Raw genomic sequence first — 144179 nt, 5'->3', positions numbered from 1 at the left:
CCTGTGTTCACCCATCATCATCACCATCACCTGTTGTCGTGTCATTATCACCTCTGTATTTAAGTTCCCCTTCTCACTCATGTCTTGGTTGGTTATTGTTTGTGCTTGTGTTTGTGCATTAGCACACTGTTTCGAGTTTGTTTGGATTTTGCCTATGGAAATAAATATGGAGTATTTTGTATCTTCGCCTACCTTCGTCTTCTTCATCCACCCGTTGACGTTACAGAATAACCGACCACCCATGGATGAACGGGTCAAGTTCATCACCTTGGCTCAGGAGAACCACGATCTGCTAATCTTCTCCAATAAGGTTTTTCAGCTCGCCCTCACAAGCTCTTTGGAGGAGCTTGAAGGAGCTTGGAGCTTGAAGCTCCACCGAGCTTGAAGCTCCCTTCGCCGTTGGTTCCATCCAGCTCAAAGCCCTCTTCACAGCTGGTCCTGCCCAGCTCAAAGCCCTCTTCGCCACTGGTTCCGTCCAGCTCAAAGCCCTCTTCACAGCTGGTCCCGCCCAGCTCAAAGCCCTCTTCACCGCTGGTCCCGTCCAGCCCAGAGCCTTCACCGCTGGTCCCGTCCAGCCCAGAGCCTTCACTGCTGGTCCAGTCCAGCACAGAGCCCTCATCGCTGGTTCCGTCCAGCACAGAGCCCTCACTGCTGGTCCCGTCCAGCCCAGAGCCAGCTCATCATGTCAGCCCTGCAGAGCCTGCGCTCCACCTCAGCCCTGCCGAGCCTGCGCATCACGTCCCGTCTGCCCAGCCAGAGACCGTTCACGTCCCGTCTGCCCAGCCAGAGACCGTTCACGTCCCGTCTGCCCAGCCAGAGACCGTTCTCGTCCTGTCTGCCCAGTCAGAGACAGAGCCTGTCCCAGTTCCTGTCCCAGAGCCTGTTCCAGAACCTGTCCCAGAGGCTTGTCTTGACGCCGTCACTCTCCCCAATAATTTTTTTTGGGGGGGGCATAGGTCCTCGCTGTGGCCACCCAAGGGCCCACGGCCACCAGAAAAGTCCTCTCCGCCGTGGCCACCCAAGGGCCCACAGCCACCGGAAAAGTCCTCTCCGCCGTGGCCACCCAAGGGCCCACGGCCACCAGAAAATAGCATGAGGCTGAAGGGTCGAAGGGTCTGCTCCGCCCTGGCCACCTGCTCAGCCTGTACCGCCGTGGCCCCCTGCTCAGCCTGCACCGCCGTGGTCTTCTCCTCAGCCTGCTCCGTCACGGTCAGCGATACCATCCTGGAGTCTCCTGTCTGTCCTGTCCCTGTTCTCCCTCCGGTCACTGACTCCAGGATGCCCACCCCCCCTACCAGGTTCTGCCATCTACGGCGCGGGTCGCGCCTAGCAGGAGGGGGAAGTTATGTCACATTCACCGCCTTCTTCCTTGTCTGTGTCTGCACTACACTTCCCAGAATCCTCCATCATCACCTTCACCTGCACATCGTCATCATCCTCATCACCTGTGTTCACCCATCATCATCATCATCACCTGTTGTCGTGTCATTATCACCTCTGTATTTAAGTTCCTCTTCTCACTCATGTCTTGGTCGGTTATTGTTTGTGTTTGTGCACTAGCACACTGTTTCGAGTTTGTTTGGATTTTGCCTATGGAAATAAATATTGAGTATTTTGTATCTTCGCTTGACCTTCTTCAACCTGCTGATGTTACACACCTTGCCTTTAAACGTGGCAATATTTCACTGCCTCATGCTCGCAGCTTGACAAGGCGTTTGAAATCATGGGTGCAAAAGTGTTTTCAAAGACATTAAATAGGCTATGTGATGTTTTTATTCCTCGGGTGCAATTGATATATTCTGCCAATGGAACTTGATGAGAGACAAATATGAGACAATTAATAAATAAACAGAGCCGGATAGTAACGGAGTACATTTACTTGAGTACAGTACTTAAGTACAATTTTGAGGGATCTGTACTTTACTCGAGTATCATTTTTGGGGAGTACTCATGACTTTACTCAAGTACATTTGAGAGGCAAATATTGTACTCTTTACTCCACTACATTTCTATCCATAAACGTGAGTACCTGTTACTTCAAAAAAAAAAAGGAAAAAAGAAAAATCTCGGAAACCCTCAATTTGTTGTTTCCCTCTCAAACGTGATTGGATTGTGCAGGCGCCACTGATTGGGACAGCCTATCAGCAATCACCTTCAGCTTTCCGCCATAGTCAAACTCCATGGTCAGATTTAGATAAGAGACGAAACCATGGATGAAACAATGGATGAAGACACAGCAGGTCCATCCCGGGAAGCGATATTTTTTTTCCCCAGGATGGTAGGGGAAGACTCATGAATATTCATTAGGAAGTCATCCCTGATTGGACTTAACCCCAGTGACGGGTAGGTTTAGGCGCGGGGTTAGGGAGGTCATAAGACCCCCAGTGATGGGTAGGTTTAGGGGTGGGGTTAGGGGTAGTTCATCAGACCAATCAGGGATGACTTCCCTAATGAATATTCATGAGTCTTCCCCTACCATCCTGGGAAAAAAAATATCGCTCCCGGGAATGTGCCAACCCGTGGCCCCACCTCGCCAGACTATTTCAATTTTCTGAACAATTTAATGATAGTTTTTTGATACTCAAGTACTTTTAAAAACAAGTACTTCAGTACTTTTACTTAAGTAGACATCTGACTGTAGTACTTTTACTTGTACTTGAGTAAAATTTAGCAAGGGGTATCTGTACTTTTACTCAAGTAATGAAGCTGTGTACTCTGTCCGCCTCTGTAAATAAACAATCACTGCATTGCTGTAATCCGAATGTCCAATTTTGTTATAGCTGCGTTGGAAGGTGTTGCAATTCTCTTTGTCTTTTGCTAAAATTGTTAAAAATCAACTGATAAGTTGGCATATGTCGATTTATTGTTAAAGTGATTGAATAAGATTTACTGTTGCATGGTGACGAACGAGCAGCGCTGACGCACGAGAAAGAACGGGTGCATCACACAGTGCAAGATAAAAAAAAAAAAGCAAGATTGTAGATTAAATTGAATCTACTCTTTGTAGAATTTTTAAAACTTTTTTTTTTTTTTTACATTATAGTTACTATAGATCAATGCTGGCTTCCAAATTATTAAAAACAAAAAGTCTGTGAAAGGGTTCCCATGCATGGTGGAAAGCTTTGAATTTACAGGGAATCCGTATACCTGTGAAAATTTCACCAGTATTTTTTCTTAAAGGTGCCCTTGCATGGATTATTTTATTATTTTAGAATGTTTCCTGGGGTGCCCTTAAAATGTTAGTATGTTTTTTAGATCAAAATTTGTTATAATTTAGAAATAAAAGGCATTTTTCCTAGCCTGATTTTAGCCTTTGATTTGAACACTCTGTTTGAAGGGGCGTGTCTGCTGTGAGACTGCAGTGTAAACGCCCACTGCTGTGATTGGCTGCTGTGAGACTTCAGTGTAAGCCTGTTGATCATGTGAATGAAGATCTTATCATTGCAACGCAGTTTCTGCACTCTCACTAATGATTTCACCAATGCAAACATGATGTACGTACAGTAAGAGCTTCGTTGTGCAGTGTAACAGTGTCATTGGTTTCATAACGAGTTTTGGCAAGTGTCCAGATAAACTCGCGCTGTGTGAGTGACAGCTTGGGCGACTGGAAAGGGATCGTTCTTTGATCGCTATCTGTATATTAATCACAGTTTAAGTAAGATTATTTTCATCCTACTAAGAGAAACGACGTGAAGTTGTCACTGGCTTGATTTGATGCATAAACAGTATTGAACGACTTTGAGAGAAAGATTATCTGTCTGAACTTGAACAATAACACATCAGAAATTCACATAACCCACTGGTTCTTCAGAGGCTCGGATGAAGGAACTAAAAAAATACCTTTGTGTTCATTTGTACATCCAAACACTGAGCAACTGCCATGCTTCGCTCGTTTGCAAGCCATGATGTCTCTCGAGGAAAAATGATTCGGCTGCGCAGTTCCGCCTGGCCTTGAACATGGGCTGGCATATGCAAATTTTTGGAGGCGTACATATTAATGATCCCGACTGTTGCGTCACAGTCGGTGTTATGTGGAGATTCGCCTATTTTTCAGGGGTGTTTTTCAAAAACGAGATTTAAATAAGAAGGAGAAAACAATGGTGTTTGAGACTCACTGTATGTCATGTCCATGTACTGAACTCTTGTTATTTAACTATACCAAGATAAATTCAATTTCAAATTCTAGGGCACCTTTAATTAAGTAAATACATAAATACATGCATACACCTGATAAGGCATCAGACTTCTATAAGAATCTATTGTAGGTGTTGGACATAATGTAATATAACATGCATATGAAGCAGACAGAGTTTCCTCTGTATCATCTCTAATCCATGGGAAAAGAGACCAGACCAGATTTTTCAGATCAACAGATCTGTGAAAGCAACTCACAATGTCAGCAGGAAATCAGTTTAGAATAGTTGGGTGAACGCCTCAAATGAATGTAAAGAATTAATGATGGTGGTTTCTGCTTTTTTAAAGCATGTGTTTATTTGGTGATGTGAACGAGCAACATTTCTTTTTGTTCTCTAAGTAAACCCTCTCTGGTTTTATGTGATTATTTGTTTCTTTGTGTGATATGTGTGTGTGTTGTCTGTATTGTGTCTATCCAGTTCAACGAGATCTACACAAAAGATAAAAATGGAAACAAAATAATAAGAAAAAAAGGGCCAGTTTCTCTCTCTCTCTAACGAGATAACTCATTTCAGTCTTTTCAAGACTTGTTTCAGGAAATTGCATTTAAAGGGCTGCAGGTTTTGTTGCACATTACAGCTATCTCTAAACATATTCTCACTCGTTGTCTCTCTCTATTTCTCAGCTATTTACACAAGATATTTCTATAAAAATTCCCTCAATTTGTCTACAAACATTTCAAAAACGTCATGGACATATTCTGAAGCAGATATAAAGTAGCTAGGTAATTATTAATAGTAAAACACACACACACACACACACACACACACACACACACACGCAAGCACACTTTCAGTAAATGTTTGTGTAATATGGCCAATATGACTAATCCATATGTCTACGTTGTCTTCTCATGCACTTGTGGTGTATCTCATGTGTGTTTGTGTGTGATTGGTGGTGGTGTGTCTTCAGTTGTGGCTAGTGTGTCCATAGGGAACAGTGTGGTAATTCCCTTTCGCTATCTGAGCATGTTTGTCTCTCTGTCTTTGTTGCCATTGACAGATTGGACATGATGAATGCCATTTTTCTGCATGCCAGCATGCAAGACATCCCAAAATAACTGCCAAACACACATGTGCTCGGTGCACATACACACACACATGCACATGTGCAACCATTAAAATCTCACCTGTGTGTCTGTATATGCAGGCATGTTTGTCCAGACACACACACACACACACACACACACACACACACACACACACAGACAGACACACACACACACACACACTTCAGGCAGATGACACAGACTTATGAAGCTGCTGTGTGAGAGAGAGGCAGGGGGAGGGGAACAGGCTGGTGGCTTTCCCCAGCATCACCCCCTCCTCTCGCTCTCTGCTCGCTCGTTTGCTGTATTATGATGAATTATCTTTGTGTTCTCTCTTCACTCACTGAAGGTCTGTCCTTCCCTCCTTTGCTGAGCTACAAAGCTGGCAAATTCTCTTTTTAGTTGGAGGAGGAGCAAAGGAGACATTTAAATCCCTGAAATATCTCTCACACGTACACACTCTGGCATTGGTGCTGACAGCTACAAAACAATCCTACTAGTGAGAGCTGCCTTTGTTCTGTCAGGCTGGATTCTCTTGTCTCCTATTCAGAATGCTTGCTCTTTTCACAGCTGGCTTTCTCTCACAGGTTATTCCTTCTGACCTGTGTCCAGCGCTCTGATGCTTACATACACATAAGCATTGTGCTTATTGTCCTTTTCCACCTTTCTGTGTCTCTCTCTTTCTGTCTCATAAAGGTGTGTTCAATGCATGCAGACATTAGTACTGCACACCAGGGAGCTTACAAGTGGAAATTAGCCATTTCATTCTTGTGCTGAGTGACAGCTGTGTCTCCCAGAGCAGTTTTCTTCTCTTCCTATTTCTCTCTCTCTCCTGCTCACTCTCTCTCACGCAAATGCACACACACTCCCCTGGGAGTATAAATCTGCAATCAACCAGGCCTAAAAATAGTTGGTGATAGAACCACCAGCCTCTCTCGCTACCTTGTCATAGATTCTGTTTTATTTAACAACCCATCAACATTGTAGCAGTATTGTCACAATACCCTTAAACAATCTATGGCACATTTTTTTCTACTATAAATATTCTATTATGTAATATTCTATAAATATACCATTCATAATATTCATGTCATGACCATGTAGTGTATGAACACAGATTAGAAGTCAGATTTTCTATATCAAAGTTTAAAATCTTTATGTCCGTCAAATGGTATGTAGAAGGTTTCATCAAGCCTCCAATTTAAATATGGAAATATAATTTACTGAGAATAGTTCATGCAGTTGAAATGGTACAAATACATTAATATGATTCAATATGAAATATGTATGTTTCGATGATCAATAATTCAATAAATAATATCAATAAATGCCTTCCAAAGAGTCTACAATGTGTTTATTGGCCTGCTGGGATCCATGTGATGCCTAATGATGTGGGTGTGAAGGAGACTGAAATGGCATAGCACTTTTCCTGCTGTGTTAAGGAGACAATCAGCTTACAGAACACAGTTTTCTATAGCTTTAAGTTCAGCTCAGTGTCAATGTGATGATTCCTAAACCACACAGGCTGATATTTTGTCACAAATGAGCAACTGCATCATTGCCTTTTGAATCTTTTTTTTGTTGTTGTTGTTGACAGAACCAGAGTATGTTGTCACATTGTGATGTTAAAACCTGACTTCTTTCATTCGTTAAAATATATAAATAAATAAATTAATTAATTAATTCTTTTCTTTCATTCACTAATTTCACATATAATGTCAAGTGTATTTTCTTATTTTAAATGCCTTAAAAAAATTCTTCCATTTAAGTAAGTAGCCTAATACTAATTCTAGAGTGTGAAATATTTGTAACTGATGTATCTGTTTATCAGTTGCATGTTTTTTTTTAACTTCCTTTGATTGTCTAAAAAGGACTGAATAAATCAGAATAAATTGTGGTGAGAAAGGTCACAATGACAGTATTGATTATCTGTGTCATTAAACCTCAACACTGATTCACTCCTAATGAATCTATTTGCTGAGGTTTTGTGAAGAGACAATAGGTATCAACACGTCTTGCTAATGAGATCTTAACAGACAGTGAGGTGTGTGTATGTGTGTCTTTGACCCCTGCTGTGGTATCCACAATACGTGTGTAGACTTTTATGACCTTTTCATGTCTTTATGGTTGCTCCTGGCCGTTTTTTGTGTTGGGGTGTGCGAATTTTCTGTGGCTGGAGTCTTAAATGTGTCAAAAGAATAGCAATATTGTGATATTCCCCAGTTCAAGTTAAGTTTGATTCATCCCACCAATGGAAATAAATGGGGCCAATTTAAAACCAAAATGTAATGCTATAAAAGCACTTTAATTCCCCTGTTAACTTCTGTATAATTTGAGCTGTTTTTTTTCACTCAACATGCATTTTGTTTATATCTAATGTCAATCCGCTTGTTAAGTTGTGATGTAAGGGATACTATTTCCGGGTCCAAGCCTCTTAACTCGTTTCCATTGAGAATACTATCTCAACAGCCATTTATGAGCACTGTTTATTCATATCACACATTTAAGCTAAGCTTTTTAAAAGTTATGGTGTTTACTACAGTCTCTGGACAAAGTATTATTTTAACAATTTATAAAAGGTGAATTACTCTCTGGCCATCTGAGATTTTGTTATGAAGATAAAGGTTAGGATCATTATTTTTTTGGTAGTATTACAGCACACCATCAGTGTATAATAGCACCATATGTTGTTTGTTGAACGCAATCAAGCCTCACTTTAATACAGATTTTGCTTCTTTTTTTATTCTTTTTTGTTTTTTTAAGAAAATGATGGACAAGATAAAAACAAATTTGTGCCAGTAATGCCACGAGTTCTGTCGAATGAAAGGTCAAAATTAGTTAAACATTTCTCAGAAAATTCCTATAGGTAATGTAAAAACAAAAATACACAAGCAAAATGCTGAACTTTTATTTAATACATTAAAGAACTGAATAATTTTAGTTGTGAATGACATTATGAACAACCCAATCTCATAAGAAAACATAAGTATTTTATTTATTTTATCTGATTCGTATGAAATTGTATTATTTTAAGAGAAAAGTAAGCAGGTTCACCCTAGGTCCACCCCTAAGCCTAACTATCAGTGCGGTGTAAGCAGATTGTACAAAAATGTACAAATAAAACGAATTTGCCACCAAGTCACCAAAATGTAAAATAGTTACAGATTGTACAACTGTGTTGGCTCCTCCCATATTTCGCTTAGAACACCATTCTCTTCACAGATCTTATTTAAACAAACACACCCACTCTCACTCACTCTCTCTTTCTCTCTGTAGGTGTGTTAATAACACATTTAGTGGTATGGAGCCGAGGGAAATGTGGAATAATCAGCAGCCATGTTAGTGTGCAGAGAGCAGACTGAGGCTCTAATGGGGCTTAACTCTTGTAGTCACAAATGCTCTGGAACGCTGAATCGCTCACACACTCCCTTTCTCTCTCCACCTACCCACCCCCCAACACACCCACCCATCATACGCCTACAATTTACTCATCCATCACCATCAGCTCTCTCTCCCCTCTCCCTCCATCTTCTGCTTCTCTGTGTACCATCTCCTGTTCTCTCTTCCTTTCTGGCCCCTCTACATTTCTCTTTTGTCTTCTCAGACCCTCCTCCTCTCCACTCAATCAGTCTCTCTTTCTCTTCACCAACAAAATATCTGTTTTTATGATACAATATGGTTTCTATTAAATACATTAAACGCAAGCAAGGATGTGTGTGTGTTGCGTAAATGTGTGCTTAAGTGAGCTTCTTTACATGTGTGGTGACATTCACGCAATTGTAATCAAGCTATTCAAGTTACAATAACAAATAAATACATCCGTTAACCCCACAAGCTTATACGGGTATGATCATATCTTTGCAGTGAGCCATATCTTATCGTATCACATCTAGCTATCAAGCTGAAAGGACAAAACTGATGTACGGACAATTTACAACGGGTTAAACTTGATTTCTAGACTTTGTTTGTTTAACTGTGTTCTTAACAGGACCGAGGCAATGGTGCCACTGGTTCTTCCAGAGTTGCTCCACACAATCATATTTGTCAAAATATAATGGTGTGCTCGCCATGTTGGAAATATTGTATTTGAGTTTAACACACATAAACATCTCCACAAAATACAAGTGTGAAGTTGGATGGAATAGATGCAGCGTCTGTATTAGTGGTAAATTTGTTAAAACTCTCTTAAAAGAAAACAATCACAACCCTAGGTTTGATAGAGTGGCTAAATTAACAAAAAATAAAGCTTTAACTTCTGACATTTCCAAACAGCACAGTAATGACTTCATGAACTTCTTTAGTTTAGTTTAGTTTAGTTTATAAAGCACATTTAAAAACAATAGATGTTGAAACCAAAGTGCTGTGCAACAAATAAAGAACGAACTTAAAAACATCGGAACAACCAACTGGACAAATGAAAATTATCCACCCTTAAACAGAATTAAAACATAAAGAATAAAAATAAGTCTTCAAGGAGGATTTAAACATTGAAATAGAAGGGGAAGATCTTATGTGATAGGGAAGACAATTCCAGAGCTTAGTCACCTTTAGTTTTAAGATGTGAACGAGGGACTAAGAGGAGAAATTGATTTGATGACCAAACATATCTAGAGGTAGTATGTGGACTAAGGAAATTACAAATATACTGGGGAGCACATCCATGTAGAGCTTTAAAAACAAAAAGCAACATTTTAAAATCAAGACGGAACTTGACCGGTAGCCAATGTAGAGAGGCAAGTACAGGAGTAATATGTGCACGTTTTCTTGTACCAGTCAATAATCTGGCTGTTGCATTTTGCACCAATTGCAGACGTTCCAAATATGATTTAGACAAACCCAGAAAAAGTGAATTACAGTAATCTAACCTTGATGTGATAAAAGCAAGAATTACAGTTTCAAGGTCCTTCTTAGAAAGCATCTTCTTAGTTCTGGCAATTGATCTTAACTGGAAGAAACTACTTTTCACCACAGCACTGATCTGCTTATCAAACGACAATGTGGGATCAAAAATAACACCAAGGTTTTTAACACAGTAGCGCATGTTAGAAGAAAAGGGACCAAGCTGATTAGCAATGCCAAAGCTGATGGGCCAACAATTATTATTTTAGTTTCATCACTATTTAACTGTAAAAAAAAATTGTGTCCATCCAGCCTTTAATGTCTTGAAGACAGGCAAACATATTAAACAGATAACAGGTGTTATTTTTAATGAGAAAATAAGATAAGATTACTTGCAAGATTGAAAATATTAGATATAATATGATAATATTAGAGAGAAAATTATAGCCATGCAACCGTCTACTACAGTATCGCATCAGACAGTCCATTGTAGTGTCCCTGAAGAAAAATTCCATTCATTCATTGCTGAGAGGAAGAATGGTCTAAACTCGTTAAATCATCTAAATCAACAACATGTATGTTAGACCCTACCAACTAAGCTACTGAAAGAGATGCTTCCAGGGGTCATAGATCCTGTTCTTAATAATTAGCAATTAATTGTACCTAATACTTTTAAGCAGGCTATTATTAAACCTCTTATTAAAAAAATGCAACTTGATCCTAGAGAATTAGTCAATTACAGGCCGATCTTGAATCTAGCCTTTCTGTCAAAAATAGTAGAAAAGGCGGTATCCTCACAACTATGTTCCTTTTTTAGAAAGAAATGGTATCTGCGAGGATTTCCAGTCATGATTTAGACCGTACCATAGTACTGAGACTGCTCTCATTAGAGTTACAAATGATTTGCTCTTATCATCCGATCGTGGTTGTATCTCTCTATTAGTGTTACTGGATCTTAGGGCTGCATTTGATAATATCGACCACAAAACTCTTTTAAATAGACTCGAAAATTATGTTGGCATTAGTGGAATTGCATTAGCATGGTTTAAATCATACTTTTGAACTTTATGAAACATTATGAAATAAATGTTTTTAATTTAAGTAAAACACGTTGGCCACAATTATTGGCCACGAGTAAAATATATCTGAAGTATATTCTCATTAATATTTACCTTTTTTTAGCACACTAGGGTGACTAGGAACATGAAATTGTCTATGACTTTCTTGTTTCACAGGAGTTTAAATATGAGGAAACAAAGGCAAAATTCCCTTAATCATCCATCACAATGAGTAAATCCAAAGAATATAGTTCTGATGTGCATCAAAAGATTGTTGAGCATCACAAAATAGAAAGTGGCTGTAAGTGTAGTCATATAGATTCAAGTGGTTATATAAAGTCATTTTTTTATTTTTTATTATTATACTTAAATAGTCATATAAATTCAAATACTCTTATGTATTGTTATTCATATGTGTTATTGTTATTATGTATAGTTGGTTGCATTTATTAAGTAAAGATGTCTGTTAATATCACTTAAACCTGCGATACGGGCGGGTGACGTTAGGGAGCAGTGGTGAGCTTCAGGGAGTTTCACTATTGATAAAGAAGAAGTCACACTGCCAGCCATATCAACAGATTGTTCATTTTATTGTTGTCTTTGTTGATTTTGCAGGTAAGATGAGTGATGGGACATCGCAACTGTTTTATAATGTTTAAATGTGAAGTTGATTTGTTTGTTTGATGCATTTGTGTGGTTAATCGGTAAAAATAACCGCATCGACGCACCCGCGGCTGGAATTCCGTGCGAGTGATCGCCGCGGCTGGAATGCGGCCTACTCGGTCGCGCGGTAGATCGCGATCTCAGAATGATTATCAATTTAATGCACACAATGTTGTCTTTACAGATAGTTAAGCAACATTTGATCTGTAATTAGTTTGTGTCATGACATTCAGTCATTGTGGGTATTATGTGACTATTATGATGCTATTGAGAGAGTTTGTAGTCATTCAGAGTTATATGGCCTAATGCTATTTAAAGAACAGAGCTTACAATCACATATGGTTAAATATAGGTACTTTAAGTGCTTGTATACAGTTTAAATGTGAACTGAGCATTAGTATCTGATTACTGAACGTTAATATCAGATAGTGAAATGCAAATGTTCTTATTTCCTGACATACTGTATATCTGAGAAATGTATATCAGAGTAATGTGTATAATGTGAGTTTATTGAACAGAGTTTCACTATTGATAAAGAAGAAGTCACACTGCCAGCCATATCAACAGATTGTTCATTTTATTGTTGTCTTTGTTGATTTTGCAGATTTTGCAGATACAGTGTGACAGAAATAAACACTATATGTGCCACCAGAAAACACTGCCTCTTCTGTGTGTGCAACATAATCATGGCGAGCCAGCCAGGAGGAATGCTGATTGGATGTGAGAGAGGCAGCTCCTCCTTGAGACGAACCTAGAAATTCATCAATACAGAGAATAAGGTACATCATAGAGGCAAAAAAAAAATGGAACAACTTCAAGACTGTGTTAGCTCCAAGTTTCTGGCGTTGGAGAAGCCTGACCTGATAAAAGTCTGCCTCCATCTAAAGTGCAGCGAACCGTCGGGTGAAGGTTTTCCAGGCCAAACGAGGCGAGCACTGATCAGACTGGCGGAGGAAACATTGGATGAAATTGAGGAAAGTTTAGAAGGGGAAGAGTATGCAGAGTACCTCAATGAACTTCTGTCTCTCATCGAGTCCCTTAAGAAACCAGCTGAGCTTGAAGCGCCACCAGTAACCCTGGCTGAGATAGAGAAGCTAAGAAAAGAGTATGCAGAACTACAACAGACACATGCAATTGCTCGTCACGCATTAGAGGAACAGATCGAGCTACTAGAAGAAAAACGTCAGAGAGGAAAAGTTGAAACAAATGTGAAAGAGCAAGCCACACTACACAATTCGATTCCTGAAGTTACTATGAGGAGGGAGTTCCGAGTCTTTGGACAAATTGGGGAGGCTGGTCAAAAGGAAAAATTGTCGTACACTAGCCTCAACAACCAGATTGAGTCAGGAGTGAGAAAGGGGTACTCTGAGGCAGAAATCATTGAAGCTGTTATCAGAGCAGTGAGTCCTGGCCTTCCCCTCAGGGAACTCCTTGAAATAAAGCGAGACCTCACACTTTCCACATTGAAGACCATCCTCAGAGGACATTATAAAATAGATTCTTCATCAGATCTACTGCACAGGCTCATGAACATCTCACAGGAACCCAAGGAGTCTGCTCAAAGTTTTCTCTTCCGAGCCATCGAACTGAGGGAGAAACTACTGTGGACATCTGGAGATGAGCAGGATGGAGAACAGTTTAGCCCTGAGCTCATTCAACGCAAGTTCCTTCACTCTGTGGAGACAGGCCTCCTGAATGATGCAGTTAAGTTTCAAGTCAAACCATACCTCAGTGATCCTAAAGTGGCAGATGAAGTGCTGATTGAGAAAATTGGTGAAGCCGCTAATCTGGAATTGGAGAGACAAACCAAGTTAAAGAAAGCAGCGACTCCAAAGTCTCTCAGACTAAGTGAAGTTCAAGCAGTAGAACACGTCTGTGGCACTGAGCGACACATGAGCAGCGAGACTCACGACCAGAGGAAAGAGACATTGATGAAAGACATCACTGGTAAAGAAAAGAAGAAACAGGTACAAAGCAAAGAGACTGACAACGACACTACCAAAGCGATTGAAGATCTCAGAGCAAACGTCATGGAAATGACCAAAGTGTTCAGAGAGACAATGGAAGCTACCAGATCACAGTTTCAGCCACCAGTGACTCCACTACGAACTGAAAGGAGGCCCAAAGGCTGCCGTTCATGCCAGGAGGCCCAAAGAGGTGAAGAGTGCAGGCACTGTTATCGCTGCGGACAAGATGGACATCTGTCACGGGGCTGTCGACAACGGAGGCCGGCATCGGGAAACGGGAGGGGACTGCTGAACTGGACCCCACAGTAGTCCATTCTGTCCTCGGGTCCCAAGCGAGCTCAGAAGTGCTACAGACATCTAGACCTGTTCTCAGCAAACAAGGCAGTAAAGAAAATAACACCCAACCTATTATTTGTACAGATAAAATCACTCCTGTTGATGAGTCACTGTCACTTACCACACCTGGACTTTTGAACATTATTGGGAAAAGGTGCCTGATCCACTGCTTGCTGAATGATGTCGCAGTTGAAGCCTTATGGGACACAGGAGCCCAAGCCAGTATTATCAACGCGGACTGGAGAAAACGACACTTACCACATACCACTGTCAGACCGATTGAGGAGCTCCTAGGGCCAGGAACACTGACTGGATTGGCTGCCAATCAAACAGAGATCCCTTTTGATGGCTGGGTGGAAGTGAGCTTTTGATTGAGTGATGATACAGGCACAGAAGGTACCCTGCAAGTACCCATGCTCGTGGCAAGTGATTCTAGCGTGGCAGAAAACCCTATCATCGGTTACAATATCATTGAGGAGATAATTGGCAGGTGGGAGGAACTGGGACCACAATCCAGTACTGTTGGTCGGGTAAGCAAAGCTTTCTCGATATCAATAAATAAGGCAAGATCAGTGCTAAGACTGTTGAAGACTGTAAATTCAAATGTGACTGTTGGAACAGTGCGAGTGGGTAGACAAAAGATCAGACTTAACGCAGAGCAAATCACCACTGTCTATGCGCAAGCACACATTGGGGGGCGATTTCCAGAACAAAGCCTGTTATTTTCTCCAAGTGAACCATCACCACTACCTGAGGGTTTGGTAATGCAAGAAGGCGTAGTCAAAGTCGGTACAGAAAAGATAGCTAAAGTCCCAATTGCCATCGCTAATACAGCCAAACACCCAGTCATACTTACGCCACGACTCATACTAGGCCACCTGGAAGTGATAAAAACAACTTACCCAGTAACAACAGACTCTTTGATAGAACAGCCAACATCTACGGTGCAGACATGCGGGGTGAGTGTTACAGCGCATCAAACAAAGAAACCAAGTCATTGGGATCCCCCAATAAAACTTGAACACTTAACAGAGTCACAGCAACAGATTGTACGACAACTGTTAAAGGAAGAGTGCAATGCTTTTGCTTTTGATGACAATGATGTTGGTTACATCCCCTCACTTAACATGCATATCACACTCCACGACAAAACACCTGTGCAAAAGACTTATATCTCTGTGCCCAAGCCACTTCTACAGGAGGTGAAGGAGTACCTTCAAGATCTGCTGAACCGAGGATGGATAAGTAAGTCAAGATCCCCTTACTCCTCCCCAGTGGTATGTGTGAGGAAAAAGGACGGAAGCTTGAGACTTTGCTGCGATTATCGTGAGTTAAATCGTAAGTCTGTACCGGACAGGCACCCCATTCCCAGGATCCAGGATATGTTGGACTCCCTGAGCGGCAGTTCTTGGTTTTCGGTCTTGGACCAAGGGAAGGCCTATCACCAAGGATTCCTTGATGCAGAGAGCCGACCCCTTACAGCCTTTATAACACCCTGGGGACTATTTCAGTGGAACAGGATTCCATTTGGCCTTAGCTCAGCTCCAGCCGAGTTCCAGAGGAACATGGAAGCTTGTCTGGAGGATCTGCGAGATGTTATCTGTCAGCCTTACCTGGATGATAACCTGGTTCATAGTACCTCTTTCGATGATCATGTGAACCATGTTCGCACTGTCCTCCAGAGATACCAGAAACATGGAGTCAAACTCAGCCCACGCAAGTGTGAACTGTTTCAAACGAAAGTGCGTTTCTTGGGCCGCATGGTGTCTGAGGATGGATATTCCATGGACCCAGCTGAAATAGCCCCAGTACAGGCCTTGAAGCTCAGAAAACCAGCTACAGTAGGAGACCTGAGGAAAATTATGGGATTCCTTTCCTATTACAGAACATACATACCCAATTTCTCTCGCCTGGCAAGATCTCTCTATCAGCTGATAGTCATACCACCACAAAGTACATCACCTGCCGAGCCTAAGAGAAAGGAAAAAAGAGTCAGTACCAGGTCAAAAGGGCAGGCATCCGCCAGCACACCTATAACTTGGACACAGACACATCAAGATGCATTGAACACACTGATTGACCACTTAACAGAGCCACAAATTCTTGCTTATCCTGACCTGACTCTACCGTTTGTCCTCCATTGTGATGCGTCACAGGATGGTCTGGGGGCAGTCCTTTATCAAAAACAGAAAGGAAAGATGTCAGTGATTGCATATGGGTCAAGGACACTCACACCACCTGAGAAAAACTACCACATGCATTCAGGAAAACTAGAATTCCTTGCTCTCAAGTGGGCCATTTGTGAACGCTTTAGGGATTATTTGTTCCATGCTCCACATTTCGAAGTGTACACAGACAATAATCCCTTAACGTACATTTTGACAACAGCCAAACTCAATGCAACAGGGCATCGTTGGGTCGCAGAGCTGGCCGATTTTAATTTCACCATCAAATATCGTCCAGGAAGATGCAATGCAGATGCAGATGGCTTGTCGAGGATGCCTCTGGACATTGAGCAATACATGAAACTCTGCACAGAGGAGATCAATCAAGATGTCATAAGTGCTACAGTGCAGGGTGTGATTTTACTATTCAAGGATGCTCCTCTGTGGACAAGTGGAATTGATTTAAAAGCTGTACACCTTGTGGAAGACGAAATCTCACTGCCCACTAATCTGTGTCTTTCGCAGGAGCAGATCAAACAATCTCAAGAGAGGGACCCTGTTATCAGCCGTGTCCTGGAGTACAAAAAGAATAACAGTCGTCCATTTGGCAGAACTCTAAAAAAAGAACCTCATGATGCCAGACTCCTGCTGAAACAGTGGACAAGACTGCACTTGGGCGATGACGGTGTCCTGTACAGAAAAGCAGGAAAGAGAAACCAACTGATCCTACCAAAAGAACATCATCAAACGGTTTACAAAGAGTTGCATCAGGAGATGGGGCATCTTGGGACGGAGAGAACTCTAAGTTTAATACGTGAGAGATTCTATTGGCCCCATATGCAAAGAGAGGTGGAGCACTTTGTGACACGTGTCTGTGAGTGTCTGAAAAGAAAAAAACCTCACAGGGTTACTAAAGCCCCATTGATTACCATTCAAACTACATACCCTTTCCAGCTTGTGTCCATTGATTTTCTTCACCTTGAGAAGTGCAAAAATGGTTACGAGTACATACTTGTAGTGATGGACCATTTCACACGTTTTGCCCAGGCTTACGCCACAAGAAATAAGTCTGCAAAAACTGTGGTACAGCATATCTTCTGTGATTTTGCCCTTAAGTTTGGCTTTCCTGAGAAAATCCATCATGATATGGGAAGAGAATTTGAGAATCATCTGATGGATCAGTTGCAGAAGGTTTGTGGTGTGCGTGGGTCCCACACAACCCCATATCTCCCAATGGGCAACGGGCAGGTTGAAAGGTTCAACAGGACGCTCTTGTCCATGCTCAGGACACTGAGTGATGCTAAAAAGGCTGACTGGAAGAACTCGCTGTCCAAAGTGATCCATGCATACAACTGCACCCGCAGTGAAGCGACTGGGTTCTCTCCATATTACCTGCTGTTTGGGCGTTCACCCCGGCTCCCCATCGATCTCATGTTTAACCTGCAGGCGAATGAGAAGCAGCCGAGTTATGCAGATTATGTGGCAAACTGGCAAACACGAATGCAGGAGGCCTATCAAATTGCGTCAAAGACTGCCGAGAAAGAGGCCTTGCGGGGAAAAAAATACTATGACAAGAAAGTCCATGGTGTTGAACTTTGGCCTGGCAACAGAGTCTTACTCAGGAACTTAAGTGAAAGAGGAGGGCCAGGTAAACTGCGCTCACACTGGGAAGATTGTGTGTATACAGTAATGAGTAGGAAAAGTCCTGATGGTCCAGTGTACGAGATCAGACCAGAGAAAGGAGGACAGAGTCGAGTGGTACACCGGAACCTCCTGTTGCCCTGTGACAGTTTACCTGTGGAAAAGCCAGACTCAAGAGAATGCCAAACACAGAAACGAAAGCACACAGCAAAGAGCGGGAAGACACCAGAACAACAAACCAACCCAGACTCAGACAGTGATGATGACGAAGGGTATGAACTCTGCTGTAAATTTCGTCCCAGTTCTAAACAAAATGGAACACCCATCACGCTGAATCCTGAGGCAGAACCATTCGAACCAGCAATAATAAATGATGACTTACCCGCATACCTACCTGATTCTGGAGGAGAAGAGAATCCAGACGTCACCGGGGCTGAAGAGGAGAATGTTCCACAGGAGGATAGTGTTTCTGAGGAGGAGGATCAAGATTCTGTGAGTGAACCGGAAGTGCCACAACCATCAACTTACTCAAAAAGACAGAGACATCAGCCAAAGATTTTGACTTATAATGAACTGGGAGAACCGACAGTGGTACGGAGGAATCTAGTTCTGAAGGAGATCGACTTCCAGACTGCCTGTGGTCAGACTCAGAACCTGTGGAGGCCATGGACTTTAATAAACGACAGGATGGTAAACTAAAGGCAATCGAATATCACAGCAGGATAAAGGATAGAAGAGGAAAACAGAAAGATGTTACATACCTGATACCTGTAAAGTAAACAGAAAAAAGAAAGAGGTAACAAGACTAAGTGAATAAGTGGCCGATAATTATGGAGTCTGGTTACATGGTAAGATTCATCTAATTAAGATGTAACTGTTTACATATACTAACATTGCTGTTAGAAATAATCAGATTAATGGAAAAGTGCAATAGTCAGAACATGTAGCAGTAGTGAGTGACCCCTTGTTCTTTCTAGAAACAAGCCATGGCAAACAGGGGATGACTGATTTTATGCACAGAGTTAATATAAACTGAAAACCTACCTTGTTTTTTTGTTTTACAGCCATGAACAGGTCAGCCTGGGAATATCTTTCTAAAGTTGTGGTAAAATGTCAAGGAACATTTTATTTTATTTTTTTTAGTGGGGGAGGGTGTAGTCATATAGATTCAAGTGGTTATATAAAGTCATTTTTTTATTTTTTATTATTATACTTAAATAGTCATATAAATTCAAATACTCTTATGTATTGTTATTCATATGTGTTATTGTTATTATGTATAGTTGGTTACCATTTATTAAGTAAAGATGTCTGTTAATATCACTTAAATCTGCGATACGGGCGGGTGACGTTAGGGAGCAGTGGTGAGCTTCAGGGAGTTTCACTATTGATAAAGAAGTCGTCACACTGCCAGCCATATCAACAGATTGTTCATTTTATTGTTGTCTTTGTTGATTTTGCAGGTAAGATGAGTGATGGGACATCGCAACTGTTTTATAATGTTTAAATGTGAAGTTGATTTGTTTGTTTGATGCATTTGTGTGGTTAATCGGTAAAAATAACCGCATCGACGCACCCGCGGCTGGAATTCCGTGCGAGTGATCGCCGCGGCTGGAATGCGGCCTACTCGGTCGCGCGGTAGATCGCGATCTCAGAATGATTATCAATTTAATGCACACAATGTTGTCTTTACAGATAGTTAAGCAACATTTGATCTGTAATTAGTTTGTGTCATGACATTCAGTCATTGTGGGTATTATGTGACTATTATGATGCTATTGAGAGAGTTTGTAGTCATTCAGAGTTATATGGCCTAATGCTATTTAAAGAACAGAGCTTACAATCACATATGGTTAAATATAGGTACTTTAAGTGCTTGTATACAGTTTAAATGTGAACTGAGCATTAGTATCTGATTACTGAACGTTAATATCAGATAGTGAAATGCAAATGTTCTTATTTCCTGACATACTGTATATCTGAGAAATGTATATCAGAGTAATGTGTATAATGTGAGTTTATTGAACAGAGTTTCACTATTGATAAAGAAGAAGTCACACTGCCAGCCATATCAGCAGATTGTTCATTTTATTGTTGTCTTTGTTGATTTTGCAGATTTTGCAGATACAGTGTGACAGAAATAAACACTATATGTGCCACCAGAAAACACTGCCTCTTCTGTGTGTGCAACATAAGAAAATATCTAAAGAATTGAAAATCCCCATTTTGACCATCAGGGCAATAATTAAGAAGTTCCAATCAACTAAAGATGTTACGAATCTGCCAGGAAGAGGACGTGTATCTACATTGTCTTAATGCACGGTGAGGAGGAAAGTTTGAGTGGCCAAAGACTCTCCAAGGATCACAGATGGAGAATTGTAGAGATTACTTGAGTCTTGGGGGTCAGAAAGCCTAAAAAATATATCAAACAACCCCTACATCACCACATGTTGTTTGGGAGGGTTTCAAGAAAAAGGTCCTATCTTATTCAGATACATGGTATTATGGATTCTAGCAAATACCAACAGATAAAAAATCAAAACCTGACTGCCTCTGCTAGAAATCTTATAATGGGCCATGGTTGGATCTTCCACCAGGACAACGGTCTAAAACAAACATCAAAATCAACACAAAAATGGGTAACTGAGCACAAAATGAAGCTTCTGCCATGACCGTCCCAGTCCCCTAAACTGAACCCTATAGAAAATGAGTGGGGTGAACTGAAGAGAAGAAGCACCAACATGAACTTGTGAATCTGAAGGATCTGGAGAGATTCTGTGTGGAGGAATGGTTTCTGATCTCTTGTCAGTTGTTCTCCAGACTCATCAGGCATTATAGAAAAAATCTCAGAGCTGTTTTCTTGGCAAAGGGAGATTGAAAAAAGTATTTAATAAAAGGGTGCCAATATTTGTGGCCAACGTGTTTTGGAGAAAAACATTTATTTCATAATGTGATTTCCCCCGCACTTTCAGTTCTTTTACTTCAATAAAAGGTTCGATATTTGCAATTTTTTTTAATGAAAGATCAAAAGGATAAACAATGCTGATTTCTTTTTTACAGCCATTTTTGATCATATTTACCAGGGGTGCCATTAATTCTGAACACAACTGTATAACCATATGCAATCTGTCAACACTGCAATGGCTCCCTATTAAACATTGTATACATTTTAAAATCTTGCTAATTATTTACAAAGCACTAAATGGTTTAGCTCCCCAGTACTTGAACGAGCTCTTAAAGGCCCACTGAAGTGCCTTGGAACGTGCAGCTTGTATGATGAGTTGACGTAATATCCACTGAAACAGGAAGCTAAGGCGGGACATATTGAATGGCTACTCCCCCTCACAGACTGCAAAGTCGTACTTGACAGTCCCATGGAAGCAAATCCAAGCGCTGATGATATGTTAGATTCAAGAGAGCATTTGATTGGACAGAAGATGTGATGAGAAGCTGAAGTCTGTGGTGATGTCATAAAAATCTGTGATCCATTTTAGCGGAAGTGAGAGACTGTACGTTTTGAATGCTTATATCACCTAAATGCGAATTGTGTCATTGTTTTGGAACACACCCGCTTATTCATAGCCTGAAGGCTAACATATTCATACTAAAAGCTAAAAAAACGTACGTTTTGATTTCAGGGGGCCTTTAACGCATTATAGTCCTTCACGTTGATTGTAATCTCAAAATTCTGGACAATTGATAATACCTAGAATATCAAAATCAACTGCAGGCAGTAGATCTTTTTCCTATTTAGCATTTAAACTTTTGGAACAGTCTTCCTAGCATTGTTCGGGAAGCAGATAGAGACAGAGACACTGTCAACCAGAGATTCTGTCAACTAGACTCCCTTGGCAAAAAGGCCTCCCTGTAAAGGCCTCATCAACACGACAGCTAGTGGCACAGATCCTCAACAAACCCATCTCCATACCGGCATGATTAATCTGATCTTCAACTAAATAGAAGTGGATAAATATCTTGAATGTTCTGATCCCAATCTGACTTCTGACCTGTAATGCAGCCCAAATCATAATCATGCACTATTCGTTTGTTGGCCAGAGGAGAACCGGCCCCCTGACTGAGCCTGGCTTCTCCCAATGTTTTTTTCTCCATTCTGTCACCTGATAAAGTTTGGGTTCCTTGACACTGTCATCTCTGGCTTGCTTAGTTGGACACACTTAAAATTCAATAATATTATTGATCTGCCTGCATTAACACCATTGTATGAGAACTGAACTGAGCTGGATGATGACATCACTGTTTTCTCCAGAGATGCTGTATAGATTTAAATTAATAAATTAATAACTTTTTACAACAGAAATGAATCAACACTGAACTTACTTAAGCTGGACAATGACACTATATTCTTCTAGAGCTGCTGTACAGCCAAAACAAATGTTGTGTTATCACTGTAAAGCTGCTTTGAAACAATCTGTATAGTAAAAAGCATTATATAAATAAAGGTGACTTGACAACATAAAATTAATAAATAAAACAAATTAATTTACTTAACTATTAAGTATAACTATTAATTAAGTAAACTAAGTTGCATGTACAAAACTGTACAGTAGATGTAGAGATAAAAAAATCTGGTTGAAGTTTATGTAGAAAAGGTACATCACCATCTTGCTTCGACCAATGTGATTTGAATGCATCTAACATTGTAATTACAACATGAACCCTATGAGGACCTGAATGCACCATAAGCATTTGGAAATAATAGCAAAAAGTATCAAATATCACATTTCTGTTTCATATTTAGTTTCAGGAATTTCTAATAAAAATCGGAAAAGAGTGAAATTTTCCATTTGGAGATTTCTGTCCTTGCCAGAGTAGGCTACATTTGAAAAGAAATTACATGAAACTGCTTTAATCATGAATCTGTGGCAGTAGACTCCCATGAAAAACCAAAGAACATTCAATATAATTGTTACAAACTGTTCTGAGACATGAATGTTGAGGATTTATTGAACAGGGTAATCCAAAGACGTAATTCAAAGTACAGGCAAGGTCAAACACAGGCAGGCAGTCCATACAAACAAACACAACAAGGCAGGGAACACGGGCAAAAAAGTAATTCACGGAACAGGCGAGAAATCCCAAAAACCAAGAGACATGAAACCAGGGAGAATGCTCAGAATTGCAGTGTAACACTAAACAAGACTTCGCAGGGAATGACAGAAAGAACCAGGTTTAAATAGGGTGAGCAAACAAGAAGATGAGACACAGGTGAAAACAATGAGTGCTAACGAGTCCAGGCAGAGAATTATGGGAGATGTAGTTTGTGAGGGAATGACAATAATCTGTTGTGGAGTGCCCTCTGGTGGCTCTCAAGGGCACTCCAGCTGGTGACCGTTACAATTCGCTAGTTGCACGTAGCCGCCATTTTGGATTTCGGATCAGCGAGGGTATGCTAAGACACTTCCGGTTTCGCATTACGCCCGGTGCAGGGAGCCGGAGAAAGACGAAATTTATCTTTTATAGTTGTTTATAGAATCAATTATCACTTAAAATACTACTAAGATCCATATTACTATCACACGAGCCAATGGCAATTAAATGCACGGACGCATAGTCAGATTAATGAATGAAATACAACTGTTCACGAACAGAAGATTGTATTTGACTCATGCTGCATACATATACGCAATGACAATTATGCCTAGGCCTACTGTAAATATAGAGTTACAACTACGACTAGAGTTGTTTACATAAAATGCACCGTGAACATTCACATGTTTGCCCTGTTGACGTTCGAACTTGAGTGTGTGGGCCAGTACTTCCAGTGAAAACTATGGTGATCTGACAGCGAGAGCGAGAGACGCAGCGACCGAGTTCCATTACCACAGAGATATTTTTTTCACAAGGAGTGTTTTTAGGATTCAAGAGAGGTGACTTGCCTTTCAGAGGACAGCCTCAGCACTTAATCGTTGTGTGCCGGTGTCGTGCCGAAAAGTGATGGTCCGCCGAAAATTTATTGCGCCCATCTTTACGTCTACAGCTGGATCAAACAGACATAACGTGCAAATAACCATCAGTTTATGTCCGTGGTAATAGCAAAGGTATGTCTGTGTGATACTTTAACGTTTCTTTTAACATACTAATAACAATTGTGGCCAAATAAGTGTGTGCAGTTTATAGCTTAATCAGGTATGACATTTACATGATTATAGGAAATAATAGAAGCCTGTTGTTGCCGATGGAATACGTGTTTGTATTTGGAAAACGGACTGTATCCTATAACATGACTTACTGCGGAGCTATATATAAAATAAAGACATGATCTCTTTTGCAATTATCCTTATGACTCTGCATTATTTTACCTGTTGTGTACCAACCAATCCAGCCCTTTTTACCTGTTAAAATACCTTTAAATGTCGAAAACAACCCATAAAATGCAGTATTCTACTTACAACAAAATGATTGAAGCCTCTACTTATTGCAAAAAATAATGCAATCAATTTTCGGCAGACCATCACTTTTCGGCACGACACCGGTACCATTTCGTCACGTTACAACAGAGAAGTCAGCTTTCATGCAGTCCCCGTTGACACCGCGGGACGGGCCGAGTGGATACAGAAGATCCGGAGGGATGACTTCAACCCGATCAAATTTTTAAATGCATATCATTTTCAGTGTATTTCACCTGTGCGTTTATATGCTTTCTATTACTGCATTTATTTTGTGCAAGTGAGATGAGTAAAGATCTGTTCCATAAATAATAATAATAATCTGTCTGGTGTTTATAAGCAGCATGTATTGTGTAAAATATACACAAACTTACCTATATTAAATTGTTTGTGGTACCTACCGCAAAAAATGAAAATGTAAAATATGTGATGATAATATTGATCGAGCAATTGATGTAAGAAAGTAAAAATATATGCGCAGAATTGAGAAAATAGTATTTATGGAGATAAATTGTAGCCGATCACAGGGCAAACATGTGAATGTTCACGGTGCATTTTATGCAAACAACTCTAGTCGTAGTTGTAACTCTATATTTACAGTAGGCATAATTGTCATTGCGTATGTGTATGCAGCATGAGTCAAATACAATCTTCTGTTCGTGAACAGTTGTATGTCATTCATTAATCTGACTATGCGTCCGTGCATTTAATTGCCATTGGCTCGTGTGATAGTAATATGGATCTTAGTAGTATTTTAAGTGATAATTGATTCTATAAACAACTATAAAAGATAAATTTCGTCTTTCTCCGGCTCCCTGCACCGGGCGTAATGCGAAACCGGAAGTGTCTTAGCATACCCTCGCTGATCCGAAATCCAAAATGGCGGCTACGTGCAACTAGCAAATAATATACACACTCCTCTGTAGTAATATATGCTTAATTGGTGACTTCTTTATAACGAGCAAATGAAAATTGATGTCACTTCACAATCAACCAGAACAGCAAATGACATACATATTTATGTAATTTGTGTAAAAATAATAATAATAATAAAAAATTATTACAACTGTTCAAAAGCTGATTCATATGTTAGTGTAGGTGTGGGGTTTATAAATAGCATTATTGTCACATTTTGAGTTTGAGTTGTTTTTGTTCTGTTTTTCCTGTTCTGTTCATTCTGTGTTTCTAGGTTAGCTTTCCAGTTTGTTAATTAGTTCAGTTCTCCTCCGTTCCCTACCTGTTTGTCACTATGGTTTCTGATTGATTTGAGAATTCTGTCCAGGTGTGTCGTGGTAATCAACTCATCAGCTCCTTTGTTTGCCCTCATGTATTTAAGTCCTCAGTTTCAGTCGGTTCCCTGTCTTGCACTGTTGTTTGATGGCAGTGAGTTTTTGGTTGTGCTTCCTCCGAGTTATTCTTCTGTTTATTGTTTTGATTCCTGAATTAAAGATTTAGTTTGAGGATCTCCTTTGTCGTGCGCTCCATTACATCCACCGACCATGACCTAATACAAGACACATACTTCAGATGGATTTAACAGTACTGCCAATGCAAATGGTCACAGTGTCTCCAAATCCAAGGACTGCATCATTGCCTATACAAATGGTCACAATTTTTCCAGTGAGTGAAATTCCTGAGTCCGTTCCTGAGTGTGAATTTCCCAAGTCTGTTCCAGTGAGAGAAAATACAGAGTCTGTTCCAGTGAGAAAAATTCCCCTTCCAATCATTGTCAGTGCAAATGGTCACAATGCTTCCAGTGAGTGAAATTCCCAAGTTCGTTCCAGTTAGAGAAGTTCCTGAGTCTGTTCCAGTGTATGAAATTCCCGAGTCCGTTCCAGTGAGAAAAATTCCTGAGTCCGTTGAAGTGAGAGAAATTCCCCAGTCTGTTCCAGTGAGGGAAATTCCAGAGTGTGTCGTTTTGACACACACAAATCCAGTAGCGGCTCCTGGCCACAAATTTAGGTAGGGCAGATTCTAGAGCTAGTTTATGATAAACATTTTGTAAGCTGATCGCTGAACACTTCAGACACACTTTTGGCAGAATTCTAATGCCATTGCGTTAATCAGCCTGAGGGTGGCGCTCTAATGATGATTGACATAGCCTACTTTAAGGCAATTCTAGATGGCATTCTAAGCGTTTGTCGGGTGTACTAATGTATTAATTGCGTCCGAATGTTGTTTTAGAATGTTGCAAGTTAAGAATTCTAGTGAGGAAAACAAAGTCATGTCAAAGGGTTTATACTTTCATTAACTTGATACGCTACTCCACATAGGAAGAACAGCCATGCCATCTAGTTACTGACCTGATGAAGACACATAGCTGAGGTGGACTGATATGTCTTGAGCGAGGATTACTTAACGTCACGTGTGAATAAGGCAGCCAGAAATCTCCCCCAATGCCTCTCTATGAGAGCGCACTGCAGTTCCATTTTTCACCACAGATTTACATTGGAGATTTGTGGGGCGTTGTAGAGCCAGGGAGGGCTCCAAGACCAGCTGCCCCGCTTAGTAGCATAAATACATGTTTACCGAATCCATGCGCTACATTTTAATATATCCTGCTGACTTTACAACTTAAAATAGTCTGCAAAAAATATTTTATTGCAGAATGTAACATTTATAAGTTATTATTAATTCAGTGCATATAGAGGTCTATGTTTGGATGAATATTTTGGTGGGGTATTAGCTGCACAAATCCACACCAACCCCAGTTGTTATATACTATTGTAATTTTTCCCAAAAATTCTGTCATCACTTACTTGCCCTCATGCCATTCTAAACCCGTGTGCCTTTCTTTTATGAAACACAAAAGAATACATTTTGAAGTATGTACTGTTTGTTGTTTAACATGCCATTACAAAGTAAAACAAGTAAAACAAAGATAATTAGAGTGTTTTATAAGAAAATGCTATTTCACATTTATTTAAATGTTTTAATTGCCATTTATTTGTAATTATGTGTGAAATTTACTAGCAATAGCAGAGTCAAAATTGTTTCAAAGTAAATTTTCTACACTTTTCAGTGTACAGTGGATGAAGCACACTTCACTATCATTTGACCACATTATTTATAATTTTATGGTCCTTTTATATAAATTTTTTTTAACTTGAAAACCCTCTTCCTTATTTAATATAATTGCATGAAAAATGTATCAGCATGAACATGGAGGTGCTCTTTCTGGACCACTTAGAATCCGAAAACAAAGGCAAAAGTGATGAATAAAAATCCGATTCCTTGAATTCAGGGTCCAGTCACATGTAAGGATGCTCTTGAAATATTTTATTTCTACTATCAATTTATGATGACTTAATTTTCATGTGTGGGTGAACTTCATGTGTGGGTGAACTTTTAAACCTTCAGAACAGGTCAAGACAAAGGTCTCAAGCAGGTACCAGTTAACGTGGGATGGGTGGTTGTGTTTGCATATCTCTACACCTTTAGATGTAAAGGACAACAGACAGTGGAAATGATATAATGAACCTCATCTTCTCCCTCTCCTCCCATCATCTCACTCTTTACTCCTCCACCCTGCTACTCTCCATCCATCCCTTCTCCTGTCCCCTCATTCTGTCTCCCCCAACCTCCTGCTATATGTGTCTCTCCACACCTCTGTTTTTAACCCTGCTCTCTCTCTCTCTCTCTCTCTCTCTCTCTCTCTCTCTCAGCCAAATGTCCCCAGACACCCATTAGCTCTTGTTAACCCTGTCACATTGACAGCAGGAATTAAATGTTTCCAGATATGCGTCGTCACGTGTGCCTGGGTCCTGAATGCATGAGATCATCCGTTTTCTTCATCAGACCTTCAGTGCCACATTTGCCTTTGTTTTCTGATCTAAATGGTCCAGGGCACCTCTGTGTCAGTCTGTTCTCATGGGGGGGGGGGGGGTATCCTGTTGTTTGAACATATTTATTGTTGGGTTTAGCTGAATGCAAATACTGTAACACAATTATAACAGAGAGGCAGATTTCCACCGTTACACAGATATTATTTGACTTCAAATCAAACTCAAATCAAACTTTGCTGTTTACTAATAGCTAAATTTATTACACCGAAGACATTTTAACAAATGCCACAGTTTTGCTTGAATGCTTCATGTTCATAAATTACTGTATTTTGAATGTTAATCTTTAGATCATAGCAAATGCTTAATTATCATTCCAAACACAGGCTGTTAAGTGATCTAATTACAGCAACCATAACCACTCTGTGGATAATTCGCTTTAAAGTCTTTATTTGTAGTAAGGTTCTCTGTTCTGCCAATAAAAAATTGTGTGAAGAGTAAAGACCAAAACTATAGTCTTGTTACTTTTGATTATGTCTTTGTTACTGTTAAATACATGCAGTGCTGTGAAAAAAATCATGCTTGTTCATTGTTTGTTCTGAAACAAAGCATGTTTGATCACTCTCCGAAGCAAATTCCTTACCCCGCAGTCAACACAGGACCTTGAATGAACTGTTACGGTAATCTTGGAATCTCTTGATAAGAATGAAAGAGATTATTGTTTGTGCTTTACTGCGTTTTTTCTGTTTACTCGGCTGTTCAGTGAGTCTCACGTTTTTGCGTGTGGTTTTGCTGTGGAATGATAAAATGGAGGGTTTGTTTTGGTCAGAACCTAAGCCATCCTCTCCTGATCCATTAAAACTGAGCAATGACATTTCACTGGAACATGAATACACGGACTCTGATGCAATTGTGCAGAGAAAAATGAAATGGTTGTTTCTTCTTTGTAATTTTTCTCTTCTATTCTTTCTCCTTGTCTGTTTTTGTCTACTCTTAGCATTCCACATATTTTTTCTCTCACACAATTTTCTCATTTTTCTGTCCATTTCATCCTGCTCTGCTGTTGCCTTTTTTCAAATTTTTATGGTTAATTTGGACAGAGAGCATCTTTTAATATTGTGTGAATACACAACGTGCTCTGTGTGTTTGAAATGAAAGCATGTGTTTGGTGGAGATATTACATGTTATAATCAGCTATTTATGACCTTGTTACTTACAGCATTGTAAAGTTGTGCTGTGACACGTGTTTGGGTAATGACTGTAATATGGTCATAAATCGAAATAAGAGAGAGAGAGAGAGAGAGAGAGAGAGAGAGAGAGAGAGAGAGAGAGAGAGAGAGAGAGAGTGTGTGTGTGTTCAGGCATAGACGTGCTCCGTATGTCAGGTGACAATAATTCTTTGTCACCGCAATGAGTTTACCAGAAGCAACTGAATCAGTATCATTATCTATATATGGAGCCAGTATACATGTAGACACTCAGTTTCACGTGAGTGAGCATGTGTGTATGAGGAAAATGATAAAAATCGATATAGGATCATAAAGTGGTGTGAGAGTAAATGATTCATCCTTTGTTTTTTTATGTGCATGTGCATATTATGCACATGAATGTGATTGTTTAAAGAGGGTGCAAGTGTAAGTTAAATGATCCCATTGTCAGGAGTGTGAGACGGTGAGACCGCTGCCCTATCAACCTGTGTAAGTGTGTGTGTGCACGCGTGTCATTAGCTGTATACACGCGTTGCCACAGTCTTCAATTAGGACAGCGAGATAAAAATGCCATTAGCATGTGAAAGACAAGCTCTCTTCTCTACAGAGATGGAAAACACACTCCCTTCTCAAGCCGGAAAGAAAAAAAACTGCTGTAATTCAACCTTTGTCATCTCTATTTTGATATGAAATAAATCTCCACACTGAGGCCAACAGTTTACAATTTACACACTAAAATTAAAAATTAAATATAACACACAGTTAGTGACACCCGGGGCCTATACCATGAAGCCGGTTTAGGTGGCTAGCCAGCTATGTTTCAGTTTAGTTTCCGCCAACCCTGGGTTTTAGGTACTATGAAATGGCTTTAATCGGTGTTCGTTGCCATGGTATCTTATGCTGCACGGCTAACCTGCTCTGGGGCAGGTTCTGGATTCAAGATCTCAGACTGAAGTTTGACCAATCAGCTGCAGAGCAAAGAAACATATAGTAACTTATTCACCTTTTCTTCCAAATCCTGTGACATCTCAGCGCAAATTGTTAGACGAGTACTTCGTAAAGAAAGAGTTTTTAGCATGACAAAATCCCCTTGCCTTTCCTGATAGTTATTTGTATGAAAGATACAGATTTTCTGCGGAAGCAGTGTCTTATCTTTGCAAACTTCTTGAGCCGCACATAAAGAATTTAACACGTCGAATTCATGCACTTACTGTACCGCAAATATTGCGTTGCGTTTTTTTTTTTTTGCAAGTGGTACATTCTTGCACGGTGGGTGACGCACAGAAGCTGGGGGAAAACACGGTTTGTCAAACCATTCGCAAGGTCGCTCTGCAGGAGTACATGAATAGTTTCATTAATAGTGTTCCCCGGACATTTATCGACCATGTCCATAAAAGAGGGCTTTTATAAAATTGCCGGTAAGATATATTGATAGGGTGACATCACATGAAGACTTTTTATTTTATTTTATTTTTTTAAGCAAATTTCACAAATGTACTATACAATACATGTTAAGAATTATTTTAAATATTTTTTATTATTATTCTGTTAATCTTATGATAGGATTCCCTAGAGTCATTGCAACATGCAGTCTATTGCTCAAATCTCCACTGCTCTAGGGGAACATGAGGCAGATTATGTTAATAGGAAGTCCTATCACAGCCTTAATGTTCAGGTAGAGATGATGTGAATATGTGAGATGATTATTTTCTGTGAGATGAATCTTTAAATTAATAGTAACATTTACAGATATAACAATGATCTACTAAACATTTCATCTGCAGACGACTTGTGGTGGTCATGAACGTATGATCACAAGTTTGTATGCCAAATGGCCTGGCTCCAGTGCTTGACTCACGAATTTTCCGTGAGTCTTTGTTGTGTCAGCGCTTTGAGGAAAGCAAGTTAAATTTGGTACAGTACAAAACACTGTTAATTTGAACTGAGATAGAAAAACCTACACAATAACCCCCTATCATGACCCTCAGACAGGGCCACAGCACCGCTTCAATGGCCCTCAGTAAAACCAGAGTGAAGATAGAGATGACCTTTGGCATCCTAAAGGCACGTTTCAACTGTGTTCGGCGCTTCAGAGTCACCAGAGCGGACCACCCAGCTGGTGCAGATGTAGATGCAATCACCATACAATATTACACTTAATAAAAGCACATTGAAACTGCAGATAGGTCTCAAACTGTTTTATTGGTTTTGTGGGATGGGAGGGAGAAAGAGCAAGAGAAAGTTGCATTAATAAATATTCATACTAAAGTGTTACTTGGTCAAATAAGTTCACATACTGAGATCAGTTTTATCCAGCTGTTTGATCTCCAAATTTATTTATTTTTTTTATTTTTTTTGGAGCCTCCTCAGCTCACAGTCCAGCTCCTTTAGTGAACAGTCTAGTTCAAGTCTCCTTTAGTGAGCAGTCTAGTTCAAGACTCCTTTAGTGTGCAGTCTAGTTCAAGACTCCTTTAGTGTGCAGTCTAGTTCAAGACTCCTTTAGTGTGCAGTCTAGTTCAAGACTCCTTTAGTGTGCAGTCTAGTTCAAGACTCCTTTAGTGTGCAGTCTAGTTCAAGACTCCTTTAGTGTGCAGTCTAGTTCAAGACTCCTTTAGTGTGCAGTCTAGTTCAAGACTCCTTTAGTGTGCAGTCAAGTTCAAGTCTCCTTTAGTGTGCAGTCTAGTTCAAGACTCCTTTTGTACAGGGCCCTGACTGAGTCTGTTTCCACCTGAAACATAATTCCACCACAAACATGATCATTACAAGTTTTCTGGAGGCTCAGAAAAAGTTCCTTGACTTCCTACAAACACAGGACTGACTGTAATTTATGTCAAGGGTTTTAAATCCTTACCTTGTTCACATTTCTTCTGAAGCCCATTGAGGTAGAGGCCTCAGTTTCTGGGGCAGGTTGTGAAAAATCCTACAATAAAAGAGATGTGTAAGGGCCAGTCCCTTTTTTATGCCACACATTTAAATGTTTGCCATAATAAAAAGCCCAGTGCATTCGCATCAGCAACTGTCTGAGAACACACAGACAGAGTGCCTTCATTTCCTCCACCCTAATAAATAAAAATAGGCCAATGTAAAGCATAACTGTTGTAAAGCAGGTTATGTTTCTGGTGTTCTGTCTGCTGCATACTGACCTCTGTGTGGGAGACTGTGTGCATGTGTGCTGGCTTCAACAGGGACACTGTGTTTCCCTCTACTGCAGAACATACAGTCAGCCATATTTAAAACTTAAAAACGTATTAATGTATTGCAAACGTACCCAGTGTTACATGCTTTGTGATGTCAAGTCACGAGGCTCCACCTGAGAGCGGCATAGAGGAGCCAACACCAGGGTCTGATTGTACAGCACCTGTAATCACATCCATAATCGTCCGTCCCTTATTGCCTACTCAGAGCCAACTCCTCCGCCAGTGTATTCTGGTTTTCTGAATTTAACTCTTTATTTCTGTTTGCTGCAAACAAGTGTTTGTGATAAAATGTTCACAAAAGTAATAAAAGGTTGTGGTAAATACTCACCACTTTGAATTATATTTTTATATTTTGTCTTTATCTGCTGCCAAGAACATTTGGAGTTGGGGTTGCATCTAAAAATCAATGAATATTAATCTTTCTTAGTACATACATGCGCATTTTTATATATTATAAAAATAGGCTATAGGCTATATTACACGTATAGGCTACACATACATAATTTTACATAAATATAGAACGTATTTGTTTAACTTACACATTAACAATCAGCAATCTTTCTCCAACAGTCTTCTCTTGCTTTGGCAGCAGAGACCGTATTGTTTCGAGCTTGAAATACATATTTAAATTCATCGTAATTCTGAATGATTATCTCTTGTTCCTCCACTGAAAAATATATCGCTCTCACTCTACCCGCGATTGGTTGTTCAGTGCCGACGTCACTCTTTTATGTGCACGCGCGCGTGGAGTAATCATAGCTTGAGGATCAAAGCCTGAGTTGACAGAGAAAGTTGATGAGCTGCATCATGGTACCAATAAAGCCTGATTGCATCGGTTTGGTTTTGTCAACTCAAAACTAATCCTGTAACCCCGAGTTTGTTCAGCTACCTTCATGGTACAGGCCCCTGACACTCAAGAGGCAAAACCTCAGCCCAGATCTGCACAATTATAAGCACAGCCTTACACTTTTTGCAAAACACTACACAGTGTTTGGCAAAACACTAAACATACAGAAATCACTTTTTTGCCATTTCAAGGCACTGCTTTCCAAAATACCACATGAACCAATTGATCAAACACTGCCGTCAAGTGTGCAGACACTTAGGCTTAATTATACTTAATTATAAACTTAATCAGGTGTAAGCACTATAAAAAGGCAACAGGTGAGTTAACCTGTTTTCAACAAAAATGGAAGCCAACATTACAGTATGAGTAAGAGGAAGAGGAAGAGGAAGAGAAAGAGGAAGAGGGAGAAACATAATTGGCCACAGAGCTATTTTGAATGTCCCAGGCCATTGTAAAGGTAACATCACAATGTGCGCAGCAGTCATGCAGAATGGGGTCCGGCATGCCAACTTATCCTTACATCACGTCCCACATACTCACATTTTTAGACAGACACAACATTGTCACAGCAAAAGACCAAATGGATGCAGAGCAAAAGAGATACAGTATATATTGTCACCTGGGACAATGCATCTTTCCATCAATCTGCTCTGGTCCAAAACTGGTTTCATGAGCTTCCACAATTTTCACTCTAATACCTCCCACCTTCTTCCCCTTCCTTAACCCCACTGAGGATTTGTTTTTGGCATGGCGGTGGAAGGTTTATGATCTCTAGACCTATGTCAGGATATCCCTCATTCAAGCCATGGAGGAAGCCTGTGACTTAATTGACGCAGGGTCTGTCCAAGGATGGATTCACCATTCAAGAAGATTCTTCCCTCGCTGTCTTGCGAGAGGACATTGCCTGTGATGTGGATGAAGTGTTATGGCCAGATCCAACTAGGCGAAAAGAAAATCCTTAGGTGTTTTATTTATTTCGTTTTTAGTTTTTCTGATTTGCTAAAACACTAAACCCCATTTTCTGAATCAAATTCCCAAGAGCCTAAACCAATTTGTCAAATAAATCACTTTTTCTGTAAAACCTTAAACACGTTCAGGCAGTTAAGGCACTATTTGCAAATCTCATGCACTCTTTTTTGCAAAACTCTAAGCACATTCTCACTGACTAAAACACATATCGCACTGTGAACCACTTGTGTTGCAAAATGCTTTCAACATCCTCTTCCTCACAGGCAGACAAAAGTTAAACAACTAAAACACTGTTGTCATCGTTTACACACAAAGACTCAAAATTGTTCACACTTGTTTCTAATGATGTGATCAAACCAACTGTACAAAATAAGCCAGCTACGAGTGCACATGGTGACACAGGTTCACTGAATGTTGATACGAACAATAGATGGTAAGACAAGGAGTAAGGAGAGGAGTTAAGAGTTAAGATGGACACGGAGTAAGGTGAATAAATTGTACACTGCAAGTAAAGTATTATACTGAATATAACTAAATGTCTGTATATTCAGCACTTGCATAATGTACAATTACAGAAGTCCAACTGCAAATGCCAAAAAGGTTTAAAAAAAACCTAAACTAAATGAAAAGCATGTTACAGTACACTCAAAAGAGTTGTGCAACTACAAAATCAAAGTCAGCGAGAGATTAATTCTGCCTCGGCATCACGTCTTTGTGTTGGGTCCAGCCTGAGGACTTTGTCCACATCACAGGCAATGATGTCTCTTGCCAGGCAAAGGTAAAAACCCTCTAGTGACCCGGGTCCAGCCTTGACAACACTGCCAGCCTTGACAGCCTTGCTCTTTCTTGTCTTCAGCCTTTTCATACTGTAAGTTGCGATTACTATACTTTTTTTTTTTACGTTATTGAAAAATTAGTTTACTGAGTTATAAAATACTACTTTTGTTTGTGTGTGTGTGTACAGGTTTATATTACTTTGTGGAGACCAAAACCTGAAAACCTGAGATCGCCTATATTGTGGGGACCAGTCAGCGGTCCTCACGAGGGAAAGGCATTAATAAACATACTAAATTATGTTGTTTTTTTTTAAATGTAAAAATGCTGAAAGTTTTTAGGTTTTCAGAAAGTGGGCAATGGTTTCAAGAAATTCGTTTTAGCAATTCAGAAAAACTGTAATTTATGCTTTTGTTTTGTATCCACAAATGTTTTTGTTAATTTCTTATATTGTATTTAGAATATATTCAGATTTTCAGTGCAAAATGCAACCTTTGAAAATCCATGGATTTATTGAATGGTTTTACACTGTAGAGAGAAATAAATAATTTCATCAATGTGCAGTACTGGTCTTGTTTTGTTTGGTCAACATAGTCATTTAAGAATTTAGACCCTGGTATTTTTTTTTTTACGTGAGATGTAATTCATTCTCTTAATCACTATCCTTCAACTACAAGCATGTGACAAGCTTAAAAAAAGAATGTTTTTAAAGATAATAATCAAGCTGCATGTTGAGGAGCAGGTTTTTGGTGTATCCTGTTTCTTTTTTAGATACGTGTGTGTGTGTGTGTGTGTGTGTGTGTGTGTGTGTGTGTGTGTGTGTGTGTGTGTTTATATTACTTTGTGGGGACCAAATGTCCCCACAAGCGTAGTAAAACCTGAGATCACCTACATGGGGACCAGCCAGCAGTCCCAACAAGGGAAAGGCATTAATAAACAATTGTTTTTTGTTTGTTTTTTGTTTTGAAAATGTAAAAATGCAGATAGTTTTCTGTGGTAGGGAGGTTTAGGGGTAGAATTATACATAAAACACACACACACACACATATATATATATATATATATATATATATATATATATATATACATATGTATATGTATGGAAAAAAATCATTATGCCTATGGAAAGTCCCCACAAATGATGTTGTGGGGAAAAATGTGTATATGAAAAAAAAAAAAGTATTTGTAGGCCTAAATATGTCTGACACTGCAGTCATGTACATCTGTGTGTGAATCCTTCAGTGGACAATTCTGCTTTTACTGTAATAATTGGCTGATGGACAGAAAACAGACATAAAGTTTTTACAGAAAACCGCAACCATGAGGTGGAACACATGAATCCAGTAGCCACAATTTCTACACATACAGTCTATAATAACTTTAAGACACAATAACAGTGCACACTACAGAAACAGGCAGTAAAAGCAAAAAAAAAAAAAAAAAAAAAAAATTCCTATAGACACTGAATGAGAAAATATGCTTATCTTATAATATTATACTGTATCTCTTACAAGAAACGAAAACCCTGACCAGAGATGTTTGGGGGAAATGTCAATACACAGTCCTGTCTTGTAAGCACAGTAATAATATGACCACAATAGGACCACAGCTCCATTGTCTCTCTGTGTGTGTTGTCCTATGTTGTAGGGACAAAATGCACTGGACTAGAGGGGGAGGGAAGTGTGTGTGTGGGTGTGGGTGTGTGTGTGTGTGTGTGTGTGTGTGTGTGTGTGTGTGTGTGTGTGTGTGTGTGTGTGTGTGTGTGTGTGTGTGGTTTAAATTACTTTGTGGGGGCCAAATGTACTAGAAAGGGTAACAAAAACAAAAATATTTTTGGAGGAAACTGTTGTCTGGCTCTAGTTAATCCAGTGCTACACAGCTTCAATGACAGGACAGAACTGACTCACTCAAGCAAGTATATGCACAGTACAATACATAAATGTTTTAATTATATGCTGTTTTCAAAGAACAGGCACACAATTCTCATAGAGAGAAAGGTTACAAAAGATTGTTGATGGTTGATGATGTGTGACATAATTTTGGGATGCTAAGTGAAAAGTTAATTATGCTAAAGCCAAGACTGTGGAGAAATTGTCTCAATAGTATTTTCATACATTTGTTTTGGTTAGTATCGTGATACGATTGTAGGAGGCTGGTATGCTTTCTGATGAACTATAATAGGCCTGTGGGAGTGAAGCCAGGGCAACGGGTGACTCATCATCCCAGTCTGAGTCACTCACACCTGGAGACTGTTTTGTTTTGTTTTTTTGCTTCTTACAACCTGTCAAACAAAAAAACAAAAACATTTATTGAGATGTAGCAGAAACTGCATGCTTATCTTCTCATTTAGTATACACATAGGAGTGTGCATGTTTATTTGTTGAAATGTACCTGCTCCTTCAAACTTGAAAAAAGATAATATGCCTTTGACAAGTCATTCTGCCTGTGATAAAAGATCATAACAGAAAGAAAAATGGAACGTCATGTGTCAACATTCTGTTGGATCAAACTATGGAATGTTGCTACTCCTGTGATCGGCACGTAAACTGCAGATAAATGCTGCAGCTCAGAATGACCAATAGCTACATGTTTTATTCTATTTGCATAGTAATATTTGCACAGTGTGTGTACTACATCAAAGATGATCTTATAGAACAATCCATGGTTCAACAACATTGTTCTTGTTTAAGAGTGTTACAGCTCAACTACATAGTATATGTTGAAGCAGAATTTGCCCTTTTCTACACTGATCTCTTAGGCCTACCTGTGGTCTAATGTGTGTAACTGCTCAAAAAAACACACAAAAAAACAGAGTGTCTATTTAAATCCAGCATGCTCATGCTGTGAAGATAAAGATCAGTTTGCCTCAGTGTTCCTGTGAGCGTTGCACAGTTCTCTTCCCTGCTTCTTAAAAGATGTAAAGTTTTCACACCTACAGATATTTTCAGTATGAGTATGTATGATGTGTTCTCTCATAGCCTCTGTGTTTCTGTCAGGCATTTATGATGTGTTATGATGTGTGACCTCAAAATTCGAGGTAAACACACAACACCACCATCTGCATGCTCGGCCAGCAACAACGGCCGCCGAATGCAGCGGATCCCGCTCAATAACCCTCACGCTCCTTTTCAAGGCTCGAGATCATCCAGGCAGGAGACAGAAATCCCTACTCAATTTATTTTCCTTTTGTTTCTGTTCATCTTAATTCTCACAAAGGATCAGAGTCCAGCATGAGGCTGCCTCCACTTACTGGTCAGAAAGACACTTCAGCAAGAACACATATTTTTCTTTTCCTCCTATTTCCAACTCTTTTCCACCTGCAACCTATACTAGTCAAGAAGCATCAGCGAGGATGCCTCTAGCTCAGCCCTCCATGTCTATAGACCTTATGCGCCAGAGAAACGAGGGCGCCGCCATCTTTAGAATATTGTCTTTGAACTTCTGTTTTTGCATTCGCTCTGTATATTTCTATGGCATTGCTGTCTAGGAGTAATTTGCTTTTGAAGTGGATTTAATTAATGTAAAGTTAACGAAAGTTATCATGAGGATTGCAATGTTTAAAGCAGATGTCTTAACAAATGTCAGTAGACGGGGAAGATTTTAAAACGAGCCATTCATTCATAAATACTCAAGATCACTGTGAAAATACAGACCGGAAGTCAAAAGACAACAAGCGCAGCGCTGAAAAGGGGTGGGGCTACATAAGGTCTATAGCCCCAGCTCGCTGGCCATCTCATACCCTCACATCAGCGGAACTTCTTCCACCAACTCCTCACGCAGTAGCCCAGGAACCTCCACCAGTATCTTCACAGCCCTCTAATCCTAGCAGGTGCTGATGTCAATCTACCATCTCTCCTTACATCAGTTTCTACCAACGAATCCCATCGCTCTTTCAAATGCGGTCCCGGCCTTGACCATGCACCTTAAAGACTTCATCCCCACTACCAAATGAGTACTCACCTTTTCGGAATTCTGCATAGCTTTTAATAGATTAACAGAATTCATATGTGCCGTCTTTCCCACAAGACTCAAAGAGCTAAACGAATATCTCTCCATTATTGCCCAGCTCAGCCTCTCTTTTGGTGGTAGTCATTTCTACATGTGCCAACTTTTTTCTGCAAAATGTGCCGCTCACATCACCCATTGGAATCAGTGCCCATATCGGAGGGCTCTTGATCTCAAATTTTACAACAACGTTTTCTTGGGCTGTCGAAGTCTCTCCTGAGCCATGCGCAGATTGATCACTCACACAACTTCGTCTTGTCCCCAAATAATTCTGGATTCCACAACCCTCCCGGAACCACAAGCACCCCAGTCTACATCATACATCCCCCAAATACTTAGACTTTTTAAGTGCATTTTTAAGTATTTTTCTGAAAAGTACATAAAGTATATTGCTGAAAAATACATAAAAAGTAGACTGAAAGTATACTTTCTTCTTTTTAGTTTAAAAGAAGTATACCAAAAGACACCAGAGTAAAATTTTTACTTTTAAACCTTTTTGTCATCCTAACAACATACAGAACACTGTGTAATGGAGTGCAGCAGAGCAGTGCAATAATTTAAAATATTTTAAAATGGGGGGGGGGCTTGTCATTTCTAATTACAGACTTGTCCCTGGTTGTTACGGCTCTTTGAATGTGCTACTTGGCGTGAGTTGTGTGTGTTATGTTAATGGGAAGCACGAGACGTGACACAGGGAGTAGCATATCATGACCAACTTTACTTCCTGTCTGTTCTGTACTTCCTTTTTACAGAACACCTCCCCTGTTAAGTTAAGAAGCCTCCCTTTTAACTCTATGCAAAAAGCAATATACTCTAATAATTCAACACATTATCTTTCCGCTTATTTCAGAACTTTTCCTTTAACCTCTTTTTGTTTCCTTTTCTACAAGTCCATCCTCTTAGGTGGATGTGACACTCTTCCTGAACGAGTCACATAAGAACGTCCCTCAGTTTGTTCTGCAACAGTTTGTTCTACAACAGGCATGGGCTGCCCGTTACTCTCAGTCTCAGTATCTGATGCTTGCACTTGTTCTGACTGATGGATCGGGCGGAGATGAGCCCGATTTCTCCTAATCATTCCATCCTCTGTCAATCACATAAGACTCGGGGCTGACGACTGAGACACCACAGATCCCTGCATTTTCTCCAATGGCAACCACACATTTTGTCCAGGCTGCAAAACTTGGAGGGGCCGGGCCCTGTGACGTGGGGAACTCTCTCATTCCCAGCCAGCACACCATGGAGTCAACTCCGTGACCTTGGATATAACTCCCATGGCTTCCATGCGTTGCAGTTCAACTTTTACTTTGTCTCGCAGAGGGGGTGGAACTCTATGTGGAGATGAGAGTGCATAAGGTATGGCTCCTTGCTCTAGTACAATCTTGTATGGCTCTTCCTGGACCCATGCAAGACTTGGTGCAGGGTGGCTGGAGTTTGCCATGAATGGCTGCTGAAAAACTGCTTTCTGGGATTGCAGTAACCGCTGTGCCAGTTTCCAGCTTGAACTCTGTATTTTGACCATTCAATCTACTCACTTGTCTCTATTAAACTCACCTCTCCTAGGAAAGCAAAGACTGTCATGCTCTGCTCTTCTTGCTCCTCTGTGCTCTTCTCTGCTCTTCTCGCTCCAACCGTTCAATTGACCAACACTGATTTGCGAAATGTCCATTTTTGGCATTCTGGTTCACACGCAATGGTTTCCAATTGAATCTCTTTATTATTCCACATTTTCCTAAACCAGTTGATTTACAGTCTTTATCCACTTTGCTGGGTCCCCTTTGTTTTCGCCATTTCACTTTTTTTTGTGTGACTGTTTTTGGTTTTGAACTTAAAGCATGAACGTCCTCTGCTATTTGCTCCTCACGTGAACTTCCACACAGGATGGGCTGTTGTCACTTCACGGCCTCACATTGCCTCACTTTAATCATGGCTTTTTCCAGTGTGAGCTCAGGATCAAGTTGCAAACTTTCAGACAGTTTTGCATCCTGAATGCCAATGACAATACTGTCCCTTATCAGTTCATCTCTTAAGGATCCAAGCTCACAATTTTCTGTCAGTGCATGTACAGTAGTAATGAAAGCTCCTATACTCTCTCCTGCCTCTTGATTACGTCTGTTAAAATGTGCACATTCAAAAATCACATTACGTTTGCTTACACTGCCATGTGAATGCCATTTTCACTGTCTCATATGACTTTTTCTCCTCATTTTTCTCCTCCTCTTCAGCTACATCACAGATAGTATAAATAAACGTATTAACCTGATATTCTTGTGACTTCTTGTCTAGGCCTGACGCAATTCTATAACGCTCAAAGTGTCGCATCCATTTGGGCCATTCACTCATATCGCTGAAATCAAACTTGCCTGGGGGCATCAGCAACGCCATCAGATGTGGCACACTTGCTGCTTCATACATTGTCACTTTTTGTCTTTTTATTTGTTCTGCTGTTTCTCACCAGCTCATCTGTCATATCTTCTGTCACCACCTCAAGACAAGTTTTTGTCCTTAAAACACTCTTGTGTGTTTTAATTTTGTATGCATCTCATCCCTAGCCTCCATTGCTGTTTCCAAAATGTAATTTTAGAGCAAGTAATGGAGGCTTGAGCCATTGATATGCAGTTATTAGAGGGAGGGGGGTAACTGACTGATTAAGGCATCAGCATCTCTAATAAAAGCAAAGCTGTAAGTTTAACTGCATCAAGAACAGCAATGTTAAACCTTGCTACAGAGAAATGTCAAGAAGCTTTTCAAACAAATGTATTGATATAGTTTCTGTGCGCATTTACTTTTCATCACAGGAGTAATTTGAGGGTGGGACGGGTGGAATGGGTGGGACATGTCCCCACCACTTTTTGCCAGGGTCCATATTGTCCCCACCACTTTTTTGAAATCCTGGTTGCAAGGATATACCTAATGCAAATGAAACATATCCAGTTTGATGTTAATTTGTCTTAAATAAGAGATGCTGAAAGGTGTTGTTTTTTAAATCATGCTGAGTGGTCCAGTGAGATACAGTGTTCTCTTTTGGCTCTAGCACACAATAGTATCCACACAGACGAGCGTGTCAACCTATCGCTTGTCAACCTAACGACGGCAGAAAAGCCTTCGGATCATGGGCTACCCCTATAGACAGTTGGCACATCAACTGCCTAGAAATGATGGCAGTGAATTTGGCCTTCAAGAAGTTCCAGCCAGAACTCAGGGGTCATCATGTCCTGGTCCATTCGGACAACAGGATGGTGGTTGCCTTTATAAACCACCAAGGAAGTCTCAGGTCTCACCCTCTGCACAGACTGGTGAACCGTCTCCTCCTATGAGCACAGATGAACCTCCGCTCAGTGTGGGCGGTTCACGTGCCGGGCTCCTTGAAGGAAAGAGTAGACATGCTGTCACACAGCGGACTGCCCCCTGAGGCAGGTCATCAGCAGGTCATCAGTTGGGGTGCAAGATATATCGACTCAATATCATTATCGCAATATCACGTTGCCCAATATTATATCGAAAGTCTAGCAATAATTATGCAATATTTTGTTTATGATGCGTCCCGTCCGACATGCACCTCTTGAAAAATACATCTCGCTTGGTAGCGTTGCATTTCCCCCGACTCATTTCTGGTTCTGGTTTTCCTTCTCTACAAACAACATGAAATCAAGGAGAGGGTTAACTTTTCATGCTACAGATTTCCCACAGTGGTCCGAAAGAACAGGGGAGACACTTTGTTTCTCTCAATATGACTCTAGAGTCGCTACTCGCTCCAAAGCTAATCGCCATCACTCTCTCACTTCTCCCTCGCTCTACCACACAGTCCCCCCCCACACACACACACACTTGCCAGCTCGACGCACACACCAGTGCACAAGTATAAACATCAGGCCACCTGGCCACTTCATTGGATCGGATAGCTTTCTGATTTATCAAAACGATTCCATTTACACCTGGTAAAAAACACATAAATGTGTTTTTGCAAAACGGATATAAATCCGATCTTCAATTCCCACGCTATATGCAGATATGCAGAGTTCACGTCACCGAAAGCAACAGTTATGAGCTGCATTTTATTGATCATCAGCTAAAAATGTCAAAATCAAAGAAGAGAAGAGAGTTATCAATAAGAGAGAGCGCAACAGCCCTGGTAAGATCATTTCGTTTCTTTTCTTTAAATGAAGATAATTGTGTGTTAAGCGTCTGCGACTTAGGCCTACTTTCAGGATTTGTGATAGTTAACGTTGGCTTAATGAATAGATGCTCAGCTGCTCATCTGCAGTGATGTGTGCTGCAGTAGCGTCGTCATATCTGACTATAACATGACATTATAACCTATAACACGCTCTCACACGTTTATTTTTTAGCGTTTTTGGGAGGAGTAAAATGTACATATGTGGTTTCAACAACCAGATGCATTTACACTTGTCCAGTTTTGTCTGGAATGCGGCCCAGACCTCCTGAAGTCGTTTGAGCGATCGGATTCAAATCTGTCTCGAATGCGTTTCGGAGGGCATTTACTCCTGGTCTTTTCACGATCGGATAGCTATCCTATCACAGAAACCGCTTGAAAGTGGCCAGGTGTAAACAGCCCCTTACATATGGCGAAACCTCTACCTGTGAGTTGCCGGGGAAAGTGCAAATTGCCTTCTAAAGGTTACATGGTTGTTGATGGGCCCTGTTCTCATGACATTTTCTTTTTAATTTATTCATGTTGTACCAGTCCAATATGACTGTCAGTTGAAATAAACCTTGTGTTGTAAGAAAACTTGTTTTATTTGTTATGAATCCATTTTGATGCGTTTTCCCATAACTTTTGTAATTTTTTGTAATTTTACATATGCAATATTTATTATCGATATCGCAATATCACATTGTCAATATCGTGCAGGTACCACAACTCTGTGCAGGTACCACGCTGAAGCGCGGCAAAATGGGCATGGCTGCTGACTATATAAGCGGCCCATTTCACCATAGGAATCAGATTTAATCTCTTTCAGCGAACGACGCATCTCTTCGCTGACTTCTCCGGACAAGAAGCCTCTCTCGCCGTTGAACAGCCCAACAGCGGAACGCAGTCACCAGTCGAATCCAGGAATAAGCATTTGCAGTTCTTCTGGTGGCACCACGCTGGCAGAACCAGCCTTAGTTCCCAGAATTGGTCCAGCTACTGTCAGCAGCTCTGTGGCCCATACCGCTGAGGAGAGACCTTCTCTCACAGGCGTGGGGGATGATTTGGCACCCTTAACTGGAGTTGTGGTACCTTCATGTTTGGCCCCTCGACAGGAACCATCAGGCCTTCCCTAGGAAGTGAGAACGATCTCGAGGCCTTTAAGGCGCCTTTATGCTCAGAAAAGATTGGTTCCCTTTCGAGAATGGTTCACTCGTATTGCGTAGCTATACGCTATGGGAAAACTCCTTTTCTCGAGAATATTGAAGCCTTTATTTTAAAACGCAGTGCAGCTGCACAGCAAGCATGCTGATTGGCTGGGCTGCGGCAACTGCACGAGCCTATGGCGAAACAGCGAGGACGCGCAAATCTATCAGGGTGCCTCCCGTCTTGCGCACAGAAGCGCGCCAAAATGGGCGTGGCTGCTGACTATATAAGCGGCCCATTTCACCATAGGAATCAGATTTAATCTCCTTCAGCGAATGACGCATCTCTTCGCTGACTTCTCCGGACAAGAAGCCTCTCTCGCCATTGAACAGCCCAACAGCGGAACGCAACGATTTGCAGCAGCAACTCAGCGACCGGCGGCCTCCTGCTCAGCTTCCTGAACTCGACGCCTCAACGCTGTTCGCCGTTTCCCTGTGGTAGAGTATCTTTTCAAAATAAAAGCCTTTTCACAAAAAGAGCATTGTTTCAACGGTGTTGTTTCAAATGCTGCGCCCGGTCTGTATTTCATGCGGGGTCCCCCTTCATGTCACGGACGGGCACAGTGAATGTGCTTCCTGCCTCAGCGCTGAACACGCCGAAGCTGCACTCATTCAGGGCAGCTGTTCTCATTGCGAGAACATGCCGCTCTCCGCTTTGCGCTCGCGAGCCTTGGAGGAAGAAACGGCAGGGTCAGAGGATGAATGAGCGCTCGGAGGTGAGTGAGCTCACGCCGGGTCCGTCCCCACGTGCCTCACTCACTCCAGAGAGCGAGTCACCGGTTCTCTTCACGAAGACGGACCAGCGCCCCCGCGCAAAGCGGCCGGCCTCGTCTCGTTTGGCGGATCAGTGGAGGATATGGATGACAGCTTGTCAGTGGAGGCGTCTGAGGGCGAGGATTGGTCGGTCTCAACTGTTGACCCCGCCCCCCCGTCTCAGTCAGACAAAGGCAGCGTCAGGGCAAGCATCAACGCAGAGCTTCTCCGCGTCCTCACCCGGGCTGTCGAAAAGCTGGATCGCGACTGGTTTACGCCGGAAGAGCCTGCTAAAAGCCGCCTCGATGAATGGTTCCTGCCGGGGTGCCAACAGGTCCCTCGCCAGCGGCCAGCTCCATTTTTCCCTAAGGTCATCAAGGAGCTCACAAAGTCGTGGCGCGCACCCTACTTGGCCCGCCTGCGTACTTCTACATCAGCAACTCTCTCAACACTTAACGGTGTGGAGGAAAAGGGGCATGAGAAACTTCCCCCCCTGGAGGAAGCGGTGGCTGCACATATTTGCCCTCCACTGCTGTTGGATGGAGGTCTAAGGCGGCACATCCTTCTAAGCCGTGCAGGACGACTTCAGTTCTCGCCCGCCGAGCCTACGCTTCCGCTGGTCAAGCTGCTTCAGCCCTGCACACTATGGTGGTCCTCCAAGTTTTCCAGGCTAAACTCCTCCGTTCCTTGGATGAGTCACCAAGACCACCGCCCAGGATATTGTACGGAGTATGGCTAACCTGGTAGTGTTAGAGCGCCACCTGTGGCTTAACCTCATGGAGATTAAGGACGCAGACAGAACAGCTTTCCTTGACTCCCCGGTTTCCGCCTCTGGTCTCTTCGGTCCATCTGTAAAGGGTTTTGCTGAGCACTTCACTGAAGCACAGAAGTCTTCGCAGGCCATGCAACACTTCCTTCCCAAGTGCTCCAGCTCGGCTTCAGGTTGCCCCAAGAACGCGCCGACCCAACATCCAGTCAAACCAGCGCCGCCGGTCTCTCAGCCCCGCCCAGCAACTGAAACCAGCCAGCGCTTTAAGCCATCCAAGCATTTCCCCAATCCAAAGCACCAGGGTCCCCAGGCCCGAATTTATGCTGAACCCGGAGCCTCGGAAGCCGTCCTGATCCAGCAGAAGGGAAGAGAAAGGGGCCAGGTCTCGATGCGGCCGGACCACCCCTGAAAATAGCTTGCATGCTTCTTCCAGCCCCCTCTTCAGCTCAGGCAGATGGAGATGTTCTGATTGCAAACAACAGGCCCGTTTCAATTTACGCACCCCTGCAAACAACTGCTGTTTTAACAGCGACCCATATGAAGCACAAAATGAGCAGGTTTCCTCTTCCAAACACCTGGGCGGTCGGGTCCCCGATACATGGCGGGCCGCCCCCAGACTTCATTCAACCCCTAGTCACTCGGGTCAAGACCTGGGAAGCGATCCCCGATGTGTCAAAATGGGTATTGAGCACAATAAAACGAGGTTACTCGCTCCAATTCGCTCGCAGACCCCCGCATTTCCAGGCTGTGGTTGAAACATCGGTAATTAGCAATGTGTCTTACGTCCTCCGCAGCTAAAGGGGGTGTCAAGACAGTTCCCCGATCACTGAGGGAGTCAGGTTTTTACAGCCGTTGTTTCCTCATTCCGAAAAAGGACAGCGGCCTCAGACCTATTTTAGATCTCAGACACCTGAACAAGGCCCTCATGGAACAGCCGTTCAGGATGCTGACGACCAAACAAATCCTTGCGCAAATTCGCCCGAGGGATTGGTTTTTCTCAGTGGATCTGAAAGGTGCTTACTTTAAAATCCAAATAGCCCCCCTTCACAGGCCATTCTTGAGATTCGCCTTCGAGGGGCGGGCCTATCAATACACAGTCCTGCCATTCGGACTGTCACTGGCACCCCGTACCTTTACAAAATGCATGGATTTCTCTCCCCCCTGAGACAGCAGGGAATGCTCATTCTGAACTACCTCGATGACTGGCTTGTTCTGGCCCAGTCAGAGGCAGAGTCTCAGACTCACAAAACCTGGCTCCTCAGCCATCTAGAATGCCTTGGGCTCAGGATAAACTTCTGCAAGAGTGTACTGTCCCCCAGCCAGTCTGGTGTAAGCATGGGTCTGGTTTCAAGGAGGAAGGTGATTTCAACAGACGCCTCCAACTTAGGTTGGGGGGCTCTGTACAAGGCCAGGCCTGCCCCTGGCCTCTGGTCAAGCTCGGAGAAGCGCCTATATATCAACTGCTTTGAAATAAGAGTGGTCTTTCTAGCTCTAAAAACCTTCCTCCCACACCTGGCAGGACACCATGTCTTGGTCCGGACGGACAACATGGCAGTGGTGTCATACATAAATCACCAGGGTGGTCTCAGGGCATACAACCTGTACACCATGGCCAAACAGCTCCTCTTATGGGCTCATGCCAACCTGCGCTTGCTCAGAGCGGAGCATGTACCGGGCATACTGAACCAGGGTGCAGATATGCTATCTCGAGACAACATTCCCCCCGAGGAATGGTCTCTCCACCTTCAGACGGTTCTTTTGATCTGGAGTGTCTTCAGGAGGGCAGAGGTCGACCTCTTGGCCTTAGAAGACAACTCTCACTGTCCAATATTCTTTTCAAAGAGCAGGGATGCGCTGGCCCACGAATTGGCCAGCCACCCTCTGGTCTCGATGCTCCCTCAGGTCATCGAACGGATCAGGGAGAACAAGTGTGCAGTCCTCTTAATAGCCCCTCTCTGGCGGACCCAGACATGGCAGCTGCTAGAGACAGCTCCCTGGCCTATTCCGCTGAGGAAGGACCTCCTCACGCAGGTGAACAGGACAAACTGGCACCCCCATCCCGACTTGTGGGCCCTCCATGTATGGCCCCTCAACGGGTATCCAGGGACCTCCCGGAGAGAGTCCTAAACACCATTGCTGAGGCTAGAGCTCCGCCCACAAGACGTCTCTACGCCCTTAAGTGGTCAGTGTTCACCGGCTGGTGCTCAGCTTGAAACCAAGACCCTTATACGTGTGAAGTACCACTGGTACTTTCCTTTCTCCAAGTGCTGCTGGATGCAGGCCGGACCCCCTCCACACTCAAAGTGTATACGGCGGCCATAGCAGCCTTCCATGCTCTTGTGGCAGGCCAATCTTTAGGGAAAAGCGACCTGATTGTACGCTTCCTCAAATGGGCCAGGAGGCTTAACCCGCCTTGACCTCCCTCTATCCCTGCTTGGGACCTATCTACGGTCCTCAGGGCTCTTAAGGGACTCCCTTTTCGAGCCGCTTCAGTTGGCTGACTTAAAGCCACTTTCGCTCCAGACCGCACTCCTGCTAGCCCTAGCATCAGTCAAGCGAGTAGGCGATTTACAAGCACACTCAATGAACGCTTCCTGCCTTGAGTTTGGGCCTAACGACTCCAGAGTCATCCTCAAACCGAAACATGGTTATTTACCCAAGGTGCTCTCGACTCCATTCAGAGCAAAGGTTATTTCACTATCGGCTCTTCCCTCCTCGGAAGACGATAGAGACTTGAACCTACTCTACCCTGTCAAGGCTCTCAGAGTCTATTTAGAGCGTTCTGCCCCATTCAGGCAGTCAGAACAGCCCTTTGTATACTTTGGCGGCCGCACCAAAGGGTCCCCGGTCATGATGCAGAGATTATCACGATGGATAGTAGATGCTATCTCTTTAGCCTATGACTCTATGGGCCTTCAATGCCCCATAGGCGTCAGGGCTCATTCCACAAGGGGCATGACCTCTTCTTGGGCATGGTCCAGTGGTGTACCAATTGCTGACATTGTGTGCATTTTTAAGATATTACAACTTGGAAGTGCCGGCTCTGCAGGCACGAGTCCTTTCTGTATAGGAGGCCTTGGCCCCAATTGGGCCCAAGCCTCTACATATTCCTTCGAGGGCCCCGACTCATCCGGTCCCCGTTGGATTCTGACTTTAGTTCTATTATAAGTCTCTGGCTTTTCAGCTCCAGGCGGTAGTTAGAGCGAAGTCATCAGCTAATAACACAGCATTTTAAAATGTGTTCCCATAGCGTATAGCTACGCAATACGATTGAACCGTTCTCGAAAGGGAACATACTCGGTTACTAACGTAACCTCGGTTCCCTGAGAGATAAGGGAATGAGTATTATGTAGCCGGCCGTGTTATTACGCTGCACGTCTCGGTCTGTCGCTTCAGTCGATTTAACTTGATTCCTATGGCGAAATGGGGCGCTTATATAGTCAGCAGCCACGCTCATTTTGGCGTGCGAGGCGCGAGCGAGGCGGGAAGCCCCCTGATAGGTTCGCACGTCCTCGCTGTTTCGCCATAGGCTTGTGCAGTTGCCGCAGCCCAGCCAATCAGCGCGCTTAGACAGCCTGTAATGTGCTTGCTGTGTACTGCACTGCGGTTTAAAATAAAGGCTTCAATATTCTCAAGAAAAGGAGTTTTCCCATAGCGTATAGCTACGCAATACTCGTTCCCTTATCTCTCAGGGAACCGAGGTTACGTTAGTAACGAGTACGTTTTCTCAAGCTGTTGCTCAGTAGGCTGCCCTCAACTAAAGATTTTTCTAGTCGACTATTAGTCATTCATTTAAGCAATTAGTTGACTAATCACATGTGTATATTAATAAGCCATAAATCATAATAATGAGCTTATTGTCTATACATAGCCTAATCAGCGCTCAAACGCACACATAAAGCCTGCCACAGCCCACGAGCAAAAGTAATAATTATGAATGTGTCGTGATAAAACAGCAAGGAGACTGTTAGAACATTTGAAGAATGTTTTCTGTGTTTTCGGCTGCAGAAATTAAGTCGACGATGCTGACTCGTCATCTCCGCAGAACAGTGCACGCACCTACATGCATGTTTCATAACATAATCTTAGAATATTTGTTTTTCATTTGAATTGGTTAATTTAAAAAGAGACATTTCAAGCTTTCGATACACAAGTTTTTTTTTTCTTCGACTAACCAACTAATACATTTTTAGGTCGACTAAGCCTCTTCTAGTCGACTAACGCTTAGTCGACCATTAGGGGGCAACCCTAGTGCTTAGCTTGGAAAATAGACCCCACCAAATGCAAAACTGTGTCATTTTCTGCAGAAGATGCTGGACGCTGGGCATGCCCCCTCCACACTCAAAGTATATGTGGCGGCCATCGTGGCAAATCACACCCCGGTGGCCGGTCAATCAATTAGGAAACACGACCTGGTTGTTAAGTTTTTCATGGGAGCTAGGAGGTTGAATCCTCCCTGCCTGTGTTCGGTCCCGTCATGGGACCTCTCCACAGTCCTTAGGCCCTACCTTTGCGCCACTCGAGACAACCGACCTTTGGTCCCTCTCAATTAATACTGCCCTCTTGCTGCAGCGTCAATCAAGTGAGTTGGAGCTGTCTGTGGAACCTTCCTGCCTTGAGTTCGGTCCTAACGACTGTAAAGTGGTCCTCAGGTCTACGTGCCGAAAGTGCTTTCCACACGGTTCAGAATGCAGGGGATAGCACTGTCAGCTGTTCCGCTCGCGGAGAACGAGTAGGCACCTCATCCACTCTGTCCCGTCAGTGCCCTTAGAGTGTATATTGAGCACTCTAGCCGATTTCGGCAATCAGAGCAGCTCTTTGTCAGCTTTGGAGGCAGCACTAAAGGGCTGCCGGTCTCGAAGCAAAGGATTTCCAGATGGATTATGGATGGATGGATAGAGCTGGCTTACAAGTCCGTCGATTTGATGTGCCCCCTAAGAGTTAGGGCCCAATCCACTAGAGGTATGGCCTCCTCTTTGGCGTGGTCCAGTGGAATCTCTATTGCAGATATCTGTGTGGCGGCCGGCTAGTCCTTGCCGTCGACTTTCTTCAGATTTTACAACCTGGACATGACCTCTTCAAGCACGATGTTGTCAGTCTAAATGCTTGTGCAATTTAGCTAAATGCAAGCTGTTGGCTCTCAGAGTGGCTTCCGTTCTGCACTTGTAGCATGGCGCTATTAAATCAGCGTCAGCGAACTAACACAATGTGAGTGAACCAAATAGAAATGGAATGTTTATGGTTACTCACGTAACCCTGGTTCCCTGAGATAACAGGAACGAGCATTCACTGAACAACAAGTCATGCTAGCCGCTCCTCAGTCGAAAGATTCTGACAAATGGGAATTTCTGCATAGCTAATATAGGCAGCCAACCCCGGGCTGAAATGCCATTTGTCTGTGCAGTTGCACAGATATGAACCAATAAGAACCAATTTCCCCATTAGCGTTGTTTCCTATATCTCAGGGATATAAAGAAAAATTATTTAGTTTTTTCTTGACTTGTTTGTATTTATGCTGAGATTCAGTTTGAGTCCATTTCAGCCAATTTGTCAATGCCAATTTTTTGCCTGTGTTTTAATAAATGGCAAATGATATACCTGTAACAGGTGGTTAAATGTAAGTATCGCACAAAGTCAAAGGGATCAGGAAACAGTCTTTAATATAAACCTCACTCAGGAACACACGGGGAAATGGGTACACACTAGGAAAGATGTTAATGGACATCAGAGTAAAAAATAGAGTAAAGAGAAAATAGTAAAAAAAAGTGTAGAATTTGCTTTATTGTAAATAAAGGGATGTAAAAGAAAGTACTTTATTGTAAAATTGCAGTAAAGATGTAAAATGCAAAACAGTACTGAAACTGTAGAATTATAGTAAATGACGGAACCACTGCTGCCAGTATTTTACTGTAGATTTACAGGTAAAAAAATGTATGCTATGTTTTACAGTCTTATTACACTGCAAGCCTTCATTCCCATGCACACTGAGCTTGAGAGAGACAGACAAGGCTACATTTTATGACTATTTAATCATGAGTTTATTGCTAAATTTATGGCAAGTGTAAAATGACTATGTGATTGTGGTCGTTCCTCTATCTAGGTGAAAGCTTACAAACTGCAGGACACTGCAGGATTGTTGTCAGTATGTTTCTCTTCTCTCATCCTCTCTTAAAATTGTCTTAAGGAAAAGCTACATAAATGTATTGCTATTCCTTTCTCTGTGTGTCTTTTAATGCAGTTGTTAACTAGGGTCTTGGTCTATCATTTCCCGGTCCTACACATTCACCTTCTAGACCTACATCACAATTCTACTTCCTTTTGTGGGCTTGTGTAAACTTCACATACTGCCCTCTTTTTTCCACCCACCCTCCCTCTTTCTGGCACATCCAAAATCCACCAGCAGTGGGAAATTTTTCAAAATCCATAATTTACGCTCGAGTTCTCCCAACTTTTCCCAACACAAAGGAGTTCTCTGGAACAGCTTACTGCAGGAACCAGTCATGAGAGTTTTGAGTGCCTTCATGGGAAAAAAAAATACAAACATTTGGAAATACAACACACACTTACTGGACAGTGTCAAACACTTCCTCTTGTTCACACTTCACGTGTCTATGGAATTTCAGATGTACTGTGAAAATGACAACAAAGACACACCCTTAGACAGTAATGTCCTTCAAACACACACATACACACAGGTCTGACAGTTTCCGGGGCCTTTCATGTAAGCGCTCAGATTGATGTTACAGTTCTCTCTCTCGCTCTCTCTCTCGCTCTCTCTCTCTCTCTCTCTCTCTCTCTCTCTCTCTCTCTCTCTCTCTCTCTCTCTCTCTCTCTCTCTCTCTCTCTCTCTCTGTGTGTGTGTTTGTGTGTGAAAGAGAGATAACTTATGTGAGTTTCTGTGTTTACCGGTGCCAGATCAGGGTTGTGTTACACACTGTTAGTTCTGCAGAATCTGAGCTGAAGCCAGGGGAGGCCTTTCAGCCCCTCTCATGCCTCTGCAGGCACTCTCAGTTCCTGTTTAAAATAATAGTTTACTCCAAACAGACAAATTCTGTAATTATTTATTCTTAGTTGCAGACCATTTTCAAACCAATTATTTTTCCATGGAATACAAAAGAAGAATTATTTATGCAGCTCTATTCAACACAATGATTTTGTTTGATCATTTGTTCAAACTGGAACAGACCATATACAATGTTCACCATAGACATCAAATTTAAAGCCACCATGTCCTACACTATGTACTAGTCCTATGTAATCTGTATAGTAAATAATAATAACAATGCTAACAGCCATTACTTCTTTAACTTTATGTTGTTTTATGATTTTTTTTCTTGGCCAATGAGTCACACTCAAAATACAAGTGTGGGGAGGTGGGGAGAGAGTTTGTAACCATAACTGCACAAAAGCATATACAAAAGAACTTACTGTTGATCAGCACTTCCTACAGACTCTTTAATTTGATGTTTTATTAATGAAGGTTGTCATTTATACCTGTCTATTGTGACACCCTTACTTTAATGTGGTACATGAGTTGCATGGAGTACTTTTGTGGTGCTTGTATAGTGCTTGTTGAATCCTTTCTGAAGCTTGATCTACTGAAAAAAATGTGCATGATTTACTCAGAAATTGCTAGAAAAGTTCACCAATAATTGTGTAATAATAATAAATATGAAATTTAAAGTAGAAATACTGAAATAGTATTTTCATGTAAAATGTGCTCCAGTAATTTTTGTTTAATTGTTTAACTGTTAATCTCCCAAAAAAATAAACAATAATAACAGCAAATGGATTTGGAAAAACATGAGAATTTACATTTTTGAGTAAACTGCATCTGTTTGTTTCTTTTTCTCAGAGAAACACAGAGCATACAATTAATGTCACATAACTAAACACACGCATATTTATGATGTAGGTCTTTGGTTTGCACCTCTGGAATCTTTTTGTATACAGCCATATGATGGTCGGAAACCAACAATTATAACACTTTAGAGTCATTGACTGATTTAATGATGTATTAAGTCCTGTGATCTGGATGATAGCGATGGTTCATGTCTTTGCTTGAGATGGGGCTGGGTTATTTATAGAGTCTCAACCAAGTGTGTGGGAGTGTGTGTGAGAGAGGGCAGGGTCATATAGTCCAGGAACACATTAGGACCTCTCCTTCTCTCTCTTTCTGAATTACAGGTAACATCACAGGGGAAATTCTGATGTATTAATCCCCCCTGGAATAAATAAAGTGTACCTTTCCATTCTGCTGAACACATTTTTGGCAAAATCACTGAAGTTGGAACAGTTCCCTATCTAACTTTGGAATGAAGGTTCAGTGAAATTTAACCCCCAGGAGGTGAACATTTAGCCATTCAGCAAAATCTGGATGTGTACTGGATCTTTGTTGATTCAGCACTAGTTGTCCATATCAGATTAGTTTCATTCATAAATAATAATTTGCATTAAAACATTCACAGTGCCATTTAACATAAATGGAATTTATTATGAATGAAAAACTGATGGATTCATTGTAAAGAGTGAAAATATGCAGTCATTACCCAAAGTCATTACCTGACCTGACCCAAAGTTAGTTTTGTTGGTGTAACCTAATACAGTCAGGGTGATACATTGATATTTAATCTTTTTTTTAACTTCCAGTTACTGGAGAAAGAGGAACAGTTTGGTTCTGATCATTTGGTTTTGTTAATAATACCTTTCTCATTAATCATGACATTACTCTGTAACCATGTTTTGTTTTTCAAGTACCCAAAAGCAACCACTGTGCATTTCACGTTTAGTCATTTTCCTGAAATATGATAATCCAGCATGTAATTGATAGGAAAATTGCTTGTCTCCAGTCAAGACTTTGCTGATGGATCATTATTTGTGGCAGGCTGCTGATGAGTTTTGACTGAAAGTAAATCTGTTCCTCTTTCTCTCTATCCGGCTCAACTACATTAACATGCAAACAGGCAAATTAGCCTCCCCACAGGAAGTCTTTGAGGGCAGGCGAGAGAGAGCGGCCAGGCCCAAGTTAGGTACTCCAATCAATGGCCTTGTTCCACAGGCAAGAGAGGAAAACAAGGGTTTGCATGACAGAGGTGGTGGGCACTGGTGCACGAAGAGGATTACAGTGCGTTAAGATAGAATTGTTCCAAAGACATGAAGTCATATGGCAGGTTCTAAGGTTTACAGTAATATTTGCTTATTCGCTTATGCTGCAGTGACATGCTTGAAATTGTATTTGAAAACCTTTATGTTCTGTCCTTTAAATACACTTTAAACAGTGGTAACGTGCAAAGAACTATTTCTATACCTGATCTAACCCTTAAACTTATTTTTGTTAGTCTAACCTAATGTATTTAGCTTAATTCAGAAACGTTCAATTATTATCCTGAATTTCAGTTAATTTAGACCGTATTTTTACTTTAGCATTTTTTTTTCAGTGTATACGTGACTAAACTGATTCTCATTTAAAAAATTTAGCAAGGTTTGTACACAGACGAAACAGCATGAGTCATGCTTGAGGGGACTTCAAATCAATTAAATATAATTTCTTCAGGGATTTTCACAGTGTATATTTCATGTAGAATTCTATCACACTAAAAAAACGTTAATGGAATGTCAAATCCTGATGCTGATGTACACATGATGTGTTTGATGAAACAGAGACTGCAAGTGCATTTGAATGATACAAAAATAAAAATCACTTTGATGGTGATCCAGATTTGCTTTTTCATTGACTCTAAACAGATTTAAAGTATATTGCCCAGCCTGAAATATTTGTGGAAAACACCATACAATTGACTTAAATCGTGCCATTGTTCTTTTGTTTGAGGGTTACCTGCAGATTATGGGTATGTGCACGACCCCACACACTCTGATTCACACACTTCGCTTCAGAGCTCATTTTGCTCACTTTCTTTCCTCCTGCCTGCAAAGTGCTCAATACAGTATTGACTTGTTCTCCACGGCAACCTGCAAAATTCCACCGACTCCCCTCCACGAGCCTGGCGGTCTGTCTCTCCACCCCTCCCTCTATCGTTCGCTCTGTCTCCATCACTTCTCCCATCCCCCCATCTCCAGCTCCAGGGATGTGGTGACACTCAATGTGTGTGTGGCTGAAAGAGGGAGAGAGTGTGTGTGTGTGTGTGCATCATGCATGTGTGTGTCCACACACCATGTGAGTGTGTGTGTTGTGGGGGTGGCTCATTGCATGGGGCTGCAGGCAGTGTGGTTTAAAGAGCCAGTCACTCTAGCAGTCGTGATAACAATGACTTCGGCACAGCCATTTCAGTGCGCTGATCCAAAAAGAACACACAACCATCCGAATCTATCAATCTATTTTTCTCTCTATAAAATAGCTTCAGAAAATCTATAAGAATGCATGTTGTGTGTGGTGCACATAATTGCTTTCAAATATGCACATCATATAGAATTTGCTATCCTGTATTTGACTGCTGTGCAGATATCAACTGGATTTGATCTCAGTAGCATGAGTCTGCCAGAAGGACACAGAGAGGCTGCCTAAGGGATGTGGTAGTGTGAAATGAGTATGTCATTATAAAAGGCTTGTTATGGAGGCGGATGCTGATCACGCTGCTCCGTGTTAATGTGGAAATGTGAGGGTGAGAGTGTCTGAAGCTAATCACCCCCCATTGATGTCTGACTGCCACGCTCGAGGCCACTCCAAACCTTTCTCTCAGTTTCCACCGTAGTCTCAATTTTGAAATATACTTTTTTATTATTATTATTATTATTATAAAGCTGCTTTAATCAAATGTACATGAAGAGCAATCAAAAGCAATGTGAATTGAGCTTGTAAATGTTCTGGCTTCTAATTTATAAATTCTAATTATTTAAATATTAGGGGTGTAACAATATATCGTGTCACAATATATCGCAATACAAAAATGCAACAATATATATCGTGGGTAGTGACCATGTTGGTATTGTGTATAGTTCATCCAAAATAAAAAAGTACTGTGTGAGAGTTTTAGGGCCCTATTTTAACGATCTGAAACGCAAGTGTCAAAGCGCAAAGCGCAAGTAACTTTGTGGGCGGGTCTTGGCGCTGTTGCTATTTTCCCAGCGGGATAAATGACTCTTGCGCCAGGCGCAAATCTAAAATGGGTTGGTCTGAAGTAGCTTCATTATTCATAGGTGTGGTTTGGGCATAACGTGAAATAAACCAATCAGAGCGTCATCTCACATTCCCTTTAAGAGCAGACGCGCTTTGTTCTAAAGCGGATTCCTATTATAACGGCGGATTTGCCAGACGCGCGCCAGGAGCGGTTCACAGCCAAGGAGAGCAACGCTCTCGTCAGGGACGTTGGGGATGGAGAAACCCACCCAAATTAACTTCGGTTAAAAAGGCGTATGATAATTTGGGTAAATGTGTAAGCTAGATGTATGCTTTTATAATAAATTGTCTATCTATCTATCTATCTATCTATCTATCTATCTATCTATCTATCTATCATAATAATGTATGATTTGCAAAAATGAAAACTGCTGCTTCTGTGTAGATGAGAGAATCAAAGTGTATGCGCGTTGTGCACACGCTACATTGATTATGGCCAAGCATGCGCCCTTAAAATAGCATATGAATAACATGCGCAACGCGCCACTGACTTTAAACTATTTTTTCCTGGTTAGTGGCGCAATTGTTTTCTAAACCTGCAAAATAGCATGAAGGAACGTTTGCGCCGGAACACGCCTCCTTTTTTGCGCTGAACCGCCCAGGGAGCGCAAGTTCATTCCCTAGTTTAGCGACGTGCTTCTGTGGAGGGAAAAGCGCGCTTTGCGCGGGTGCAAAATAGGAATGATACATGCGTCAGTGTACAAAGTCAATTGCGCTGGGTGCAAGATAGGGCCCTTAGTGTCAGAACTATAATGTAGTAGACTATAGTAAACTACTATATATAATGTTGAATATAATGTTGCATAATGCAGTGGGGGAATATTCAACACTATCTCACGACCAATTCGTACGAATTCGTACGAATGATAAAAAGATGGCTAATTCGTACGAATTCGTACGACCTCACTCGTACGAATTTTTACGATTTGTCTAAACCCACGTGATGGGTAGGTTTAGGGGCGGGGTCAGGGGTAGGTCATTCGTATGAATTCATACGAATTGGGCAATTCGTAAAATATGTACGATTTTGCTAAAATCTAATTCGTACGAGTGAGGTCGTATGAATTCGTACGAATTAGCCACCTCGTAGAATTTGTACGTTTTCCTGTGAGATCGGGTTGGGATATTTGAGTCCTGATAATGCCAAATGTCTTATGTTACCAGTAAAAAGTGGCCTACATTATTTTAAATATATCAAGTCAGTGACAGAGTGCAAGCATATTCGTCTAAAATAATTCTGTATTTTCAGCTTCAGAATCATGAATATTTTTATTCTTGTGTCACTATTGTCCTGTGCAGCAGCAGCACCAAGTCCAAGCCTAGTCATTTACACCCACAATGTAATACCAAATGTAGCATTTTAATCAACAGTACATTTTTTGTTAACCTTTTACCATATGTCTTGGACTATCACAATAATACCGTATCGTGAGTTCAGTATCATGATATGTATCGAATCGTGACGTGGGTATCGTTACACCCCTATTAAATATAGTTAACTACAGTTATGACATGCACTTTCCATACCATTCAGAAATATTAAGGAATATTACTAATGGCAAGCTAATGGGTGTGATTCAGCTATACACAGACTAAATACACTCTCAGGAAAAAGGTATCACTGGGGATTTATCCTTTAAAATAATAATGTACCGTTTATGGAATTAACATGTGCCTTTAAGTTATGAATATGCACAAATTGGTGGCACAAAGCTGTAACTTTTGAAAGGATACCATCCCAGTGTTTTTGTACCTTTTTTTCTGAGAGTGTATTAGGCCCACATTAACCTTTACCACCATAGAGCAAGTGCGTCAGAGCCACAAGAGAAAAAGAGTATGAGAGAAAGAGTGGAAGAGACAGGAAGCGATTGTATGTGTGCACATAGAATAATTGAGTGTTCCACAGTGAGTCATTCTGGCTGGTCATCATTGTTCAATAATCATGAACATTACCTTACTATTTATATACTGCTCTCTCAGGACTCTGAGCCAATCAGTGCCTAACTCATAGGGCTTGTATGAGTCACTGTGACGACGGTCTGTTTTCCCACTCTCATCTGAAAAATGGCAATAAGGCACTTAAGTTATAACTGTAACAGCTGTTGACACTGTGTGTGTTTGCAGGTGTGTATACAATATAATAATGTATATTCATTTTTCACTTTAAGGTTGTGGCACAAACAATTTTCATTATAGTATTTTTTTATCGTTTCATTTTTTATTTTATTTTAGATGGGTTACAATCCCAAACCATCCCACATGTATGGGACAAATAGAACAGTAAGAATAAAATCATATTACCAATGTCAAATATATACAGTATATTGTACCATAATACAAGCATCTTATTATATTCCAATAAAAGCTGGAAAAAAAAAAGCTGTCTCTCGGGGTGATACCCTTACAGACGGTACTGATTTGTCATTTAGGTAATAATATGCACACTATACGTAATACTATGTACATTTAAGGTACTAGTATGCAATCTTTAAAGGGTTAGTTCACCCAAAAATGAAAATTCTGTCAGTAATTACTCACCCTCATGTTGTTCCAACCGCGTAAGACCTTCGTTCATCTTCGGAACACAAATTAAGATATTTTTTATTAAATCTGAGAGCTGATCACTCCTCCATAGGTTTCTATGTGATTGAAACTTGCTGACCCAGAAAAGTTATTAAAGAGATCGTTAATACAGTCCAAGTGACTACAGTGGCTCAATCTTAAGTATATCAAGCGACGAGAATACTTTTTGTGCGCAAAAACAAACAAAAATAACGACTTTATTCCACTATTCATTTCCTTCTCTCTGGGCCTCGTAGTGTTTTTGCGCTGTGCGTCTGTGTTACACGTCATCACGCATCACACACATGACCAGCGTCGGCCAATAGTGAGCCTACGTGGTGACGTGCAACACAGACGCGCAGCGAAAAACACTACGTGAACCAACTAGAGGCCCAGAGAGAAGGAAATGAATAGTAGAATAAAGTCGTTATTTTTGTTTGTTTTTGCGCACAAAAAGTATTCTCGTCGCTTGATATACTTAAGATTGAGCCACTGTAGTCACTTGGACTATAACGATCTCTTTAATAACTTTTCTGGGCCAGCAAGTTTCAATCACATAGAAACCTATGGAGGAGTGATCAGCTCTCAGATTTAATCAAAAATATCTTAATTTGTGTTACGAAGATGAACGAAGGTCTTACGCGGTTGGAACAACATGAGGGTGAGTAATTACTGACAGAATTTTCATTTTTGGGTGAACTAACCCTTTAAGGGTAAATAAGGTACAAAAGTGTACCTTTAAAAACGGCACATTTTCTGAGAATGACATTTTAGTCCTGGTATTCATTCCAGTACAAAGTTCTTTACATTATCTATATTTCTATTACTGCAGAGCCCTTAATGCAATCCAGTTGATCCTTACAGAAGATAAATCATGAAAAGGGATGTCTAACAAGCATTGCAAAAAATTATAACTCATGAACCTTACACATGCTTTTTGACAATGGTTAAAGTCATCATTCAGGAGGATGTAATGCAGGGTTAATATTAAAATCAAGTCCCTATATATAGGGAGTACAAGTCAAGGTATAAGTCCCTCATCAACTTATTACTCAAAAGGTGCATATAGTTACCCAGGGGTCAGCACTAAAGAGGAAAAAGGTGGGACTGAGTTACTGAGTCCTTGGCCCAGAGCCATGGGGAACCACAAAGATCCTCCCGAGGGCAGGGACACTGATATTAGCTGAGGGGGCCCCAAAGCAATACACACAGTACAAGGGGCCCAGAAACAAAGGCTCTTCCCAAAATTTGTTGACAATTTTGAATGAAACTTGCAACACAACATTATGTAAATGAACTGAAGGTTATAGGATTATGTTTCCCAGATCCCCTCTGTACTATATTCTTGCTCCAGTCTTCCTGGATATTAACTGAAATGTGTTGTTGACTCTATTTATTAAATATAAAAGGCACAAACACTTCTAAAACATATAGGTCCTGTACAACAAAGTTTTCATTTGTTTAATATTAGCTGAGAGATAGGTAATGATATATGACTCATGTTAACTTGGAGTTTTTTTAATAGATATGTGTGATTACATATGCATTATCAAATGTTTAAAGTTGTTAATACAAACTGTTTGGATTGGTTATGAGGGTACAGTATGAATAATTGTTAAACTTTAATTTTACTAATGAATGTTCAATGATTATTCATGACAGACTGATGGTGATATCAAATGAATTCTAAAAATTTTCTAAACTGTAATTTTCCCACAGCTTTGATTGTGTTCAACCTGCATGGCTGATTGTTAAACCAAAGTACTATGCATTTTTACCCAAAAAAGTACCTGTAAGCAAGCCAAATGAGTTCCGAACAAATGTTTTAGAGGTTCATCTATCAGTTACGCATCTGCTCACTACACTTCTGTTGTAATTCTTTCATCCACTACCCCATCTCTGTCTTTAGTTTTTTTCATCAACATTCCATTCAAGTCATCAACATTCCAATTGCATTGTTGTGACAGATATTAATAGTCATCCAAGCTGGATGAAACTGTTCAAGTTCAATGCACATACTCCGCTCAATGCTGAACTTTATAGTCACTGAGGTGTAATATAATTAGTGTTGACGGATGAGTTACAATCAAATAAATAATTTCAAACTAAGTCTGATGGAGGCTGTTTATTACATGCTCTACTTTTATTTCTTTTTTAAAGATATTTTTGTTGGTTGTACTGTTCTTCTTGTTGTTCAAATCATCTTCTTGTTTCCCCTTGCTTAATGAAGCATGCTAGTGAATATTACTGGGTGTTGAAAATAGGTATAGCTAAGCAGGTATAAGTCCCTCTGACAACTGTGGTCAAGTTCTGAGAAAAGAAATTTCCTGACACCCATAACATAGAATTGTAATGGTCAATGAATTCTGAATGACAGTAAGACTGGGTGAAATGGGGTGAAATGGATTGTGTAATTTAGATCAAACCACCTGATTAGATTAGGCATTATTGCCATGAGATATCAGTAAATAAAAAATAAAAAATAAAGAAAGAAACAGGAAAATGCAGGACAAACTGCTAAACATGTCCCCCAATGTGGGTCTTTTCGCGTTGTCTAGAATATTTGTTCAGCAGGGCAGTATGTAAAAAAATGTTTTGATGTTACATGAAGCTGCAAGAGCATCAACTCTTGGTTCCAACACCAGCATCAAGGAGACAACGATGGATGCACCCGAAGCTCAGCTTTACCCGCAAACGAAATTGCACCCCTGGGTGCCAGAGAACATTTTCGAGAACATAAGACGGAAATTTTAAATTGGCTTTCAAATACGATGATGACTTTATTAACATGTTTCAATTGGCCAAACACCGGCAATTTTTTTTAAAGAGTTTGCATGGTATTTTAATGACTACGGGTTGATGACGAAGACTGCGGTGTCCAGTTATGCATTTCATAAAACCACAGAACAACCAGCCAAACTCGAGTTCAAAACTGTCAGGTTTCGCATATTCAGCGTTATACATTAGAAGGCAGCAGAAACTTCGTATAGTCATGGATTTAAGATCTATGTGACAATGAATTCTTGAAAACATCCCTTTGATCAAACCCTTGAACCTAGAGAGCTTCTGCTTCTTTCTGCAAGGTCTTTAAGCAATGTTTAATGTTCTCATTTTAAGCGTGACAGACATCTAAACTGTGCGCTGACAGGGAACAGAATAGAACGAAATATTTCGTTGTATTAAAAGTTTCATGCGCACCAGCATTGAAGGATAATCAGAGAGGTAATTCTATTGTATAACGATCCTTTCTCCTTTCAGTAGTTACACAGATTCTTACGTAGTTTTTCCAGATTATTCACAGTATTTTTTTTGTATACAGTAGCTTAGTCAGAAGAGAGAGCACGTGTCAGTTGTTCTGAAATTTAATCTGAAGCCACAGTTGTGTTCTTCTTGGTTTGCGGTGATGTTACTTAGTTACAACACTTGTGTTTTATTTTGTTAAGTGCAGCCCATCCTAAACTATGTTAGTACTTGAGGCTCGTCAGTATGTGAAAGACTTGACCCAACTCTTTATTTAACATGATTTACATTAGCCTATTAACATGAACATCTCCCATATGAGCATCAGAGATCAGCAGGTTTAAAATGTTAAAATATTGTTCTTTAATGAAACAAGTAGGCTAACTCAAGATTGTCTATTGCTAAAATTAGCTATTGCATTGGTTAAACTTCATTTTACACAACAGAGTCTCCCGTAAAATGACACAAATGTGTTCGTGCGATTAAACTATGTTTGCAATGCTACAATTCGTCTCCTGCACAAGATTCTTTAGAAGAGAAACTTTTTATCTATCTGAGAAGTCAATTTTAACTGCATAATGTCATTGAATACATAGGCTACTAATGTTTCATTTAATAGCATATATTCAAGTATTTTCGCTGCTTGTTCAGCAGTCATTGCCTTATAAGGAAAGGCAGTCGTGCCTCTCTGCAATAGGCTGAGAATTGCCGCCTGCAGTTAACCCTTATCATGCTGAATTTTTCTGAAGATTTGTACCGTTTTGTGGCCGCAAAGTCACATTATTATGTTTGTATGATTGTGCATATTATTAAGTGTATGTGTGCAAGTGTATCAGTGCATATTTTGAGTATGGGTGCACATTATTAAGTGAGTATTCCTTAAGTGTGTGTTCTTGTGTGTGTGCGTCTGTGTGTGTGAGAGAGAGAGAGAGAGAGAGAGAGAGATTTCCCACTTAAGATAGTACACACAGCCTTTGTGGCACATGCAGTGAATGAATAGTCATTGCCCAGGGTTTTCACACATTCGTTTGCCACTGCAGTTTTTTTTTTCACAGGTCCTACAGCAGCCGTTGGCCGTCAGAAGGCAGATGTCAGATGAAAATGCCTAGCTAGTTGAGTGCTAGAGGCTTTGAAGGCCAACCACTGTGACCTACATATTGTAGCCTATATTTGCAGTAAACTCTAACGTGCGTTGAATGAGTCTAAACAACTACATTTTGTTGATCATAGTCTAATGTAGGCGACTTGTGTCCAAACAACAAAATAATTTGTAACCTCTCTTAATGCAATTTTCCCAAACGAAGACAGATCTCGGAACATAAAATAATCTGTTTAGGACGAGGCGTGCGCTTTGTCTACCTATCACGTTTTAAACATGCACCAAATCTAATATCCAAATTAAATATAGTCAAGTCTTCGTCCTGGTCAAACCAAGTCTTGGACACCAAAAAATGACTATGTTATAATCTAATTTATTATGGTCATGGAAGGTAGGCTATAGGTTTTAGTGTAACATCGGTGATTTTTAGGTGTTTGTTCAACATAACCAAACAAGAATTTGTTCATAGAGCTTAACTCTTCACTTTAGTAGGCTATAGGCTAGGCCTATCGATCATAGAGCAGCTATTCATTTATAATATTATCTTCTTCAAAGTTGTCCCTGCACTGATATAAACTTAAAATGGAGGGTAAATCGCACATTAAAAAAAACAAAAACATTTCAGATGCTGATAATGATTTAGCCTGTCAGTCACCCGAAACTGCTAAATGACAAATAATGAAGCAATCAAACTTGATTTAAAAAATGGTTTAAATGCCACGATTGTTTCCTACTTTACGTCATGAAGGAAGAATTCTCGCCCCGGACCTGAAGGGCTGCTAACGACACTTCATTCGTTCGCTAAACCCGCGGCACAGGGCTGACCAGCCTCTACACCGCCCCTCCTGTGTGACGTCAAGCCCATAGCTATTTGCATGAAGTACGTTGTACAGCTCATCTGAGTTAAAACTGAGTCTCACTTGAGAAGCGATCGCGCGCGCACTGAGAAGTATTACAGCGCGCGCTGAAAATGGAGCTGCCCGCCGCGGGTGAGCACGTCTTCGCGGTGGAAAGCATCGAAAAGAAACGCATTAGAAAGGTTTACGGTTTTCTCTTAACACACTCTTTACATTGTTCATGTTGTAAGCGTATTAAACGTGCAAGTAATGTTTGTATTTTAAAAGCGAGACCACAAGAGTATGGATTTGTTTCTGAAACTCGGAATAATAAGTAATGTTTTATTTATTTATTATATTTACAGCAATTTCCAATAGTAATTGGCTTTGTTTTTGTGATATTTGCAGGGAAGGTTTGAGTACCTAGTCAAGTGGAGAGGCTGGTCTCCCAAGTAAGTTTCCTTTCAAGATGTCACTTGCTTGCTGTGCTATTTCAATGTGTGTGTGTGCGTGCGTGTGTGTGTGAGAGAGAGAGAGGGGTGGGTGTAAATAATAAATAATGTATTTTATGGTAAATAATATTGTTTCATATTTAAGCTTAATGCTGTAGAAATGGGGTTCTGTAATGCAAAATAATCGTATATTTTAAAACGATATTATACTAACAGTAGGTTACCAAACAGTTATCAGTAGGCTATTTTTTACTTCATTTTTTTTTTTTTTTATCGGATCGTTCAACTGGACCTTGTTAGTGCCTCCTGTTAGTTAGTCGTTCAGATGACAGCCACCACGTTAGATAGTTCGGTTGAGAGAGCTGGTGATATTCATGCTTCTCTGCTCTCCCCCTCTTCCCTCGCTCTCCACCTCCTTTCTTCTTTCTATAGATATAACACGTGGGAGCCAGAGGAAAATATTCTGGACCCGAGACTTCTCGTCGCTTTCCAAAACCGGTGAGACATAGATGCAGCCTTGGCTTGACGCTCTGACCTTGTACAGCCGAAAGGGGAAAAGGAGGGAAGATGCTTTCACTACCGCTGCGCTCGTGCTCATTCTTTTTCACTTTCTCTCTCGGTGACAGAAGGGGGAGCACACAAGAGCGGGAGAGAACTTGTGCGCAGGCGCGCCATTATATAGGCTATGACTGAATTGTGTGACTGAATTGCACAGCCATTAAAGGATGTTTACATATAGACGTGGCCAGAAAAATGTGATCCTTTGAGACGCCTTGCAATCCTTGTGGAACCATTTATCATAAACAAACGTACCGCTGTTTCAATATTGTACTATTATTCATTTCGTCTGGGGCTGATAGTTTTCGCTTTTTGACATCTCCAAATGCCCTAAACCAAAAAGCTTACAGCCGAGGTGTATACACACTATAATTTTATGTATTTTGCATTACAAATGGGCAGTTTTTCGTGGCTACATGTGCATTCACGCCTCCTCGAAATTCCGCACACATTTTTGTCGGGTATTCATCCCCTTTGACTGGCATCTGCGTGCACCATTAGCGGCCTCCCTCGTGACAAGGAATTCTGTTTGGAGTAATTGCACGCGCCCCTTGAGTATAAAATCGTTCTAGGTCGTCTAATTAGGTTTTTGCAATATTGTTTTATAGAAGGTCGATGGGAAAATAGCTAATGGCCCATTTCTTTACAGCTCATGGACGTAGTTTGAGATAAAAATAAATAATATAATATAAGCCAGAAAAGCCTGTCAAATAAACCATCAAATAGCAGTATTATTAATATAATAATTTATTCATGAGTTTTGTCATCTTTCTGGTTTTCTTTTTTGTTTACCCTTTCTTTCTAACTGGGATTGTCCACCAAATTAGTAAACAAGGTGTGTGTGCTGTCTGACGCAACACAGAATGTTCTTTATTTTATGTAATCAAATTTTATGTAATGCCACTGGTGGGCAAATTAAGTGCATATTTAAATAATACACAAAACAGTTATTGACATGTCCCATAATGGGACAATGGTCTGAATAAATCAAAAGTTAAATATATTTATGTCATGTGTTTCTTTCTATCATGACTTTGTATAATCTAAAACTCTTTTCTATTCAGGGAAAGACAAGAGCAGCTAATGGGTTATCGCAAACGAGGGCCAAAACCAAAACATCTTCTCCTGCAGGTAATATTACTTACAATCATGTCACGAACACAATGTACCCAATTAACTTCTGTGAAAGTCACACCTGTTTATACTGTAAAGCTCATTGTTAATTTGTCTAATTTCCAAGGTACCATCATTTGCCCGAAGATCCAGTGTTCTTACAGACCTTCAGGGTGTGTCTCAGGATGAGGATAACCAACCCAAAGCAACTTCAGACCTGGTTCAAAGCCAGCAATACCAGCTTAACAGTAAGAAGCACCATCCCTACCAGCCCAACCCAAAAGACAAGCAGGGAAATGCACGAACAAATGGGAAAAAGAAACACTACTACCAGCTCAACAGCAAGAAACACCACCACTATCAACCAAACCCTAAAATGTATGACTCCCTGTATCAGAGGCTCAGAGAGACCAAAGTTCCGGAGTTGACTGACAAGGAATGGAATTTATCTCCAGCTCTACAGCAGAAATGGGTTCAAGATAAGGATTCTGGGTGCCTCAGTAAGGTGAGGAATATTACAATGGAGTTGAAAAACATTTCTAAACTAAACGGTAGAGATGACTTAAACGTGACTGCAAACAATGCAAAGGAGGACACAGCACCTGCCAATGGAATAAGCAGCAAACTGAAGATTGTGAAGAACAAGAATAAAAATGGGCGCATTGTCATTGTCATGAGCAAGTACATGGAAAATGGCACACAGACAGCTAAAATTAAGAAGGGAATGGCTGATGCTGAGAAAAAAAGGCAAGCACAGGACTGTAAGTCCTGTGGAACAGATGAGTGTACAGAGAAGATAAAGCACACAAAGAAGCAAAGTCTTGTAAAAGTGATAAAAAAGGACAGTAAAGCTGAGTCTGCCTGTTTGAGGTTTTCCAATGGACTATCATCTTGTAGAGAGGACAATCCTAAAAAAGCATGCTCCGTTGTGTTTGAACCAAACAACTCAAAGAAGCCTGGCAGCACCGGAGAGCATGCATCTGATGAACAACCCTTGAAACTGACAACCAAAACCAGTCTGACTCCATTGCCTTTTGAGATGAATGATCAAAGAGGCACCCAATCTACCCAATATGGTCCCCCAACCTTCCCTCAAAAGCGTTGCTGCTCTGAGGCAGACAGTGGTAGCGGGGAGGCTAAGAGGTTCTTAAGTTCTCAGAGTATAAGTGCTCCAAATACTGACTTATCTCACTCTTGCAATGGCACCAAAGACTTCAATGACCATAAGCACTCTGGCGTACATGACTTTGAAATCCTGGACTTCAACCAAGATGAACCCATAGACCTCAGCTGTGTAAGGTCGAGAGAAGAGAGAAACATTTCTACACATTCTCAGATTGGAAACTATATTGCAACTGCGAAAGAAGTGGTGTCCACACCAGGACAAGTAGAAATGAAAAAAACTGTTCCAAGCTTTACACCTTTTCTGGGGAATATAATAATCACTGATGTCACAGCGAACTGCCTCACAGTGACATTCAAGGAGTATGTTAAGTTTAGGAATATATGATGGATATAAAGACTACTGACTATTTACTGTGAATTTGTAAAAAAAAAAGTAAAGCATGTTTAAGCATCAAGTCCTCAAACTTTCCTGAATATTTTGAAACAATCTAGTGTAAAGTTTTGATAGTTTCAGACTGCATTCAAAAAAATGAATTAATTTTCAAATTCACACATTTAACTATTCCATGTTAGGGATAGAAAAAATAAACTAAACAGGTTTTTCTGTTAATAGCTTGTTTCATATTAGCTCAAAGCTATTTGAAGTGCCATTATTTCAGAAGGCTTAAATATAAGGAGGAGCACTTGCTACACATGTAATACTGAGAAATGTTTTCTACTGATCTGTATTTTATAGTCCTTGTTTTAAAAAATGTCAATTGAAATGTGTTATTAAGGTTTGTCTAAGCATATTAAAAGTTTTATTTTATGTGTTTGAGTAAGATATCAGTCTTTGCTTGTACTGCAAGCAGGTGTGTGATGAATAGAGAAGTTCCATTTGCACTGATGTGAGGGCTAACAGATAGGCCATGTGAGAGATAGCAAAGCATCATTACTATCATGTAAATGCACAAGATATCAATATCAGAATGAACTTTGCACAACTCCTGAACAGCACAGATGAGCAGGGAGGTGAATGACACTTAAGACTTCTGTCATGTTTTGGAGTAACTCATGTTTTAAGTGTAAATCATGTTTTTTATTATTATTATTATTATTAGCTGACGGGGTTCGCCTAGTGTCACATTTAATTGATTCAATAAAAAGAAACATGGCAATTCCGCATACAGTTAGTAGCCTACAGAGCATGACATATCATCCGCTGAAAATTAGGCACGTCTTTTGGAGTGCTGGCAGCAGTTTTGTCTCGCTTTTCGAAGCTAGGCTACGTTTTAGACAAGGCCTAACTTAAAACCTAAAAAAAGTACAGTATGACTTTATAGTGTATAATTATGCGTTAAGCTTATCTACTGTAGGCTATACCCTTAGCCTACATTTGGACATTATCGAGATCAGGTAAATCATCCGATTTAAAACATTAGGGCTGTCAAGAATTTTGTCGCTGGATTCATTTTTGTTTAAGAGATGTCATATGTTTCAACTTGCTACAAGAAACATATAACTAAACAGGAATAGGCTATCTAAGAAAACTGAAATCTGTTTTCATGATGGATATTGCCTCTAAACAACCATACAAAGAAATTCCTTGAGCTATCAGGCACTAAAAGCAGACCAGGGAAAGCAAGAGGGAAACTTTCATCGCGCCTTCGAATGCATTTTCCATTTTTGATCAGATAAGGTTTACGGTTGAGCCCAGTGAATGATTAACCTACACAGCATTTTACTCAAGCCATGTGGCGAGAACCTCAGGTTGTCAAAATAATGATAATAAAATAATAAAACACCTCTTACAATCGGATCGGACACTGTTGCTTAAAATCGAATTCCCTGAACTCGGTAAGGTGTAATAGCATATTTGCTCCTGTAAGTCTTTTCAGCACACATTTTGAGGTCAGTGGTAAGACAGACAACGCAAAAAGGATTATAATAAATGGGTTTACCGCGGCTCTCAGAAAAAGAAGTTAAAACAGCGCTGACATTTCAACAATTAACATTTAACAGGCATTTAGGCAGGCTAGTCTTTAGCCTATATGTAACCACCATAAAGCATTCCAGAATGTGAATGAATGTCGCTTTTACAGATAGAATAGGCTATAGACTTTATATTTTATGTCCTCCAAATAGAATAATATGCTAGCCTTTTTTCTTTATAAACTTTATTTATGCGCAAGACGCTCCATACAACCCCGACAAGAATAGCCTACTATGCATCGTCAAAGGTTTATCGGTAAAACACACTGTAGGCTAGAATATTAGAATATTAATTATGATAGGCTTCGTGGTAGCTTTCGCTTGCTATCATGGAGCTTGTAAAGCTTTGAACAGCCTGATGTATAAAACCAGACTCTTTTTTGTGTGTGTGTCAGCGCTAACATGGCGGACAGCAAACGTCTCTTTCTCACGGCAAGACTGATTGGATGGGCTCGTGGATGAGCTATTTGTCCATCCAAAAATGAGGCAGGGGCTGGTTAACCGTGAAATTTGTCAAAGATGGGCTTCGGAAAAGCAATGAAACGGAATCAACCATTTCCTCATGCTGCACCGTCTAAGATAAAGCTGCTTTCGCTGCGGTTATAAAATGGCTTCCTTTGGTCCATCCACTTTATTTGCGATCAGCTTATGAATTCAGCTTTACAACGCATTTTGTCGATTGTTAATTTCGCATGGTTATTTAAAATATGCTTTGAACATATTATTTTGAAATAATAAAGTAATACAAATTATTTGAGTTAAACATTAGGCTATTTAGGGCACATAAAATAAATTAAAATAAAGCGTTGGATAATGAGAGGGGACACAGAAATGTTCTGAAAGCTGTGGTTGAAATTGCCACAGAACGCTTTATTAAAATAAAGTGATTTGATCATGAGAAAAGAAGCGTTCTAAAGCTGTGGTTGAGATATGGACCCTTTAACTGCTTGTGGTGATTGAAAGATTGGCTTAGGTTTAAAATAGCCTTCCTATGTTAATCACTTTTTTTAAATAATATGATCTAATAATATGATCTAATCTAACCTATTAAGGTTACAAATCGTCTTTAGGACGCTTGTAAACATAAAATAATCTGCAGAATAAGCTATAACTGCAGTTGGACTACATACTTTCTTCTTCTTCTTCTTCTTTATTTACCTAAAATACATAAATAAATAAATAAATATTTTTAATACAAGGTTATCCCACATGTTTACTGGCGAGGTTTAGATTAATTTTATTTGGCACATATAGCCTATGCTGTAAACCGTAGCTAATGCACGACTTTTTCAATTTTAATATCAATTTTATAATTATAGCATATATATATATATATATATATATATATATATATATATATATATATATATATATATATATATATGCCATTGAGATGTGTCCCAATCAACCTGTATTATATACAGGTAAACTAATATGAAAGCTCTCGATTTAAAATTCCAAATTGGCCTATAACTATGGGCCCATTAAATATCTAAGAAGTCTTAGTGTATCCTAAATAATCAAACGGGAATAGGGAAACAATGTAATGATAAAAAAAAAAAAAAAAAAAAATTACATCGAATAGGCTAGCTGTTTTTTAATGTTTTTATTTATTTTTACTTTATCGAAAATGTTCTTAAAAAGTCTGCAGAAAAAATAGTAGTAGGTAATTGCTATTTCCTTTGTAAATTGTGCACAATTTCTCATGCTGGTTGCCCAGAAACGAGCGAACCAATAATATTCTTCCAGCTCGATCGAGATCGCGTATACGGATATAACCACTGCACTGCAGTAGTCAAACCACCAATCATCTTCCGCAAAAAAAAAAAAAAACAAAAAAAAACAACAACCATAAGCCCTGTTTATGCATAAAGACAAAAAAAAAAAAAAAAAAAACCTGAAAATGCCTTGATTTTAATTTGGAGAAAATTATTTTACAATCGTTAAAATAGGTCTATCTTGTTCAAACTGTTCATTGTTTTGCAGCGGATATAGCCTATAGGCCTACATCATTTTCACTCACCGAATGAACCACTGCATATCCAACGCTTAATTTTGCAGGGCACCAAGTTATCAATCAATATGATCTTTATTGATTAAGATAAGCCTATCTTTGCCCAAATTTTATTTCTAAATAATACATTTAAAAGCTTGCTTACAGTGTGAAAATGTATGTAATTCAGCCAGGAAATTAGCCTATTTATTAATAACGTAATTTAGCTATAGCATCAGATTGGTAAACATTTTCGGAAAATGTTCGATAACATAGTTCCCTTTTTTATGGTCACGAGTGGGTAATAAAAAAACTAATGACTGTTTTTCCTTCACATGTCTAGCTGACAATAATGTAGGCTGTGTATGATATTTCAATGATTATAGGTAATATCTATTATATATATTCATCTTTTTTTTTTTTTTTTCGTTAAACCAACATAATTATGTGAGATTGTTTAATTGAATTATAGGCTATATGGAACACCCAATTACAAAAAGTAGCCTACATATTTTTATATTGATTTTATGCATGCCTATAGGCTACATAATTTATATAATATATAGCCTAATATTATATTATCTACATATTTTTCTCTAAAATTAAAATCTGTTTTCAATTAAAAAACATAAATGAAATCTTATTTTTCTTAAAACATTATTGCTGTTGTTTCGAGATTGTTTGAGCTAAAAATAAAGTTAATGCAGTAACACCTGACCCATGTAATCGTTATAAGTGAAACTAGGCTATATACAGAGGTTACTTTTAGAAGTGCATAGTAACTCTTTATAGGCCTACTAATAAAGATATAATAATTATGAAATGTTTCGTTGTTTAGTTGTCTTTACCAGAAGTTACTGTTGACTTGTTGTCATCTTATGAGCTATTAATTATTATTATTAGCATACATTACACCATTATTGTTTTTTTTAATTGTTTTTTATAAATAAATCGGGGTATTTTATAGGCGAAATATAGCCTAAAATAGAAGTATATGAATTAGTTTAGTAGTATAACCTTTTTTCTTCTAAAGGTTATGTCATTTATTTATTAAAATTGTTTTTGAACATCTTTTTTTGTTGAAATATATATATTGTGTATAATAGCCTATTCACTTTTAAGTAACTGGGTTTGCACTCAAGCAGTTTAGTAGTAGCCTAGGCATGCTGTAATCTATTTCGATCTATTTGATTTTTGATTCTCATTTGGCAGCTAAATGTCTTACACAAAAGCATCATACAATTAATTTTGTAGTTATTCATTTTATGTATTATTATTATAATTAGCCTATTATTATTTTCGAAAGAGCCAGTTGGAGACCAAATCTAAATATTCGAATAATTTTGAGTAGACGTGTGGCTACGGGATAAACATGAATAGGCTATGCGGTACGTTTTTCTTCATCAAGAATAGGCTAACAAAATCTAGTAGGCTACCTCCTAGACCTAGAGCAAATAATGTGTAACGAATAGCCTCAGATCATTGTTTAGGCGATATCACAGATTCAGTTTAATTACCGACTAGGCTTTTAGGCTATAGCCTATAGCCTACATAAGAATCATTCGTTTGTACAAATCTAGGCTATTACTCTGCAGTAGGACACATCAATAACCCAACAATGACATGACGTTTGTCATGGATGAAGACTTTTTAGCGGAATTATTATTAAGATTTTAGCGGAATTAGTCAAATAGTTTTGTGAATAGCAGAATATTGGTAAAAAATAAGATGCCATACATTTTCCTATCATAACAAGTGTAGCCTATATTATATTAGCCTATTATTTACAGCTATTTACAGAAAAATCTTATGAATTATGTTTGTTTCAGAAAATACAAATTAGAGTTCATACAGCCTAGTCTACATATCCTGTATCAGTTGTATCACTACATATCCTCAGCTCAGCCGAGGAGGTCTTATCATATTTTTTGTCAAGAATGCATGTATGTCACTAAGAAGCAAGTCCCGGCCACTTAGCAACAGCGGAGCCAATGAACGGCCTCAAAATGTTTCCACCTACAAAGCGGTGCTAAGGCAACATGCTAAAGAACGTGATGACGTCTGGCTGTGCACGAGAGTATTATGGGCTGTATGGAATTCTGAAGCTAGAGCAGGCGGACTGGACTCGCGCTCGCAGTCAGCTAGCTTCGCTGCAAGCTAACGGTAGACGAAGGTAAACATGGAGCTATCGGCTGTCGGGGAGAGGGTGTTCGCGGCCGAGTCGATCATCAAGAGACGAATACGACGGGTAACGTTATGTGTTGAGTGAGAGTGATATCGACATTTTTCTGCATATATGTGCTCATGTCTTCGGCTCACGCTAACGATTTTTTTTATGTGTATGTGTCTGATGGCACGCACAGGGTCGAATGGAATATCTCGTTAAATGGAAGGGCTGGTCACCCAAGTGAGTAATGCATGCATGCCCATCCTGTCTATCGTTTTAGTGACAGCAATGGCTGTCAAAATATCGCGAAGGCCATACATCAGCTGGCAGGTTAACATGCTGGTTATTACTGCAGACTGGTTTTGGCAGATGGCATGCTGCAACATTAGCTGGCCCTGCTGCTAGTGGCCGATAAAGCAGTGGTTTAAATGCAGCTAGAGATTGACAGTCATCACGTGAAATTTTTTTGTTCTCACAGGTACAGTACTTGGGAACCAGAGGAAAATATCCTAGACTCGCGCCTTTTCGTTGCCTTTGAAGAGCGGTAAAATAAATAAATAAAGATTAATAATAATAATAATAATAGGCGGTCAAAAATACAGACATTTTCACACATGCTTTTGTATTTTCATTCAGGGAACGTGAGAGAGAAATATTTGGACCCAAGAAAAGAGGACCTAAGCTGAAGACTTTTCTTCTAAAGGTTAATGTCATTTATTTATTAAAATTGTTTTTGAACATCTTTTTTGTTGAAATATATATATATATATATATATATATTGTGTATAATATTCACTTTTATGTAACTGGGATTGCACTCAAGCCCTTGATAGTAGCCTATACATGAATAAATAACACCTTTTATTTTAAAAAAAGGGCATACTTTTGTTTTTTTTGCATTTATTTTTTAAAATCATATATTTTTGCAGGCCCAAGCTAAAGAAAAGGCAAAGTGTTATGAATTTAGGAATGAATCATCCAGGGGCATTCATGTTGCATATCCCAGTCCAGAGCCTGTGATAACCCCTAGATCGAGAGAGGGACTGCGTGCTGTGGTTCCCACCATTTTCCCTCCCAGCACAGTCAACCGAGGGGAGAGTGTAAGGCATTCACCTCCAGAACCAAGGGAGCATCGTTCTCCATCCTCACCAAGACCCAGCACTGATGCATTTACCCTTGCCCCAAAAAAGAGAGGACGGAAGCCCAAATTACGGTTCACAGATGGCTACACAAGCTCCTTGCATCCAGGGCATGCAAAAAGAGCTGCAGATGAAACCATGGCAAGCATTCCTTCCAAAATGGCAAAGTTGGGTTTGGGTGAAGACGAAGAGAGATGCTCTGAAATGATTGGGAGAATTAAAATATCTCACAAGCACATGGATGCTACCTATTCACACAAACAAAACAGAGTTGTTCCAAGCAGGAGTACCCAGCACATTTCTCCAGAGTGGAATTTGCATTCCAGCAGGACTAATCCACAAACAAGCCTCTTTCACCACAAACACCTGAAGCATCATTCAAAACGAAGGACATTTGAACATGGTGATTCCACCAGCAGACAGCCTTCACTTATCGCCAAAATCCCAGTGTCACGCATTTTTGGAGAGCCTGAGGAGGGAGATCCTTGGAGACCCTCCTTCAGCAATGTGGAGAAAGTTTTAGTTACCGATGTGACGACAAACTTACTGACTGTAACGATCAAAGAGAGTAGCACAGATAAAGGCTTCTTCAAAGACAAAAGATGATTTTGCCCTTCTTCAGAGGTCTTTTTATTATCAAAAATATTCTGTATTGTGTATTGTATAAAAAAAAATCTTATTCCGTTTTCTGTCCCACTGAAATCTGTATTTATTGTGAAATTGCTGCTTTAAGAGATTTGCATGCTAGACATGTTAAACAATGCTAGAACTGCGTCCGAATGCATACAAGAGTTCTTAGATCATTTGTGTAAATACATTTTAATTACAAATTGTTAACAATAAATATATATAAGTCTATTAGTTCTCCCACACGAACTCAAACATTTATGTACAGCCTTAAACTTGACATATTGCACATTTAGCGTCATATTATTGCGTCTTGTCATTACGTTTTGAAATCTTGTAATTTACGTTGACCTTTTTTTTGTTTTTTGTAAGTTTATATTGTCAGTTACCTTGTAAACTTGTGTCACGGTACAACAACCATATCAATTTACTGATATAAAAGTGTAAAATAAAAATCTGTTTTTCATCTCAAACTCAAAAGTAAAATGTAAAATAATAATGAACATGTTTCTTTTGTTTCTTTTTTGCTTCAGCTCAAATTAGTATTCATAAATATTTAGTAATGAATTAAAATTAACTTTTATTTATTCTACATATTTTGTTGGGCGATTTTGTAAGTATTAAAGATCTGTAAAAAGTGCGAATAAAAAGTTATTTAATGGCATCTTAAATGGAAAAGCGCACGTCCAATATCCATACTCAACGAGTCATACTGAATCATATTTACAAATATATAGAGGATAATATAAAAATATATATAAAATATATTTTTATCCCTACATTATTATTTTTTTAACCTGATGCCTAAATGTTTATTTGCAGAGTAGCCTACCATTAAATGCAATAATTGAAAAATTCCCAAACCTTTAATTTAGTCATATAATTACTTACTGGTTTTATTTTATAGCCTTTTATATATTTATTTATTTATTTATTTATTTATTTGGCCTTTATGGTTTTATGAGTGACACTTGACAAAAGTTTAAACTTTTAGGTTTATATAACATTTAATGTGCTTTCAAACAGTCACTGTTGGGCCTTCAGATATTGCAGTTTTACAGTTTTACCTTTACGGTCAATCTTGACAATGTTTATAGACACCATGCATCTTCTAAATTATCTTTTTAGTTTCGATTTAACTCGGTTGTTTACGTTCCAATCATAATACAACTAAAATACTCCGGACGCAAAATGATAAACCACAGTCACAATCAAAATTTGAAGCAAATCATTTTTATTTTGATTATTGGTTTCTTATTCAAAATGCAATTTTGTAATTCGTTTATAAAACACAGATTCTAAGATTTTCCATCTAAATCAGACATCTATGCTCCTATACTATCGATGCTAAACCACGTGTTATCGTGTTTTTTTGTGTCCTTGGCCTCCTCAGCATTTCTGGATCTTTTCTTTTTGATTGCAATCCATTTCGTTGTCTTTATATCAGCATTGTCGTCACCGGAATTCTTGTCTTCAGCCTGGAAAAAAAATCACTGCATTGATTTTGCACTCAACTAAGTTAACAAGTTTTTAGTAGCCTAAATGATAAACCCTTTCCTTGATAAAAGCAATGAGGTCGCAGTTACATTTAATTGTACGCCTTCTTTATAATCCATGGCAAAACAGCGCAACAAAAGTCCAAAGGAAACGTATGATTTAACCATGGTAAGTATAGCCTACTCTATTCCTTTACCCGCCACACACAAATAAATAAGCATTATAATTTAAACCCTAAATAAAGATGAATAAAGTAGTTATCCTGTTTTTGTTGTTTCAGCTCCATTGATGATGTGAAGTGTGTAAAACATTATTGTTGCCTTTAACCAAATTGTTGTTGTCTGGACACATTTGAGTTGCAAACCGGACTTTCTTCACCTAATTCTCTATTTATTTATAAAGAAAAGAGTGAAGGCACAATTTACATAATGAAACCATGTTAGTAAGCTCAGACATTGCAGTCTTAAGTGAGAGATATAAAGCTTAAGATGAGAAGGACCTATGGATCACTGCGGGCCAGTTACACAGGGTAGCCGTAGTTGCGGTCACAACGAGGGAAGCAGTGAGGGTTCAGCCAGTGCTCCATATTGGTCTCTCGAGCCCTTTGCTCCAGCCTCTGCATATGTAGCATGTGTTCCTGAAATACACACAATGGACTCTGAATTCTATTGACATGGAGCTGAGTTCACTTATTGATTTAGGAATTTTGTTCTTAAAACCAGCAATGTGACCACAGATGCATATTCACAAAAACAAAGAATTGCAGGCTTTCATGCATGATGTTTGCATAAGCTTTGCTATTAAATATGTGAATAAAAGGAGTGGAGAGGTGGCTCCCCACCCTCATAGGTTCGTCGGGGTGTCGAGGCTTCTGTCTCTTAGTGCGGAGTAGCTGCTTTGCAAAGCTCTCCTTAATGATGGGGTTTGCATCTAGAAAAATGTCATAACTGCATCAAGGTCACCTTTTCATACTGTAATTTCATGGTAATGACAGCATCATTTATTTATGTGACTACATTTAACAAATAGATAGAAACTGGTTCACAATTTCGGGGCTACAAATGCTGTAAAAAAGTGCTTGCATGAAACTGGTTCACAATTTAGGGGCTACATATGCTGTAAAAAAGTTTAAACATTTTTTATGCAAACAAATAAGAATTCTTCAAAAAATCTTTTTATTAGCTACATGCTAATTTTCTTTTCTCTATTCTTCCTCAGGCGGCCATTCTGTCTTCTGAACCTTTATTCTTTCAGATTTCCTCGAGTCCTTTGGGGGTCTAATTTGTATGAATTTTGGCCTTTCTCTTCCCGTCTTTCTTCATCTATCTCCCTCTTTTCTCTCTCTTTCACACGGACACGCACGCACGCATACACATAGGCTACACTTCACTCACTTTCTCTCCTCCCTCCCTCCCTTTCCCAGCAGTGTTTCTCTATGGAAGAACACAAAGTACCCATTCATGATCGCGTCTCCCCGGGGAGCGCGCCCTAGCGCGCGCGTGACCCGGAGCTCTGACCCGCGAGGGGTATGAAAATGAGCCCGTTACGGTAAACACCAACGTGGCAGATAAACAGCCGAACAACATTTAATACGTGTTTGCCATGTTAGTCTATAATAAGATTAGCCTATTTAATTATTAGAGGGCCGGAAAGTGCATGTAAAATTATTACATAATTTGAAAGACGAGTGTGTTCAGGTAAAAATTTCAGCAGCTAAAGCAATATGCTGGATATGAATATAGACCTACATATAATGAACAATGACAATAGTTAGGCCTATAGGCTAAGAATGAAAATATAAATATATTAGTTCTTATTTAGCATTAAAATAAAACTCGTTAAAACAGGTAGGCTATACCTGCATACAAAAGTCACAAGCCATAGTAAAAAAAGCTAAATAAAAAAACACAAACACAGTGATATGCAAATATAACTCATGTTATAAGATACACAGGAAAAACATACCAGTGGAGAAGGCCAATAAGACAACGCAAAAAAAGCATGCCAACAGCTTCATTTTCACTTCTGTCCGTCCTCGGCTCGGAATAACTGCACTTGAGTTTTTACCAAACTTATGAGGAGGAGAAATACATGGCAACGCCATTTAGAAGTTGCCCCCACCACAGCACCTCTGCTCACATGCAGGCCACTGGATACAGATCCCATAGACGACTCCTGCCTGCACATCTGGATGAAGTAACAGACATATTCCACAAGATGTCGCCTTCACTTAAACTATAACGTCTGACTCTTAATTACGTCCTGGGTTAAAACACTTACAGTTAAAAAAGTGGCCGTGTGGGTGCAAGAAATGTATGGATAAAAATATGGTGACAATGTTTCAGACATTATGGTGTATTTCTATCAACCGGTCCGAACTATCTGCTTCGCACCCGACAAGCATCCAGGTGGAAAACGATTAAATGAAAAAAGGGTAGGCCTATTTCTATATATTTTTTTTATTATAAACAGGAATTGACAGTGCACAGAAACCCAGACAAAACACCCTACAAAAAAAAACAACAAAAAAACACCTTCAGAATAACACAAGACAGACACAAAAAAAATAGCCTACCTAACAACATAAAACACGACATTAACAACATAATAAGATACATGACTAATTAAATAAAATATAATCAAATGTAATGCGTCACACAGTTACTTCTGCGAACTTATTTTTTCACGTAAATTATGAAGGGCTCATTTTGCTGTAAAAGTAGGCTACATGTACTTGTTATTAAATATAGGCATATATATTTTCACCATAAATTACAAGATAGGCTAAGTGTAATAAATAAATAGGCTAAATAAATAATAACATGCTAAAATGTTTACTTTTTAAAAAACACATTTCTACAGTGAATTGCCCTGAATATTGCCTCGAAGAATCAAATATAGGCCTAATTATAATAGGCTAATAATATAATTAACAGTTTTTTTGTTGTTGTTTTTTATTTTTTGCATTTCACATTGTTTCTGGTAAAATTACTAACATGTTTACAGTAGACTTATATCTAGTTCATTAATTATAGCCTATTCATAAAAAAGGAAGAATAAGCAGAAGAAAGAAAGAAATATGTCTGGTTTTCACTATTATCCTTAGCATTCTTAATGTAGCCTAACGTTTTTAATTCTTAACTTTTTCACCTATATCATTATGTTACCTTATTTATTATTTTTCTTTCTTCCAATACCTAACTGTCATGATCCTGGGACGCAGACAGTTTCGGACTGTTACAATTCGCTTTTTGTCTCACGTATTGTGTTTCTATTGGTCACTGAAAATGATCCGTCATAGACCTACGTCATCATTTCCGTTTCCGTATATTAAACTAGATGAATCTAGTAAGGATTTTTATCCGCTGTTTGTATTCTTCCACTGGTTTCAGTGCAGTGCGTGGGTAACAAAGATGACGACGGGATCTCTCCCTTGAAAATAAAACGTAGAATATAAACGTGGATGTAATTTATCTGCTTACAGTTTGTTTTGCTGTAACGTTACCAAGTGTTTGACAGCAACGATGTTTACGATGGCTGGTCTGTAACATCAGTGTGACTCAGGTTTGTTGCATTGCCTGTCGATGTGATGATGTGCTGCTCGGATGGGGTTATAAATTGAAGATAATTGTGGGATCTCATAGCTTCGGTACAATGACTGATGACGATCGCTGGGATTTACTGATCATTCTCAGCTGGTCTGACTTGTGCGTGACGAAGGTCCTGTAAAATTAGAATTGTGGCTATGGAGGATAGCACTGAGGAGCTACGGGAGGAGTGGACTTTGCTCCTCTGGACCGTGGTTGCTGTTCTGGTCCCAGTGTTCATCACATTGTGGTGCAGCTTCCAGCGTCCCAAACGCAAAGTTCAGCTGAAAGATCTGTTCCGAAAGGGCAAACACGGCTGGCACTACACGGACCTCTTCAACAAGCCCACCTACTGTTGCGTGTGCTCTCAGCCCATCCTGCAGGGGGCGTTCTGTGACTGCTGCGGCATATGTGCGGATGAGCAGTGCATACACAGAGCAGATCGCAGCCTCTCATGTAAGGAGATCATGACCCAGAGTAAGACAGATGGGAGGTTCAGCCACCAGTGGGTCAGAGGAAATGTGCCCCTCGCCAGCTACTGTGCCGAGTGCAAACAGCAGTGCGGGACTCAACCTAAACTCTGCGACTATAGGTACTTAGTATAATCCTGAGTATTATGATTGAAATCACAGAAAAGCACACATTACACACATAACCGTGTTTTTGGAGAATTTTCATGGGAGATAAATTAGTAAAATAAAATGTGGCTCATATTGAATCAACATAGACCTGGAAGAAAAGTTCTTAAATTTACACTAGTCTAGTATAGTGAAAGAGTAAATATTTCCCTTTTTCTGTCATGGCACTTTCAGATGGTCAGCAACTTTCCAAGGATTAAGGGACTGTTCGTTATTTATTTAAGGGGCCACCGGAGGAGTTTTGAGATCTGTTGTCAAAAAAGACATGACCCTCCCTTCGCCAGCAATAAATTTTTCTATGACCCTCCAAAATGATTGTGAAAAAAGGCATGACCCTCCCCGATAATTTATAGCCTACTTCTGTACTGGTTTGCGCTTGGCAAAGATAGCCATTGTTTTTTGTTTTGTTTTTTAACCATAAACTCTTGCTTACTCGTCTTACTAGGGCTGTAACGATAGACCAAACCTACGATTCGGTTCGTATCACGATTTTTGATTTTAGATTTGAAAAAAAAATCATGTTTTCAGTGCTGATGCGTGTGACGCGTTCAACATGTCGGTGGCGTTGCCAACAAAGCATCTAAAAGCTGTCACAAAGAACCGGCAAAAGTAATGATTATTAATATGTCAAATATAGCAAGGAGACATTTTAATTGTTTATTAATAAACAAGTGTTTTCTGTGTCGACTGCAAAGATGAAGTTGACGATGCGTCGCGATCTTCTCAGAACGCGCCAGAGAGAAATGCACATTTCATAAGCAGAAAAGCAGTCTGTTTTCCTTCATTTTGAATTGTTCTGTTTAAAAGTAGACATTTCAAGCTTTCTATATATTTCTCAGGTCTGTGAGGCAAGTAGCCTACCTTACGCTGAGTTTCGGTTCATTTATGAGACAAGAGTCCAGTTCACTCGCCCGCGCCTCCGTGTCATGATTAGGCTATCTATTTTCTACTATATTTACTTATTTATTAAATCCAGGTGAAACATTGATTAAAATTAAGATACAATTAATACAAAAACGAAATTCACTTTAAAGAAAGGCTTTGTGCTTTTGTTTGAGGTCTCTGTGAAAATTTTAAAGTAGCTTAGAGCAGTCATGACTGTAATGGAGAACTGTCACGTCCCTAACATTGTTTTTTTTTCTTCACATAAATGCGAACACGAAAAATAAAATAAAAATAATATTTTATGTTCTGTGGAGGCCGATCTTTATTCATCCGTTGGGTATATACATTATCTTTTGGTTTGCACAGTGTAATTTATAGAATTACTAAAAAATACAACTTACTACAAAAATACAAATACAACTTACAAATTACTAAAAAAAAATTGTGTCACGTCACATATGTATTTCCCTCATATTAAATATAAAATGCATGTGTAGACTGATATTTTTCTAATGTCTTGACTCCTTTCAGACGTTTCAAAATATTGGTATTAAATGCATTTCCTGAGAATTTATATTTCAAGTTTTGACTGCAAATGTCACGTCCATAACACTGGAATCGTGAACCAGTTTTGGATGGGCCAGACGAATCGTGGGTAGGCCTTAAATTAAAAACGTTAAATTAAAAACGTTATCCAATCACTGTTTAACCTAATAAAAAATATTGACTAATAAAGCCTAATGCTATATTATCTGTGCGTATACATAATATAGATTTTAATAGCTTGATGCTCTTTAAAAATTTTGTTGCATTGTTAAAAGTTTCTGGTGCATATGGACGGACCTATCCGCGATTGCTCTCCATGGTTCTGACCAAAGAAGAGCGCTTTGGAATCTCCATTACGCATCATACGCATCATACCTGGGCTGCATTTTCAGGTAACATTGTCTCTTAGCGCGCTGCGATAACTGAACTAAAGGTATACACTACCACTAAAGGTATATCATTGCTAGGCGTCCTCAGGGCGATCATCCACTCGCGAGGCAGAGGCGCTGAAAGGCAGAGGCGCTGGCGCCCTCCTAGCAACGGCGCTGTTTTTGGTAAAACATGATTTTGACCACTTCATTAAGTTTTGTTTTGTAGAAAACTCTTTTTAAAAGATTTTCGTTTTGTATAAATTGTATCTTAATTTTGATCAATGTTTTATCAACCAATTGCCCGTATTTAATACATAAGAAGCCAATATCAGACAATCTAATAAGGCGCCGACACGATCACTTGCATTGCACGTGAACTGGAGGGCGCCGAAAAACTCAGCGTGTGCCTCACAGATTTGAGGAATATAGTCTATATTACAGAAAGCTTGAAATGTCTACTTTTAAACGAAAATATTCAAACCAAAATAAATAGGCTACTCTGAATATCCATATGAAATGTGCATTTCTCTCTGGCGTTCATGGCGAGCATCGTCAACTTCATCTTTGCAGCGACACAGAAAACACCAGTTTATTACTAAACAAATAAATGTCTCCTTGCTAATTTAGACACATTCATAATCATTACTTTAACCGGTTATTTGTGGCAAGGAATGAGCGAGCGGAGCGGAATATTCAGAAACGCGCTCTCCGCTCACGAGCTCTGATCAGAACAAACCCGAACCGCACTGTCTGCTGAACTTGCGCAGAAACATCAAAATAGACAGCTTTTAAAAAAATACTATTTTAGTACAAATTAATGGCTTATTATTATTATTATTATTATTATTATTTTAGTTTTGGGTGCGCCGAAATCTAACGCCGTGCCTGGTCCCCACGGAAGAATTTTTTTTAAAAATAACCCCTGAAATGATGACTTCTGATGAATATTGTGAAAACTAATTGATACATTTATATTGGCTAAATATATTTCATAGCCTACATTATAGCATATTATAATACAACTTATTAGGCCTATATATTTATAGAATAGCAAAGTAGGCCTAATAAATAAGACTGAACCAAAGAAATGTGAAATATAAAGGCTATCATCCCGCTGTTGTCACTAGTCGTCATCGTTGCTACGATACGTGACTCACAATGACTGAAACGACCAATTAAAAGGGCATTCTCTGATGATGTTCCAAGATGTTACATTCATAGATGTTTTTCTAAGCGCAAACTGAAGTGCGCGCGCACTGTCAAACAGCGTCAAACTGGATTTTTGTTTGGTCAGACCCATCTGATATCGAAGGGGGGCTGATAACGCGAAATCAACATGGAAAAAAATAGCACCAAACAAGCCACTTTGAAATGCTTCTGTTTTCATGAATATAAAAGTTGGGTGACCCTCCCCCTAGACTAAAAAAAAGTTGGATGACCCTCCCCTCAACAATGAATAAAAAGACATGACCCTCCCCTATTTTCCTCCGGTGGCCCCTTCCATAAATACCGAACGGTCCCTAATAAATCAGTTTTGTAAAAAAAAAAAAAAGAAGAAGAAGAAAGAAAGAAATGGGAAGCAACTCAATTCTTGAGGAAGAACAAGGGCAAAATGGCAAACAATACAATGCTTTCTAATAGGGGTTTGAACGTTTTAACTAAAAATTTCTCTCACCATAAACAGAAAAACTATTTTGATTAGAACTAACGCCCACCTTCCTGCAGCATCCATAGTTTTATCAATATTTACAAAAGTCAAAGTTAATATTTACAAAAAAATCTTAAAGGAAAGAAAAGTGTTTTGCTGGCAATAACCTGAAGAGCAATAGCAAATGAGAGCACACAGAAATCTATTTTTGTTGAAGCACCTGAAAATGCATCACTGACTGTTGTCAAAACAAACTGGAAGCCTGTCTTTCTCTATGTGTTTAATCTTTCCAAAGCGCGATTTGATTAAAAAGTCAGTAATCCCAGTAATCCAAATATAATGTGCGATCCTAGACCAGTTTCTTTCACCTTAATCCTCAGTGTCAAAGGTAGCACTAAACTGGTGTCAGATTAGCTTTTGTGAATTTAAAATTACTTTGAAATCATTTGTGCCATTATTTTATGATTTATTAAGGTTGTATCTTGTTGAAGATAAGAAATCTTACTATGAGATCTCTACAGAGGGTTTGCAGTCAATAAAGTATCCATTTCAGTGTTTTATAACAAGCTACAAGTGCCCTCACTCACATTTGCTGCTTTTATTCGGGAATAGGTGTGTATGGTGTCAGACAACAGTGCATGATGACTGCCTTTCCAGTCTGAGTGATGATCTGTGTGATCTTGGAGAGTTTCGCTCTGTTATCATACCTCCATATTACCTTTATCAAGTCAACAAGCTCCGCCGAAGGCACCCTGATGAGTACAGCAAGGTGAGGATCTATTCACAAACCAAAACATCTGTCATACAGAGACATTTTTCTTTTCTTTTTCAAAATTTTTAACTGTGCACAGAGGCTGATTTTGTCTGTCAATCAATTGTTTAGTGTGTATTTAAAGGGGTCATCAAATTTCCCTTGATCTTTTGACATACAAGACATCATTGTGCTATAAAAACATACTGTAAGTTTCAGAACTCAACTTCTTTGTTAGTCTGTTCTGTCTTCCGGTTTGTATTTCCACAGCATAAAGGTAAGATCTTACGAATTTATGAATGAACCGCTCGTTTTAAAATCTTCCTGTTCTACTGACATTTATTATGACATCCACTTCAAACATTACAATGCTCATGATAATGTTTTCTAACTCTATAATAAGTAAATCCACTTCACCTGCTCTTCGGCAGCGATACCATATAAATACAGAGTTCAAAGACAAAATTCTAAAGACGGCTGTGTGCTTGTTTCCCTATAAGGTCAATAAGTGGACCTTAGGGAATGTCATAAAAAAATAATAAAAATGTAGTTTCATTTAAGATTTGGAAATTTTTATTTGCATAACAGATTTTCTCTCATTTTTACATAATCCTGATTGAGTGGTACCAGAGTGGTACTTTTTTTATTTTATACAGTCTTTTTTAATAATCTCTGGTACTATTTTACATGTAGTGGTACATTTTTCGGAAAAAAAAAGTACCACTCCTCCATTAATTAGAGAATGTCCTAAAAATCCTAAGAATGCCATTCTTTCAAAATCTGCCATTGTGCCTGGAATATCATGTTTAATCAAGGTCTAATTAATTAAAATATAAGAATCAGATCATTATGAAATATTCAGCTAATTCTGAGAGTAGAACACATTAGATGTGTCCCATTTTACATACTTATGAACTTGTTCTACTCCATAGTGTAGTATAAGTTGTGGTAGTAGGGTTTTAACACTGAGAATTTCAAAAAAGGTAACAGTATATTATAGTATAAATTTCTGGCTGATGTACTTTTCAATGTAAGAATGTTTTAGATAGACATCTTTGACTGTTTCGCACAGTCTTGTTGCTTTTTCAGCATATTGTGTATAATCGCTGCATCAAGTTAAATGAAGTTCTTTGAAAAAAATGCATCACAAGACCCTGCATTCCCTCCCTATAATTTCAGTGCAGCGTCTCGTTTGTAAAAAGCCACAAAAGCTTTTACTTGACATGAAGTATTTTTTATCTGAAACGCTTATTATTTGCCAAATTAAAATATGCATAAACTTTTTAAAAACTACACTTTTGATTCGATTACAAACTGAGTACTAAGTCTTTTAAAAAGTTACAATTTGTAGAAAAGAGAACCAAAGCAAGAAAAATCGTCCCTCAGTTCCTCAGCATCAGTGATGAAATTATCAATTCATGCACTGTCCACTGGATGAATGTAATTAAATGAACCTAATTGACTGTTTAATTGTTTATTTGTATGCTCGTAGCTTGCTGCATTGTGCGGGTGTGGCTGGACTCCGGTATTGATCTTGGCAAACACAAGAAGTGGCAACAACATGGGGGAGGTTCTGCTGGGAGAATTTCGTACCCTTCTGAACCCTGTACAGGTAGAAGTTGACTCTGCTTACATTCACACACTTGGCCAGTGTTTTTCTGTTTCTATGTATTCGGTCTCTTTTTATGTATAATTTTTTTTTGTTTCTCCCAGGTGTTTGATCTGTCTGAGCTGCCCCCCTCTAAAGCCCTGCAGTTGTGTACTCTTTTGCCCCCAGGCAGCGTGCGTGTTCTGGTGTGTGGGGGAGACGGCACAGTGGGGTGGGTTCTGGATGCCATTGATACCATGAAGCTGAAGGTGAGTGCTGTACAATAAGCGAAATAGTTGAGTGGATACTTTAGATTAAAGTCAGATGTGAATGTTAACCAAGCATTTTTTTTTTTTTTTTTTTCATGTGTTTAAGTGCCATAATATATATAGACTGTACATTCATGTGGCCTGGCTAGTAGGATGTGTAATGTCATTATGCGATGCATTATTTTCACATGTGTGGTGTTATTTCAAAGAAAAACAAGTAATTTTTTGGGTTATAAAATATTGTTTGTTGGTCTCTTACTCTAAATAGGGTCAAGATCAGTTTATCCCTTTTGTGACCATCCTGCCGTTGGGCACAGGCAATGATTTGTCAAACTCTTTGGGATGGGGAGCAGGATACGCTGGTGAGATCTCAGTAGAACAGGTGCTCAGGAATGTTCTAGAGGCTGAAGTAGTCAAAATGGACAGGTGAGACCCTGGCTGTGCTGTAAAGTCTTGTATTATGAGGGTTGGATTTTGTTATTCTTCAATTTATTTTGAATTCCTGCTTTGAATGTTTCAGGTGGAAAGTTCAAGTTGCCTCCAAAGGAAACTATTTTCGTAAGCCAAAGGTCAGTATACACTATACAGTATGTGAACAACCAGCAGGAACATTATAGTACATCAGAGTGCACAATAAATTATATGTTAAAGGGACACCAGGCAAGTCTGAGTGTTTTTTCTCTACGAAGCTCCCCCTAGTGTCTGGTAGTAAATGCTTTCAAACACTCTGTTGTAAAAACAAACTGTTGTCCCTCCCCCCTCGCCACGAGCAACCCAGCTGAGCAGAGGAACCGGCTATTTCAAAACCAGTTATGTCTACTGAGGCAAGTAAAGCAATATTTTCTTTCCAACTGATGGCGATTTTTTTTTTTTTTTTTTTTTTGGTGTTGTCATGCATACTAGTATTTTTACCGGGAACGAACGACATGAACGAGGCGAACTACTGCTTTCGTGTTTGTTTGTTTTTGGGAGAGTGGACATGAGCATAAAAAAGTAGTACCGTTTACCTTTGCTTGTCTAAGAAAACATCAGAACGTTTTTTCTAGCTCGATCATGATATGTGCAACGTTTATTGCCTATTATCAGACGCGTTGACTTAGTGACAAAATAGAAGTGTAAGTTACACAAATAAAACCGACAGAGGAACGGCCAAACAACTACAGAAATCAAACGTGTTTGCTAATGACAATGCTAACATCAAAGTTATAGTATCTAGCGCACTAGTAAGCCCGTAACAGACAGCGATCATAATAAAAACCTTTACAGACAATAGATAACATCCTGAGGTCACAATTACTTGAAATTTAAATATTAAACAGTTTATTCCAAAGATACTTACAAGTGCAACAGCAGCCAGGTCAGCATCCGTTTTGCAGGCTTCTGTTTCTCTCAGTTCTCGCCATACTGAAAAAGTCGGTCCGATATTTACTCGAGTCTGACATCTTGCTCGGTCAAACCTCCCGTTTCCTCTTTCGTTGGTCCTCCGAAAAAGATTTCTTAGCTTTCTGCTTCTTTTTTACAGGCTCAGCTATAACTCAGTCTATCGTTGCCCTTTTCTTATAGTAGACATTCTCTGCTTATAGCTAGCCGGTGCTTGAATGGGGGTGTGTACGTGTGCAGTGCCGTCAAGCAATTCGTTACATCGCGAGACCTGATATCACGCGATACTTCCTGACGCCGACCCGCCGGCCCAAAGTTATAAGTGAGTTTTTTCCGCTCTCGGGCACCAGGGGGGTGCGAAACCACCACCATTCAACCCGAAATAAGTAATATAACCATTCCACTGACTCCGAAGCTGTTCAGTTAAGGTTAAAAAGTTACCTGGTGTCCCTTTAAAGTAATTTAAACTGGCATAAAAACTATTTTATTAGCATAAAATTCCATGAAATAACTATGTATTAATTTAGTTGTCTTTATTAAATCAATCATGGTGCTTTTGATTCATTAAGTGGTGAAGAAATGAGATTGTGATTTTAGCTAAAAGCTGTTTTCTCGGCAGGTGTTGGCCATGAATAATTATTTCTCAGTGGGTCCTGATGCTCTCATGGCACTGAACTTTCATGCGCACAGAGAGAAAACACCCTCCTTTTTCTCCAGCCGAATCATCAATAAGGTCTGGTGCATTACCTGTCCATCTCTTCATTTCACAGGAAAATGAAATCCAAAAAGCTTATAAGAGTATTTCTACATATGTTTATTAAGATAAACTACATATTTCGGTGCAAATACGTTTATACATGTAAGCATATATTCCTTTTTTTAATTTTTTTTATCTAATGTCTAATGTCTCATATTGCGAATGCAACTGGGTTCCATGAGAAGGGGGACAAGTATTGGTGTTGACACAATGGGGAATGAGATCTGTGACTGGTGTCTGGGCAATAATTATTGGCAGATGGCAGTCTATGACGTTTACATGTCATCAACTCTTTTGTCTGAAGTAGACATGCAGGCATGCCCTGAAGCATGGAAACAATACACAGAATCTCATTTCCCTTCTCAGGGGACCTGGGATGCATTCGCAACCTGAGATGTTCCCTTTTAAAGTGGGACTTCAATACTGCGTCTTGGTGTTGACGCTATGGGGAATGCAATACCTGCTACTCCATGCAGAAGAATGCCTGCCTCACTGTGAGTATGCACAAACAGAGCGAGCATAGCACTTAAGTGACTCTAAGGATCTAGCTGGAGTCAGAAGAATGCATCAACATCCAAGGGCACGTCCTATGTTACTTATGCGAGAGACACACGGTGGCTCTAGGGCAGTGGTTCCCAACATTTTTCCTTGGGGCCCCCCCATGTACATATTTAACAATCCGTGACCCCCCTATTAATTAAATGTAATATTGTAGTAGTTATAAACAAAGGTTTATTTTATTTCAGATTAACATTTGAGGGCAGCAATTGTATTCATAATGTAAAAATAAAACCGATGTAATGTTACTTGAAGGCATTATAGCCTACTATCCTGCCAAACTTCCATGGTTGCAGTTAGTGTTACTACAGTAAATCCATGGTGAATGTTGATCTGTGGACACTGGATAGTTCATTCATGGCACAATGTTTCTTCCAGGTTTCCACGCGCTGTTTGATCCGTTAATAACGGAGAAATGTGAATGTTTCTCACTAGATCTCGCAGCGATGTTATTACTTCTGTGGCGAATTCAAATGCTTTTTCTTTACTGGATCTCTTATTAGCGCTGTGTAGTAACAGTGTCGCATGATCAAGATCGGCTCGCGCTGCACTGGTCCAAACTGATAAACGGTCCTTCAACCACACAATAACGAGCAGTTTCGTTCCGCTTGCATTATGTTTGCCATTTGATGTTGGGAACTGTTGTGGTCGCGCCGGCGTCTCTTACATTATGAGCGCGCTTGCCACGCGAAATTCGCCTACATTTGAAATAACGAAATTGTAATTGAAATCGACATTGTAAGCATATGATTTTTTAAAAACTTTGAAAAAATATTTTTATATAAAATTATTAGTGGAACATTTTATGCATCTTTATTCACCTCAAAGCATATCCGCTCCCGCGCCCCCCCCTGTGAACTCTGGCGCCCCCCTGAGGGGGGTGCGGACCCCAGGTTGGGAACCAATGCTCTAGGGAATAACCCCTAAAACTTCTGACTTTACAACCCTCTACAATGTGAGTAAATCTTCACTCTGGACAACTAAATAATGTCTATCATTAGCCATTGGCTAATAAATTATTAGATTTTACTCACCAGTGTGTGTTAGAGGCTAAGTATAAGTTTAGCATAGATATATTTTCACTCGCTGAACACTGACTGAGCGCTTGAGAGTTTCGTTCTCCGTCAAGCGATCTGTACTATTTCAATGGATGCGCAGCGTACCTGTATTTGACTTACCGTAAACTCTAGTGTGAAGGCACATGACTCGCAGACTCTTTGCTGAGAGCACTGTGTTTCTCACACACACGCAAATAGAGAGAGCAAAAGTCTTACATACCTCGCAATTGACGCTCTACATGTAAACGATATTCTTTGTTGTATTTACCTGTCAACAAGCAGAAGATATGCCGGTTTCTTCGGTATGAGCGGAACTAATGCACAAACGGCAATCTCATTGGCTGGCGTTGAGATTTCAGCAAATCAGTTCGAGCTAACGCTTACAACGTGATTAATATTCATGAACCCAGCAGTTCATCAATCCTTAGTGCATTGTATATTGTTAGTAGTAGAATTAGTAGTACTACTAGTATCTTTTAAGAATAATTACTATTATCTATAAAAAAATTTTTTTTTTTTTTTTTTTTTTACTGAAACACTGAATGACCAACAATATCTTAAGCACCATCACCAGTCCCAAGTTTAGTTAAAATGACAAATACGCAATGCATTTATACATGGTTACGACTTCTAATTACTAAAGTTCTATCATTAAATAGTGCACCCTTATGCATAAGGGAGGAAAAAGAGAGAGGATACTATCTTCGTCATTAGCTCTACCCTAGCAAGAGCCTCCAGAAAGTTAAGCAGAATAGTTGACCTGGGCAGCAACAGAGGGATGACTGATTCATCTCCATTGTGGCAGTCCATTCTCCTACCAAGTGAAGAGGACGGGATGTCCTCGGACATGCAACCTACCACCAACACCATGAAAAAGTCTCTGCATCGCATGACAGTAATATTTGCTCTATATTTACAAAATCTGCACATCAGTGCGCTATACAGGAGACAGAGAGAATGGTCAGCTACCATCCTCTCTTTCCTTATTATTTTTCCCCAAAAATATTGAACAACCTGCTTTATTCCCATGCTTTATTAAGCAGCAGTTGTTAACAACCACGAGTCTTAGAAGGATGTGAGATAGTTCATATCATCCCAAAAGTGCATATACATGGAGGTTTTTTTTTTTACTCGCAGTCGACTTATATAGTCCTCTAGAAGTACTGGAGAGTCAAAATCAAAATAAGGATTAAGTAATTTCTACAATCATCTCAGATCAGTAATGATCAAGAATAACCGAAGGGGATGTATGGTTCACCGTGACCACCTTCTATAAAATCACTATCAGATGCGTAGCTTTCTGATTGATAATCCAATAATCATTACAACTGAAACCTCCAGTAAACATGACGAAGGCAACTTAAATCAAAGAGTGGTTGCATCATCTCACTGCAACTGCAAAAGCAGTTACTCTCAGCAGTGCTAACACCAAGCATTTTCCAATGACCATATCGATTCATGGGTCGGATTACGACATGCACCTCTTGAATCATCAGTCCAAGACAAAGCCTGATGTCGGCACTTTAAAGGGTCATGAACCCCCTATTATAGCAGCAGTCAGTTCTCACCTCAGTTTTGAAAAATGCTACAAAAGTGGGCGTGGTGAACTGCAGAGTGGAGGGGAAGACTGACAACATAGCAACGGCTTCTGATTCACTCTCATTAAAAGTATCAAAGTTTCCCACTAATGCACGCTGCAAATTAACATTACAATCAACACAATGTACACATGGTTTTGTAAGCTCACTGTAAATTACACAAATACATACAGTATATATCCTGTGACAGCTGTAATTTAATACACAAATAAATACACAGCCATTCACATTTGTTCTCTGCATTTGAAAATATATATGAACAGGCTGTTGCATCGTTGATAACTTTTGAGGCGTTTTTATAAACCATTTGATCGGTTACAAAGCAAAAGCAAACACTCGTTTTTGATCCATTAATGCATCTCTCACTTACAGTTTGCGATCTCATTGTTTGAAGCACCTGTAATAGGAAATCAATGTGTGTTGTCATGAATAATTAAGCAAGGTGTCTTCTCATAGGATAAGGACATGCAGTCTCATGAATAATTATGAAACACAGATGAGTCATTGATGTATTAAAGAAAACATAACATCCTGTGACGTTGACACAAAGATGAATTTAAAACCGTCGTGTGCAGGACACCACCAGCCTTACTCGCTGCTGCATATGCTTTGCCTACAAGCCTTAAGGTGGTCTGGCACAGATTTGATAGTAAAGCTGGAGCCTTTACTGAAGATAAAGGAAACCTTTACTGAAGCCCTGTGAAAGATAGCTAGCTAGTGTCTCCTCAACGGAGGGCATCTTCACATACCCACATTCACATAATCCCTCCACATTCAAATAATTTGAATGCTGAAAGGAAAAAATGCAGGCTCAGTATGGGTTCTTACATGATTTTCCCAACTCAGTTTGTAGATAAGGAAGAAATGGAAGGCTCACAGGGCAGGGACGATCATGGCCCACAAGGAAATGTGGGAGAAAAACCACGGGCGACTTACTGTTTTTTCGAACGGGAAACAGCAGCAGCAGGGCTATCCACTTGAAAAAAAGACAAGCATGAGTGGAGCTTCCTTAATGTAAACTTGTCACAGTGAGGGCATCCATCAAGGGCTGAACACATGTGCTCCGCTCCAAGTCAGATGACGCAGAACTCATGTAAGTCCTCAGGTGTAGGATAACGCCTACACGGAGGAACACACTGTCTCGCTGCTCTCTATTGTTTACTTCACGCGCTTGCAAACTAACGGCCCTTGAAAACAAAAAAGCTTGTAACCCAGACACCCTTTTATACTCTCTGGCTTTCCACATGTGACATCATAGACTGCCATCTGCCAAAAATTATTGATGTTTGTTTACACATGCTCAGACACCGGTCACGCTGATGGCATTCCCCATAGCATCAACACCAAGACACAGCTTCGAAGTTCCACTTCGAAAGAAAACTGAGAAAATGTTATGATTCTGTTGTTGGATTATACATCCACAATTATAAAAAAAAAGATTTTATATAATGATTTATATTAACCGTTTTTAACTATTATGTGCTAACATTTAAATTATTTTTGATTCAATGCACTTATTGTGTACACACATGGTATTTGTAATTACTCTGTAGTTACATCTATAACTACAATGTAAACCCTTCCCCTACCCTTTAACCCAGCCTTAAACAAAACCATACTTCCTAACATTAACCATATCTCACTTCAGTAGCAGCAAAGGTGTTTTGCAATATAACATGAAAACAGTAAGTGCATTATACCAAACATTTGTGATGTTTTAACACCAGTACATAGTAGTTAAATAAACCTAATATAAAGTGGGGCTAAAAATACACACATTAGTTAATACACTAATATGTCTTATTAGTAGGCCTACTACACAACTTATCCTGTATTAATGCACTGCTATGTTCTCCTTTTTCATTAAAACAGAAGTGTTTTGTAAATTAATGGCTAATAGTACTACCAATTGTCTTTTCCCATAGGCAGTGTACTTCCTCTATGGTACCAAAGATTGTTTAGTGCAAGAATGTAAAGATCTGGATAAGAAGATTGAGGTAAACATTTTAACTTGCTCCCTGAGAAAAGTTTTTTAGGCAAAGTGTTCTCTGATGGTTGCCTTTGTTATTGTCATCATATGATTAGCATTTTCTCTGGAAGTCTGTAGCGTTGACATTGACTTCCTACTACCTTACTGGCCCTGTCCCAAATGGCACACTTCATATGCACTTAAGGGTCTTGTGGACTTACAATGGCTGCTGTGTGCGCGTGTCCGTTAAGTCCACAAGACCATAGGCTGTCCCATTTGTCATTGTAGGTTTCAGAAGGGTGCTCACGAGCACCCCCTTTGCAGCTGATATGCGCCATCAATGCGCACTTTTGCCAAAGCAGCGTTACGTCACAAAAGTGCGGACTCGTAGGAAGGCTGCAAGTTTTTAGGGTATCATTTGGGACTGGGCCATTTTTGTGTCTTAAATAATACTGTAATGATGAATAACCGTTTCAAACTCGATTAAAACTGATGATAAAAAGTCATTGAAATGTGATAATAGTCTAGCATAATTATTAGACTTTACAAATACAAAAAATCTATTTCTAACAAACATTATCTAGCTCTATATTGTTAATGTTTGTTACTGATTCCTGGTGCTTATTTGAGAACAGAATTTTCTTTAAAGCTGCAGCTTATTTCTGTGCCACAGCAGAACCAAATGGGATTGTAAACATAATGACTTTCTAAACAGGTTTCCCAAACATTCCCCTATTGTTCATTGTCACAAAAAAGTTAAGATCCAACCTAAATGCCGTTCCCCTATTGTTCATTGTTCATACAAAAAAGTTAAGATCAAACCTAAATGCTGTTAGACAGAAATTGACACGAGTGAACTAAACAGTTTTGAAAGCATCAGTGTTTACACTCTTCTTATATACGAATGGCTTACTTGTAGCCACATCTGCTCCGCACATTAATCAGAAATAGCAGAAATAGTTTTAATACTGAAAAAACTACATGCTTCAACTGTAATATTATCCATGGTGGGTGGTTTGTCAACTATGAAGGTGAAAACAAAATGCAATTGTTGAGAATATGTGAATACAGCATTAATGTGCTGCAACCACATCTCAGACCAAAAGTGCATTTTTAAAGTTGCAATGAAACAGAAGTAGCGACAGATCTTTTCCTCCATATTGTGATGTACATCCAAGTAAAACAGAAAAAAATGTAGGGCTTTAACTAAATTATTGAAGTCTTGCATTTACTGAACTGAATCGTGTTTTTAATAGATGTTCTAATGCTTGTTAATGCTTAATTGTGTCTTTTTAGCTGGAGCTGGATGGAGAGCAAGTGACTTTGCCAAATCTGGAGGGGATAATAGTGTGTAATATCGGCTACTGGGGTGGTGGATGTAGACTGTGGGAGGGAATGGGAGATGAGCCTTATCCTCCAACACGGTGAGAATCCAGATGTCACTGTATTGTACACTTTAGAGACTCATAGTTAGACTTTGTGAACATAGGCTAAAATTAAATGAAACTTCACAGATCTGGATCACAATAGGATGACATTTGAAAATACACTTTTCTTTCTTCAGTGTGGATGATGGCTTATTAGAGGTGGTGGGGGTATATGGCTCATTCCACTGTGCACAGATCCAGGTGAAACTGGCCAATCCTGTGAGGCTGGGACAGGCACATACTGTACGGGTGAGACCATAAAAATGTTCTTTACTCATACAGCATTAATGTTGCTTGAGTGGGCGTGTACACTGCAACGGCAAAACTCCACTCAGGGCCACTCAAACTGCTACAAGGCCTTTGTGGAGTCTGTAGCGAGTGTTATTAATCTATGTTTGTTTTCAGTACATGGCAAATATAATCATCATATATACACACCATTACAGTTGCAAAGATACAAGTTTTGTTTGCCGAAAAAACAAACATATGGTGTCAATTTAATAAACGTTTGTTAACAGCCAGTCTATTCACAAAGAAAGCATCCAAACTTCAAAATGTATCATATACAGGGGTTGGACAATGAAACTGAAACACTGGCCAAGATATATGCTTGGTCTGGTGGCCAAGCTTTAATGATTTTATATTCCATCAGTAAGAGCAGAGTGTGATCGAGGGTAATGTCAGCATACAACCACTCAAGACAAACCACATCCAACAGGAGTAACTGTCGATGCAAGAGGAAGCTGTCTGAATAGGATGTCCAGGTAATAATCTGGATTTTATCGATAAAATATAAAACCACAGCTGCCCAACTGCAGAATTAACTACGTACCTCGACTCTCCTGTTTCCACCAAAACTGTTTGTCAGGAGCTCCACAGAATCAATATCATGGTCAGGCTGCTATAGCCAAAACCTTCAGTCACTTGTGCCAATGCCAAATGTCGGTTTCATTGGTGCCAACAGTGCAAACCTTGGGACAATGTGAAACATGTATTGTTGTCTGATGAGTCCACCTTCACTCTCTTTCCCAAATCCTTGGGACGGTGTGGAGAAGCCCCAAAGAGGCTTAACACCCGCACTGTTACTGCCCAGAGTGAAGCATGGGGGTGGATCAGTGATGGTTTGGGTTGCAATATCATGGCATTCCCTACTGTGCCTTATGGCAGCACTGCCAAGGACTACCAAACCATTCTGGAGGACCATGTGCACCTAATGAGGTACCCTGAAGAGTGTGCCGTGTATCAGCATGATTATGCACCAGTACACACAGCAAGACTTGTGACAGAATGGTTTGATGAACATGGAAGTGCAATTGAACATCTCCCATGGCTTGCACAGTCACCAGATCTAAATATTTTTGAGCCGTTTTGGAGGAGCAAGTTGGAAAACGTTTTCCTCCACCAGCATCACATAGTGACCTTGATACTGTTCTGGAAGAAGAATGGCTTAAACTCCCTCTGGCCACTGTGAAGGACTTGTTGTATCTGTAATTCCCAAGACGAACTGATGCTGTATTGGTCATAAAAGGAGGCCCTAAACCAGGGTTCACCAATCTCGGTCCTGGAGGGCCGCTGTCCCTGCAGAGTTTAGCTCCAACCAGCTCCAACACACCTGTTTGAAAGTTTCTAGTATGCCTAGTGAGACCTTGATTAGCTGGTTCAGGTGTGTTTAATTGGGGTTGGAGCTAAACTCTGCAGGACAGCGGCCCTCCAGGACCGAGATTGGTGAACCCTGCCCTAAACCATACTAATAAATTATTGTGGTCTAAAACCAGGTGTTTCAGTTTCATTGTCCAACTATTATGTATGTATGTATGTATGTAACAACTACAAAACCTACAATAGACAAACGTAACTACCTAAACCTCACAGCTATTTGCTGCCGTCCGACATTGTCCGCTCCTCATTTGCATAAAGTTGAGCCTTTCTCAACTTTTGTTATGCTCTCGGAAGCTCTAAATGCTTTATCTGGTCCACTGTCAATCCCACAAGCCTCCACACAAACATATTGCTCAACACCCATAGGAATTAATTGAAAACACCTGCTCTGCTTGCTCTGTGCCAGTGGACACAAGCACTGTTAGTAATTTTCATTCTGTGTCATATACACCTATACTGTCCAACAACAAACAGAAAGATGAAAACATGATTATCCTTTTGCTTCTTTGTGGTAGCTGGTATTGAAGAGTTCTCGGATGCCAATGCAGGTGGATGGAGAGCCGTGGGCGCAAGGTCCATGCACCATCACCATTACCCATAAGACCCAGGCTCTCATGCTGTACCACAGTGCAGAACAAACAGATGATGATGACTCCAGCACCTCAGAGACTGAAGAACCCTCAGCCGATCACAATGACACCGCTAGCAACACACAGGAAACCGTGTCAGAGTCTTAGTAAGGATATAATCGCTCTGTCTGTGCTATTTCTACCCCAGAAAGTAGCACAGCATGAACAGAAGAAACCCAGATGTGATAAGTGTCTGATGTCATAGTCGTAAACGTACATAATGTGCATGTGCTACTCGAGTAATAACATCTGCAGTGGTTATTCATGAGAGTTTTAAAGCCTCTTTCTCTCTCAAGCATTAGGCATCCCCCTCTAAGCACAGCCCCGTATTACTTAAACTGTCCACAAGAGGTCTGTCTCTGTTGAAACATCTGTTTGTTGTGTGTATATTTTTTCTCACAGGGAGTGTTACCCGGAAGCTCTAAGAAGTGGCTTTAGCCAACGGTTTTAGCCGTTAAAAGTCCAAAATGGAATCATATTTAGCTGTAAGCAGAGCTCAGGCAATCAAAAAATTCAGTCCAATGGAGAATGTTGCAACCAAAGCTGCTTAGACATGAATGTCTTGCACTGATCGTGAGTGTCATAGGCCTGTGAATATACAACTCGCTACAGAAGTCATGTATTTGAGTTGTATAAGTTAAGCTGTGCAATAATTTTGCTTGGGTTCTTTTTTGTTACTTCTTTTGTGAAACAAATTTGCACTGCTTTAATCTAGAGTAGATTGTGGAAGAATGTGCCATTGATATCTTATTATTTTAAGTATTCCATACGTGTTATTGGGTTTGTTTATGAAACGGCAGTAAAATGTTTCAAAGCACTGGATTAAGAAACCATTCTTTATTTTCTTTTTCCCCTCAGTGTGACTTTTATTTTTTATTTTTGCATATGCTGATTATCAGATATTTTATGTTTTATTGAACGTTCTCTCACTTTTCTGTAGATATCTTAGTTTTTATGCATCTTTTGTTGTATGCATAATATGACCACCCTAATAGGATTATTTTATTCTTCTCTTCCATGTCTTTCTCGTTTCAGTACAATAGTAGCTTCCCCTCCCTTCATGACCTGATCATCACCTGATCTTTTGCTGACTTAGGCTCAGTTTCATGACATCATGTCCCATTTGATGACAACAATGATTTGGACGGTTGTGACAAACAGCTTTTGTGTGAGTCATGCTCAAGTGATCTCTAGTATCAGTGATATTCTTGATAAACTAAGACAGTATGGAAAAGAATAATAGCTGTAGGAGTGGCAATGACATCATGAGTTATATCCATCTCTATTTATGACTTTGATAAAGCGAATGACGTTCAGGAAAACTTTGCTGTTAACTTGATACATCTGAGGATTTGCTAATGTAATGCATTTGAATGGTTCATAATTTTACTTCATTTCATATTCAAAGTAATGAAAATGAAAATGGCAGCCATTTTTAATAGATAATTGTGAAGGAGATTTTGATACTTCTTTGGAAGCTGAAATGTTTACAAGAGTGTTACCAAAAATATTACAGATACTGTATATATCCTTTTTCTGCAGTAAAGCTTGATTATTTTTCCCTGTTAAATTATCTTCATTCAGCTGTGCATTGACATGTAGACTGCTGTATTAGTCTTATTAAAACAAGTTCAGTAATGTCTGAAAACCCTAGGAAAGAATAAAATCTAAATTGCAATGTGTATATTTATTATTTAGTGTCAAGGAAAATTTATTTTGAAATGACATGTTGTAACTACTTTTATCCATAATGTTTATGTGTATAAATACTGAAGCAGTGGTTGTGATGAAAACCTCTTTAGAACTGTGTAATTACACATTCTTATTGTTGTTTTGTTTCCTGAAGACATCTGTAATGTTACTAAAACTAGACACTGTTTACACATGCTCTAAATGTGTCAAAGGAGTTTTAAACAGGAATATTATTCTCAGTGGGAATATGAATGATTTATCATTTTAATCGTTTGGGAGTGTTACATTTGGATTTACTGCATTGCTATATCACCCTGTAGCCCAAGACTGGTTGCCCACTGAAGCTAAGCAGGGTTGAACCTGGTTAGTACCTGGATAGGAGACCTCCTGGGAAAACTAAGTTGCTGCTGGAAGAGGTGTTAGTGAGGCCAGCAGGGGGTGCTCACCCTGTGGTCTGTGTGGGTCCTAACGCCCCAGTAAAGTGACGGGGACACTATACTGTCAAAAAGCACAGTCCTTTGAATGAGACGTTAAAGGAGGTCCTGACTCTCTGTTGTTATTAAAAATCCCTTAAAAATAAGCTGGTGTGTGGTGGGCGTTCTGGTGCAATATGGCTGCCGCCGCATCATCCAGATGGAAGCTGCGCATTGGTGGTGTTGAGGAGATTCCCCCGTTCTATGTTAAGCACTTTGTGTGCCAATAAAAGCGCTACATAAATGTAATTATTTATTATTATTATTGAATATTGAAGGCTGGGATATTTTGCTCTGACTTCTATATGCTAGAAACATGACATGGTTGACACCCATGGCTTATGGCTTGTATTTTAAATGCAAATAAAGCATAGTTTTGATCTGTAGCTACTCCTGGCAATGTTTAATGTGGGCTTGTTTATATATTTGTTGTGAATCAAATTCCAAGTTGGTGATGATTCAGCTAAATCATTTATTTAAAGTTAATTAAAACATAACAAATTTTTTGTTTAAAGATTTGGTTTTTATTATTATTGAACATTATGTTGTTCAGCACTGAAAACAAAATGAGCTGCACAAACGAACAATCACCATTTCAGAAGCAGGATTAAGTCATTCCATAACTTAATATCACAACAAGTGGGATAAATACAACAATGCGAGAAAGAATACATCTACACAATATTAAATGTACTCTTATGAGACATGGGTATGTTCATGCCTTTATTATCATCATTCTGATATTTTACTTTATGTATATTCTTTCCCACAGATCTAAAATATTTTCATATATTTTATTCATAATATTTAATTATTTTACATGCCATATTAACCACAATTTTAATATTGCATAAATCAAACAACATATGCTTAACTATAGAACTTCCTGAGCTATTCTTGTAGAAAATCATCTATAATATTTTTATAGACCGACATATTTCCTTACTGCAAAGTGAAACCTGTTTTTATTGTTTGAAACACTTAAAAACAGTTCTGACTGGAGCAAGCCAGGATACTTTGGTCAGGAACCAAGACAACTCTATCTGGAGCTCACTGGCAATGGACTTTGCCCATGTGATAAAACCAACAAATGTCAGGAGTAATCATTTCATGAAGTTAAACACTTCAAACAATTCGCAACTAAAATCTGCAACTTAACAGAATTCAGAGAACAATGAATGTCACATTTGATGTTTGCAAACCACATATGTACACTTAATTTACCCCTTAATGGATCAATGACATTTGACTACTATGGCTTTTTGTAATACTCGATTCTGGTTGACACTCTGGTGAGGTTTATTTTGCAATAATGACAGTTTGATTGTATTAGCCTTTAGATACCAATCCATCCATCCATCCATCAATCAATTTTTTTTTTGGTCAATATTAAAATATATTAATTAACATTTATGGACTACAAAGTATGCTTTATGAAGTCTGTACAATCCCAACATATTAAAATTTGAATTAAAAATGTAATATGACAACCCTGGCTTGATTGTCTGCCATGGTCCTTTGAAAGACACCCCATATTGTAACCATATAATAAAATACACAAAATTAATAATAATAATAAAACAAATAGAGGGGAAGTTCCCCCATAAATGAAAGTGCTGTATTCATTTAGTCACCCTTGTGATTTCCTTTCATTCAACAGAAATTAAGATTTATTTTTTACTTATAATATACTAAATTTTTGTCCATCCATTTAAAGTCAAAGCAAGCTTTAAACACTTCATAAATACATTGTAAATGTAATCCATATAAATCAAGCAATTTAATCCAAGTCTTCTGAAGAGAAATTATCACTTTATATGCTGAACAGATTTAATTTAGGGTTTTATTCACATTTAAACATTAACCAACACACACATAGTATCTAAGACGGTCAACAGCAGCTCAAGCGTGCTTACTTGATGCACAAAAACAAGCCTCATTAGTTCAAACATGCTTGCTTTGAGGGTTGTGATGTGAGAACAATCCTCACTGGATGTTTTTATAAACTTGAAGTTTGAGTGGACTTTCAATGGATGGACAAAATGATGAGAGAATAAAAAAAAAAAGATATTCTTTGTATCCCCTTTGGGATGAACGAAACATCAATTAATAAAAATGTATATCAGTTCACCTCATACAGTTTCAGTTGCTGAGCTTGCACAGAGACACAGAGGAACCATTTGAGAAGATCCAGAAAGCTGGATAAACAGCCTCAGTGAAGGGGAAGACGAAGGTGTGGAAGGGGATGGCCCGGTCCTGCACATTATAGAGAGTTGCGCTTCCCTGATCGCAGTCCAGCAGGACGCCCACGCGGCTTGGGTTGGGATTTGCCAACACCGTCTCGATGCTGTTGTGCCATGCGGAAAGCTTCACGTTAAACCACTCCACACACCAGGATTCTGCATTACGCCCCAGGCGGCTAGCAGGACCCTTGCGGTCAATTCTTCCGTATGCAAGGCCCAATCCACAGAAGTTGTTACTGCTCATTTTGATCTCCCAGTAATGACGGCCCTGAGAGAAACCCTTTGTGCAGAGCACCTGGGAACAGACAGAAAAGCGAAGGGGAATATCTGGATAGTGAGCAGGGTCATCCGAGACTGTCGCTTTGGTGTTGTTTTCAGACAGGGAAATCCGCTTGTGAGCTGTTCTGACATCAAAATTGAGGATAGTGCCATCTAGACAGGAGAAACACACAAGCACATAAATGTGATTATCACATAAAGTGATGAAGATGGACAAATGGATAAAATATTAAGGCCTGGTTTCACAGACATTAGGCCTTAGTAATTAGGGCATTAAAGTAGATTTTATAAACATGCCTTAGAAAAAAACAAAACATTACTGGTGTGCATCTTGAGCCAAAGCAATGGCACTGATATATTTTAAGATATGTCAGTGAAAGTTGCTTTCAGGTCAAACATGCATTTTAGTCTGGAACTAGGCTTAAGTCTTGTCTGTGAAACAGGGAGAAACTATCTACTCACATTTTAGAAGTTCACTCCTTTTAACAAAGTTTTGCGCAGCTGGTGAACTAAGAGGTTGAGCTGTAAAGAGAGAAAGAAGAAATAAAAACCGTTCAGCAACAACTAAAGAATTGACTCCAAAATGAAAGGTTTGCTCATTTTATACATGCATTAGTATAACAAATCCAACCAATCAGGGGTGCATTTCCCAACAGCATTGTTAGCCAAATATGACTGTAATTTTCGGTGTTACCAACAGAGTGTTCAATTATTTGCCATTTCCTGAAACCAGATTTTCAACGAACATTTGAAAACAGCATTACAAACTTGTGTAGTTAGAGCTACAGCTCTCGACCTGTAATAGTGAATTAGTCCTAAGGAGCCATGTTCGTTATAGAGAAATTACATTGTGAAAAAAGCTGCTGATTAAATGAACTGCATATATAAATAAATTATTGTTCATGCAAATTAACTATATTAATTTGACTAATTGCTTTCTCAAACTGATTAATTAGCAGAAGTTAATACACCACCTGCGCTTGACGTCATCAACGACAGTCCTATATTTTTGGTTGTGATGGAGGTGTTATCATGTTACTACAGTTTTTTTGGAAACATTTGAGACTAGCTAATTCATTTCTCCAATAATGCATTCTTAATAGTGAGTTATGTCTTTGTACAGGAAACGAACCCCTGGGAGATTCAATAAAATAATACATATAAATTGAATAATGGTCTATTTCTATTGATTAATTAATTAATTGATTGACTGACTGACTGACTGACTGACTGACTGACTGACTGACTGACTGATTGATTGATTGATTGCTTTTAGAGTAGAATCTAAAGTCTATTCCGGAATTACAATGAGGAGCACAGACTCCTTACAGAAAAGATTACATTTAGAAGGGGAAAATTTAACAAGAACTTTTCCCACATACATATGTCAAGTATGTCTACAGTTTTAGGTGTGAAGTCAAGCAAGTTCTCCATGCTTTTGGAGAAAACAGGATTTATTCCTTTAGGGGGATTCCTGGATCCTGGCAAAGAAGATATATGTTATGTTAGAAACATTTAAAATAAATACTAATTTGATTTACATTCCTTTTTCAGAAAAAAATATGAGAATATCTCTGTGAACCATAAGATACTAACAAAGGCCCCTCCTTTTCCAGTCTAATCACTAGGAGTGAATATGTTCTACACACATAACGCTAATCAGACGAACAGTAATAACAGTTGTAAAACAAAGAACATATGGAGGTCAGAGCTTACTGTTTGACTTCTGGTCTTTACGTTCTTTGTGATCTTTGAGCTCTTTATTAGGATTCTTGTCTATTAGGAAAAAGGAACAATGAGAGAAAGGTGTAAAAAAAATTAATAAATAAAATAAAATTATATATATATATATATATATATATATATATATATATATATATATATATATATATATATACACTTGACTTACTTTTCTGTTTAGCTCCTTGAGCCTTGGTTTTGGGAGTGCAGGCTGGGCTGGGAGAATTCAAATTCATACGTGCTGAAATATATCAAGAGAATAATGAAAGAATAGTGATGGATGGATGTACTGAATCAGGAAAAACAGCCCATTCACTTGTAAAGGAGTAACAACTTACACATCTCTTGGCTCACAGCAAAATCTCTTGGATACTCTCTTGGATGTGGCAGGTGTGGACTTTGCAGGAGTGCAGGAATTGGGAATTGGTTTCCTAGAGAATTAGAGGACTAGTTCACATCTTCTGCCAGCAGCTTTACTAAGGATAACCTCAACAACATACAATCAGGCAACATTATCATTTGTATAAACATGTTTTTATGTGATTATGTCCCAGATTTCCACACCAATCATTTCAAAAGACAATCTCACCTGAACCAAGACCAGATTTTTCAAACTCTGTAAAAACATGCATGTCAGAACTCTAAGCATGCACTATGATGTTGCTGTATTCTTGAACTTACTGAAAACATTAAAACAAGCTGCACATTTTATACAAGCTCCCACACTAACACACCTGGTTTAAGTACAAAGATTCTGTTCTCTGCTGACTGCTCCATTAATTTGGTGATCCATTCCTTCAGTGCAACTGCAGCGGAATGGTAAGCTATCACCTCTTTACCTTCCACAGTCATGCGAGGGTTATAGGGCTCAAAATTTACCACTGAGGGCAAATCCACTGAAGCCTGTGACAGAGAATGGGAAATTCAAGAATCCAAATATACAAGTGGCATCGAACAACATTTCAGGTTAGGTAAAAAACTGATCAAGTGTGAGAGCTCATGTTGAATTTTCTTGAATTGACGAGCAGGCTCTTACACTGGGCTTCACACATGTGCCCCACCCCACAAGATTTGATTATATACAGTTGTAATTTAAATGATTCAATCCCAATTGCAAATCAGGTTTATTGGCAAAATTTTGACTTTCAGCTGTTTGCGATGAACAAATCACACAAAAATAATTGAAATAGCTCAACACAACAAACGTTTCAAGTGGTTTCCCCAAATTCAACTGAAAATGCAACTTTTAATGATTTCTGCAGTCTCAAAATTATTCAACCCCCTGAATTGAATCCATCACAACAACACAAATCTGCAAAACAGGGGTTGTCTCAAAGCTTTCCGCATGGCACAACAGCATCGAGACGGTGTTGGCAAATCCCAACCCAAGCAGTGTGGGCATCCTGCTGGACTGTGATCAGGGAAGCGCAACTCTCTATAATGTGCAGGACTGCAACTAATCAAGGGCTTTATTAGTTGCACCAGCTGTGCTTGAGCTAGAACACATTAAATATCTGAACTGGCTAAGTTTGTTGAGTGTCACGTTTGACTGCATGTTAGAAATATGGCTAAGTCAAAAGAATGGTCCAAAAAGTTGGAAGCATAGTTTGCGAGTTTAAAGTTACAAGGAACAGTGATTACACTACCTGGACAGGGCAGAAAAAGGAGGCCATCAACTGCTGCAACCAGATATCTCAGAAGGCATTTTCAGAAAAACCCTCAAGTGACTGCAAAAGACCTGCAGCAAGACTTAGTTGCAACAGGCACTTAGGTTTCAGCTTGCACAGTAAAGCGTGTACTAAACACATGCGGTTTCCATTCCAGAACTCCAAGACATACACCAAAAGCACAAGAAACGTCGGCTCCAACTTTCTCAAAATCATATAAATAAGCCATATAAGTTTTGAGATTCGTTTCTGTGGAGCGATGAAACAAAACTGGAACTTTTCAGCCCTATGGATCAGTGGTATGTCTGGAGGAAGAAGAATGAAGCATATGCTGAAAAGAGCACTCTGCCTACAGTTAAGCATGGTAATGGCTTCGTGCTGCTCTGGAGCTGCTTTGCATTATCTGGAAAACTTGCACTGGAAACCTGCAGCGTGTGGAAGGCAAGATGGATTCATTGAAGTATCAGGAAATCCTAGGAGAAAACGCCATGCCGTCAGTGAGGAAGCTAAAGCTTGGGCATCTATGGACCTTCCCAAGTATAATGTATAATGATCCCAAGCATACCTCAAATTCCACCAAGGCTTGGTTGCAGAAGAAGTCCCAGAAGATTCTACAGTGGCCATCACAGTCACCTGACTTGAACCCCATATAAAATCTCTGGTGGGATTTGAAGAAGGCAGTTGTAGCACGCAAACCCAAGAATATTACTGAACTGGAGGCCATTGCTCATGAGGAATGGGCTAAGATTCCTCAGAAATGCTGCCAGAAGCTGGTGTCTGGTTATACATCTCATTTGCAGCAGGGTAATAACAGCAAAAGGGTGTTCTACTAAGTACTAAATATGCTTGCCATGAAGAGGTTGAATAATTTTGAGACTGCTGAAGTCATTAAAAGTTGCATTTTCAGTTGAATTTTGGAAAACCACTTGAAGCATTTGTTGTGTTGAGCTAGGCTATTTCAATTACTTTTGTTTGATTTGTTCATTGCAAACAGCTGAAAGTCTGTACATTTTGCCAATAAAACTGATTTGCAGTGGTTGAATAATTTAAATTACAACTGTAAATCTAAGGTACAAATAAGAGTTATAAAGCAGAAAAGTTTTAATTTAAAATCATACTGTGCATCACCTTTAAGAATGTGAGGGATTGCGACTGGTCCAGCAGTATGTTGATCTCAGATTTGGTCCTATTCATCTTCTCGATGTTCTCATTAAATTTCTTCATCAAGGAGACCAGTTTGCTCTGACCTTTCTCCTGTTCCTTATCAATAGCAAACATTGCCTCTTTCTCATCACGGTCGATCGCTTCTCTGATCTGCCTGTATTCTACCTCAAGAACACGTTTGCGGGTTGTAGCTAATTCCTGGGAAAGCAACACCAAAGAAAATGTAAGCCCAAAGTCTAAAACTCCATCTTATGGAGCTCCTGATGTTTGAGATACATGGATGGAGTGTAATTCATGATGGTAGGTAAAGGGATGGACATGCACATCTTGAATCCTATCATCTTACATCAGAATCAGTCTGTCTAATTCTGCTAATACCCAAATAAAAATGAACATTTACTAACTTTTAATTTGGTTTGTTGCTCCTTCATCTGTGTGATAACCTGCTGATTCTTGTCAGTTTTGTCTTCAAGGATGTTGAGCTTGTCAGTCAGGTCAGTCTAAAATATTTTCAAGAATAAAAGGACACAAAGTATTTTAGAGAATATCTTCATTGCTGAATGATTCAGACCACACAATCCAATGTTTACATGTCAAATAAACAAAACAAAAAAAATATTAGATTATTGGACACTATACTTGAGCTGTAATGAGAGAAAAAAAGAAGAAATAAAAAGCATTCAGCAACAACTAGCCTTACTAATCAACTCCAAGGGGAATTAAAGGTTTGCTCATTTTATTCTTGCATTAATGTAATAAATCCAACCAATCAGTAATGCATTTCCCAACAACATTATTAGCTAAATATGATTGCAATTTTCCCCTGTAGGTTTTCAACAAACAATGTGTGGCAAACTTGTGTGGTTGAAACGATAGCTCCCGACCTGTGATAGTGAACTAATCCTAAAAAGCCATGTTCATTACAGAGAAATTACATTGTGAAAAAAGCTGCAGACTAAAATTAACTACATATACAGGTGTAAAGTGTAGACCAATTACATACTTCATAAGATGATAAAAAATGTCTTTCTGTTGTTTGTGCAAACTAGCCTATATTAATTTGACATTAATTGCTTTCTTGAACTGATTAATTAGCAGACGTTATTACACCACCTGCGTTTGACGTCACAAAACATTTGTGACTAGATAGTTAACTCATTCTGTATTTTGCTTAGGGTCAATTTATTATATTACTACGATTAAAAGAACCACAGTCAAAATCAGTTATTGTGAAGTGTAAATAAAAAGCTATACAAAAGTTTGTTTTGGTGGTCAAATTAAATTGCCTGAGCAGCATTCCAAGAGTCCTAATACTTAGTAACCTATAACAGCGCTGCAATGACATATATTGTTTTACAGCGCTGCAGTTACTGACATACATGATTAGTGACATGACTTGGAAATGAAGTTAAAGAATTCATATTGAAATGCTTATGTCAGTGTACGCAGGTGCGCCAGCTGTGCTTACATGGACCCTAATAATCTGATTATAATCCGACTACTAGCACAGTCGGAATAAAAAAAGTAACCATGTCAATCGGAATTAACTGGCCAAAAGCTATGTTTACATGGACACTTTTTGTTTCGATCGCAATGAAATCATTCCAATTGATTAATCCAAATGTAGTGTTTACATGAATGTCAAATAAAGTTATCAGGTTGATGTCAAGTCAAGTCACCTTTATTTATATAGGCCTGGTGCTTTTTAGAATACAGATTGTTTCAAAGCAGCTTTAAAGTGATGAAGGGGGTAGATTGGAATCCACTGCTGCTTCAATGTAAATGTAATGAGTGATTATAATCAAGGTATTAATCAATATTTTTCCTTCTAAATATCAAATGAGTTGAATGACTTCTCTGGAGATTTTACTTTGTTATAGAAGTTACCAGTGTGATTACTGAAATGTTCCTTTCATGAATTCTTTAATGTCTGTATTTGATATCTGAATGCAGTAACAGTGCTTGCTTATTTATCCCGGCTTCCAAAAAATGAAAAAGGTCTTCAACGTGTTAAAACATAGGGGTCATTGAAGCCAATAGTTTAAGGGACCATTTCTTTGTTAAAGCCTTACTTTCTAGTTAGACTAAAGTGTCCTCTCCTTGAGAGAAAAAATGCATTATCTTGATGTTTTGAGAGGACTCTCCTGTTTATAGTTAGAGCCTGGCCAAATCCAACCTTGGAAAATCTGTGTGTCGGTGTGTGTGTTAGTCTTCTTGGTTACAGGTTAAGGAACCACTGGCATTATTGGAGATTGACTGAGTTGTTGTTCTGGAAATGCTGGCAATTCAAATCTGCGACCTGGAAGGTCATGTGATGGATTTTAATTAATCAACTTTAATTAATCAACTAACATTTGTTTTTCTTGCAGGAATGACATTCATTCATATGCTTTTAAATGTTTCCAAACTCTTTGGGGAAAACTTTTGTGACTTTGAGTGTGTATGTGTGTGTGTATAAATAACAGAAAGGGGAAGTGAAACTAGACAGATGACTAGTTCTCAAACCTTGTGATAACTAATCACAAAATCAGAGTTTGCTTGCGCCAGTGACAGAGGGAAAAGGTTGGGGCTTTTGAACCAATTGAACCAATCATAATGAAGGTGACATGTTAGTCTTATTTGTTTTCTCGATTCTATAAAAACTGTTGTATCCGTGTTTTACGGTGGGATTCTCAATGGAATTTGTCTGAGATCCTCCGGCTTTGCTTCTTGGGAGAGATTCCCTGAGAACTGCTCGGGAAGATCTCCTGGCCGTGATCAAAGCATTTAAAGGACATTTGCAGGTCTGTTTGTCAATTTATTCCTGCGCAGGAAGCTAGTTTAGGAAGCTAGTTTTGGAAGCTAGTTTAGGGGAACAAGTTAGTTAGGTGACTATTATTGAATGGGGACGTCGATTTGTAGACGAGACCCAGGGAGACGTCGATTTGTAGACGAGACCCAGATAGACTAAACGTCGACAGTAATTACTATGTTTATCTATTTCTTAGCCAATCAGAAACTGTAACCTGAAGCAAGGACGTCGCTTAGACCTTGGTGTATCTTTGTAACTGTAAGGGGGGCGGCCTATGAACTCTTACAGTAATAACAGGAAATTAATGTAAAAAAGATTGTTTTGTCTGTACAGCAGATCTAGAAGCAAGTCATTACCCTGTTTAATCAAGTTCAGCATTGATTCATTTCTGTTGTAAAAAATATTCATTATTAATTTAGGGGCTGTTTACACGACACCATTTTCAACTGAAAACAGAAAACTTTTTATGCGTTCTGGCCGTTCATTTACGCAACAACAGTGTTTTGGTGGCCTGAGAACACAAACTTTGAAATAGGAATGCTGTTCAAATATGAAAATTTGATAACCAATATATTTGCCGATAAATCTAAATCCAAATTTTTATATACTTTGAGAGCCTGATTATAAAATCAAAAGGCAACATGAACTAACAATGAATAAACAATAATTTCAACAGGATTTATTAATCTTAGTTAATCCTTATCATCACCAGTAAGTTCCTGTGTTTTCAGTGTTCTTTGTCCGGTCTCATTAATGCCTGAGTTGTATTTGTTTGCCTGTCTGTATTTGAACTGACTCGTGTGGATCATTAAAGACATTCTAAACTTATTGTTCTTATTCATAATCTGTTCTACAACCGTGCGTAACAGGTTCATAATAAATATTCATATTTATCTACTGTTATTTTGGCTTGTCTTTTTAATTTTATGCTAAAACTGCTTGTACTCTGATTTTGCTGTAAATGTATCAAGCAAATTACTTTGTCAGAATGAGGGCATTTTACCCCTAATACCCCCCTTAGTACAAATCTTTTTTTTTTTAAAAAAAAATCTAATAACATGAAAACTCTGAATTTTTCATACTTTTCACAAAAAAAAAAAATTACACAGACCTTAAGGGGTTAAGTTAAGTTTTCCCCCACTCTACTATGCTTGTGCATGCATTACACATGCATGTGTAATGCATGTACTTTGCATGTGCATGCGTCAACGTTTTCACAGATTCACGTTTTTGAAGTTTACACAGAGATGATAACTGTATCGTTTTCAAAACATGTTTTCAAAAACTTGCACTTTGAAACCTAATATTAGGGATACACAATATATCGGCCACCTTATCGGTATGGCTGAAAAATGCTCATTTTTAATGTTATCGTTATCGATCCAATAAGAAAATTAGGCCGATATTAATTAAAGCCAATAGATAATGGATTATTTCCTTCAGCAGAGACACTTCAGATGCGTGCTGTTTGCCATGATGGTTTCACATTGCTTGATATGATTGGAATCACTTCAAAAAGGAATACAGTTGAGTGCAACATCTGCAGCACCAATCTGTCATATAGGATTCTATACATAAAATTATAATTAAAACTCGACTGTAAAAGAATAATGTGAGTTCTTTGTAGGCCCGAATTTCAGCACGTTGTTGCAGAAAGAGCGCGTCCACTGAGTTAAGCCTTCATGACAAGTACAGACAAGTTTGCTTGTGTATTCGCAGCCTTTTGTGCCATTTTACAAATAAATAGTTAAAAAATCATACATTGTGATTTCTGGATTTTTTTTTTTAGATTATGTCTCTCACAGTGGACATGCACTTACGATGACAATTTCAGACCCCTCCATGATTTCTAAGTGGGAGAACTTGCAAAATAGCAGGGTGTTCAAATACTTATTTTCCTCACTGTACATAACATTATAAGTGTCCATGGTAACTGATGAGTGGCGGGAAACTAGAACAAAGGAACACATCTGACTAACAAAAACAAACAGAACATAATGGTGACATGATTGACATGGCAATAATCCTATCACATAATTTGGCAGTTAAAGTTTTAGGCGAGTGTTTCTATGAGTGGGCGTGGTTTGGTGAGCTATTGGGCTGGAAATCAGTCTGCTCTTTAAAACAAAGAAAAGAAGCAATTTAGGAGAATACTATGCACAAACAGCGGGAAACTATATTTACGGGGAATATATACTATATTCGTGTACTGTGCGCATGTCAAAAAATAAATTCCAATTTGAAGCTTGTCATATATACCGCACATCAACTCGAAAAATGTATTTAGCGTTCATGTAAACACTACATTCAGTGAGGGGAGGAGTGAAAAAAGTGCAGGCAAGACGGACAGTTCACTGAACTTCTCTCTTCTCGCAGTGGATCAGACACCTGCGAGATCAAAGGCGGATATTGCGGGATTCACGCTTGTGCACAGTGTTGCTAATAAACTGGATGTAATTTAAATTCTGTCAGGACCACTACCGTCAAATACGATTGACAATTAGCATGCAGTTTGGATTGGCGGTATGGTTCCGTTCTGGGCGAGAACTCCCTGCGCATCCATGCAGCCTAGCATGGAAAAGAGCAGGGAGAGCAGCAATAACCCCCCTTGGGGTAAACAGAACAGAACCAACATGAATGTTTGCAAATATATTTAATTCAAGATTTTAGTACAACATAATTTGAGAATCTATTCTGATTCAAGGGGAATCAGAATGCCAAATCCTGACTGGGCGAGAGGAGGAGCTGGGGATGGAGGAGGGTAATTAGCTCCTGAGAAACGCAATAGCTGCTGATAATACTGAAGGAGCTTATATATGTATACGATGATAGGCGTCGTATTCCTATAGGTAGATGTGGATCAGCTGAGAGTCAGCTGATGCGTGCTTGACTAACGTGACCTGCCAGAACTAACGCTACGCTTGATTTCTGTTTCTTTTATATGAAAATAAATATATTGAACAAGAGTACAAGAGTACCCCCAAAGTACTTTTTCAACTATTATGTATTTTATATATATATATATATATATATATATATATATATATACACACACATATATATTGTATGTAAAAAAAAAAAAAAAAAAACTATTCCGATTTTTAGCTTGTGACAAACACTATCAGATTCATCGATCGGAATGATTTCATTCCAAATGAAACCGAAGCTACATCACTAACATTACTTTAATAGATTACGCTGACTATTAAATTACTAGTCATTAATAGATTAATGACTAGTAATTTCCTACTATTTAATTTTGAAAAAAACAGAATTTCTAATTATCGGGCCATATGTGCCATTTGATGCCAATCTTTCATTTGAAAGTCACGTGTCTAGCATCTGTAAAACCGCATTTTTCCATCTTAAAAATATATCTAAATTACGAAATATGCTTTCAATGAAAAATGCGGAACAGTTAGTTCATGCGTTCATGACCTCAATGCTAGATTATTGTAATGCTCTACTGGGTGGTTGCCCTGCACGCTTAATAAACAAAGTCCAGTTGGTCCAAAACGCAGCAGCTCGAGTTCTTAGAACCAGGAAGTATGACCATATTAGCCCCGTTCTATCAACACTGCATTGGCTCCCTATTAAACATCGTATAAATTTTATAATATTGCTGACTACTTAAAAAGCACTAAATGATTTAGCTCCCCAGTACTTGAGCGAGCTCTTAACGCATTATGGTCCTTCACGTCTACTGCGATCTCAAAAATCTGGCCAGTTGATAATACCTAGAATATCAAAATCAACTACAGGTGGTAGATCCTTCTCCTATTAAGCACCTAAACTTTGGAACAGTCTTCCTAACATAGTCCGGGAACCAGACACACTCTGTCAGTTTAAATCTTTAAATTTAAATAGTTTAAATCTAGACTAAAAACACATCTCTTTAACCTGGCATTCATATAGAACATTATACATTTCTATTATTCATATCAGTTAAATGATTATTAGGCTGCACAGAATAGGTCAGCCGGAACCGGGGACACTTCTTATAACACCTGATGTACTCGTTACATCATAAGAAGAATGGCATCTACGCTAATGTTAGTCTTTCTGTTTATTCCGAGGTTTACTGAAGTCAGCTGGATCCGGGCCGTAACCAGATCAGATGGTGGACCTGCGCCTGGACCCATCCACAACGCATCCCTGAAGTGCCAGCCTCATCAGCCCTGTGAAGGCCTCATCGACACGACACAATAAACTTGTCTCTGTATCGGCGTGATGACTCCAACTTCCAACCAGATGGAACTGGATAAATATTCTGAATGTTCTGATCCAATCTGACTTCTGACCTGTAATGCTGCCAAAATCATAATCATACACTGTTCGTTCGTTGGCCAGAGGAGAACTGGCCCCCGACTGAGCCTGGTTTCTCCCAGGGTTTTTTTCTCCATTCTGCCACCTGATGGAGTTTTGGTTCCTTGCCACTGTTGCCTTGGCTTTTGGCTTGCTTAGTTGGGGACATTTAATATTCAACAATATTATTGATCTGCCTTACTTAAGGTGGACGATGACGCAATTTTCTTCTAGAAACAAACTTTGTTGTATTATTTTCATGTTATACATGTGATACAATCTGTATTGTAAAAAGCGCTATAAATAAAGGTGACTTGACAGTAAAGTCAATTTTCATGTTTATGTATCATAAAAAAAAATAATAAAAAAAATCACATTTACTTTCCAAATAAATTTAAAGATAGGCCCAACCTTTTGTTTAAAGCGCCGGTCATCTGCGGTGATGAACTCACAGCCTTTATGAACGCCCTGCAGACAGTTGCTGCAGATGCAACTCTGGTGCTGAATGCAGTAGAACTCCATCAGTTTGCCATGATCGGAACAGAGACGCTCCATTAGATCTGGCAGCGGGTCAGACAGCTGATGCGCCCGGAAAATGGCATTCTCCCGGTGAGGCCTGACATGATCCTCACAATAAGACGCCATACAAGTCAGACAAGTTTTGACCGCTTTGGCTTCCATGCAGCTGTCACATTTTATTTCATCTGGATCTTTCTTTTTCACCTCAAATGGTTCCTTAACGGGTTCAGGGACACCCGCTTTTATTCTATAGGCATCCAGCACCGCGCTGAGAACGGTGTTCTTCTTGAGTTCTGGTTTACTGCTGAAAGCCATTCGGCATTGAGGGCAAGACAATGATGATGTTCTGTCTTTCCATGTCGCTTCGAGACAGCTGGCGCAGAAACTGTGTCCACAGATTAAACTCACCGGGTTCTCGAAAAGACATAAACAAATGCTGCATGTCAACTCGTCTTCGAGCCCAAGTAGAGACATATTTTCCGCCATTGTTAGACGTCGATAAGGAAGCAGCGATCACTGACGACAAACAACTGCCTCAGTGGGCGGCGGCAGCGGAGAAACGAAACTTATGTGCCTTGTTGTGAAGCATAGACATATACACTAGATGTCGCCTTGGGGTTCTACCGCCGCCATCTTGGAACAGGGGTCTTGTCATATAGGAAGTACCTAGGTAACGCTGCTTTCTCCGCCTGTACTTCGAAATTCATGGATGATGCCGGACTTTTGTGCTGCGTATGGATGTTCACACGAACGAAATCTAAACCAGACAGCAAGGGATTACATTTACTCTGTGGATGGTAGTAATCAAGTTTTTTTTTTAATATATGTTAAGTGTACAATTCTCTGCTTGGAGGAAGAAAATGAACTGTGATTCTCGCACAGAAAATTAACTGTGAATGTGCTGTACTCTTTAGATATTATTTGAAATAACCCTTGTGTTTAAAATGTACAATATGCAGGAGTTGATCCTCAATACCCACTTTTGGCTGTGTTGTGCTGTGTTGTTCCTAACTTTTGATTTTTTTTTACCGATTGTACTCAAACCTTTTAATGGAAAAAAAAAACCCATGTGGCGCTTGTAACCTGTAAGTAGTACAGTCCTAATAGTATGCTTTTGTCCTCTCCCTGTCAATCTTCAAACAGTACATCCATGATTATTATACATAGAATTCCACAAATCCTATGTATGTGTACGTTTTGCACAAGGATACAGTGGGCTCAAGGTCTTGTTTCTTCCTTGCAAACTGGGGATGGAGGTGTGGAAGGACACTGGAATTTGTGAAAATGTCAACAGTTTAAAGCCTTTCTTTAAAGTGAATTTCGTTTTGTATAAATTGTATCTTAATTTTAATAATTTTTTCATCAACCAATTGCCTGGATTTAATAAATAAGAAGCAAATATAACGAACAGACAATAATCATGGAGGCGCCCGCGCGGTCACTTTTGCATTGCACTTGAACTGGAGCGCATCTCATCCTAACTTAATGAAACTCAGTGTATGCCTCACACAGAAATGAGAAATACATCAAATACACAAAGCTTGAAATGTCTTTAAATTAAATAATTCAAAACGAAAAGAAAAAGGCTACTCTCTGGTAATCCATTATGTGCATTTCTCTCTATAGGCGCGTTCACTACGAATATGGCGATCGTCAATTTCATCTTTGGCCGAGTCGACACTGTCAGAAAACACTAGTTTATTAATAAAAATCAATGCACGCGTCACCGGATTTACAAATGCACATTTGCTTGTTGCATGCACACATATTATGTCGAAATAACGAGATATTATGTTGAAATAACATTATTATTAATAATACATCTTTTAGAATATTTGATTGAATGCTGAATGTTGCGCTTGTTCAATTTAATAAAATTAAAACTTTAACTGTGATCATTAAAATAATTGAATATTAAATATTTAGTGGCCAAGTTTTGCTCATTTATATATATATATATATATATATATATATATATATATATATAAAGTAGCGATGGTTCATTCTAAGTTTACTCAAGTGGAAGAATGTGACTAATAAACTTAGGCCTATAGCACTATGCATTATATTTTGAAAAAGAAGTAGATTATCTTAATATCAAAACCTTACATTTTCTCAGGACTCAATGATAAATACATGTCTGACCGTTGGAACGAACCAAAAAAACTAGAAAATCGCATTCATGACGATTTATGGTGATTTTATTTCCGTTAGACCTTTGCCTACAATGACGCTGATGCATTAAAGAGGAGGGGCTCCCCTGTTCCAAGATGGCGGCTCTATTGACGCATTCGTTCCAATGAACTGCCGTATACAAGGCGACATCTAGTGTTTATGTCTATGGTTGTGAAGGTCCACAGAGCAAAGCCTAAACACGCATGCTCAGTATCAACAGTTCGTGCTTATCAGTTCTCTCACTCTCAGCACAACATCTCTCAGTTCAGTGTAATGTTGGAGTAACATATACTCCGGGATATTGATTTAGTTCGAGTTGGACCTATATGATACTCTACTATCGTCGGGCAAGTGCGAAAGTGAGAAACTTGACTTGAGGATAAGCGCTGACTCGACGATTCAGATTCGATGAACTGTTTCGACCAGTTCACTAAAAAGAACCGATTCAACGATTCGTTCAAGAAGCGGACATCACGATAAATTATGCCATTACCAGACTGCTACATTCAGAGTTGATTTGGGGATAGCATGAAAATTTGTTTTAATGCTGTCTCTGTGCAGAATGTTTATTTATTTATTATTAATAAATATTTTGCGTGAAGGTACAACTATCATGTTCTTCAAATGTACACAAGAGGACACTGTTTGCCAGTAAAATCGATGTTTTTATACTTTTTAAAGAATCATTTTATCATTACCGTTATTTAAATAAACCAGGGGTCGGCAACCTTTCTGTCATGACTCATGAAGTGCCATTTTTTTAAGTCCCAATAGGCTAAGTCCCCTTCAGCAAATTGCAGTAATATAAAAAATACAACTTTTTCTGAATCTGTGATCTCGAACAGAGCAGGAGAAGAGGGTCGTGGTGAAGAATTACACTTTATTCCGGAGTTTATCTAAGTTTAAAAGAAACTTGTTTAAAATAAACAATTGACAGACCTGTCTTTAAATATTTAAATAACCTACTTAAAATAATTAATCTGTAATTAATTTTTTAGATATTTAATAGCCTATGCTATTTATGAATTTCTCATCTGGTTACAGATAGGCCTATTTACAATGTACATTTACAGATAGGCCTACCTATTTATTTGTATTATTCCATTCATTCATTATTTGAACGAATTATGAGTCCAACTTGGGACTCTAAAGTGTATTTGACACAAGGCTGAAGTATGCTACTATCTCTCATTGTTGTTGTTATTGTACTTCTATAGACAGATCTAATGTATAATTAATGGTCACCTGTTCTCAAGTGAGCATAGTTTCTAGAGGACCCCTCCAGAACCTTTGAACTGAACATCAACAGGTTGCAAAAGGGCCAAAAGGGTTGTAATTTTATATTCAGTAATACACTTCATAATATATATATGTACTGTATGTGATCAGGTAAGGTACTGCATGTGTAATATATTGCAGATATATTTACTCATACATTATAAACACATATGTAGAGAAATATATAATGTAATATATTTCATATATTTTATAATTATATACACTATAAATGTTTTTTATTTTCAAGCTAGTTCACAAAAGCACAAGCACACCTGCATGTACTAAAGTATTTAGCCAAGAGACTATCACTGTGTTGAGGAGTGCACAGCCATTTTTTTTAACTATAGAAAACATAGTCTTAATGGTGTTCAGCCAATCGTCAACCGAACCACAGGCTCTATTCTTCAGCACAGTGGTAACCCCAAAACAAAGACATACCAGAACACCTTTTAAATTCCAAAATAATAGAACATTAAACACTAACAGATCTCCCCCTATATTAATATTGAGTAAAACACTTCAAATAACACTTAATTTTAACATTTGCTCTCCTTTAACAGTCAGAAGCAAATCATGCTGGGAACTTGAAATCTGTTGTAACTCATTCCGTGAATGTCAAGTCAAATCAAGTCACCTTCATTTATATAGCGCTTTTAACAATATAGATTGTTTCAAAGCAGCTTTACAGTTCTAATAGGAAATTATAGTAACAGAGATTGTTTTGGCTTTACAGCAGCTCTAGAATAAAGTTATTGTCCAGCTAAAGTTAGTTTTGATTGATTGATTGATTCACTTCCGTTGCAAAGATCATTAGTTATCAACTTAGGTGCCGCTAACACGACCGTTCTAACAGAAAACACTCAACGCGCTCTGGCCCGCTCATCCGCACAAAACAGTCCCTAGTGGCTCGAGAGCGCAAACTCTGAAATAGATTCCAAGGTGCAAGCCTTGACATTTTTAGAAAAAAAGGTTATCTCTGCGCAAACATCAAAAACGCAAACCCGTGAAAATGCAGACGGCCTGCACATGCACATCATGTCACCCTCAACAAACTACTTGTCTGGCCTAAATTTATAATAAATAATTATTTATCGCTTCCGTGTAGCCACGTGAACCGGAATTATCCCAACAACGTTTTATCTGTACAGAGGTAAAGGGAAGGGAAGGAGGCCTTCACAGGGGAGAGATTAGTTGACACTTCAGGACTGCGTTGTCGTCAGGTTCAGGCACAGGTCCTTCATCAGATCTGGATACGGCCTGGATCCGGCGGACTGCGGTAAACCTCGGGATAAACAGAGGGACTAATGTTAGCGTAGACGCCGTCCTTCTTATGATGTAACGTACATCAGGATTTATGGGGAGTGTTCCCGGTTCCGGCTGACCTAAACTATGCAGCCTAACATTCAATTATAGAAGTCTATAATGTGTTATGTGTATGCTAGGTCAAAGAGATGTGTTTTTAGTCTAGATTTGAACTGACAGAGTGTGTCTGCTTCCTGGATTATGTTAGGAAGACTGTTCCAAAGTGTTGGTGCTAAATAGCAAAAGTCGATTTATAGGTATTATCAACTGGCCGGAATTTTGAGATCGCAATAGACGTGAAGGACTATAATGTGTTAAGAACTCGCTCAAGTACTGCGGAGCTAAACCTTTTAGTGCTTTGTAAGTAATCAGCATTATTTTTAAATGTATACAATGTTCAATAGGGAGCCAATGCAGTGTTGACAGAACCGGGCTAATATGGTCATACTTCCTGGTTCTGGTAAGAACTCAAGCAGCTGCGCTGTGGACCAGCTGTAGTTTGTTTATTAAGCGTGTAGGGCAACCACCCATAATAGCATTATAATAATCTAGCTTTGATGTCATGACCGATGAACTAATTGTTCCGCATTTGTCATTGAGAGCATATGATGTAATTTAGATATATTTTCACACTGTGGAGAAATTGTGTTTTTGTCAAACAGCGACCCCTAGAGTCGCTGTTGAATACTTGCACTGTCGTAAATACCCCTCCACCCCTCCACCCCCCCACCCTGTACACCGGTACCTGCGTCGGGCATGGAACAGGCACACAGACTCCGAAGATATGATTATTGCAATTTATCTAGTTTGCAAATTGTGCTCGTTTATTTACAACCTCTACGTTAGGCTTATTTATGTCCTGATATTTATGTGAGATATTGAAAACTGTTCTCATGATAATTTACATTTACATTTACATTTAGTCATTTAGCAGACGCTTTTATCCAAAGCGACTTACAAAGTAGGACTAGATTAAGCGAGTCATCATGAAGAGGCAAAAAACAAAAAGCAGCGCAAGAAGTGCTCAAGATACAAAGTTCAGGCATTATTCAGAGTAGCATAAGCCCGATAAGTGAGGTTTAGAGGGAAAGGGGAGTTGTTGTTTTTTTTAGTTTTTTTATGTGGTTAAGTGCTCACGGAAGAGATGGGTTTTCAGATGTTTTTTGAAGGTTGTCAGGGATTCTGCATTCCGGATGAGGGTGGGGAGAGCGTTCCACCAGCATGGAACTGTGAATGAGAATGTTCTGGAAAGTGATTTTGTGGCTTTCTAGGATGGAACCACGAGACGTCGCTCGTTGGCCGATCGTAGGCTTCTGGTAGGGATGTAGACTCGTAGGAGTGAGTGAAAGTAGGAGGGAGCTGAGCCTGTGATAGATCTGTAAGCAAGCGTCAATGCCTTGAACTTGATGCGAGCAGTGAGAGGTAGCCAGTGCAGTGAGATGAACAGAGGAGTGACGTGGGCCCTCTTTGGCTCGTTGAAGACAAGACGAGCTGCAGCATTTTGGATCATCTGTAGGGGTTTAGTTGCACATGCTGGAAGTCCGGCCAGAAGAGCATTACAGTAGTCAAGCCTAGAAATGACCAGGGCCTGGACGAGAAGTTGTGTTGCATGCTCAGTTAGGAAAGGCCTGATCTTCCTGATGTTGTGCAGTGCAAACCTGCATGATCGAGCTGTCTTTGAAATGTGATCTGTGAAGGTCAGCTGGTCATCAAACGTTACTCCAAGATTTCTCACTGACCTTGATGGGGTGATTGATGATGACTCTAGCTGGATAGTGAAGTTGTGCTGTAGAGACGGATTGGCAGGGAGGACGAGAAGCTCAGTCTTTGCCAAGTTGAGCTGCAGGTGATGTTCCTTCATCCACGTCGAGATGTCCGCCAGGCAGCTTGAGATCCGTGCAGCTACTGTGGGGTCATCTGGTTGAAATGAGAGGAAGAGCTGTGTGTCATCAGCATAGCAGTGGTAGGAGAAGCCGTGTGCTTGTATGATGTGTCCCAGTGATGTGGTGTAGATGGAGAAGAGGAGGGGACCAAGAACTGAGCCCTGGGGAACCCCTGTGGTCAGTTGATGTGCTCTGGATACCTCGCCTCTCCATGCGACCTTGAAGGACCTACCTGTGAGATAGGACTCAAACCAGTGGAGTGAAGTTCCTGTGATGCCCAGTGATGAGAGGCTGGACAGAAGGATTTGATGATTCACAGTGTCGAAGGCAGCAGACAGATCCAGGAGGATGAGGACTGAAGATTTGGAAGCAGCTTTTGCGATCCGTAGGGCTTCTGTGACAGACAGTAATGCAGTCTCAGTTGAATGCCCTTTCTTGAAGCCGGATTGGTTGACATCCAGCTGGTTGTTGAGAGACAGAAAGGATGTTACTTGGTTGAAAACAGCTCTTTCAAGTGTCTTCGCAATGAATGGTAGGAGAGAGATAGGTCTGTAATGTTCTACAAATGATGTGTTTAGCGTTGGTTTTTTAAGCAGTGGAGTAACCCGAGCTTGCTTGAATGCTGTAGGGAAAATGCCAGTATGGAGGGATGAGTTGATGATGTGTGTGAGTGCTGGTAGAAGTGTGGGAGAGATGGCTTGTAGAAGGTGTGAGGGGATGGGGTCTAGAGGGCAGGTGGTAGGGTGACTGGAGAGGAGAAGTGTAGATACTTCTTCCTCGGTTAGTGGAGAAAAGGAGGACAGAGGGTTATTGGCTGTGGAAGGGGTCGGTCTGGGTTCCTGTGTGTGAGGAGCTGAGAACTGATTGCTGATAGATGTTATTTTGTTGGTGAAGAAGATCGCAAAATCGTCAGCAGTTAAGGAGGAGGCGGGTGGTGGTGGAGGTGGACAGAGGAGAGAGTTGAATGTCTTGAAGAGTAATCGTGTGTTGGAGGAGTTGTTGATCTTGTTGTGGAAGTATGAAGATTTTGCAGCATGAACATCAACAGAAAAGGAAGAGAGGAGAGATTGATACGTACTCAGGTCAGATGCGTCTTTTGATTTGCGCCATTTCCTCTCCGCTGCCCTGAGTTCGGTCCGGTGTTCCCTAAGAACCTCAGATAACCAGGGGCTAGAGGGAGTGGCGCGTGCTGGCCTGGAGGAGAGAGGGCAGATAATGTCTAGAGAAGAGGTTAGAGTGGAGCATAGGGTATCCGTTGCGGTATTCACATCCAGAGATGAGAATTGTGAGGGTGGGGGAAGAGAAGATGAGATGGCAGAGGAAAGATGGGAGGGGGAAAGTGAGCGCAGGTTTCGCCTGAAAGTGACTGGTGGTGGGGGTGGTGGTGCAGGGGTAGAGAGTTGTAGACTGAAAGTAATGAGGAAATGATCTGAAAATTGCAAGAATCAACGTCAAAAGCGTCGTCTGATATCCCTCAGGACTACGTGATAAATACACCTCACAACACCTGAGTTCAGCTGGCAAACTAGTTCATGAGGCAAGCTAGGCAATAAAACATAACGCAAAAAACATGTAAGAGAACGAGTGTTTGTTGTCTGTTAACAGCTCTGATAATCGAAAGCTAGCTAGACATGTGTGGAAATTATTGGACTGGTCTAATTATCAGCAATGGATCAATGAACAGCTTGTAAAAAAATGACATACTACAAGCAAGCGCAACAACATACAACATAGAATGCAAACAAGTTTACAAATAAGAGATTTATTTACTGGCCACTTCATGCGTTTTCTCAGATCGGATTGCTATCAGATTTATCAGAACGATTCTTTTACACTTGGTCACAAATGTGTTTTTGCGAAACGGATTTAAATCCGATCTTAAATTCTCGCGCTATATGCAGATTTAATGGAGTGCACGTCACCGAAAGCAACAGATATGAGCTGCATTTTATTGATCATCAGCTAAAATTTCAAAATCAAAGACCGCAATAAGAGAGAGCAGCAGCAACAGCCCTGGTAAGATCATTTAGTTTCTTTACTTTTAATGATGATGATGATTGTGTGTTAAGCATCTGCGACTTACTTTCACTTTGATTTGCGATAGTTTGCACGTTGGCTTGATGAATTGATGCTCAGCTTCTCATCTGCGGTGATGCGTGTTCCAGCGCGTCGTCATATCTGGCAATAACATATAGCCTATAACACGCTCTCACACGGTTTTTTTTTTTATTATTTATTTTTTAGCATTTTTGGGAGGAGTACAATTTACATATGTGGTTTCAACAACCAGATGCATTTACACTTGTTCAGTTTCGTCTGGAATGCGTCTCAGACCACCTCCTGAAGTGGTTTGAGCGATCGGATTCAAATCCGTCTTGAATGCGTTTCGGAGGACATTTACACCAGGGGCCTGATGTATAAACGTTGCGTACGCACAAAATGGGCATAGAAATATGCGTACGCATTTTTCCACGCACATATCGGGATTTATAAAAAATAAACTAGGCGTAGATAAGTGCGCACCGTAAGGATGCTCTTGACCGTGCGTACGCACTCTTTTAGAAGAGTATGTGTTTTGGCGACACCAACTGGCCCAAATAGCAATAACTATTTAAAATGAAAAACTTCTAAATTATCCTATTACATCACCCAATAAATCAAATTGCATCAACCCGAATTATCATTATGATATGATTATGATGGAGTTTGATGGATTCATTGATTTTAATAAAATTTGGACTCTATTTCATTATAGCTCTGCACTGGTGTCTTGCAGAAGATCACTTTTAGACAGAAAATCTAAAGAAATACAAGATAATACAAATATAATTTCGCTCACCAACCTGTCACTTGAAGCAAATATCCATCCCTTCTTAAATGTCCGCGCCAGCGAGCGCGTTGGGCCGTTTAGTGAAACTGATGCAAATAACAGTTTAAATAAATAAAATACTTCTGATATAAACTATGTTTTACTTATGATATAAACATTTAGATTAAATATGCCATTCAAATTAATAGAGAACACTTAAACATGAAATCATTACTGAGAAGTTACAACATTTTTTATATTCAAATTCAATCAATAGAAATATTTGTTGTGGATGCGATGTTTTTGAACACGTTTCCTGTAGCGTGCTGTGTTTAAATGTTTTAACCACAGAGATAATTGCTTATCATGATAATACCAGATTGTCTGAGAAAATAGTTTCGTGCAAATAATGCCCAAGGCCTATCTGTTTCCATTAAAAATATAAATCAATTAAAAATACTATTCGGCCAGTGGAAAAGATTAAATGTATTTTACACTATTTGATTTATGTATTCAAAAACAAGACAAGGATAGGCAAATACATGACTTTTATTAATGTAATGTGTCTTGTACCGTTAAATGTTATCACGTGGATGAATAATCATATGCAAATGATATGCAGATGAGGATATGCATAGTAAAACTAGGCGTTGTAAGCTCCATATATGGTTATTTCAGGGTGGAGACGCATGTGCGCACAATCTTCCGCTGACTGGGATTTATAAAGTGAATTCTGCGCAGGTTCTGGCGTACGGACGGTTTTATAAATCTGAAAACTTTTGTACGTACGCAAATTCTGTCTTATGTGCGTACGCACACTTTAAGGATGAAATCTATGCAAAGTTTTATACATGAGGCCCCAGGGGTCTCATTTATAAAGCGTGCGTACGCACAAAACGGGGCTGGAAACGTACGTACGCCAGTTCCCACGCAAAGGTTGTGATCTATAAAAAACAAACTTGACGGGAGAATGTGCGCACCTTTAAGCAAACTTTGAGCCGTGCGTACGCACATTCTGGAGACAAAGGGAAGTGGCGACACCGATGGTGAGCTGGAGTTAAGTGTCTTTTTGGTCACTTTTAGACAGAAAATCTAAAGAAAATTTAACATCTACAGAAAGATAATACAAATATAATTTCACTCACCAAGCCTGTCACTTGAAGCAAATATCCATCCCTTCTTAAATGTCCGCGCCAGCGAGCGCGTTGGACCGTTTAGTGAAACTGACGCAAATAACAGTTTAAATAAATAAAATAATGATTTAAACTATGTTTTACTTCTGATATAAACATTAGATTAAATATGCCATTCAAATTAATGGAGTTAAGCACTTAAACATGAAATCATTACTGAGAAGTTACAACATTTTATATTCAAATTCAGTCAATAGAAATATTTGTTGTGGATGCTGTGTTTTTGAACACTTTTCCTCTGGCATGCTGTGTTTTAATGTTTTAACCACAGAGATAATTGCTTATCATGATAATACCAGATTGTCTGAGTAAATAGTTTTGTGCAAATAATGCCCAAGGCCTATCTGTTTCCATTAAAAATATAAATCAATTAAAAATACTATTCGGCCAGTGAAAAAGATTGAGAAAAACTTTCTCTGAAATGTATTTTACACTATTTGATTTATGTATTCAAAAACAAGGCAAGGATAGGCAACTACTTGATTTTTATTAATGTAATGTGTCTTGTACCGTTAAACGTTATCACGTGGATGAATAATCATATGCAAATGATATGTAGATGAGGATATGCATAGTAAAACTAGGCGTTGTATGCTCCATATATGGCTATTTCGGGGAGGAGACGCATGTGCGCACAATCTTCCGCTGACTGGGATTTATAAAGTGAATTCTGCGCAGGTTCTGGCGTACGAACGGTTTTATAAATCCGAATATTTTTTTGCGTACGCTATTTTTGGCTTTCGGGCGCATGTACACTTTTAGTAAGGTTCCTACGCACAGTTTTATAAATGAGACCCCTGGTCTTTTCACGATCAGATAGCTATCCGATCTGAGAAAACGCATGAAGTGGCCAGGTCTAAACACAACAGCCCCCATGACAAAAACATACGCACAAAAGCCGAAAACAAACGCTGGTTGGCATCTCACGTCCATAGACAGTATATAAACGCTCACGTTTGAATTTGAGGAAGTGGTGGGGGAAGTGACGTATACCATAAAGCAGTCGAATTTTGTAGTTCTTTTTGTGCTCTGGGGCCTCATTTATAAAACTTTGCGTAGGATTTGCGTCAGAAGTGGCATACGGATGAAACATAGGACGTGCGTACGCACAGAAATATTCGGATTTATAAAACCGTGCGCACGCACATCCTACGCAGTTTTCCCTTAATAAATCACAATCAATTCTAAATGTGGCGCAGCTTTTGCGGCTTAATGTCACGCCCATAGATGCCCATAAATAGTCCGTGAAACGCCCACAAGTTAATATTCATCGATTGCGAAATCATGGCAAACACAGAGGAAAACCAAGAAACGAAACTTCACTCACGCGCAAGCGTGAAGCGCAAGATCAGCCATTGTGCGTCATTACGCATTGTGATGGCATCATGGCATTTTATTACCATCCATTTGATTGCATCTGACAAGCTGCAGATGTTTTATGAGGATGAATTGCATAACATGCCAATATTATTGCAGAACATATTTCACTTTTCTTTTTGCAAATATGTGTTAATTTGCATTTCCGTTGTAATTTTCGAAGACTTGACAGAGCAGCCATCTCAAGTGTTAGACAGTATTCTAGGTTATTACGTGAGGAAGTTTTTTGTCCAATAATAATAATCTCTGTTTTTTCAGAATTAAGTAGTAGGAAATTAGTCATCCAGTTTTTTATATCAGCTATGCATTCCGTTAATTTTGTGAATTGGTAATTTTGTGAATTGGTAGTTTAAATATGATTTAAACCATGCTAATGCAATTCCACTAATGCCACCATAATTTTCGAGTCTATTTAAAAGAATGTTGTGGTCAATAGTATCAAATGCAGCACTAAGATCGAGTAACACTAATAGAGAGATACAACCATGATCGGATGATAAGAGCAAATTGTTTGTTAATATTACATGTAATGCAATTTTTATAGCCAAACATGGTCAATGCATATATTACAGAATATTGAAAAATATAAACACTAGTTTGCCATATATAGAAATGTATTATGTAATATATTGCATTATATTTTGCAGTAAATTCCCATATATTTTTTTTCCGTACGGGATACTTAACAGACCAGCTTCATACTTCATAGAATGGCCCAGCCCTGCAGAGAGCCCGGTGGAGCCTGAATGATGGCGGATCACCGTGGAGCTGAAGGAGCACAGAGCCAAGGTGGGGCCGAAGGACTGACAGGCCGTGGTGGAGCAATGGGCCTGAAGGCCCAATGTGATGCCAGGGTATCTGCTTCACAGAGTCATGCTGCTGGTGAAGTGGCCTGAGGTGGAGCCGATGAGCTGGATGGAGTCAACAGCTGCACGGCATATTACAAACTGTTCTCGGCACGGACTTCTCGGTGAACCGTGCTGCTAGAATTCCTGAAGTGACGTCACAACTCAGAATTGGTCACTTGTCTGTTTCCTAGCTACCAGTTTCTCTTCAGCTGGTTAAGCACTCTATTTAAGCGACGTAAACCCCAAATTAATAATAAAATTAAAAGAAATATCTGATCATCCTCCATAACACAGTCGCTTATCGTAAACTCTATCGTAAACATCTCGTATCGTAAACTCTTGCATTACCAAGGTAACGACTGACGCTTTTGTATTACATTCAAAGAGCAGCTGTTATCAGCCCCACAGTGGAAAATGAAACCGTAACCGTACCAGCTGGCCTGGATCGGCACAGAATGGAACGGTTACGCAATGAAAACCATTCAGCCTGACAGAGGAAAAGCGGCCTGGCGATTGGCTCTATTCTTGGGACGGATGCAGCGACTGGCTCTGGCTCAGGGGTGGACACTGTGGCTGGCTCCAGGGATGGAGGGGGCTCAAGTTTGTGGTCCGCGGTGGGCGCTGGCTCTGTGTCAGCGGTAGGCATGGGCGTCGTCTCTGGGTCTGCGGTGGAGAATCTCTCTGGCCGTCCGGGGAACTCCGGGGTGGGACGATGTGTTCTTCCTGGAGCGGACAGAGAGATGGCTGCTGGAGGTGGTACTGGCTCTGGGGAGTCGGAGTTGATGTTGTCTTCCTCGATGACTCCCATGGTGAAAGAGGATCTGGCACAAGGTGTAGTCGATGAAATCGATCAGGGGTCGGTGACCCCCATCTGCAATAGCTTCTGTCTCAAGATGTTGTCCATCCCACTCCAGAAAAAGTACTTGAGGGCCACATCATCCCACTGCACCTCGTTGGTACTGCTCCAAAATCTCCTCCACATCCTCATTCAGCGTGCGTTTGTTTTGCAAAAGACAGTCCATATTAATTTGAGGGTCGGTTTTTGTGTTACAAATGTGGTTCAAATCCAACATGAATGACGAAAGAATTTAATATAAATAGTCTTTAATCCATAAAGAGAAATACACAGGGGACTCTCAGGAGAACATAAACATAAAATCATAAACCTTAAAAATTACGATGACCAACAGTGAACTGAACAAAACAGGGAGTACTTACACATAAAGAGCTACCCTACACACAGGTGGGGGTAATCAGTAATCTTGGTAAATATAGCTGTGAGCAGCAATTAACGGGGTTCAAGTGTTTTAAGGCCTTTAAGAACATGCGTAAAAAGGTATTATTAGCAAGCATGTAATCACTTAGAACATGGATGAAAAAGACCATTTACAGGCAGTTTAGTAAGGACATAATGTTTTTTAAAGCTTTTTGCCTATGGCCCGATGTCCATAAAAGTTTCCATTTTTTTTAGAATCATGTGACGCATGTGCATAGACAGTTTCGTGCAGTTCTACGAAAATCAGGCAGGAAGAGGGCCATTTTAAACTATTTCATGGGATTTGCCATAGAAATGCAGCATTTTTACACCTTTTTAACAGTTATAGCCCCACCTATGGCTCTCCATAAAGGTTTGCATGCTTGTTCAGAATCATACATATGTCGCATGTTCTCACCTATTTTCGTTAAGTTTTCCTTTAGGAATAATAGGCATTTGGCTGGACTTGGCCACGCCTATTTTCTAAATCTCAGCTATAGTTATCCAAAGGCCAAAGTAATTTTTTTTTTTGATAATTATTATGACCGCCGCTAGCGTAGCTAGCGAAAGCGGTCATATAGGGATTGTCAAAGTTTTTTTTTTTTTTTCGTCATCTACTGAATTTTTTCGTCAACGATACCAGGGACACCGAAACACCGGGGAACATGAAATTTGGTGGGCATGTAGCCCCACTAGACTTTTAAGGAAAAATTTCGTTTGGTCCCCGGGGGCCACTCCCCCCCCGCGCTGGGCCCCCCCAAACCCAAAAAATGCAGTTTTTCCTAAATAACTACCTGAACCGTGGCACCGAGGATGAAGAATTTTTTATGGTATGTTGGTCTACTAGACTTTTAGGGAAAAATTTCGTTTGGTCCCCGGGGGCCACTTACCCTCCCCGCGCTGGGGCCCCCGTGAATTTTTCGTCAACGATACCAGGGACACTGAAACACCGGGGAACATGAAATTTGGTGGGCATGTAGCCCCACTAGACTTTTACGGAAAAATTTCGTTTGGTCCCCGGGGGCCACTCCCCCCCCGCGCTGGGCCCCCCCAAACCCAAAAAACGCAGTTTTTCCTAAATAACTACCTGAACCGTGGCACCGAGGATGAAGAAATTTTTATGGTATGTTGGTCTACTAGACTTTTACAGAAAAATTTCGTTTGGTCCCCGGGGGCCACTCCCCCCCCGCACTGGGCCCCCGTGAATTTTTCGTCAACGATAGGGACACCGAAACACCGGGGAACATGAAATTTGGTGGGCATGTAGCCCCACTATAGATTTTACGGAAAAATTTCGTTTGGTCCCCGGGGGCCACTCCCCCCCCCGCGCTGGGCCCCCCGTGAATTTTTCGTCAACGATATCAGGGACACCGAAACACCGGGGAACATGAAATTTGGTGGGCATGTAGCCCCACTAGACTTTTCCGGAAAAATTTCGTTTGGTCCCCGGGGGCCACTCCCCCCCCACGCTGGGCCCCCCCAAACCCAAAAAATGCAGTTTTTCCTAAATAACTACCTGAACCGTGGCACCGAGGATGAAGAAATTTTTATGGTATGTTGGTCTACTAGACTTTTACAGAAAAATTTCGTTTGGTCCCCGGGGGGGAAAAATTTCGGAACAGAAAAATTTCGTTTGGTCCTCCGCTGGGCCCCCGTGAATTTTTCGGCAACAATACCAGGGACACCGAAACACCGGGGAACATGAAATTTGGTGGGCATGTAGCCCCACTAGACTTTTAAGGAAAAATTTCGTTTGGTCCCCGGGGGCCACTCCCCCCCCGCGCTGGGCCCCCCCAAACCCAAAAAATGCAGTTTTTCCTAAATAACTACCTGAACCGTGGCACCGAGGATGAAGAATTTTTTATGGTATGTTGGTCTACTAGACTTTTACGGAAAAATTTCGTTTGGTCCCCGGGTGCTACTTCCCCCCCCGCGCTGGGGCCCCCGTGAATTTTTCGTCAACGATACCAGGGACACCGAAACACCGGGGAACATGAAATTTGGTGGGCATGTAGCCCCACTAGACTTTTACGAAAAAATTTCGTTTGGTCCCCGGGGGCCACTCTCCCCCCGCGCTGGGCCCCCCCAAACCCAAAAAATGCAGTTTTTCCTAAATAACTACCTGAACCGTGGCACCGAGGATGAAGAAATTTTTATGGTATGTTGGTCTACTAGACTTTTACAGAAAAATTTCGTTTGGTCCCCGGGGGCCACTCCCCCCCCGCGCTGGGCCCCCCGTGAATTTTTCGTCAACGATACCAGGGACACCGAAACACCGGGGAACATGAAATTTGGTGGGCATGTAGCCCCACTATAGATTTTACGGAAAAATTTCGTTTGGTCCCCGGGGGCCACTCCCCCCCCGCGCTGGGCCCCCCGTGAATTTTTCGTCAACGATACCAGGGACACCGAAACACCGGGGAACATGAAATTTGGTGGGCATGTAGCCCCACTAGACTTTTACGGAAAAATTTCGTTTGGTCCCCGGGGGCCACTCCACCCCCACGCTGGGCCCCCCCAAACCCAAAAAATGCAGTTTTTCCTAAATAACTACCTGAACCGTGGCACCGAGGATGAAGAAATTTTTATGGTATGTTGGTCTGCTAGACTTTTACAGAAAAATTTTGTTTGGTCCCCGGGGGCCACTCCCCCCCCGCGCTGGGCCCCCCGTGAATTTTTCGTCAACGATACCAGGGACACCGAAACACCGGGGAACATGAAATTTGCTGGGCATGTAGCCCCACTAGACTCTTACGGAAAAATTTCGTTTGGTCCCCGGGGGCCCCTCCCCCCCCGCGCTGGGCCCCCCCAAACCCAAAAAATGCAGTTTTTCCTAAATAACTACCTGAACCGTGGCACTGAGGATGAAGACATTTTTATGGTATGTTGGTCTTAAGGGCCCACATCAACCTAGCCCATAATCGATTGTCAAAGTTTTTTTTTTTTTTTTTTTTTCGTCATCTGAATTTTTCGGCAACGATACCAGGGACACCGAAACACCGGGGAACATGAAATTTGGTGGGCATGTAGCCCCACTAGACTTTTACGGAAAAATTTAGTTTGGTCCCCGGGGGCCACTCCCCCCCCTCGCTGGGCCCCCCCAAACCCAAAAAATTCAGTTTTTCCTAAATAACTACCTGAACCATGGCACCGAGGATGAAGACATTTTTATGGTATGTTGGTCTTAAGGGCCCACATCAACCTAGCCCATAATCGATTGTCAAAGTTTTTTTTTTTTTTTTTTTTTCGTCATCTGAATTTTTCGTCAACGATACCAGGGACACCGAAACACCGGGGAACATGAAATTTGGTGGGCATGTAGCCCCACTAGACTTTTACGGAAAAATTTCGTTTGGTCCCCGAGGGCCACTCCCCCCCCTCGCTGGGCCCCCCAAACCCAAAAAATGCAGTTTTTCCTAAATAACTACCTGAACCGTGGCACCGAGGATGAAGACATTTTTATGGTATGTTGGTCTTAAGGGCCCACATCAACCTAGCCAATAATCGATTGTCAAAGTATTTTTTTTTTTTTCGTCATCTGAATTTTTCGTCAACGATACCAGGGACACCGAAACACCGGGGAACATGAAATTTGGTGGGCATGTAGCCCCACTAGACTTTTACGGAAAAATTTAGTTTGGTCCCTGGGGGCCACTCCCCCCCCGCGCTGGGCCCCCCCAAACCCAAAAAATGCAGTTTTTCCTAAATAACTACCTGAACCGTGGCACCGAGGATGAAGAAATGTTTATGGTATGTTGCTCTTAAGGGCCCACATCAACCTAGCCCATAATCACTCATTTGTGATTTGCGCCGCTCCCATAAAAAATGAAAATGCAATATTATTCTGCTTTAATCGCCCCTATCTTCAGTTGAGATGTTCAGAACTGCACCATATTTCATGTGTATGATTAACTTGACATCCTCTGGGGGTATGCTAAGTTTTGTAGAATTTCATCCATGGGGGGGTATAAAATAAATTAATTTATGTGCACATTTAGTGACTGTACACTCATCGGCCTGTAGATGGTGGTGTTGAGCGAAGGGTTGCTGGTTTAGGATGATACTGTCACACACACACATGCAGGAATACAAACAAACGCAAGCATGCACACACACTGACATCCACACGCACAGACACACACCCATACACACACATACAAATCCACATGCACAGACACACACACACGCATGTACGCACGCATACATACACGCACAGCAGAGGTGGGAGACTCGAGTCATATGACTTGACTCGAGTCAGACTCGAGTCGCAATTTTCTGGACTTGAGACTTACTTGACTAGATCTCTGAAAAGACTCGACTTGACTTTAGACTTGCTCCTTGTGACTTTAGACTTGACTCGGACTTGTGCCTATTTACTTGAAATGACTTGTGGAAAATAATTTATTTCAATTATTGTGAATTTTTTTTTTTTTTTACGGAAACTCGTTTTCCCTCCTCTGTGGCTGTCAATCATTCTCCATTCAGTATTCAAACAGCGCGCGCGCCTCTAACGGTTGGATGCACGGTAAAACTCTCTCCATTCTCCAATATGATATATTCACATTATAATGCATGATCTGTAGATAAAAGGCTGTGGATTTGCATAAAATGACTTTATTTTGTTAGAGTTTGTTGCTGTTTTTAAACGACTCACTACCGTGTGCTTGTTAGATCACGCACATCACAAGGACTATGAATCGGCATCAAACGCACAATAACTGGAATTTAAAACTGTGAAACAAATGATCAATAAACTGTTTATATACACTAGGATTTGTGCGCTCGACATTTCTTCGCTTTGTGCCGTGAACTTTTAAATGCGCACTTGTGCAGCGCAGCGCTGAACACTGTGACTCCATGTTGCTTTGAGCACATCATTCTGCATACGCGCTTTGTGCGTTCTGTTTTGAAGCGTTTCATTATCATAGTTTTGCGCACTGAAAGATTATTAAAAGCTTATATTTTTTTATACCTAGCCTGCTCAATACATTTAAAATAAGCATAATTTAATTGTATATTATTTCTGTGTAGTGTAGGCTATATAAATACACTTCTGAATTCTTGACATTAATATATAAATATAAAATTTTGAAATGTATGACTGCCTGATTGAATTTTATAAGAGTACTAATAGTAATTTGTTTTTATTAACATGTTTAGATTTTATAAAATTACTGTGCAGATTTTTTCAAGAATTACTTTTTGCTGATGATTTATACACATTAAGTTTAATAAAAATGCATAATACATTTATGTAATATTTAAAGGTGTTAACTGGAATCTTACACTGCAAAATAATAACTTAAAAAGGATTAAATTCATCACAATTATGTAAGTATCTGGAAATTTGACATCACAGCAAAATAACTATATGTATGGCTAGCACAAGATGGGAAAAGTTTTATTAATTCTTGTTTACTTGTGTTCATTTAATTTATTTTTATTTTAGAGCATTTAAAGTGCTTCTTAATGATATTTTATTTATTACACACAAGTTAGTTTATTTATTTTTGTAACCCATCAGCCCTCTGTGTCTAAATAAGTAATAAAAGTCCCAGAGTTAAAAAAAAATGTGTAAAACGAGCCTGTGTGTGACTTGGTATGACTTGATGACTAAGTTGCGACTTGACTTGACTTGACAAAGAGTATGACTTGACTTGACTTGACTTGACCCTTACAACAGAATGACTTGACTTGACTTTGACTTGACCCTTACAACAGAATGACTTGACTTGACTTTGACTTGCAATGTTAAGACTTGGACTTGACTTGAGACTTGCATTTAGTGACTTACTCCCACCTCTGACGCACAGACACACACACACACAGACACACACATACACAAACACACACACATACACACACACACACACACAGACAGACATGCACATACTACTACTTTTTTTAGGTATATACATAAACACGCAATACAGCCAAATTGCTCCACGTCATTTATTTTTGTGGAAAGCCAGTGCAGGCCTGAGCGGCGGTCATATTTTGTACCGCCATGCGGTACATCTAGTTGACCTAGAGAGTCCCGAGAATAATGTGCCGCAGGGGTTTTATTGAGGTTGAGCCAAAAAACTAGGACTAGTTCGTGAAAGTTGTTTTTTGAAATAATCTCGAATATTTAACAAACGCTTCGATTGACAGCGGCGGTCCTAGAGGCAAAGTTGCTCAGAATGAGGAGTTCTATCATGCGGTATGAATGTCATGGGCATGTGCCAAAAATCACGGGGTATACAATCCTTTACGCATGTGAAGGCGCCCCTGTGGCCAATTTCTTTCCAAATTTTTCACAGGCCTCTAGGGCTGTGAGTCAAACAGGCCCAGCGAGTTTCATTCCGATCGGCCTCCGTTAACCTTCTCTGATAGCTGTTCAAACTTCATTGGCGCCTTCTGCCGGCTGCGTTTTTCGAGATACGTGAATGTCTTCAAAGGCAGTCTTGGCAACTTGTACGAAGATAATGCATGTCAATTTTCTAGTCAATCAGACAATGGGCCCTATTTTAAAAATATAAGCGCATGGTCTAAAGTGCAGGGCGAAAGTGCACTTAAGGCATGTCCGAATCCACTTTTGCTAGTTTAACAACGGGAAAAATGGTCGGCGCGCCCACCGCATGTTCTAAAAGGGTTGTCCCTATTCTCCTAATGAGTAATGGATGTGTTTTGGGCATAACGTGGAATAAACCAACCAGAGTCTAATCTCCCATTCCCTTTAAAAGCCAGTTGCGCTCGCGCCTTGGCGGATTGCTATTTACATTACGGAATTTGCACATGGAAAGACTCCAGAGCGCAAACGGATCTGCTCGCGCGCGAGGTTAAGCACGCCAGCAGACCATCTATGGGACAAGCCGGATTCAACCATATGTTTATGTACACAATATTAATCTTTTACAATGTAATCCTTTTATTTTTAATATTTGGCTAGTTTGTGTGCTGCTGTGCATCCCTGTGTGTGTAATAAGTGTACCTGAGTTGTGGACCCGCCTATAGGCTCACATTAAAAACTTGCTTTTTAAATAACAAAAAAAAAAAAATTGGGACATTGACTTTAGACCAGGTTTTTGTTGGTCAATGGCGCAGTCTTATTTCAGTTGCCTCAAAATAGCAACGTGCCAACAATGCACCCGAACACCAAGGGGGTAATCCAGCATCCGGAAAGCATACCTTCTATGGAGGCATCCATTGGCTAACAAGCCATCACCTGCTGTTAGCATTCTATTTACTCCCATTCATTTTGGCGTCACTTTGACAGCGAATAACTTTACATCTGAGGCGTTTAAAGACACTATTTGTCCATTGTTTATTTCTAAAGAAACACAACAATGTATCAAAGTCTCCATTTCCTTGTATCCTACGTTATGGCCCCATAGAAGCCGTTTTTGTAAAAATATGCTAACGATTGCGTCATAACCACGTGACTCTCTGTCGCACAGTAGAGAAATTACTGTATAGTCAGGAGGAGAAGCTCGCAGGCAATCGGGGGGACGTGGAGGCATAAAGTCTGATAAATTCAAGAATACTTATCAAAAGCTGCTCCTGCTCCTAGCTCATGGACAGCTCTTATTCACGCTCTCCGTCTCTGCAAGATTCAGAACGGAATGATTCAGATTTCTCTTGGCACAGCTACTAGAAGACTTACAACTATCAGATAGGTTGCTCACGTCACATCTACGTCGTCAAGCTCAGTTTGAGGCTGCGCAGTATGGTCAGCCATCAGGAAGAGAGTGCTTCTAATTGACTTCACTGGTCTCCGTCGAAGTCTATGGGGTCGCTGTTTCCATTTCTTTTACTGTCTATGCCGAACACATCTCGTTTTCAGACCACCATGGGCGCACAAATGGCCGCAAATGCATTTGCTATTTAAACAACGTGGCGCAGGACGTGAAAATTATGCACTGCATTAGACTGAAACTAGCAAAACACACTTGCTTGGCACTTGAGGGCCCTTAGGGTTGCAGAGTTATAGCCATTTTAATGTTTTATTCATGTTATATCGCCACCAAGTGGCCAGATGCCATATGCTTTTTCACATGACCACAGAATGAGCTCTTACATAGGTGTGTCCAGTTTGGTGAAAATATCTCATTCTGTTCACGAGTTATAGACAAAAATGTCAAAGTAAAAGTGGTTCCTCCCACTTTGAATGTTTTGGTGGCCCTAAGAGACCATGTATCGAAATGTAAACTTTTCTTCTGGTAATTATTGACAATCAGACTCCAGAGAATCTTGCTGCACTGGTTTGGTTCCAATCGGGCCAAAAACCTAGGACTAGTTCGCAAAAGTAGGTTTGTCAAAAAATCCAAAATACCAGAAAATTGTACAACGATCAAATCTGAGGCGTCTTAAGCCAAGGATTCCAACAATATAAGACACTTGAGCCTACGCCTATGGTTTAGGAGTTATCATGTTGGTGACGTTGTAGACGGTACCAGCCCTCAAAAGTTTAAAGTCTCTACGACTTATGGTTTGGTCTGCCCGATAAGTTTTAAGTGAGAATGCTGATCCTTGGAAATTTTAACAATTACAATAGGGTTTCAGCGCTGCACGCTTGAACCCCTAAAAAACAGGGAGGAATTAGTAAAGGAGGCAGGAACTAAACTGAAACTGTTCGTTCGTTGGCCAGAGGAGAACTGGCCCCCTGACCGAGCACGTTTTTTTCTCCATTCTTTCACCTGATGGAGTTAGGATTCCTTGTCACTTTTGCCTCTGGCTTAGTTGGGGACACGTAATAATCAACAATATTATTGATTTGACTGCCCTGACACTATTGGATGAAAACTTAACTGAGCTGGACTATGACATCACTGTTTTCTGCAGAACTGCTTTATAGATGAAATGAACAAATTTAATAATTAACGATCTTTACAATGGAACTTAATCAACACTGAACTGACTTCAGCTGAACAGTGACACTATTTTCATTTAGAGCTGCTGTACAGCCGAAATGAACTCTGTTTGCATCATTGAATCATTTTCCTGTTATCACTGTAAAGCTGCTTTGAAACTATTTGTATTGTATAAAGCACTATATAGATTAAGGTGACTTGACTTTACTTGACTTATTTAATCACAATAATGAACTCATGCATAGAGTAAACAAAAAAACTTGCAATATTCCGTTTTTTTTCTGTTAGTGTTACTACAGTAGTAAGAGCAACACTCTTTGTAATTAATAATAATTTTTATTTAATTAATTAATAATTAATAATAACACAGTCTGGCAGTTAAAAACAAACAAGTCAACCCCCTCTCCAGTCTGCCTTATACTTAATGATAGGGTCTTAGAAAATGTCTGCCTGTTTACATTTCATACAAACTTTGAAGCATTATTTTCCTGTTATCACTTTAAAGCTGCTTTGAAACAATCTGTATTGTAAAAAAGCGCTATATAAATAAAGGTGACTTGACTTGACTTAACATGTGACAGTAATGATGTTAAACAATGCATCATTTTTCTCTGAACTTTCTGTTTCAGCTTTAAGTCTTTGTTAGCAGAAAGCAGCACACCAGCCTTTACAGAAGTTTATAATGTAATTTATCTCGATAGAGGAACTGCATTAAAGGAACTGAATACAGAGAGGGGAAGATTAATAATGCTATTAAATGCTTGAACACAAACTTTGCTTTCAGGATGACCCTTAAATGTCATTGAGTTGTGTGAGTGGTGAGTGTAAGACACTTGTGATGGTGTGAATGTTGAGTTTTAGGTCGAGTGTCCAGATGCTCACAGCAGGTATAACCTCCACCTCCTGCAGACTGTGGCCATTTGGTTTCACACACAAACACTTACACTGACACACATGAGCCTTCATTAACAGCTCACAGTGCCACTGGTAACCAATGTGATTCCATTTCTCCATTCAGACCCCTGTAAATCATCAAGGGGACAGAAGACCCCTCACAGTGGTCAACCTGGCATACATTATAAAAACAATGTATTAAAAAAAAAATCCTGTTTTTATTTAATTAATTTGTTTGTTGGCTTGCTTATATATTTGTATGTTTGCTGATATACTTTTTGTATGTTGCCTGGAGGCAACGCCACATGACAATGGAAAGAACTCACGTGACAATGGGAAGAAGAATGGAAAGATTAAAAGACTGCTTTCACTTTATTTAAATATTACTGGTGAAATTGAGTGCCTATGTAATTTGCTGACAGAATACTTCAAAAAAAGTAAAGAGTGCTAAAAATAAGTAACAACTGCTGCATGACAAAATCTAATAGACCTACAATTGCCTCAGAGCTTAAATGCATACTTACATTTTACTTAAACGTTAAGTAAATACTAAACATCCTAGATACGTTTAGCATAACATATGATCACAATATTTATGGCTGCATTCATATTGGGGGAATTGCATTCACATTAAGGGGAAAAACACATTTAAGCAATTTCTATACAAACAATTTAAAATATGACTCTAAATGGTTTAAATGTATTTTACTCACTAACAAATGAAAATCAAATTGTAATGCCTAAAAAAATACTGACACTGAGGGCAACTCTCATAAAAGTGTGTCATCCACACATATATTTTTACATGACCACCAATTTTGTCATGGTTATGTTTAGTTTTATTGTGTTTTTGTTCATGTGTTTGGTTTTCTGTATCTCCTTTCAGTCTAGCGTGTTTCTTTTCCTTGTTGGTTTACTTGGTTACTCATGAGTTAATGATTAGAATCACCTATCACCATTTTAGTTAATTCTTATATGTATTTTTGTTGATAGATTAAAGACGATCTAGACTGAAATTTGGTATTCTTCGTGTTGGCTGGCCACCAGACTGTGTCAGAATAACCGACCAATAAAAAGAAATGTGGGATATGTGGAGGGCAATCTCCTCAATACACAATACACCTCCCGCACCAGGCACGTATTCCAGCTCCAGTAGCAATCTCTATGACTGCTTCAGAAGGGATTCATTGTCCCAGCCCGGAGTGTCCCGGACAGTAAGAAAAGACCTCTGCGCTCCCTCAGCTCTGCCGTGGTCCGCCATCCCTAAAGCTCAACTGGGTTCCCTAGTCCCTCTGGCTCCACCTTGATCTCTCGTCACCCTGGTTTCGCTGTTGACTTCTGGGCCTCCAGCTGTGCCTCAGCCCCCCACCCATCCAGCTTCACTGGGATCCTCCTTCACTCTGTTTCTGACTTGGTCCTCAGTCCCTCCGGTGTCACCACATTCTGCCAGGCCCCCGTCCTCACCTTGGTCCCTAGAGACGGTGGCATAGCCTTGGACTTCTGGGCCTGCGATGTCACCTTAGGCTGTCATCTCTATGGTTTCGCTGCAATCTCCACCTCGCCCAGCTCCGTCTCCATCAATTGGCCCCAAGGATCCATCCTGGAGGACCTTCAAGACTCCCGCTTGGCTCCTCCCTCTGTCAATTCCACCATGGTATGGTCCTCATCTAACCCCTGATTCCTTGTACTTCACCTGCCCCACGACTTCCTCGTCCTCTTTCGAAGCCCCCATCCTCCTTTCACTGTTGTACTGATGTTTACGGTGCGAGGTTGCGCCTTGCGAGGGGGGAGGGGTTCCTTCGTTACTCATGAGTTAATGATTAAATTCACCTGTCACCATTTTAGTTCCCTTGTTAAAGGGGCATTCCACCCATTTGAACATTGTTTTTTATTTAAAGTGGGTCATATATGTAGTCGAAATGTAAAATAAATTTTGAATTTGGTGCCTTCGTGACCGAGGAAAGACAAAAAATAACTTCAGGACGCATTTGTATGAAAGACAACAACTCCCACAATGCACCACATTGCACAGCTCCGCAAGCCACTCCCACTAATCCAGAACAGCGCATATCTGCCTATAAGAGAAATCACCCTTCCGTCTACAAGGCTAGCTACCACCAGAGCTTGAAATTCATTTCACACAAAATGTCTAGTTAGTTGGCGAACTCATTAGTGCATTACTCCTCGTTTGTATTTCTTTCGAAAAGGTGAATTATTGCATGGTACCTGGATGTTCAGTCAGAACATATGCGGTGCGAAACTAGGATAGTTCACAACACAAACGTCCGTGTCCTCGTCTGATTCAGAGATTTCGTCCAGGAGAAATTGTCATCGTTGGAATTCTTTGCCGCAGACGGACTCTATCTCTGTGTTCGTAGCGGTTCGTAGTTGCATAGTGAGATCACCGGCGCCACCAGTCCGCCCTAACTCGAGCCAGTCTGGGCTCCTCGTCCGCGGCAGGCAGGTCTTCTGCCTCGGCTGCTCTTCGCTATAACGCTATAAATCCTCTTCTTCTATATCATATTGAGCACTCTCCTCCGCTATTGTCATAACTTTACATCTGTCTCCACAGCGCCTGTTAGCTTAGCTTCAAACAAGATGGAGGATATTGCTTTCAGTTTCAGAGAGTAAAGTCCCACCCACTGATCTGTAATAGGTCTGTAGCGTGAGCGGTTCCCGCCCCCTGGGAAAGATTGGAGAGATGAGGAACGAGTGTCTGTAGTCTCAACAGAAATCCCCCCCTCTTACACTTCCTCCTACAATGACGCAAAATGACGATTTTTGCGTCATTGTAGGAGGAAGTGTAAGAGGTAAATAACGGATTTCTCCCGTCTCAGGGGAAAATGAGAGAGTGTTGCACGACCATTCAACAGTATGACTGGGTTTCTAACAATGCAAAGCTTAATGCAAATGGGTGGAGTGTCCCTTTAACTCTGGGTATAAGTTCTCCCTGTTTTGTCCTGTTCATTGTCGGTTATTGTCTTTAGGATGTGTGGAAAGCGTTTGCTTCTCCTGAGATTCTCTTACTTATTTCTGTTGCTGGACTAATGAAGGGTGGGTTCCGGAATCCACTGCCACTTAAAAATATATCCTATCAGTTGCTGTTAATCAAGCTATTAATCAATATTTATCTTTCTAAATATTAAACGATTTGAATGACTTCTTCAAGCTTTATGAGATTTAAGTATTTATAGAATTACATGTCTGTTCAATGGAAAGTGCACTCTCTCTTTGTTTGTGAGTTAACCACCCAACATGTTAAAACATATTTACAATTTTAGCTGACCCTGACAGCCTAGGTCACTGGGATCACTTAGGCCTGTCGCATACGTGAACAATTCTTAGTTAAAGAAATAACTTCAACCTGTGTGTATTTGAGTGTTATTTATCTCAGTGTGGCAGCTCTGTTCTCAGAATTTCTTAAGGAGTTTATGCCACTCAGGCATAGAACTATGACTCTCTCTTCTTAGCAAACTTTGTACATTTACTGTGTTTTTTTTCCCTTTTAGTCTTTTTCCCTCCCCACTCACAGAATTTCTCTAATAAGAGTGTTCTGTGGAGTTATGGCTGAATGAAGGTGCTGTCACATGGACGCATAGGAAAACTTTTCCATTGAGCTGTAATTGATTGCATTGGGACAGCTATCAGGCTCTTTACTCCCCTCTGTCTGTGTGTCTCTGTGTGCATTTCTTTGTAGTGCAGAAGTCATTAGTATTTCCTCTAGTTATTTGCTCTCAGAGGCATTTTCTCAGAGGAGGCAACAGAGGCAGAGACTCCACAAAGAAGTGAATGAGAAAATAATCCATATTTCAAAAATATAACAACACAAATATTACAAAATGTGACATTAAAAAGTGTTATCATCATAATCATTTGTTTTAAAAAAAAATATATAAACTGTCCAACCAGCAGGTAAAGCTACAGAGGAGTCCCTGTAGACTTTCTTGACTCTCTTGAAGTCTCTTGACTCTCTTGACTCCCCTAAGGGCATACACTGTGTGATTTTCGCCCGATTTTGAGTTGAATTCTGACTCGTGCGACTTTTTGTTGTTGTGCATTGTCGTGCAGTGTACAGGGGGAAGCGAGAGGTGATAATCCTATATAATAATGCAGTCAGGTCGACGGCTGACCAAGGCGGAGCCGGAGGGACGAGGAAGCATGGAGAAGCCGTATGGCTGTATGGTTTCCGGTGGAGCTGAGAGAGGGGGGAGCCAGGGTGGAGCTGATGTGTCGACAGGCCGAGGTGGAACAGAGGCTAGAGGCGGAGACAGGGGATCCTCTGTGCTGGATGGAGTTGGTTGCCTGAAGACACGGTGCAGTTTTTCACAGCATCTGGGAGCTGCAGAGGGACTGAAGGACATCAGCGGAGGCGGGTTGAGGAACTGGCTGATTGAGGAGGTGAGAGAGGGAGGCTGGACGGACATTTCACTCTAAATATCTTCCAGAGTCCATAATTAACACATTCACCACGGTGGGGTTATGGGCGGAGCTCCCCTCCATCCCATCAAACTCCCTCTACAATGTTGCTGACTCACGCACCTGGTCAAGTCAAGTCAAGTCATCTTCATTTATATAGCGCTTTTAACAATGTAGATTGTTTCAAAGCAGCTTTACAGAGATAAACGTATA

The 144179-nt window shown here is 39.8% G+C and overlaps 5 protein-coding genes and 1 pseudogene across 10 annotated transcripts; 4 read left to right on the top strand and 2 right to left on the bottom strand.

The window, feature by feature from the left end:
* Positions 1 to 30607: 30607 nt before the first annotated feature.
* On the top strand, positions 30608 to 31439 carry LOC311091840 (annotated as a pseudogene). The gene is made up of 2 exons: positions 30608 to 30977; positions 31297 to 31439. The product of its transcript is annotated as an uncharacterized misc_RNA (transcript).
* Positions 31440 to 64893: 33454 nt separating this feature from the next.
* LOC311092370 (E3 SUMO-protein ligase CBX4-like) lies at positions 64894 to 68907 on the top strand. Its single transcript, XM_084129051.1, has 5 exons — positions 64894 to 65054; positions 65260 to 65303; positions 65736 to 65801; positions 66926 to 66992; positions 67102 to 68907. The coding sequence occupies exons 1-5, from the start codon at positions 64986 to 64988 to the stop codon at positions 68482 to 68484; spliced, it is 1629 nt and encodes a 542-aa protein (XP_083985177.1). The 5' UTR covers positions 64894 to 64985; the 3' UTR covers positions 68485 to 68907.
* Positions 68908 to 74132: 5225 nt separating this feature from the next.
* Positions 74133 to 76499, top strand: cbx8b (chromobox homolog 8b). Of its 2 annotated transcripts, none has more exons than XM_084128762.1 (5): positions 74133 to 74311; positions 74427 to 74470; positions 74709 to 74774; positions 74867 to 74933; positions 75160 to 76499. In XM_084128762.1, exons 1-5 carry the CDS (start codon positions 74243 to 74245, stop codon positions 75973 to 75975), a joined length of 1062 nt encoding a protein of 353 aa, XP_083984888.1. In that variant the 5' UTR covers positions 74133 to 74242; the 3' UTR covers positions 75976 to 76499. The 2 variants fall into 2 exon arrangements, with proteins under 2 accessions (XP_083984888.1, XP_083984889.1); XM_084128763.1 differs by having other exon boundaries at positions 74149 to 74328.
* Positions 76500 to 77216: 717 nt separating this feature from the next.
* Positions 77217 to 79681, bottom strand: cUnh17orf67 (chromosome Un C17orf67 homolog). The gene is made up of 4 exons (XM_084128452.1): positions 79459 to 79681; positions 78335 to 78423; positions 77993 to 78130; positions 77217 to 77474 (listed from the first exon to the last, which is right to left on the bottom strand). Exons 1-3 carry the CDS (start codon positions 79595 to 79597, stop codon positions 78014 to 78016), a joined length of 345 nt encoding a protein of 114 aa, XP_083984578.1. The 5' UTR covers positions 79598 to 79681; the 3' UTR covers positions 77217 to 77474; positions 77993 to 78013.
* A 1112-nt stretch (positions 79682 to 80793) lies between these two features.
* On the top strand, positions 80794 to 100742 carry dgke (diacylglycerol kinase, epsilon). Its single transcript, XM_084128451.1, has 12 exons — positions 80794 to 81672; positions 85781 to 85937; positions 87412 to 87531; positions 87633 to 87776; positions 88045 to 88202; positions 88297 to 88345; positions 89776 to 89889; positions 95053 to 95124; positions 96393 to 96520; positions 96661 to 96772; positions 98698 to 98918; positions 99847 to 100742. The coding sequence occupies exons 1-12, from the start codon at positions 81239 to 81241 to the stop codon at positions 99878 to 99880; spliced, it is 1743 nt and encodes a 580-aa protein (XP_083984577.1). The 5' UTR covers positions 80794 to 81238; the 3' UTR covers positions 99881 to 100742.
* Positions 100743 to 101477: 735 nt separating this feature from the next.
* Positions 101478 to 116224, bottom strand: trim25 (tripartite motif containing 25). 4 transcript variants are annotated; one of them, XM_084128447.1, is made up of 11 exons: positions 115577 to 116224; positions 108474 to 108569; positions 108034 to 108267; positions 105973 to 106141; positions 105828 to 105854; positions 105577 to 105669; positions 105408 to 105479; positions 105215 to 105274; positions 104881 to 104979; positions 103961 to 104020; positions 101478 to 103651 (listed from the first exon to the last, which is right to left on the bottom strand). In XM_084128447.1, exons 1-11 carry the CDS (start codon positions 116168 to 116170, stop codon positions 103119 to 103121), a joined length of 2037 nt encoding a protein of 678 aa, XP_083984573.1. In that variant the 5' UTR covers positions 116171 to 116224; the 3' UTR covers positions 101478 to 103118. The 4 variants fall into 4 exon arrangements, with proteins under 4 accessions (XP_083984573.1, XP_083984575.1, XP_083984574.1 ...); XM_084128449.1 differs by lacking the exon at positions 104881 to 104979; XM_084128448.1 differs by lacking the exon at positions 105828 to 105854.
* Between the last annotated feature and the right edge of the window lie 27955 nt (positions 116225 to 144179).

This window comes from Abramis brama, assembly GCF_963993115.1.
Source record: "Abramis brama genome assembly, chromosome: 11".
In the NCBI taxonomy this organism is placed as follows: domain Eukaryota; kingdom Metazoa; phylum Chordata; class Actinopteri; order Cypriniformes; family Leuciscidae; genus Abramis; species Abramis brama.
Note: the sequence above shows the minus strand (reverse complement) of the source record. Positions and strands in the feature narration are given on the sequence as shown.

Coding starts and splice junctions, on each gene's coding strand:
- cbx8b (XM_084128762.1), top strand. CDS start 74,243: ATGGAGCTATCGGCTGTCGGGGAGAGGGTGTTCGCGGCCGAGTCGATC. Junction 74,775..74,866: donor TTCGTTGCCTTTGAAGAGCG/GTAAAATAAATA, acceptor ATTTTCATTCAG/GGAACGTGAGAGAGAAATAT. Junction 74,934..75,159: donor TGAAGACTTTTCTTCTAAAG/GTTAATGTCATT, acceptor ATATTTTTGCAG/GCCCAAGCTAAAGAAAAGGC.
- cUnh17orf67 (XM_084128452.1), bottom strand. CDS start 79,597: ATGGCGTTGCCATGTATTTCTCCTCCTCATAAGTTTGGTAAAAACTCA. Junction 78,424..79,458: donor CTTATTGGCCTTCTCCACTG/GTATGTTTTTCC, acceptor ACATTTTTCTAG/ATGCAAACCCCATCATTAAG. Junction 78,131..78,334: donor ACCCCGACGAACCTATGAGG/GTGGGGAGCCAC, acceptor TGTGTATTTCAG/GAACACATGCTACATATGCA.
- LOC311092370 (XM_084129051.1), top strand. CDS start 64,986: ATGGAGCTGCCCGCCGCGGGTGAGCACGTCTTCGCGGTGGAAAGCATC. Junction 65,304..65,735: donor TGGAGAGGCTGGTCTCCCAA/GTAAGTTTCCTT, acceptor TTCTTTCTATAG/ATATAACACGTGGGAGCCAG. Junction 66,993..67,101: donor CAAAACATCTTCTCCTGCAG/GTAATATTACTT, acceptor CTAATTTCCAAG/GTACCATCATTTGCCCGAAG.
- dgke (XM_084128451.1), top strand. CDS start 81,239: ATGGAGGATAGCACTGAGGAGCTACGGGAGGAGTGGACTTTGCTCCTC. Junction 87,777..88,044: donor TTGATACCATGAAGCTGAAG/GTGAGTGCTGTA, acceptor TACTCTAAATAG/GGTCAAGATCAGTTTATCCC. Junction 96,521..96,660: donor GAGCCTTATCCTCCAACACG/GTGAGAATCCAG, acceptor TTCTTTCTTCAG/TGTGGATGATGGCTTATTAG.
- trim25 (XM_084128447.1), bottom strand. CDS start 116,170: ATGGCGGAAAATATGTCTCTACTTGGGCTCGAAGACGAGTTGACATGC. Junction 105,480..105,576: donor TGCTGTGAGCCAAGAGATGT/GTAAGTTGTTAC, acceptor GATATATTTCAG/CACGTATGAATTTGAATTCT. Junction 103,652..103,960: donor AAGGAGTGAACTTCTAAAAT/GTGAGTAGATAG, acceptor TCTCCTGTCTAG/ATGGCACTATCCTCAATTTT.